The following is a 144179-nucleotide window of genomic DNA, read 5'->3' as shown; positions in this document are numbered from 1 at the left end:
GGAGTAGTTCCCAGAGTTTAAAGACTTTCTACTTGAGTCTTGCTATTTATTAGAAAGCTCTCCCTTGGTCTCTTGCCTTCTCTCCTTTTTGGCAATAGAATTTACCATTAAATTAGTCGAGTTCATTTGTCCCTCATTCAGTTCAATGAAAACGAACAAGACACTGATTTCAAGAAAAAGTAACATACTGGATCTGTGCATGTGTGCCTGTAAGAGAGAGAGAGAGGTTGCCCTCTAGTGACTTAAACACAGAAAGTATAGAAATACTAGAACATCACAAGTTTTGTAAAGTTTTGCATCCTAACAGAGTAACAAAGTTCAGACTGAAGTTCCTAATACATGGAGTAACCCTGTCCGTGGTGAGGGCACTGAGAGTGCCCTATAGCTGCAAGGAGGCTCATAACAACCACCACAAGCAATCTCAGAAAACACGTCTAGTCCCAGTTAAGGCTCCAGTACACTGCAGGATTGTGAGAATCACACCCCCACCCCCCCACCCCCCCCTCCCCCCACACCCCTGTATTGACCAGCCAGCAGCTGTGAGGGCAACTTGAAAAACACCCTCAGTGTGCATTCAGCCTGAGATCCCTAATCTTGTACAAAGGCAGTAAGGACCAAGAGCTCAGCCTGGAGCCTGCCAAATTCTCTCATGGCTGCTGTTTCACGTTGTCTGAACAGAGGATTTCTGCAAAAACTCACTGCACCCCATCTGTAGTCACAGAGATGCATTTTAATTCCTTTCTCTTTTGCATATATGAATACTGTGGAAATATCTGGTGTTCTTAGTGCTGTGTCTCAGCTACACACAAGACAGTTCCCTTTTGGCCATTGCTCGCTCCTTGTCATTGTAAAAGTGTGACAATAATTCAGTTAAGGAAAGGAAGCAAGATAAGAATTGAGAGGTAAGCAATAAGTCACAGCCAAACATAAAGAAACAACAAAAGTCAAGAATTCCCCTTCTTTCCTTGATCATGCCTTCAAGAGACTTAGCAAATACTCATAAAAGCAATTTAAAAAAGAGAGAAAAAAAAATGGTCATCACATTCCTTCCAGGTGCTCTGAACAAAGATATAGCTTTTGATTAAATTTAATATAATTTAGGAAAGGTTGTATTTGTCAAGACATACACTTTTTAAAAGAAAAACTAAAAATCTGAAAGGTAGAGCTTATTCTGTGGCCAAAACACAATATGATATCATTTTGGAGGAAAATCTTGGGGTAAGGGTATGCTTTTGTAATCAGGCTGGATGTATAACAGTAAAAATCCTATTTGTAGAAAGTTCACCATGCAAAGAAAAGCAACAGGTACATTTGGGAGGCAAAACCATTTTTCAGAGACGTCCTGCACAACTCTCCCACTACCACAAAAAAAAAACCCAAATCCAACCACACGCCCGACCCGACATGCACTAGATGATATAGGATAGTGCATAATATACTCCCCACCAAGTTCTGAGATTTCTTGTATTCAAACACCTCAACAAACAAATTAGTTCTTCCTTCAAAGCCTTTTCTCTCACTTTTATTAATGATCTGCTTGTGTTTGGAGAAAAAGCCACAGATAGTTCTGTGCCTCTGTGTTCAGTAGCAATGTAGCTACTAGGGCAGATTTTAGTTATTTACGGTCACTATGATATTTTCTGGAGCAGCATATGTTAGTTGATGCACTCGCCTGTGTGTCAAGAAGGAAAGAAATAACAAATCAGCTGACCTTGCTCAAAGCAAGGGCCCATCATTACAGGCTCACTCACTGGCCCTGCTGATTCATTCCCAGCCACTTGAGAGACTGCCACCCGGGCAGAGAGCACCATCTCCCACCTGCAGAACTGAGGACTCTGATACTTAGCTGCAGTCAAGCTGAGATACCACAGCTGAAACACTTCTGCCCCCAGCTACAGAGGGAGGTAAAACTGTCAAAAGCCACAACTAAATCCTGAATGGATCAGGCAGCAGGACTTTAAAATATCAAACTTGGGATAAAGGGTCCTGAACATTTTTTGCTGTCCTTTCAAACTGCTTTTACCCTCATCCAACTCTGGAAGCTATGCCCTACAATCCCAAGACAAAAACAAGACGAAACAGGAGACATTACTTCATAGTTGCAACAGTCTGACTCTACTTGGCAGACTGGCATCTCTTTGCTCTTTATGTGGAAGATACTGAAACAGCGGGGCCTCTGCTCACCAGAAACAGAAAAGCCATGCTTGATGTCATCAATAAATTTCCACTCATGCTCTGTTTGTAAAGCAGCCTGGAGAGTGAAGTCATAGCAAGAGAAGTTACCTTTTCAAAACAGTTCCACGCAACATGGTTGCTGATGTGGAAAAGCAATTTAGAGGGTATTCCCAGGTCCTGTGCAGAGAAAGTGCAGGTTTCATGGTGGCCAGTAGGGTCAGGTCTGCACACAGTGGGATCTGATGCAGGAGACCAGTGCAAGAAGGGCCAAGTAATTGGAATCTGCCTGATCCTTATTTCTGTCTCCTGCTAATGAATTAACCTGGGAAGAAAGCCTGCTATACCTAGGCAAAGGATGAGGAAGCAAAAAGGAAAGTCTGCTTGAGCAAAGGGTTGATTCCTGAGGAACGGGAGAACATGAAGAAGATCCAGACCATCTTCTATAAACTGTGATGCCAGCATCGGTGGAATTAATGCATGGAGATCTTCATTTTGGTACTCATTAGGGATTTATAGGTGTTGATAGCCAGGCTGAAATAAGAGAGGAAGAACTGGTGCACACGTGACTGTATTCTCCAGGTATATCTGGAAAATAACCCTTCTGCCAGGCACAGTATCAGTAGAAGTCCAACATTTGATCACCTGCAGGTTCTTTCTAAAGATATGCTTAATTAACACCAATGCACATACTTGTTCAGGAACCAAAAAATCTAGATTACATTGTCTAAGAGCTCAAGATATGGTGTATTTTTCTACTCACAAGCAGCAAATCATAGGAGACACAAAAGTAACTTGGGAAAATCAGACAAAGCTGTGAATGGCTAAGGAGAAAGATAGCAACCATCCTCCTCTTCTCCAGCAATCTGCTTTTCCTGTCTTCCAGTTCATTGTCCAAGGTGAGAGAGGTCTCAGTTTGGAGAGGTCCAGTTCCAGCTCCCTGCAGATGAGCTGTTCCAGCTCTTGTTGTGTGAAAATTGCACTGAAATTGCATAGGCATGGCCACCCTGTACAGGGATTTGCTGTCCCTTGTTATTGTCTTCCCACTTACGTGCTCACCTTGTTTTATACAGAGTTGCCACCAACCTTCTGCACTAACCTCCTGTCCTCCCAAATTTGCATTGATACAGGCTCTCCTGCTACAGTGTTGTGATCACTATAGTACATGGCATTGGGGAATCCTCTCTTCCTGGGAGTGGTGAGAAGCAAGAGGCTCACCTTAGATTATAAAGTCAACTGCTTTTTGGAGATTAAATGTGGGCAGGAATGGGAATACCACACGAGATTGTAAACCCTGCATGTTACAGCAAGGTGCAAACTCTGTTTTGAGTATGAAGTTTTGTGCCTCTTCTGTTTTTCTTCTCAGAGTCATTTTGAAGATAGCTGAGGGTGCAATTCCCAGCTTTTAAGAAACTCTCTGCATCTTTAATCTGTATGGGCTTGTCTCATAGACTCTGGAGACTTATTGTAGAAAAGATGCAGTGGCTCAACCACAGTAGTCTGGTAAGAGCTCATCAGAGGGAGTTCAGCCATATCCTCCTGCATCAGGCTAATGAGCACTACAACTAATCAGAGCAACGGAAAGTAACCCAGCAAGACCCAGCACATACCCTGCAGACCCCAGAGCCCTCTGTAGAACCCTGGACTCTGCCCTACCTGTCCTAAATTACTGTCTAGCACTGTGAGCAGTGGGGAAGGGAGAACAGACCACTGAGATTAGCTTGTACAGGACTGGAATATCTTTCTTTAACAGCAACTATTTCAGGAAAAGAGTTTGGAATCATGGCCCCAGGCCTTCTGAAGGTGTTCTCAGAGGTGGGGTGGATTAGAATCTTCTGCGCCCTTTCCTGAATCCTTCACTCTGACCTGTAACCTGCTGTGAGCCTGGGACCAACACACCCATACAATAAGGCTCCCAAATGCAAGGGGAACTGACTGGTGAGACAGACAGTCTTCAAAAGCACAGACCCCTAAGATCCAGAGTCTGGACTCAGAAACAACATGACACCTGTCACAGTGGACTGGAATATGAGACAGGGTAACTCCCACAAGTGCTACTCCCGCTTACAAAACTAAGCCAGAAAGCAAAGACTATGTTAAAGATGTGTGGTTAGAAGACAGTTTGACACAAGGGGGAGATGCTCTGCCACAGATGGTCATCTTGCAGGCCATCGACTGCAGCAGCTCCCTGGAGTACTGGCTGCAAATCCCATGTCTGCCACTTCCCTTAGCAATGAGTATTACTTTCCTGGATGGGTGTAAAAAAACCCCTCACTTTGATTTCATTTCACTGATTTAAAAACATTAAGAATAACATTCTTTATACCCGTTCTAGAAGTCTGTTCTTTTCAAACACTAAAACTTGTTTTCTTCTTAAACATAATATAAAAAGCACTGGGGGTTTTGAAACTAAGAGCCTTTGAAAAATATTCCCCTTCCATACACCACCCAAAAATACATGGGAAAGACCTGCTTTTCTCCAGCCTGCTGGACAGAGCCAGAGGTGCAAGTGAAATCTGCCCTGGCAAAGCCCCCTGCTTGTATGGCACCAACAGAATTGGCAAAGGCAAACATGAAAAAAAAAAGCTTTGAAGAAACTGGGGGAAAAAAAGGATGTGGAGGAGAGAAAAGTAAGGGGAGACAGAAAAAACACCACTCTTCTTCCCTTTGAGCTATTCAGCACTTTGTAGCATGGCTATCTTTGCACTGGGGCTGGAACCCATTCAATTGTAGATGGAAGAATCACAGATTATCTCTGAAAGAGCCTTCCAGCTTCAATGCACCTCAGAAATGTTCCTCTGCCCATCTGCAGAGCTGGCCTAATGAGGTAGGCAGGGAATTAAACTCACTGTCCTTGTGAGAGAGGAGGGAGTGGCAACAATATATGTGCTAGGTTACACAACAGCTAGGCAGCAGAGGGAGGGAGACTCTTTTACACGTCTTTCCGCTTATGAGCCACACGACTAGTGACAGAGAACAAGGCAGTTGTCTCACTGACGCAGAGAGTTGGTTTGCACTGGCTTTAGCTTCCAGGCAGGCTGTCACTGTTGAAAGCGAATTGGATCGCTGGGCATCAAGCGATTTCTCCCATCAGTTTTCACCGCCCACTGCTGCCAGCTTGACTCCTCTCTTTCATGCTGCATGTGCCAAACGTCTTATAAAGCCAGCTGCAATGTCTACTGGAAGGACACGAAGAACAACCACAGATGGGGAGAGGAGGTGGGGGATAGTCATAAGGTTGCAGTGAAGAGACCTTCCCTGCCTTAGTCCAGGCAGAGCATGGGGTTCTCTAAGAAGACTGCCAGCTTGCTGGCTACCAGGTCCAGGTCACTGGTGTTGGTGTATTTGAGCAGGTTGGTGTTCTTGACAAAGTAATGCTTGAGGAAGTGCTGGCTTACACACTTGTGCAGCTTCCGTACCAGTCTCAGAAAGGCTTCGCAAAAGCAGCGCCAATCCTTGGTGCGTGGGTATTTTTCACACGTCCAGAATAGCACTGTCTGTAAGAAGCAGATGGGAGAGAAGAGGTGTTAGAGGTTCTGTCAAAGGCTCACACAGCCTACTAAGGCAGTTCTGGTGCTGGTAGATGGCTGACAGCCTTGGAAATCAGAGACTCACAGTGCAAGCTTCCTGTGTTAACTAATGTTCCTGAGGCAGAAGGATCACAAATAGCAGCTTAAGGCGAAGCCTTCCCACCCTCTTGTGGCTGTCCTCTTGCTCCCTTTGTCTTGCAACCTTGCTAATACAGAGAGCAAGCCTCCTCCAGGGATCAAGCAGGGCAACTCTGTGACGTTCCTGCTTTCACTCCCCAGAGGACCCTATCTCCATTGAGCTCAAGGACACTGGTCTTGCTAAGCTAACCTTAGCCAATTTGCCAGTCTCTACAGGGGCCTCTGTACAAATGCCAGGTATTTTAGGCTGTAGAAAATGTCTGATTATACAGGTGTGGAAGCCAATATGTGCAAGGAGTGAAAGAAGAAGAATCAGACTAACATAATTATTTGTTAACTTCAGATGTACTTATGCTGAAGATGTGCACAGAACTGCGTCCCAAGCAGATTGGGATCTCAAGCAACTACTGCAGTTACAAGGCATGTTTTCTGGTCAAACACAGCCTGTTTTTTATACTTACAGCATATGCTATATTCTCTTCCCCCTAAGTTTATTTCACAGAATTTTATACTTGAGACAATCCATAATTACAATAATGAAATGCATATGATCATTGCTCTTATAGTATTATTTTTACACTGCCCATGTTACATTTTTACAAACATTCCTATGACTGAGAAGAATCTTCTGGAAGTACTTACACTTATTGTACCAAAACCGCCACACTAACTGTGTTGGTCAACCTGAAAATCAGTTTTAAAAGGATAAATCTTGGGTGCAAGATTCCATTAAGTTGCTTGGCTTCCTCCCAATACCAATTTTATTTTGGAAATTCAGTATCCCAAAGAGACTGGCAGACCTTGTAAGAAGTGGCCAAACTATAAACTCTTTAACCCCTCTGCTTTTTTTTTAGAACTAGAATTTCATCAAAATAACCCACACTCTTCTGGATTGCCTGTTTTTTTCCTCCAGTTGGCCTTGCAATAGTTGTGGTGCTGACGAATTTCTTCTCAGACAGCTCTTCAAATGTGAACAAGTTTTTGTTTGCAGCTGCAATAACGACAAAGACTTTTTTAATGTTGCCAGGTAACAAAAGATATAATGAGGAATTCAGGCTAAAACTCAGAGAGCCATTCCTTGGAGGTTTGCAGACCAGCTACCTTTCCTCAGCACTAAATCTATCTCAGCAAGCTGCAGGGCCAGCAGTTACAATGAAGGTTTTGGAGGTGAAGAAAATAATGCTACTTTTTCAGCCAGGTCACAAACAGATGATCTATCCCCAGCATTTACTTAACTGCCATAGTATATGAGAGACATTGATTTGGTTTTCAAAATGCATCTAGGTCTTTTGGACTTCCTGATCTTGAACTTCGTTCCTATGGAGGTAAGCACACTGAGTGTGCTTACTTTGTCCTCTGAGGCTTTCCAGCCAGCAGAGGAAGGTTTTTCTTCTGTCATAGAAGGCCTTTTTAAGATGAAGTCTTGTTTCATCATCATTGTTGGATACTTTAGACAGGGAAAACTTAATAATGTGAGGAAAACTAACACTGAGCCCCTCCTCAGCTGCTGATTTATCCACTGACTGTATCTCCTCATACTTTCTTTTATAAGCGATGTTGAAGCATTCCTTCCATCCGCTCAATCAGTTGTCTCTTGCCCTAAAAGCCTGAAGTCTAGTTGCAGGAGGAACTGAAGAGCTTTTAGATGAAGAGCTTGATGAGTAGTGCATGCAACAGGTACCCTGCACCTCTTCTGCTTGAGCCAGAGAAAGAGAACCCTACTAGTGGTTTAAAAGGTTTTCCACTTACTCCTACCTATGATAGTTTTTCATCAGCTTGTTTTCATAGGCATTGAAAAGCTTAGCATTCTGCTAATCTATAACCAGCCTAGCCCACTCTTTTTTTTTGACTGTATCTTGACTTAGATTGGTCCCAAGACTACAATAGCATTTAATGGTCTCAAGCTGTAAGTAGCTTCTTGGCATTGCATCTGGTTTTGGACACCAAAGATCAGTAACTGCTGCAGAAGCCTGGTGGCTTGAGGCTTGAAGGAAGGGGAAGAGCAGCCTCTCCCTGGCAGCTCCAGGAGGATGAAGGCCCAGAAAACAGGATAGCTCTACCGACAGATAAACGGCGCTGCTTTTGGTCCATCAGTTTTTGTAGCTGTAATATGTGAGGACACAGTCATAGCACAACCTCCTATTTGTTCTTCACGAATGTTGTTTGTAAAGTGAAGCCATCTAGAACCCTGAAGTATGTGTGAGGAGGATGCTACTATCCCGTAACCTCTTCCTTCGCTTCTCACCCCAGGTAAAACAACACCTGAAACGTCAGTTTGCAGCTCACACATGAAACCACGTTCACCTAAGAGAGTTTTGCTTGGTGCACACCCAGAAAGACAAATACACAAGTTTCCTGCAGATGGATCCATCTGTTGATGGCTATGCATGGCTGGGAGAGTCAAGAATCAGAATGGAACCATGCAGTTAAAGACTGTATTGCAACACCTATGTGAAGTTGAATCAGAGCAGGTGCCTCAATTCTGACATTACTTACATTGCTGCCACCATAATGTTCCTACAGGTTTTAGTTTCTTGTTGAAGTAAGGAACATACCTTTACTAAACTTCTTACCACTGTAAAGCAATGAAGTGGTACTGCCGTTTTAGCAGTTACCTTAGAAGTTACAGAGGAGAGGCTACAGTGTTTTATGCCATGGTATTTTGACATTGTTGGACAGAAGTCCCTGCAACAGATTCTGAGTCTCTCCCTCCCAATATTGTGGTGATGCCTACCTGAAGGTGATAGGCTGTGACAACAGGCTTATTTCCAGCACACCAGACATCCTCTTTCATCTGCCTCATGACCCGGAAGCACTTCATGCGACAACCACCATCTTCATCAAGACCTTCCATGAGCATATGCTCAGCACGGAAGAAGCACAGCTGCCAGTGGTAATTGGAGTGGGCCAAAAGGTCAAAACCAAGTGACTATGGACAAAAGGAGAAGTGTGACACTGGATGAGAGGCAAACTTCTCTGACAAATGCAAAGGGATGTTATGAAGAGACTGTGATATCTTTCAAAGTGGAGCACTGTATTCTAAACAGCTTTAGCTGAGGCAGCAAATTTGGGTGTATTCCCATCCTAATTCCTAATGAAATGAACATTCAATTTATCTTGTTTCCTCATGTTCTGACATCAGTTGCTCCCAGAAGATCCGACCCTAGAGCTGCCAGGTGCAGCACAAGCTGTGCTACTAAAGCAGAGGCACAACTCTGTGGGCACTTTGCCATGGAGCAGCAGGTCAGGCGTGAAAGGATAGTGGGACTGGAAGGCAGAAATGGACCTGCTGGGAATGTGGCAAATGGGGCTAAGATGGAGTGCCAAAATCCAGCCACAAGGTTTGTAGGGAGAGATGGGATTAGGCTGGAGGGGAAACTGCAAGATAGTGAGTGGCCCATTTGCAGAACATCTGCATAAGGCAAACCAGAACAATAAGAATGATCCAGGTCAGCACTAAGCTACATCGTGTGGAAGAAACTCATGCAATAGACAGTTTGGAAAGGTTGGAAAATTATGGGTGGCACAAAAAACTTTCCAGCCCCCTTTGGCAGCAATTCTTACATTTTCTTAACTGATATACCACTGTCCCTGCCCTGACATTTCTGAGGTATTACTATGCACTATGTGTACGTTATTACACAACTTTTCATTGAAAATACTATAAAGGCAATCTGGTTCTACTGGTCTGCTGGTGACTGCTTGCCATCACCCTGCAGTCCTGCATTTGGGAACCACTGTCAGACACCTGCAAGGTAAGTTCCTGCACAGAGATAACAGTTAACAAGTAAACAGTTTACGCTGTTTACCTTGATGCACTGTACTTTTTCCTGGGAAGGCCAACGCTTAAGGCAACGAGGCCACTGGGCTTTCTTGGGCCAGCAAGTTGGAATCTCCACGGCAGGGACCAGCTCTACCTCGACCTGGGATTCTGATGTCTCCACAGCCACCCGGACCATTGAGCTGAAGCTCTCCATCACTGTCACTTTATCTGTGAAGGAATGACAAGAGAAGACAATAAAGGGGGAGAGGTCCTTTTCCACAAGCCAAGCAAGGGGCTGTCTAGTGCCCATGTCCCAAGAGGACCTTGCAGTTTCATCAGTCTATCTAAGCACTCTCCCTTCAACAACATGAGCAGAATGGAAGAAAACAACTTATCATGTCAATCTACCCTGAGGAACGAGAACAGGAAGAAGATGAAGAACAACTAAGTTCTTAATTTTATCTTCAGTCATCAAGTTTTTGTTTTCCTCTGTGGGTCCTTGTAACTCACAGGACCAGCCTCTTAAAAAGGCAGACAGACAACTGCAGCAACCTACACAATTCTAACAGTACAGTACAGAAAGCTCTAAGGGAGATCACCTCTGATTAGAGGTGGGTTCACTTCATATCTAAAGATCCCTTATTCCTTAAGAAAATCTGTGATCAGACCAAATGACTTAACGTCACTGGTCATTCAGGATGTTTTGTGGGGTGTGTACAGGTTTGTTTCTGGAGATGCACTTGCACAGAAGCCAGTGCCAGAATTTATAGCCACACCTGTCTGACATTCTTTGTTTGCAGAGCAATCATACAAAATGTATTAACTGCTTGTCTGACTGGGACTGCTTGGTATCAAAAAAGAGTTAGTTCCACGGTGACTTGGAGAAAAGAGATTTCCTCAGTGAAAGAAGAATGGCTCAGCTCCAGGAACAACATGCTTTGAGAAGGAGAGCAGAAAGGAATGAAAGCTGTATCTAATGGATTTGACTAGATGTTTCCTGTTGGCCCAGTTTGTGTTAATGGAAGAAGTTTCTGTCCCCAGCTTTCCCTGTCACTCTGGCAGGATTACTGTCCCTTCAGCTCTGCCATCTGAGCTACTTGTGTGCTCATGCTCTAACCCACTGAAGTAAAAGATGGAGCAGATTAGCATAAACAGTTTAAATAGTAGGTGTGTGTTAACCTATGTCATTTTGATTGACATAGGCTGGGGAGAAATTCCACAAGGAGTTCACACAACAGGCTTCAAGGGACAGTGACAAACATTTGGGATGACAACCTCTTCTGTCTTCACAGAGTAAATGTCTGCCTACTCCCAATGGCAGATTTAGCATCTCCTCCAGAAAACATGACTTTGTGGGCACTGGAGTGAATTACTTTGGGAACAGTGGAGTCCACCCTCACAAGAACTTTATAATCCTCAGTAGGGATCCCTGGAAGCTAAAAAGCATTAGAACCACCGCTGTGTCAGAATGAAAATACATTTACAGCATTTCCAGAAGCATCATGATTGTGCTTCCAATTTTTCTACCAATGGTAAAGTGAGGCACTGCAAAAATTCTGGCTTTGCTGGTACTCAAAGAAGAAATCAGAGAAGCAGTGAAATCAGGAAAAACTTTATGTAGCTTCAGCTGTGCTGTTGGATAAAGGAAGTTCACTCTTCACAGAAACAAACAAAATGGTAAATACTCCTCCCGACTTCATCTCAGCTTGTCTCCTCTATGTCTATCTCCTCCTAGCTGGCCTTACAGAAGAAGCCTCAGAACCATCAGCCCAGACATCACTCCCTGGGTCCCTTGGAAGTGCCTGTTCTGGCTCAACAGCTTGATGAATTGCTGCTGGACAGAATGGCAGGTTTTCACTTCAGCATAATGACTTCCATGTAAGTAAAGCTTCAGTTGCAAGCCCATTCCATCTGATCTTTTCAGTGAATCTCAGTGGTGAAATATCATTCACATCATACTTTCCTCTCCTGTGGTAACAAATATTTCCTAAAAGAATGGAATGATCTAGCTGAGCTTGACTTTAACACATCTTTCCTCCTGTGACTAAAATTCAGGGTGTGATCAGAAAAGGAGGAATGGCTCCTATTTCTCTGGAATGTAGGAAGGCTCATATCATGCTGCTGATAGGTACAGTCATCCTGGAAACATCCCATCAGAAGAGGTACTACAGTCTCGACTTGACCATACCATAGTATCTTAATGTGAAAAGATGGGCATAGATCATCTACCATGGACCAAACCTTATTAGCTGAACTCTGTAATGTGCCTCTGGTATGCTAAGAACTAAGTATGAGGATCACTGCTCAGGCAGTATCTTGCTGCAGATGTCACAGCTATGAAGCAATGCTACCTGAACCACTAATTGCATTGTGCCAATGATCAGCACTTCCAGTATAAATAGCCACAGGAAATAAATGGACACATTGGATTTCTTGCAGAGAGATCAGCATCACTATTGAAGGTAAACTTCCATGACATTTGCCAAACAATACTATAGCAACCTGGGCAGCAGGGGGAAAAACAGTGCTTGTCCAACAGGCTTTGCTTGAAATAGAAGCCTTTTTTTCTAGTTCCTAACACCCCATGCTGGAAAGCTATGGGCAGCTCAGGCTTCTCTTATCTACCCTATATCTCCAAGCACTTTTCACTCTTCCCTCCCACTTATGCACCTTCCCTGTGTCAAAATTTCTTATAGTATCTTTCTGGCAAGTCTAGACATGTTGTGACTGCTATAGGAGAAAAAAAAGATTTTCCCAAATTCCTAGTTGTATGTTGATGGAAGTGTGAAAGTGATGTTGCTGGAGAACCTACCCAAATTCCTAAGAAATAAGCAAAGTCTTGGATATGAAAAACCCAGCCACTACTCAATTCTATCTTCAATGCAGGTCTGCATTTACATTTTGGATTTCTGATTGTGTGAACTTGCCAACCAACCACTTTGTGTGTGTGGTGGTTTCTGCTCCATCAGTTGCACAAGACAGACAGTTCCCCTTATACCTGTCCCCACTAAACTCACTGGAAAGGTTACAGGAGATTATCGACTTCTCCACCAGCTCCCGGAAGATGATAAGGACTTTGGCTGGAACCAGATCACCTTCGATGTTCATGTCCGTCTCATGCCACTGCGGAAGGCATTTAGAGAACTGCTCCACCTGTAGCCATTGGTGCAATTCCTCAGGGTCCCGCACGGAGGAGTGAAGCTTGGCTCCATGCACAGTGTAATAACGCCAGTGCCGTACCTGGCATTCTCTGTACCCAGTCAGGCCGCGCAGAGGGACTGTGATGAGGAATTGGCTGGGTGCTAAGACCTAGGAGAGTTCAGAGAGATTGAGAGAGGAGACAAGGGAAGATCCATGAGCCCAAAGCAGGGAGGGGAGGGTTAAAGAAGCAACAGGTTAACTGTGGAGGGCTTTGGAGAGAGGGAAAAGCCAAGGTATCATTGGAACAATTGAATACAGGCAGGACCTACTCCGTGCCTGTCTGAGGGTTACTTTGGAAATACACAGAATAAGAGAAAATTGTCCTAGAAGGAGTATGATGTTACAGCCATGGTGCATATGAGACAAGAGCAGACTCAGCTGATTTACCACCACAGCTGCCATGGTTTCCCCTCACTCCATGTTATTTCTAGTGTGCAATTGCATGAGATGTAATAACTAGCTGATTCCAAGAAGCAGAAGAGCATCAGAGAACGTGTTTTGAGATCCAGCAATGGGAGACAAAATAGTGCCAGTTATTACCTCAGAATTGTTACTAGAGATAAGCCTTGAGTTTATTAGTAGTAACAACTATAGAAAAAGGTGCACGTTTCTGTTCTCCCTCAAAGTCCATTAAAGACATTTGTAAAGTAACACTTTGGCCCATTAGTAAAATAAGTGTTTTACTCTGAATCACTGGAAATATTGTCCTCCCTTAAGAGACAGAGACATAAGGTAAGTGACATTCCCAAGCCTACATAAGCAGGTGGTGGCACAGTCAGATATAAACCCAGGTCTTGGCCAGTTGTACTGTATGAAACTGTTTCTTCTGTTGAGTGAAAGCCAGAAACACTGTAAGGATGGAAACAGTAACCGATGGATAACAAAACCATAAGTAGGTTTGTCTGCAAGTCAATATTGGCCTCATTTTGAGAATAACCATTCTCCAATAAAAACAGGTGAAACACAAATATCTTGAAGCATCGCATAGGTTTAGAACATCACCAGACATCTCCAAATGTATTGGAAGTATTCAGCAATCTTAGCTCCAGGTGCTCAGACAGGGTGCTTAAACTCATTCAGACTTTTACCATGTTGATTCAGAAGCTTTTCAACTTCAGTTCCTAACTTACACTGGCATTAATAAGGTGAAACTGCTACATAAACAGGATGTGAAGTGACAGCTGTTGCTGTAAGGTGGTTACCTCACGGTAAATTAAAAACTCTTGTCATTCTCCGTTAATAATCCAATACATTCTTGTAGCCTTCCTAGTAACTCTGCTGATTTAGAACATACTGTAGAGGTGTCAGGGCCCTGAGGGCACTAACAGACCTTTATGGCACAGATGAAAGTCAGTTCTTTCCCATACCAATACTTGGACTTATAGTCACTCACACAAGCTGCAATAGTCCCATTCAAAACCAGATGGGCACTAGAAGCATGGGTGCTCCACAAGCAAAGAAATGCCAGCCCAGCTGAAGGCCTAAGGAGAAAGGTCCCAGGGCATAACATGAATTTGGACACTACACAAATAAGCATAAATCCTTCTTGACCAGGCTGAAACATTGCTTTGAGAGGCTGTGTTTGTACCAAATACAGCCACATGCAGGCAAAGGCCAAACCACATCCCTATCAAGTGGCAGTGAACAACAAACTAGTACCATTGTAGAAAAATGGTAGTTAATGGCTGCATAACAGATTTTAAACGGAAGATCTGCAGCTACTATATGAGTATCTTCAAATACTGAAAAGCCTGACTCCTTGGTGAAAAATTCTTTTGCAGGCTATTTCAACACCCTGCAAACTTCACTCTTGAAAACTGTCCTACCCCAGAACACACTTTTTCTCCTCTTGACCTCTGGATAGGCCTTCTCTGTGTTGTATGATCATATCTGCAATAAAACCTAGACTTAAGACAACAGTAGAGCTTTACTGTAAGCTCTGAGCAGCTCCAGAGCGAGCTAGCTGATCCCAGGCCACTGAACAGTTCAAAAAACCATGAGGTTTAAAAATAATTAGAAAAAATTGGGGGAGCTTTGGTATTTACATCCTGATTTCCATTTAGCCAATGATATTCATTCAACCAATGATATTCATCCAGATCACTTCAAAAAACAAACAAAAACTTTTCTCCATAGCCATAATGGATAGAAAAACCTCCAAACCCACCCAATGTTATTTTTTAAAACAAAGCTGTTTTTTTCTCAGGATCACAAGGCTTTTCCACCTGATGCTTATCAGGAAACACCAGAAATCACAAGTTTAGTGATGGAGCTGTAAAGCTGGTCTGCCATGGAGCAGGTGCTCTCCTGATCTAAACAAATCCCTGTCCCACACTTGTGCTCTGTCATAGAACAGTGTTATGTACCATATATAGACCACAAGCCCCAGCAAGTCACAGGCTATTGAACAGAGCTAGCGGTAACAAACAAGAGCCTTGAATCCTGGAATATGCAACTTATGGCCAATTCTGTTGTATTAAAAATCTGCCTGCAGTAAATTGGGCAAATTAAATGCAGTATGGTTCTTGTGAGCCTGGCCAGGCTATCCCAGAGAGGTGGAAGTGTTAGGTTAGAAATAAAATGTTTATGCTTTGAACAAATAAGGAGGCCTCTTGCAGAAAGGCTGAATGGTCATGGGAGGCTTGGTTGAGTGGGTGAAGTTGTCTGGAGAAGACAGTGGGTGAGGAGGGAGCAGGCACACCGACCAGCATGAACCATGTGGCATGAAGGATTTGTACCTGGATGGATGGGTGGAATGGGCGCTTCCCCCGAAGCATAGCTGACCACTTGGCCAGTAAAGCTGGCTGATCCTGAGAGAAGCAGAAGGGAAAACGAGATACACAGAACAGAGAGAAAGCATATGCTAGGTGATTCATTCACAGAGCAAAGCTGCAAATTTCCTTTAAGCCTGCTGGTAAAAGGAAAATCCCCCCTGCAATGACTACAGATTTAAACACTTTGCAGTGCTGTGCTAGTAACTACTGTAGATGGCTAACCTGCTCATTATGCCTTACTGAAGCCTCTACAGCGTCTTCCTCAGCCCTGCATAGACCACTGCTGCAAAAATGGTGGTAGTCTGTCTGCAGCTCATTGAAGCACAGCTTCAAGGGTGATGTCATTTGGACTGGGGTTTCTAAGCCATCTCAGATTTTGGCATATTTCCACTCCCTGTTCAGTGAAGACCACGACAGGTCTCCCATGTGTGCAATCAAATACCCACAAGGTATGGGCAATGGTTCTGGTTAGTGCTGGGGGGCTGGATTGGTTTGATCTGTCAGTATTTATAAATTAAAAACAGTACTATTCTCATTTCATTTCCCCCCACACGCACCATATGGACAGAAGCTAGTTGTAGAGCCACTGTAAGAAAACATGCAAATACTAATATTTCTGAAGGTATTATAGAGACAGCACAAGTGCGAGGTTAGTTTCTTCCAGACTACACTATAGAGGTCACATTTTTTGTAGCTCTCAGGAACTACACAGCAGAAGCACAAGGCATAGAGGGCAGAAATTAGACTTCTCTAGTTCTGGAACAGGAGCACACACCATTTTCTTTGTCAGGATCCCTTAATACACTTGGATTGAATGATTTCTTACTGAAGCTGGAATAGTTTTTGCAAAATGCAAATGCAAATGCAAAAAGCAAATGCAAAAAATTGCATTTAAAAATATATACATCTATATAGACAGGAGTTGGATGAGTTTCACACTGAGAAAAGTAGTGGTGTTTGAATAAATTAATGCATAATAAATACTTTTGAAGTATTAAACACTTAAAAGTTGTAAATGTGTTTACTAAAAATTTTGACTTTTTGTCCCAGAGTTGCAGAAAAACACTGAATACTTAAAGAATTTTCTTCTAATTCTCCATCCAGCCCTGTATATTTAAAAGGAGGCTTATAGTTTTACAACAAATCTAGGCCCCCAACATGTTAAATTAAATCCTCTTAACCAAAAGCTGAAAGTTCTGAAAAGTCACTGTAAATTTAATTGTCAGGAAAAAGATGTTGAAAAATTAAACACAGAATAGTCAATATACTGGCTTTCCCTTAACACAATTCTCCTCTAGGTTGAGACACTTCAGTGACAATCTTAAAGACTCTAGTTTTTGGAAGCAGAATAGGCCAAGTCAAAACCTTTTCTTATTAACCTGTCCTTTGCTACGCTGTACCTTCTGCACCTTCAGTACAAAGTCAGCCAAGAGACACAGCCCTCCTAATGTGACTGTCACAGATTTATAGCACTGGGTTTAGTTAAGTATGGATAATGAATCTGCCACTTTTTAAGAAAATACATTTTGGGGATCTCTTTAAAGCAGAGGTTGCTCAGATCAAGCTACAGTAATGACAAATTACTGCTCAGAATAGATTGCCTTACTTTTGTTCTGTTTTGTTTTCCAGAACAGCAATCTCACACTGACCCTGGTCTTGTCTCCTAAGCCAAGCAGGATCAATCCAGTTTGAGCAGCAGATGCAGACCACGGCACTAAGAACTGTGCTTGGATCAGGATGTGGCACCATTCTGTGTCACTGTGGTCAGTCCTATTGGCAAGGCTCGTGCCATGGCGTTCACGATATTCCAGAAAAGATGTAAATCTGAATGTGTTTGTCCTCAAAGCAACAGCCACATTCCAGATTGGATGATCATATTCTGCACCCACTTCAATATCCTTTCAGCAGCTTGATACAAACAGAATTCTTTCCTTTCAATCCTAGACACCTGCAAAAGTTGCCCTATGCTTTTACATGTTTGCTGTGTTTTGCTCCCTAACTGGCTGCATTTCAGTACAAGGATTGACATAGCTAGAGTATGTAAACTACTTCAGATGAAAAATATCTTTTTCATCTGTGCTATGATTTGTTCTTATATCCTTATACTAGTTATTCTTGTCTTAAGTAGTCACAGGAAATAACCAATCTTCCCCTGTCACAACTAGGACATTATCATTTTGGCATCTGATTGTTTAAAGTGGGGAAATGCTTCACTTCTCCCACTAGCAAGCGTAATTCTTCCCAAGAAAAAAGGAAAAATTTGAATCCATGATCAAGAAAAAAATACTATTTTTTCTGAAGAAGCTTTCTAATGTTCACGGTGGTGAAGTTTTTTTTTCCTTTTTTTAGTAAGCTGACAGGTTTTCCACCTGTGGAAAATACGAGTCATAGCTCACGAAGGCATGAGAATTTTTTTCTTCTTCTGTTACTGCTGTATAATTTTTTTTTCTGTCTCCCCAAAAGCTTTGGCTTCTGCTTGCAGATTGACAGCTCTGGCAATAAAAGCTTTTCGTAAAAGAAGCAGTTGTAAAAAGATGCTCTGCCTGATTTACCCAGCCCTCTCTGATGCTCCTTGAGTTGTAAGACGTCCATGGGTAAGCCTGTATGACCCAGTCAGCTACTAGACCTTCCACAGTAAAGAGTTAATTTATTATCTGTGGTGTCTTGGATGATAGATGTACCTGTCCATTACAAACAATTACACAATGGAAAATCACTTACTCTTTGCCTGCAAGCTGAATGTACTAAAGCTCTTGTTCATACCTTAATATTCTCATTATGAATGCCAGAGTTGGAGATAGCCTGGAATTGTATGGCCTTACAGCTGATTTCTATGGTCAGTTGCTGGATGATTTTCTGTACCTCCTCCACTGCTGTGGAAACCAAATAATGCCGTGGTTCGACCTGTCAGTTCCAAGAAAGACACTTCACATTACAGATAACCGCAGTCTTTATCTCCAATTGGAAACAGTCACTCAGAGCATACTGAAACATTTGTGCCTAGACTGCACTGGGAATAAAAATGTATTGTTCCCTACGTGTCCCAACCAACTTACCATGAGACAGAGCTCTTCTTGGTGAACAGAAAGGGACCTATACTCAAAACTGCCAGGTATTAATTGATATGCCCATGTTGGTATCATTGGATGGAAGGGAAGGAGTTCATTACATGGATATATTTGGTAGCAACCAGCTATACTCTCATTCTTGAGCCATTTTGGATGGGCTGTCCTGCTATTCCCCTGCATATACTAGCCACTAGACCCAGGATATGTTACTTTCCAAGAGCTGACAGGACTTCAAGGATTACATATATTCTGTGCATTAGTCAGATCACAGGTATATGTAGCAGCATCTAGATACCTACATACTATGTCAAAAGTATCCATCCTCTCTATTCTCATATCTGAAGCACAGGTGAGAGCCCATTCCTCAATGGTGAGAAGCTGGTCCCACTGGGGACAAGGTGGTTGTGTGACTTGCTGGATACATGTTCAATTCAAGCAATAATAACATAATTATTTATTAAAAAAATATTTAAACGGAAAAATCTTAGTGAAGAATTGAGGTGAAGGATGGACAGCTCAGAACGATAAATATGAACCTGAACCTTCACATACTGCTGAAAATGAATGGAACATAAGGGAATAGTTAAAATCCAAACAAGAAGATTCAATAGAAGGAACATGGAGGAACCACGTTAGCCAAAGGATCCTTACACATTTACCAAAATGAGGACAAGATTCAGCTACTGCTAATTAAGTTCATTAATATGTTTCTCATTATTTATTCATGCAGGGTGATGTATGAAGACGGTTTGCTGTCCTTTTTTGCATCCTGGTGCTTTATCTCATTTATTTGCAATTCTTGCTTTGATTTCTGCTTGGCTTTCATTTTTCCTCATCATACCTCATTGTTTGAGGGCACAATAAGAAAAAAAAATGCAGAAGCAGATGAGAGATTTGGGAGGACTAGATCAGAGAAATGAAAACCCACCCAAACCTAGAACTAAAACCCCAAGTGGGCTATTTGCAGGTATGAAACAAGAGTGTTAGGTCATTAGCAGCTTGGTTAAAGTCAATGATCAAACCATTGCTAAACACAATTGCCACTGTCTTTTGTTATTATCAAAGAACAGAGTAAAACTCCTGTGTCTTGTTTACTTAGCCCTATCTTCAGCATCTAACAACATTCTTCTCCCTCTTAGAAATACTACACTTCACTAAAGGCCCTTTTGGACATCTATGTCAACTGGTGAACTGTCAGAAAAAACACTTAAATGTGGAGAGACTTATTCTCATGCCCTGGGAGATGACAAATAGCTGCACTTTTTTACAACAATGGACAATACTACAACCATTAAAGAGACTAGTGCTCGCATAAGATCAATTAACCAAGGAAGAGTGATTGACTGACTCTGGGCTTGAAGATGAGCAGAGTTGGAATAAGATCTTCTCCCCAGCCAATAAAGGTAACAACATTTTTAATAAGCCTGAATAGTACTTGCAAGTGGGAAATACATCAGAACAGCATCATATTCCCTTCACTGGGGTCATCTGCCCTTGACATCCTGATTTTTTGCTATGTTAACTATATATAGTTTCTTATGTTTATAGAATACTATCTAATTTCCCTATGAATTCTCTCTCCTCATTTCAGTTCAGCCTTGTTCTTTGAGACCAGTTTTAGCTAGCTTACAAGTGCTTTTTTTTTTTTTTTAAGAAAAGTTATACTGAAATTTTTTTATCTCATGTTTGTTCTCACATCTTTGTTTCAGCCTTCATTTATGGCACTTCTCCATCTCCAGCTATAGCTATTTCCTCTATGATTTTTATACTTGTCCAGAAGAACTCCTTAGTTCTTAGCACTGTCCAATAAACTGACTTGCTCAACAAGTCTGCTAATGGTTCCTCCAACAGGCAAATGATATTGTTGCCCGTAAAGAAACACATAACTACGAAAGCAGTTATATGCGGTGCTTTATTCAGGGCCCGGGGTCTCAGGGACTCATGTCCAAAGCTGAGAATCCCAAATCCCCGTTTAACTTGGTTAATATTTATAGTGTTCGGTTACGTAACATAATCAACAGAATTGCTAGGCTACATGATTGTTTCCCATTTATAGTTTCTTCAGTTACTGTTGCCAAGATTTGCTTATCATTTACCTATTTCATCAGACCGTACTGTACCTAGTTCATCAGACCGTACTGTACCTAGTTCATCAGATTGTACTGTACCTAACACCTGCAATTATACCTTCATCTAGTCTACCAAGTATAACCTATTCTAATCAATATAATGTAACAATTCCCCCCTTTGAAAATACTTCAAGTCTTCCAGACTGCAAGGATTTTCATCATCAGTTCCGCAGATTTCCATATTCTTTGGACGTCTCAAACTGGTGATTGTAGCTGCAATGAATTATTTCCAATGTCTTCATATCTCGGGGGAAGTTCATGATTCTTCCTGGTAACAGCCTTTAAAATTTTTCCCAAGTGTTGCCGTTCCTTATTAACAATATTTTGAATCAAACGCAACACTCCCATAATAGCTAACATTATAATTATAATTAATATACACCATTGAATTAAAGATGCTACCCAACCAGAGATGTTCAATCCAAATGACTTTGCTAAGGCAGCAACCCAATTATGGGTACTTTCTTCTCTTTCTTCCTCAGCTGCATGTTCAATTTGTGTTAACTGAGACAAATCACGTTCTACTGCGGCTGTAACATTCGGAATATGTACACAACAATGATCAATCTTATCTCGTAAATAACTACATACTCCATGTTCTTTTAGCAACAGCATATCTAATGCCATTCTATTTTGCAGGGTCATTTTTGTGGTTGCCTGTAATTGTAAGTTTATTTCCTTAAATCCTTCTTTAGTCACTCTTGCTAGCCTTTCCGTTTGTCCTAACAACCGGTACAACATTTCTCTATTCCGATAAGTACTAATTGGAGCAAACAATGATTCTAAAGCCCAGCCTAACTTCACACCGGATGATGGTTCTTGCCAATCATCATCATCCTTTATTTCTCTCTTCATTATCCGTAAATTTTCTAATCTACCCTTAAATGGCGCTTTCTTCCAAATTGGGCAGAGAGTTGGCAATCCTAAAGTTATTTCAGTCACCAACCCATCCAAGGGGAGGTGAGTCGTCCAGTGTCCATCACTTGTAACCCAAACTAAATTTCCTATGCTCCTGATCGCAGTTCTACAATCTATTCTTGCTCCGAATTGTATTACAGGTTCATTCATTGAGTATTTAATTCCTCTACAGGCACAACCTGTCCTTAATGCAAGGACTACAGGTGGAAAGGTAACTTCACTTTCGGGGTGTCACAAGTGTATACTTTTGTACAGTTCTAGACTGGGTGTTTTTCAGCTAACTTTCTTTTGCATTAGATTTTCTTGTGTTTCCTGTTGTGGCGCCTGGATTATTTGTATTGGTTGCATTTCATCTTTTTCCAAATCTTTTAACTCTCTCCTGGCTCTGTTTCTTTTCTGCATAGGTTCTGATTTTGCAGTAACCTCTAATGCCCTTTTTCCATAATCAAAACTCTCTTTAATCCAAACAATACAGGTGTAGTTTCCTACATCTGTCTCACTTACATTTCGCAATGATAAAATCATAGTACCCCTTCGTGTATCACTATCCCATCGGATTGTAAACCCAGTTGACAATTTGGACTCATTCTTCTGCCAATAGCAACTAATGTCTTGGATTGAACTTCCCATATCTCCAACAAAATCACAAGTCAAATTTACATCCATTCGTTCTTCTATATGTACAGTAGCATATGTATGTATTATTTGAGCGAAACCATTACTTAATCCTACCCAGCATAGTATTACCAAGATGTAAATCTCAGTTTTGTAGGAGTGATCATTTTTACCCCCCATTGTGATGGTACCTTCTTCACTCTGGTATAATGAATCCAATTATCAATTCCTGCTACTTTCACAGCGGTAAATGTTATCAATAGTACCAAATAAGGTCCATGCCACTGTTCCTTTAAAGGCTCCGTTTGCCAATTTCGAACATACACTTGGTCTCCTGGTTGAATATCATGCACCGGATTCTCCAATGGCAAAGGGCGATTCCAGATGATCGCGGCACGTAAGGCTGTGAGTAATCTGCTTAAAGAAATTATATAACTATAAACATCTTGATCTCCTTGAAGGTGTAAATCTGCGCTTCCCATTCCCTTCGTTGGTGCAGTATATGGCTTACCGTACAGAATTTCATATGGACTTACAGACAACCCTTCTCTAGGTTTTATACGAATTCTCAATAAAGCAAGGGGCAATGCCTGTGGCCATTGGATTTTAGCTTCCTGGCATATCTTTTTAATTTGTCCTTTTAATGTTTGATTCATCCTTTCTACCTTTCCACTAGATTGTGGCCTCCATGGTGTATGTAAATCCCAGCTAATTCCAAGCATTTCACTAATTTCCTGTACTATTTTAGCTATAAAGTGTGGGCCTTGATCTGAAGAAATTCCTAAAGGTACCCCAAATCTAGGTATGATCTCTTTTAACAAAGTTTTTACTACTTCTCTAGCTTGATTCGTTCTACAGGGAAATGCTTCTGGCCACCCTGAAAAGGTACCTACATATACCAATAAATACTTAAACCCTTTTGATTTAGGTAATTCTGCAAAATCCACTTGCCAATAGTCACCTGGTTCTATTCCCACTTTCAAAGTTCCCATTTGAATTTGTTTTCGTATTACCGGATTATTCTTTAAACATACTGGACACTTCGCATTCACCCCTTTTGCTATCGTTAACATTTGTGCAGATATAATGCTCCGCTTTAAAAACTGCACCAATGCTTCTGCTCCCCAATGGCATTTATTATGTTCAGTTTGTATTATTCGTTTCATAATTGTAGCAGGCACTACTACTTGTCCATTACCTGTTACATACCATCCATGTGAATTCTTCTGTGCCTTTACCAAATCGGCTAATTTTTCATCTTCTTGGGTATAAAAGGGATTTACAGAGAGATGAGCAGTAATCGGGCTTACCTTAGTAGGTATTAGAGCTAATTCAGTCCATACTTGCCGTGCAGCAATTTTGGCTGCCTGGTCTGCCTTCATGTTTCCTTGTGCCACATCGCTGTCATCCCTCTGATGTCCTCGACAATGCATTACAGCCACTTGCTGAGGTAGTAACACAGCCTCTAATAACTGTAAGATCTGGTTCGATATTTAGCCGTCAACAATCCTCTTTCCTTCCATAAAGCTCCATGTATATGTATTATTCCAAAAGCGTATTTAGAATCTGTCCAAATATTCACTCTCTTATCCGTACTCAGTATTAAAGCCCGAATTAGAGCGACCAGTTCTGCCTTTTGCGCTGACGTTCCTGGCATTAATGCCTTTGCTTCAATTACTTCAAGCTTAGTAACCACAGCATATCCAGAATATCGTGTTCCATTCTCAACAAAGCTGCTACCGTCTGTAAATAATGTCCAATCAGGATTTACAAGGGGAATATCTTTCAGATCTACCCTACTGGCGTAAGTTTGTTCGATCACCTCAATACAATCATGTTCCAGCTCGCCTTCCTCTATTTTGCTACCTAAAAATTCAGCGGGATTCACACATGTTGTTATCTTTAAAAATATATCATCCTGTTCTCTCAATATTGCTTGATATTTCAACATTCTACTGGATGACAACCAATGACCCCCCTTTTGTTCCAAAACTGCAATCACCATGTGGGGCACAAATACTTCCATTTTTGTTCCCAATGTCAATTTTCTAGCTTCTTGGACTAACATTACAGTAGCAGCCACTGCCCGGAGGCAAGAAGGCCATCCGGCACTTACCATATCCAACTGCTTGGAAAAATAGCCCACCGGTCTCTTCCATGATCCAATTCGTTGAGTTAAAACTCCACGCGCTAGTCGTTGCCGCTCATGTACAAAGAGTTGAAATGTTTTTGTCAAATCAGGCAATCCTAATGCTGGGGCTTCTTGCAGAGCCTGTTTTAAGTCTTGAAAAGCCCTTTTACACTCTAAACTCCAAACTAATTGTGGCTCTTTTAAAGCTTCATACAGTGGTTTGGCTAACAGTCCATAATTCAAAATCCAGAGTCTGCACCACCCTGTCATTCCTAGAAAAGTTCGTAACTCGTGCAAATTTCTAGGTTCAGGGATGGCACAAATCGCTTGTATTCTATTCACCCCCAACCGTCTTTGTCCTTGGGAAATTTCACATCCCAGATATATCACTTTTTCCTGGGCAATTTGGGCTTTTTCCTTAGAAACTCGATAATCGCTCTGTCCCAGTAAATTTAATAACGCAACTGTAACAGTAATGCAGTTTTCATACCTTTCTGTCGCCACAAAAATGTCATCCACATATTGCAACAATAAGTATGCTTTTGATGGTAATTGGAAATATCCTTGCTCCTTCCAATCCTCCAGTTCTCGTGCCAGTTGATTCCCAAATATTGTAGGACTATTTTTGAAGCCTTGTGGTAACCTGGTTCAGGCCAGCTGTCGTTTTCTTCCTGTATCCGGATTTTCCCATTCAAACGCAAATAATTTCCTACTTTGTAATGCCAATGGGATGCAGAAGAAAGCATCTTTTAAATCAATTACAGAAAAGTATCTAAATTGTTCTGCCACAGATGTTAACAATGTATAAGGATTTGCTACTACTGGATGTATATCTTTAACTATTTCATTTACAGCTCTTAAATCTTGAACTAACCTATAATCTCCGTTAGGTTTTCTTATAGGAAATATTGGTGTATTATATTCAGATTCACATTCTTCTAACACATTGTGCATCAAAAATTTTGCAATTAATGGTGCTACCCCTTTCCTAGCTTTTAACTGTATAGGATATTGTCTAACTCTTACCGGTTGGACACCTTCTTTCAATTCTACTATGACAGGTTTTGCTGCTTTTGCTAATCCCGGTATTTGTGTCTCCCATACCCATGGTACTACAGCGTTTTCTACCTCTATTGGTATTGTTGTATTAGCTATTTCTTTTACTATAAATATTCTAGCTATTTCTTCCTCAGGTATCTGCAACTTAGCTTTTCCATTTTCAAATATTATTTTAGCATTAAATCTTGACAATAAATCTCGTCCTAACAAAGATGTAGGACAATCCGGTACATAGAGAAATTCATGATCTAATTCTTTACCCCTAAATTTTAGATGCAATGGCCGCAGAAAGGGCCATTGCTCTGTTTTTCCTGTAGCTCCTACCACAGTTATCATCGTATCTCCTATCTTTCCTAAACAAGTATTTAAAACAGAATAAGTTGCCCCAGTGTCTACCAATAATTGTTTCTCTTCCCCATCAATTTCTATTGTCACTTTTAATCCATCACTTAGTCAGCTACTATGTTGCCCCAAATGTCCTAACATCATTGTTTCTGCCATTGGTGTTCCTCCTACTGAAGTCTGCTGGGCCAAATTCATTTTCACTGGGCACTCATTTTTCCAATGTCCCTGTTGTCTGCAAAACGCACACTGATTTATCCCTAGCTGATTTTGAGGTATTCCCCGCATGCCTCCTACCCTGTATCCTCCTCGACCTCGTCCTCTACTTCTGCCTCTTATTCCTTGATTTGCTCGTTGTAACATTGCTAATAATCCTGCCTGATTTCTCTTTGTGGTTTCTTTTTCCCTATTATTGTACACTTTCCAGCTGATTGCTTCCAAATTACTAAATCTCCTGGGGAAAAAGGAACTTTCACATATACTTTATCAGTCCCCGAAATTGCCTCTCGTAAAGGGGCTAATAATACTTTACTGTTTTGCTCTTGTTCCTTCCTCCCTTGTCTTGTTCTTTGTGCAATTGGGGTTTGTTGCACTTGTCTTGGGCATGATGAATGCCCTGGCGAACCCTTCGGTGTTAACTTAATCTGGATCGCTCCAGTATTAATTGATTCTGACGGTTTTACCGCCTTAATACTATCAGTATCACTATCGTCCCCTGCATCTATATCGGACATCACAGGGGCCGTCGGTGATACTAAAAGTGACACATCCTCTGGCTCTCTTATTGAATTTTGTATTGCCAAACAAGTCATACACTTCTTATTACTTACACATCCTTCACATTTTGTTTTACCTTTTTCAGGATGTACCAACAACATTCCACATTCTCTCTGCATATCTGGATGATTACGTAAATCATAAAATAGACCAACATATGGTGCTTCATCCCATTTTTCAAGTTCTTGACAATATCTCATTAATGGACCTATAACACCCGGATCTAAACTTCCGTGTTCAGGCCACCGGGGTCCATCATACTCATATTGTGGCCACCAATTCGTACAATAATCTATAAATCGACTTTTACTCATACTCTGAAAATATCCCGCACTTTTCCAATGCTTTAATAAACATCCTAACGGAGAATTATCCGGTATTACCATGGTTTTACACATTCACTCCACACACACACACTAAATCTACGGGGTAGAAAACGGAAAGATAGCCTCTGATGGGAAACAAAAGACCAAACCAAACTCACGAGACAGCCACGTATGTCCGTGAGTGCTGGACCTGCGGGGCTTTCGCTCCGTCTGACGGCCAGCGCCTAGACTTCCACAGACCAGACCTCGAGCTCGTTAGCCCAACCTTGCATGAATCGCCGTCACGTCTTATTAGGCAGGCACCCAACCAAATATTACAATAAAGCACCTTCGGGCTTACCACTTTGGGACGTCAGGAGCAGCGCAGAGCGGGCGCAGCCGATGGCTCCCCGAGAATTCCTCGGTGCCGGCACGGAGCAAAATCAGAAAGCGAACCGTCAACACTACTCCCGAAGTCCCATCTGGGTCGCCAGAAAACTGTTGCCCGTAAAGAAACACATAACTACGAAAGCAGTTATATGCGGTGCTTTATTCAGGGCCCGGGGTCTCAGGGACTCATGTCCAAAGCTGAGAATCCCAAATCCCCGTTTAACTTGGTTAATATTTATAGTGTTCGGTTACGTAACATAATCAACAGAATTGCTAGGCTACATGATTGTTTCCCATTTATAGTTTCTTCATTTACTGTTGCCAAGATTTGCTTATCATTTACCTATTTCATCAGACCGTACTGTACCTAGTTCATCAGACTGTACTGTACCTAGTTCATCAGACCGTACTGTACCTAGTTCATCAGATTGTACTGTACCTAACACCTGCAGTTATACCTTCATCTAGTCTACCAAGTATAACCTATTCTAATCAATATAATGTAACAATATGAGGGGCAAAGAAAGAGTTGGCCACCTCTAAGAGCTTGCAGACACAAAAAGCAGACTCTTTCTGTTGACAGTATACAATTACTATAGGTCACCTCAACCTGAGGTCCAGGAGTGCCCCTGTATTCCTTGCTCATGCCAAGTTTTCTTCCAGTGGCATCTGCCAGAAACACTTTCTGCTACCTCCGGTTCCCTAGGAGAATCCATCCAACCCAACCTGGCTTAATTTAATTTTGCCTTTATCACCTACTGGCTAGACTACAGCAGTTGTCATGAAATCTTTAGAAGAGTATGGACTCTCAAAAAACTTCTTATAGGATGTATTATAACATTCCTTCTGCACCTGCTGCATGTACTCCTCAGGACTGGGGCAGAGAAAAAAGAACAAATGACGTGACAGATGATGGTCACGCTGCCTAATCTACTATTGGAAAATATACCCTTCCTACAGAAGGGAAGACATAAAAATCTGAAGAGGATAAAACATGAGTGAGTGAATGCATCTTCTGTAGGACCAAGGCATTTATCTAAGATTTCTTTAGCATCAGCATGGAAATGTTGGGAGAAAGGATAGAATAAGCCACTTCTGCCACCTATTGGCATTCCCAGTACCAGCTCTTGACTTTGGAAGTCATGCCAAAACAAAAGCAACAACAACAGAACAACAACGTTGATTAACATTTTATTATGGAGGAAGAAAAGAGGAAGAGGATTGACTAGGAATTCTGAATAACATTTAGGTTTGTTCTTATTTACCCATTCACCTCCACTCAGTATGCACTTGAGTTTTCCACTGCTGAATGAGTGGTTTAAGGCAGAAATCTTTGGTATCAGAGAGATTTGTTGCACCTGGTGGTTGACCCAATTTTGAAAAACAGGCAAAATTTTACAGGCAGAGCTGGGCTGCCTGAAGGCTAGGCAGTCTCACTTGTATAGGATACTCAGGAGCAGGCAGAAACTAAGAATCCATCAGAGCTGGAGGGCTGCTGGAAAAGATACTCTCAGGGTGGGGTACTTTTGGTAGAACCTAAAAATATTGGCACCGATAAGCCTCATTCAACTATACTCTATCTCTGTTCCCTGTACTTATGGCAGTCATATGAGCATCTTCCTGTGCATGGCTTCTCTCCGATCTCTCCTTTGTAGCCCTGCTTTATAAATCTTCAGAGAAGTATTCATTATTGTAGCTGGCTGACCAGGTTCTGATGGCATGAAAATACTACATGGCTGAAAATGAAAGTTTTTATAGAAATATACCTACTTGTAACCAAAACATTTCCATAGACAAACCAAGCCTTTGCCCCCAGTGCCTTCATGGCACTGGAATATTTTATCCTTTTCAGAAAAGAAAGCCTTACAGTTTTTTATTCTGACATGGTTTTTCACTTCCCTGTCTTGCATTTTGTAGGAGAAAACAGACTATCAAATAGAAACTAGCTGAACACTGATGAAACATATCAGCTTTAACAAAATAAAATGTTATGACTAATTCAGAATAACTTTTATTAAAAAGTACAGTTTAATTGATGATTTTTATTGTGTTTTACTTAATTTCATAGTGGAAAAAACACTAGATTGCTGGAATACTTCATAAACTAGAACATGGAGTTCCCACTTGCCTCCACTAACTAGACTTATGCTATTTTGCTGCTGGTATGTAGAAAAGTATCCTTAGACGAGGTGACAGACTGGTGGGTGAATTCTCACTGTGTCTATCTCAGTCTAGTTTCTACGCGCATCTTTCTTAGACGCAATCCCTGTTGTTGTGGTTTTGGTCTTGTTTTTAATCAAGCCAAGACCATTGGACAGGGAAGGAAGCAAGGATCTTTCCTTAGATTAAGCGTTTTCAATTACAGCTAGTTTCACATATGGAATTCCAAGGTGGGGAATGAAAACTCAGGATGTAAAGAAAAATAGGACAACCACCTTAAGAAATTAGACTATCAGCTGAGATCCCTGACAACGTTCTGCAATGGAAAACTAGAAATCTCACTAGAAATACCATTCTCATGAAATTTCACCCAGTCTCATCTCATAAAGGAAGACAGCAGGCAAGCAACTAACTTGGCACCCTTCAGAATCAACACCTAGTGTGGGAGACAGAAAATCTGGACAGATAAAGTCTTACCTTGCTTTGGATGTAAATTTCTACATCTTCATCTGTGAATGGTTTCATGGCAAGATTGTCTTCGCTGTTCTCTAAAGCGTGAATTCACTCCTCACTCATTCACCTGGCTCTGGAAGTAGAGGGACACTCAGAGCTTGCTGCTCAGAGCCTTCTTGCTCTGTGAAGTTCAGGTCACTTAATTCCTCTGTGAATGAAGAAGAGGAGAGAAAAGCAAGGAAGCATGCCTGTTTTCTGGTTTGAGTTACAGTGGTGACTTCCAGCTGCCTAGGAAAACTAGGTCCAAATAGTATTTGTTAAGTTCAGTCATTATTATTCTTAGTATCACTACTTTTAAATGGTAGGACTTGCAGAAACTCACAAAAATATCCCAGTTACTGCTCTGTCTCTGGGCAGACCTAGAAGCTTGTTTCAGAGTCACTATGCTTGTGCACAGCATTATTATTTTGTGTGCCACAAGTACTTCCCTGCTCTCTAGCTTTTCATTAAACCATTTGTTAAACACAAAGCTATCCCTTGTTGACTTCAATCCACCCACTTTCCTTCTGAAACTGCATGGGTATTTTTATGCTCAGATCACTCATTTGGGTTGCAGTCTGCAGTCTCTGTTCCTGTCTCCTTATATCTCCTCTCTCTTTCTGGCTGTATTGACAGTAAATACCTTGCAGCCTGTCCCCTCCTGTAGTTTGCTTTGCTCCCTTTATAGTAAACAGACAGAAAACTGTCGCTAGTTAGCTGCCAGCAGCTCAGCTAACAACCCCACATGGATCATTCAGAGGGAAAAACAATTGATTAGGGCTCATTGATCCAACAAGGGTTGCTGGATTTTAGAAGAAAGGGTACATCAGCACATGGAAAGCAGTGACAGAGTATAGAGATGATATTCCATGCTGCAAATCAGCCCTTGTTAGGGAAGGCAGATGCCACTTTTTAGCAAAATCATTATTTCTCCCCGGAAATTGAACACACTGGGATCCCTTGACTGATTTATTAGCTCTACAGCAGCTGACAAAAAACAGCACTTGGGAAGACACTGGGTGCTATCTCAGAGCAGGCTCGTTGTTGCTGGTTATTCTTTATGACTGTTGTTCCTTATTAATGGTGAAATGCTAACTATGTCAACAGTGTACCAATACCTGCAGGACATCTGATCCCCCACAATCTACAAATTAAACTTTTCTCCATGTCTCCCAGGGCATATTCTACTGTCTTTTTGCTGAGAGACCTGGTGACAGGTTCACAAAGACTTGTAGGCATTTGCTTCCAACCAGCTTCCATTGGAGCTGGACACTGAAAAAGATTAGGCCCCAATTTTCAGGGCCCCCTACCCTATCCTTGCTCACTTCATGACTTACCTACCACCTTATTTTTCACCTGAGCATTTAGCAGCGTATGTGACCTTTGCTGGGGAAGCCAGGCTAGTGGAAGGATCTGAGAGAAAGTGCATGGGACAGTAGATTAGGAAGGATTTGTAAAGCCAGATTGGATGCGATTAGGCCCAAGCACAGTGTGCAAGGGAGGAGAAAGAGCCTTTTAAGTGGTCAAGCTTGGTTGAAAGTATGCTCTTATTACATTAACTCCGTTGTGCCCCCTCAGGCTGCTAGATGTACATACAGAAGACGGCTTCCTTAACGCTTCTGGTACCATATACTACTTTAAAACAGAGAACCTCAGATGTGTTAGGAAGCAGAGAGAGGTTAATATTCTCACTTTCTTGCACCTCATGGTCTCTCCTCATGACAGCTGTCCAGAGCCACAGGTGCTGGCAGATGCGTGAAGAATGCGGTTCTGGTCATTTTGCTCGTACACAATAAGACACCTTATGTTTATCATCCTTTTCCATTGGGGAACAACTCCAGGAGCATCTGGATGGCCCCAGCTCCCCCTCCCATAGTGAAGGAGGATGGCATAAGGTCTTGGACAACGATCGGGTTTTTTTCTTTTACGTCCAAGAATATTTAAGTCCAAGTCCAAATTTATGTTTAAGTACAAGGACCTGAGCCACAGTCCCTGCCTGCTCCTGCCATCTGATGAGAGTAAATAACCTTCTGTTAGGATCATTGAAAAGGGAGGGAAGGGGGAGAAGGCTGAGAAAAAAGAAACAAGAAAACCAGTATCAAAGATAGATAGTATCAATATCAGGTTCTTCTCAATTCTGAGCACTCCTTGCTCCAGCCATAAGAAACTGCTAATTCATAATTTTTTGAGGGGCAGGAGAGAAGGGAGGGCAGAACTGGCTGCAGGAGATCGCAGCAGATGACAGCTGAACAACCTGCACTGAGTCCCTGCGGATTTTCTTATGCTACTCCTAGGATCAGAAGATTACTGTTTGACAGACAGAAAATACTACATCCAGCAAAGGCCCTTACACCAACAGCGAAATACAGTACAAATTAGAATGGCAATAGTCCCTACTGCAAAGGGAAAAGCAGCATGGTGTTATGGGAGACAGCACCCCATCTTGACCTCACTGAGGAATAAACATGTCACAAGGACATTCATCTGTTACATGGGCACCACATAGCACAAAACACAGGAGAAAAGAAGAGGAAGACAGCCACATGTAGGGAGGGAATATTACAGTAGGAAAACACTGTATTAGGAGAGAGGGAAAAAGGAGAATGTAGAGAAAGAAACTTTTGCAGAGATAATGGGACATAGACTCAAAGCATGAAGAATCCAAGCTCCTTCAGTATCATTTGTAGAACCATTTCCAGGGTCACTGAAACCTTCATCTATCTTCAGTCAGCAGTCAAGGCTTTTGCAGTTCACTCCACTCAAGGCTTAGGATTTCCAGGGGCTTTTTCCATTAACCGCCAGAACTACAAAAACAAACCCATGCTCCAGGTTGGCCCTCCTCAGGGAGCTTCTCTCCTGACAGTGCTTATGTACGAAAATAGTAGGAAACTATGTAGGAAGACTAGTCAGCTATATTACATCGCCCCTTTGTTCTATTTCAGCGCTCAGCTCATAGTACCTCTAATGGAGTTTGATTTATGACTAATTTCCTTTGTACCTTGTGAAGACTGAGGATTTATTTAGTTTTCTCAGTTGCTTACTGGTATTCTTCCAAGGGGATTTAGGGATTTCCTGTCATCTCCAACTTTACTGAATCTGTGATATTTCGTCTTCATTCATGTCTTTGACGATATCCAGAACTGAATATGATTGTGGATCTGGGAAGCCCACAGAAAAATATTCTGTGAATATATACCTTGAACAGTGTTAGATTCACTCTTGTATCTTTTGAAGCTGCCAATTACTGATGTTTTTCATGCTTGTCTGATTTTCCTCTTTTCACTATTTAGTTTCATAGATATGACAAATATGCTTCAAATCTAAAATCATCTAAACTCTGAACTGCACAACAAAAAGTCACCAAAATCATGTAAATAAGAGCAGAAGTATTAGCTGTATGGGGAGGTCCAATATCGTGGCATTTTCTGTTTGACAACTATCTGGAAAAAACACTCATATGGAACAGTAAGCACATATTAAAAAGCCTCTCCTAAATCGTACAAATGAACCAGTCCAATGTACCACTTGTGACTCACAGAGGATCTGCAGGATAACAAATAAGTCCAGTTGAAGATGCTGCCTTCCAGATGAAATATAACTCTTAATTTGCAGTTGCTAATGATGACCCATCACTCTTTGCTCTAATTATCAGAAGCATTAAGTCTAAGGCTATTAAGGCACTGGCTGAAGCTGTACTTGGCTCATGAGAGACTGCCATAACAAATCATCCCAGTAGATTTAATAATCCCTGACAGTTCTCTTGCTTTCTTAAACTGTTGCCCCATTTCTCCCATTAGTGGATTAAGTGACTGTACAAAATAAGTAAGTATAGCTTGGATCCTCTATAACATTTATGCTCTAATGTTTTTTAGTAGTGATGCTTCAGTATTGTTCAGAGTCACCATTCAGAGGACACTAGCATAACATAATCAGGGCTTTTGGGGCCACAAGTTCTGTGAGTTTGTTTTTTTACTTTGTCTTTTAACAAATAGATATGGCAAAGCGGATGTTTCAATGACAAAAGCCTGGGATGGACTAGAGGGAAATGAAAGTGCTGCTAATTCACTGTGACAGATCAGAATCATGCATGGATGCTAAATTGAAATGCTCTGCTCATTCCTGAACCTCACTGATCAATACTTGGCAGGCTCAAAAACTCTCTAAATGCCTGTGCTGCTTGTTCTCACTGCCACACATTCTCACACTAGCCTTGGGCCTGCACTTCACATCAAGTAAATAAAAGGTTTATAACCTTTCCAAACTAAGCAAAGCATTTACTGCATTGGATCAGGTCCAGTGGTTTGTCAAGCCTGATATCTTTTCTCCATCCATTGGCCAGACCAGACATGTCAGAAAAAAGCAACTAGCTTTTTCTGGAAAAGGAGTTATTTCAACCTGTGAAGAGTTTTGAAATTCCCACCAAAATAATTTACAACCTGAATCTTTTCAGGCTGCAATTTGCCATTTCCAGATAAAGTATTTGCTCCAGGATCACTAGCTGAGGACATGGGAAATTCTGAAAACTAACTGAGATTATGATGCTGTTGCCCACCACTGACTAGCCTCAACTGGCAAATTCACAAGAATCCAGTCAGTTTTGCAGCTGTTGTTAAGAAATAGGCCACGGGGTAGCAAACATAAAACATATACCAGGGCTTCTAGTATTGATTGCCAAGATCTCTGGCAACTAGTGCGGTGAGCTATTCAAGAAGCCTAGAAATTTCCAAGTCCATAATGGTCACCACAGTGGATGGCGTGAGTGACAGGAACCTGGGAGTCCTGGCAGCATCAGCTCTAAGGTTCCCAGGTCAGTTGACTGACATGCTGAGCAAGAAAATTGACATTTTAAATTCTAAATCCATTTGTAGTACTCTGGAAGTTTGCTGAAACATGGCAAGTTTGGTGCATCAGCAAGATTTAAACAAAATATTTCATCAGACTGTTTCCAAGCATCTGCATATTTTTCTCCACTGCTACTTTTTTCTCTAAACTACACATTCTTCAAGGGCATATATGAGGGAGGTAGAGTCTTCACAGGGTTCTGGATCCTTGTGGCTCTGGAGTGCAATAGACCCAGAGCAGTGCCACTAAGATAAATATTAATATTACTATCAATTAAGTTATTCGGTGCTTTAAAATTTCAGTCACCTTGTACAACCCACTGATTTATTGTTCCACCATCTTGGAAAACTATCTGTGGCCAACATTCATAAACAAAGGAGCCTACCAACACTTTCATTTATATGCCTAGATAAATGGTCTGAATGCCAAAAAGGAAATAAGCAACACCAAGAAGCTCCCACTGATTTAAAGACATGCTTGAAAGTCCTGTACCTGAAGAAACTATGATATTTGGCAGAGCACAGTGCAACTGAGAAAACTGTGAAGTCATAGCAGGTGAGAAAAAAAAAGCTTTGCTGACTTTTGATCTCAGCATAAGTTTCCTCGGCTCTTGGTAAATGGATTACTTTAACTGGTAAGAAAAGCACATTAAATCTAGAGGCACAAGAACTCTGGGACAGAAAGACCACAGTCAAGATTTACAAAAGCCAGAACAAGAAGCACATTTGTAATGATGGTTTGTCTATATGAGGGCCTGAATCAGACTGGGCCACAGCATTTGCAGGAGCTGGTCTTTCTTCTGTGGCTGCCCTCCTGAGCACAGAGAATACAAACTTGTATTATTTTTACCCTTTGCTGTTGTGTCCAAATTTACCTGATTCAGAACTGACTGCTTCAGTCTATGGTAGTTGAGTAAGCTGAATAAGTTACCAATGCTAAATGAGAGTAGCAACTCCAACACATACTCACTTGGCATCCCTGTTTGTGTGTTCATCCAGTGACTGATTAATAAAAAATACACAGATGTTCACTGGAGCGAGAACTAGAAAACAGCTAACATCTCTCACATGCAAGTGACAGCTAGATGGCCATGAGATCTCTTGCTTTCTCTTGATGAAAATACCAGAACACTTCCAAAACCTGAAAAATTCCAGAACAAGACACCCCAAATAGCCTGGTCCTTGGGAGCTATTTTTGAGTGATAGGAGATGTATTTGGAGGGAGTCAGATAAACAAAACAAAGTGAGGAGGGCTGGACCACCACATTCAGCAAGAGCTTGAACCAGATTAAAGCAACTGTGGTTTTGAACAATCTTGCGTAACAGTATGGGCCAATCTACAGTAAGTTATCAGACTAAACTTCTTAGCTTGTGTCGTCTCACACACACAGCTAATAGATATCAAACATACAACTAACTGGCAATCCCAGCATATGTCAACTCAGACACTGTCTTGTGTTTTAAGGAACGTGAAATACCCTAACAAAAACATGAAGAGAGATTTTAAGTGATTGATAAGGGACATGTGAAATCTCAGCAGCGTTCAACGCCAGAGAATTACTACAGCTGATTCCCCTTTTTCCTGGCTAGCACCAAGCAAGAAGTAGAAGTAGAAGTAGAAGTAGTGAAGTAGATGCAGATCTCTAAACACTTATGTAGTAGGGCATGTTTAAAACCCCACATTTAAGCTCAAAGGGGGAAAAAAAAGAAACAACACTGCTCATGCAATTGCTTTGGGCAGTACATGGTCAGGTTTTTCTTTTTCGCGAGATGCCAAGGGATCCTGCCCCAAAGGGATAACAGCAGGAGAAGGGATGCATGGCAGATGGTAAGCAGTGCATGGTACACTAGTTAATACTCAGCAGAGCAGAGTAACTGAGCCAAGCAGGAGGGTACACGGGAAGACTCCTCTAGGTTCACATGCACCCAAAGGCACAGCTTTCTATAGCTTCTTTTTTGTTGTTATCATCTCCAGCATCATTAACAGTGAAGCCTTTTCAGAGCTTCACCTGGGTTTGTGGGTGCTTAGCCTGAAAGAGCAGGAAGCAGTGTTACTGGGGAGATGCAAGGTGTTAATTAGATGCAGGTTTAAGGTTCTGAAACTGCTAAAGAGAAGGGATGGTGGTTCTTAAGTATGGGGCAGCAGGGAGGTGCAAGAGGGCAGCTGGATGGCCATATGGCACAAAACTTGTCTGAAGGGTGGAGGGGAGTGAGCAACAACAGATGGTGGGAATTCAGAACAAATTTTCCCTGCTTAGGCTAACTGGACATTGAGGATAGGATAGACAGGAGAAGCTGAAGATTGAAATGGGTTAAAGAAAGGTTTTGTCAGCATATCATTAGCAATGGCTCCTGTAACCAGGTGCATGGCAACTGCACATTTCAGATGGGGAAAAGGGAGGGGAGGAGAGAATCATTAAGAGACTATATAGTGAAGAGCCTTGCAGGTAGGCCTGAGGGAAATAGTCGCAATGAGGTAAAAATACAATATAGACAAGAATGAAAGCATCCACAGAAGTGAGAAAAGAGAGACTCTTCATTAGAAGACAGACACACATGCAACAAAAGCAGATCAAGAGATTCAGCAGACAGAAAATGTAGTGAGTGAGAACCTGCCTTGTTTGAGAGCGAATCTCAGCAGAGGCTTCGCTTAAGTCTTTTCAAATAATATCTAGACAAATCAGATCATGACCTGCATTGCTCCTGCGCACTCCAGCTTCAGTTACTGGAAAATGAGCTAACAGCCTCCAGCCCAAGCTGTGCCTGGCAAATATATACATTATTTTTTTAGTTAAGCAACTTCTAAGAACTTATTATCGAGAGCATGCAGCAAAAGAGAGGAGGAGGAATGTAACTGCATTCTTTAAAAAACACTTCCTCCTTTACCTAAGACCATAAAACTATACAGCTTCCTGTTAATCCCTGTAATCAGCTGCCCAGCCCTTTCTTTCCACTTTATTGGCTGTTTTGTGCAGTCAAAGGCAAATTGACAAAGTGAAAGGGTCAATCATTTGCACTGCATCTGCTCCAGGCAGTGGTAGGACACAGAGTAGATATTTAGGGCTAAAACCAGCTAAGCACAGATTCAGAGCATTGAAAAGAAATAGTGGAACAGGGCAGAGAAAACAATGCTGGAGTAAAAGCACTGATGATCAAAGAGCACTGGAACTGTGCAGAAGATGACCTGTGTTACGTGGCTAGACTAGGGACAGAAGCAAGTTGTCTGTTTGCTCATTGATATTTTTGGAGAGACGGGAGGGAAGACATGGGAAAGAAGGGGAAACAAGGTGAATATACCTGACAGTCTTTTGATAACAGAGGACAGGGATGCTTCTCCCAGCTATGCTGAGTTTGGGTCAGAAGGAAAGAGGAAATGCATTTATAGGAGCACAGAATCATTCAGTCCAGTCCCAGCTATCATGGACAACAGAGATCTCATTTGAAAGGGTTCAGAGAACTTCTACTCCATTTCTCTAACAAACCTAAGGCTGGTAGGAAAAGATACCAAATGCCCACAGCTGTAATTCAAAATCTTAGGACCCTCAGTCCAGACAAACCAATATCCCTGAGAAAAGGCCACTGTGCAAGCAATGTCTTCTCCTACTCTTGTGTATATTGTTTCTGAGAAGAACGCTACACCATCCCAAAAGCTCACCCTCTCCATGTATCATACAAGGATCAAAGCATTCAGAATTAACTTTCTGGCAATTCTGAGTTTCTCTGCTTGTCCTACAAGATGCAGCATCTGGGAGCTACCCCTCAAGAACAAATGTTCCACTCCACCCTTTGGGATTTGGTCCATGGCTCAAGCCAAAACTATACCAAAATAAAGCTGAACTAGATTTTTAATGGTTCCTAGGCTTGCAAATTTCCAAGTAATCCCATCTGCATAGATCAGTCAGCTTCCCTTCAACTAGTCCTGATGACATTCCCCAAAGTATAATCCACACAGTGGCTTGGCAAAGCTACAAAGCGCAGAGGAAAGAACAAAACTGCCCATTTATAGCTGCAGAACAGATTGCAGGATTGTCAGATTGTAGCTACACCTCAGTAGCAAAAGTGTTAGAGGGGGAAAATGAGATCAAAAGGAATGCTACAATCTTTCTCATGCCTATTCCACACCCCTTCTTCCCCCAAAGATGGAGGAAAACCTAATCAGTAGCAGCTTTGTCATCTTTACTAGGAAAAGAAATCGCAAGAATAAGCCATCTGTGAACTACCTTTTTAGGCTTGATATTATATTACTTGCCGTTACCAAGTTTGGCACATGGTCAACAAGAAATTGAGGTTTCCCCCCTCCCTGCAGGGAGGATCATTCATTGAAGATGCTCTTCAATAAGTAGTAGATCAGGATTAGAGACTTTGCTTCACCAAATCAGAGACAATTTGGCCACAAGAGTTTGTCTTGTCTGTGTGTACCCCATGAGAGGTAAGATGACAATGTTGGAAAAGTCTCCTTCAAAAGTTCATTGTTCATATATCGTCTATTACTCAGAAGTAAAGTAGATTCCACTTCAGCAATTTGCACCTGGTCCAGCTTGGAAGAACAGAGTCATTTTGCCTGATGGCTGCTTGGTAGCTGATAGGCAATACTTACTGCCGCTCTCACAACTAACACTAGGACTGGCTCTCATTGCCAAGGGACAAACCTAGTTTTCAAAGTGTTCCTGCTTTGAAGGGATGGCATTTAACATTAGTTCCGTATCTCCCATTTGGTGACTTCTGGAGGTGTCTTCCTCTTGCCACTGTGAAAAACTACTGACAGGACAAGGAAGCTAATGATAGAGTTATACAGACTGAAAGAACAAAACATTGCCACATGAAATGCTGTCCTTCCCATGTAATTTGTACCTCCCTCCCCCATTCTTGGTCTTTCACCCCATTTTCCCTTATCTTGGGCCAACAAACTGTACAATACAATGGCTCAATAGTCAAACAGGCTCCAGTTAGAGCAAGACAGGGCCAGTTTCTGTACAAAGCACAGGCAAGCAAAGCTGTGTTTAATGGCAGCCCAACTTAACACAGTTTCAAGAGAAAGGTGTGTCAGTGTAAATAACAGCATGATCTGCCATATCCAAGGGCTGGTACAAATGTTAATAATCCCAATGGCTGGTCACAGATGCACTCCCTGCCCTAAAATAGGTGTCAACCGACAAACTCTTTCAGGTCAACAGTTCTCTGCAGCATGCAGTTGAAACACATTAGACAGGAGAGGAATGGGAAATTTGAATAGCTGTAGGCAGAAGTGTGCTGATCCCATAACTAGACACCTACTTCTGAAAAACAGGTCTCTCAATCACTAGCTCCGTGATGAAAACAGAAGTAAAATATTAAGTATTCCAAATCCTGGAGATAAGGATAACTCACAAAAGTTGTATATAACAAGAACAAAAGATGGTGTTTGGTGACTTTAAATCAAGGGATAGTGTTTTTGGATGCCGATGTATACTTCATGTATTGTTTCTAATCCTTCATTAGGCTGCTGATGAAAACGACCGGATTACAAAAGATTTCAAAATCCCTCATTTAAAGTTGCAGGGGCTTCTGAAATGCATATATGAGAGAAAAATCAGAAGAGATACTGCAAAGGAAAAATGCAACCATCTTAAGTAAGTGATACAAGAGCAAAGATGACTTCTGCAGTAGTCTGTGCCCAGGAAGTGAGAACAGGCTTCAGGAGTCTGGCTGGACTATTGTTCTTAGCTCCACTTTGAGCAAAAGGAAAATGCAACATAACACAAGGCCTCGTACTGATACCCATCATTTAGACTACCCATCTTTAGTGTACGCTTTAAAATACTGATCTCTGAAGTGCTCTAGCATCTGCCCAAATGACTAGATATTTAAGGAGAATCTTTCAATTACTTTTTCTTGATGAATATGCAATGGTATGAAAGCCCTGTTAGCCAGCACTTAAAATAGAGCACTGATTCCCATTTCCCACAGCCATATGTATTCAGATAGTATTTTGTCACTGGACAGGGGACAGGAAATGCAGTCAAGTTATTTATCACCCCATTTCCAGTTAATGAAAACAAATGCTCAAATTCTGCCATTTGCTGCCAATATGTTTAGACAGAACCCTTGAGGACAGGGCCTATATTTCTCTGCATTTGCATAACACCTTAGAAAAGGGGTCTTAAGTGCCAACTAGTGTTTGTGGCTATTCCTCTAATACACATTAATAGCAACAAAACAGACATTTTGCGAGGTTAACCCCCCCAAAGTGTTTCCAGTCTTTCAACGTCAATCAACACAACTGAAGCTGGTAGTAAATTGATTCTCACATTCCACTGGCTCCGTTTTTTGTTAGAAATGATTTGTGATAGATATGGTGCAATATATTGATTAGTACTGACAGTCCCAGCTTCCCAGGCACTTTGTAGTACCGCCATTCCAAAATGACCTGCTTTCCACCTTGTCAATTTTCTTCTGCAGAGCCTGTTATAAATATTTACTCTGAGTTAGCTTCACTCCCTCCAGAAAACAAAACAAAAGAAAAGGGTCAGTCAAGTAAAATCAGTACAATAGAATAGGTTTACAGTGTTCCAGAAGAGCTTGTTTTTATTGAGGGATTTTGTGTCAGGGGAAGAAAAGGCACAAAATAAGTTACAAAGACATTATATGAATGGTATGAGGCAGAGGCAGTATCAGAGCTGTTACAAATCACCTAAAAGTTGGCTTACCAACATAGGTTAGTATCTACAAAAATCTTAAAAGAAAAATATCTTTTAAATATTCAAAAATCATTCAGAAATTATGAGTGCTTCCCAAAATGTAAAGACCAAGAACATTAATTTTTGACTAAATTCACGTGGACATTCACCTGGGCTTACCACCAACACCTGAAAAATATGTAAAATAGTATTGGAATTACTTTTTTTGTAAAATCATTTCACACTTTAAATTAAGATTCTGATATTTACCTTGTATATCTCTAGTGAAGTACAGCAGCTATGGGTAAAGTAGTGTGCTTATGAAGTACATTAAAAAACAGAATAGGCAAGTAATTACTCTGAATATTTCTACATTTGTTACTATGGCCCCTCATCAATGGCAAAGAACACCTTAAAAAGTGATGGACCAAACAGCCATTCACAGAATGTATGAATACTACCACTAGAAAAGAACTACTGTGGAAAAGCTTATGCTGTCTTTAGTAGTGACTTCTCAGACTAAAATTCCAAAAACACAGACTTTTCAGCAGTACAACTGTGACCTAACAACAGCACACCAAGATGGTTAAAAAGAAGATGAAAAAAGAAAGAAGAAAGAAAAAAAAAAGACCCACTTCTGAAATTTGTCAGTCCTCGTTTTAATGTGGAAGGCTCATAACACTCAGTATTCAAGTAATCCAAATTAAATATTGAAAAACATACACCCAACACATACCCCATCTATATACAACTGGATTCACTGCTGCAAACAAAAATCAGCTCCCCCCAATTTCCTCGTTCCCATTGCTCAACAAGGACTTTTGATTGTTGGTTCAAATTAAACTCTGGCATGAGGAGACATAACTATCCAAGTCTATAAGATGTAGAGACTATACAAATATTTGCTCTCATGAGGATGAAGGGCTGAGCAGAGAGAATGAAGTCTACCACTTCGGCTGCTCCTCTGGTCAAATGGAAACCTAAATTGTCTTCTGAAATCGGTGGGGATGCAAACATGTGACCAAATGCAGAACTTGGCTATAAGTATCTGATTATATCCTTATGAGTTTCATCTACTTGTCCTGTTACAACAGAAACACAGAAAGGGAATACAGTACCAAGTTCTGTTCACAAAAATTGTCAGCCCTGTACAGTCGCTACCTCAACTGAGGTTAGTTTCTGGCCCTTCTAAAAAGCAAAAAAGGATACACACAGGAGAACTCATCTTCGTAAGCATAAGCCTTTTAACTAAATTTAAAAGGCCTCTAGAAAACCTTTAAAAGCCACAAGTCATCTTTTCATTGAAGTCATGGATTCCAAAATAAATTAAAAAAAAAAAGAATTAGGTAGTTTCTTAAAATCTATTAAATACAAAATAGACACTTAAAAAAACAACATAAAGAGGTAGGTTTAAAGGAAAAAATATCAAAGTATTATTGGATTCAGGAAAGAAAGGTAGTGCAATAAAAATGAAAAAAATGTATTTGCAATGACTACATGACTTCTACACAAATCTTAACAAGAACAGAAAGAAGAAAAATTGATTTAGACTTTGGGGAGCGAGGAGGATCAAATACTCAAAATCAATCATTTAGAGGCACACTTGAAATTGCAATGTCCGCAATAAATCGTTTTATTAAGAATCACCAACAGTTTTTTGCTCTATACTATAACACTTACTTTTAATCAGTGCTTGCAAAACTGATTTTTTTCCTACAAACTGAAGTCTGAAACATCTGTCTCCCAATCAAATTTCCAGCCCTTTAAAACATTTTATTTGAACAAAGTCTCATGGAATCAAAAGATGAGACTGATACTTTTTTCTCACTGGACAAGAAGAGCCATTTGCACCCTTTGAAGAAACCTAACAGTTTCAATATTGGAATCAAAATTTTCCATGCTGTCACACTTTTTGCCCGCCTCCTGAAAAAGTAGGTGCAGTGTGAGCAGCTCAGAGGTTTTTCTGGGAAGCAGTAACATGCATGCTAGAGACCTCTACAAACCCTTTGTAAATGAGGATGGACAACTAGTTGGTTCAAGCTGCTGCTTTCTTTAAGCTTGCCTTTATGGTTGGACTGTGACACCTCATGGTCTCACTTTGCTGCGCTACACACTTGGGAATGAAGATTATATTTTTTAAACAACTCTTCTGAGGGCAGCCAACTCCCACCACGCAACGTTTTAGACTTGGCTGTCTGCTGGCAAACAAGCAGGCATGGTAGTGCTGACTTGCTCTGAATTTTTTTTAGTAGTAATAGGATATTTCATCATTTAGCAACACTTCAAACTCACTATGCCTTTTATAAGAATCTGCTGGATTCTACCAAGTTCCATGCAATCCCTTATCAACAGTCCTTTCTTTTTAAGGCCAGTGAATGAACTAACAAATTCCAATGTGCAGCTTTATCAGCCTTCGAAAGTGAGCTTTAACATGTGCAACTCAGAAGCGAACAAGCTCTGCAGATTTCTCTACATGGCCAAACAGTGCAAAATCTGCATGTTTTGCAAATCCTATACTTTGTCTGAAATCCTTCAATTAATTTCTTTGGTTCATTACTGTGTCTTACCAAAAAATGAGAAATGAGAAATGTTTCAGAAACAAGAGCTACTGAAGTGCACAGGGCACTGAAAGACAAACAAAGAGAACACACTCTGTCCCCTAAAGCTCCACGTAGATGCTTGTAAATACCAGTTTTAGCAGGTCACATGGAAGGATTCCAAGTGAACATAGCTAGAACTAGTTTTGAACCATTGTATTTCAGCAAAAACTCTTTGGCACTTACATCATCCAGTCCTGTGATGTTACTTTATACACAGTCCCATATCAAGCTGATTGAGGACATTTAAAAGGCCTTTTATGATACAGGCACTTCAAATAAATTAGAGCAGAAAAATCTGCTTCCCATTAGGCAATATGAGAGTTTTTTCAGGATGACAAAAAAAGCCTTCAGTACCAAAAATAAGATGATATAAATTTAAATAAATTCAGTAAATTGGGACTGTTAAGATGGTATTTTTATACAGCTCTGTTAAAGTTCTTTATTACCTGGATAATTTGAAGGCTGCAATAGACTGGACAAGGCATGAAGATATTTAGTATGGAATAATCTCATACAAATTTCTTCACCCTCTGGTTTCTACAGTTAGATCTACTATAGAGATTTCCTTATGTAGGAATCTTTCCTCCACTAAATACATCCTGCACTAAGATACAATGAGACTCAAAATACAGCTATACCCCCCAGTATCCTGGTTGGAGAACAGCTGAAGATACACATTTCTGGCACAGGTGTAAGCATGCCAGGCCAGACTAACTTCCACCAAAAGACAGTGATGCTCATGCACTTTTCTGACATACTTACTGCCAGACTGGCAACTTGCATGCACAAATGCCTAGATTCAGTTGTGTCAAAGAGCATGATTAAAGAAGCTCAGACAAGGATGGGAAAAGCTACAGACAGCACACCATCCTTCAGCTGAAACAAAATTATAAAATACTGATCAAATCTACATTATGAGATTATGCAAAAAAACTCAGGAACAAAAGCTTTAGCTCAGGCCTTCTCATCAACATGCTCTAGGACAAGTAAGCATCTCTGTTCCTCACTTCCACCCTCTTCCTCCCTAGCATGCTTAAGGAAGTGATGTTCTCTTGCAAACTGCTTTAACACCCTTAGATGAAATATACTGGAAAATGCTCAACTGCATTCCCCATGGTTCTGCCAGGGATAGATGGCTAATCTCAGTACAGCCATGTGGCCTGTAACCCTGTCACAGACTGCGCACTGCAAGCAGATCAACATGTGGCTGTAATCTTTACATGGCTGTACTATAACATCAAAGGTGGCAACTAGCTACAATCTGCTCCTTGTTAACTAGGTGTTTCTGGAGAGAGGCTTATGTGTTTTTCATTCAGCACCCTGATCTAAACACCGATTCACCTGCAGCTCTGCTTTAACACAGAGCTTCTGTTTGTGGTATGCGAAGGATAACTCAGGGAATCTCTGAAGTACAGCACTTTCCCAGTCCCTAAAAGCAGATCATTATCTTTCTTTGTTTTCGAGGGAAGTAGTTTAAAAAATAAACATGCCAAATCACTTCCCTGTTCCACTCTTCAACCTACCAAAAAAATAGCCAGGTAGCAAAATCCTTTTAGAAGGCTGAAGTATCGCTTCACAAGTGTATCAAATACTTTTAATCTTCCTACCTTTTTCTGAAGTGAAGCTGGTAAATTAAGTGATGCCTAGTTATACAGCACTCTCCATCAGAGGGCTTAGAAATTTTAATGATTTTAATCACAAGCCATTTAATAAAAAAGCCGAGTCCAGAAGAGAACTGAAAGGTGCCACATCTGTTTTATCTTGATCAAAAGACAAAGTTGACAAAGTTTCATTACTAAAGCAGCAGTGCTAACAAACTTGGCATTAAAAAGGGAATGATGAAACCTGTGCCCCTAACAGGACATCCTGGAACCAATGTTAGTTCTGAAAGGAGGAGTTTCAAGACAACAAAAACAGCATGAAGGGCATTTCTCCCTATGAGCTAGTATCCTCTGTTTTCACTTACCCTTGCTCTAAAGCACTTCTTTGAATCCACTATTCTTTTCACTCCCTTTGGCTAAATCTCCTCCACGCTGTCTCACATGATTTGTCACTACCCGTCACTCCTACCTGTATTCACATACCACTTGTGGGCTCTCCTGGCAACAGAATCCCAAACATGTCTCACCAGAGACTGTGTTAAGAGCCAACTAATCAGGACTGTGCAGAAGTTTCATCTCTAGCACAATCCCACTAAGTGAGTTGGCTGAAAAGGGATGTCTGCTGCAAAAACAAAGGAATCCAGGGAAGGAGTTACCACTTTGGAGGTATCCTAGTGCCTGCACAACACTAGCACCAGCAAACAGCACAGGCTGCTTAGTATACCAAGCTACCCTAGCAACAAGCATGGGATACCGCTGTCACGCTTCACTCAACTACAGCAAGGATATTGGGTCTCTCAGAGTCTTAGTGCTATAGTATGCCATACATAGTGATATATCTAGTGCTGCACCAGCCTCAGCTCTCCAGCAGCTTCTCAGCGCAGACTTACTGTCCCAAACACTGTGAGAGTTATTAACTGGGCCTACACAGACTGCTTACGTATAACTTGAAAGTCAGGAGTTCTCCGGCCTTCTGACTCAAGCTTTCAAGTAACGTGGCTGTGAGAGCCACAATAGCAGGGCACTGTCCAAATGAAGAACTTCTGCTTAACAATAATGCTCCATCTAGATGCAGAATATGCTGACCACATGTGCTACAAACCACTTTGCAGCATATCTCCTCAGTGAGTGCTACATATGGTACAAGTACCTCATATTATAAAGCCTTACGCTCCCTGGGTAAGGAAAAAGTGATTCTATAGGTTTCTGTAACAGAAAGCCAGTTTTAACAGAAACTTCTGAAAAGAAACTAAATACAAATAAGGGATTTGGACTTCAGAGCACAAAGAAGGGGGAGGGCAAGTAACTTTAAGAATCCTAATGCTACATTGCTGAGCTCCTCCAGGAGAGATTCTCTCCTATAAAATAGCTGAATTAACTGGCCAGGAAAAGTAACAATAAAGAGTGCCTATGGTTGACACAAAAAAGCAGCAGCTGCCCTCTAAACTTCCATAGGTGAAAACATGGGACAGATATAAATAAAAGGTTAAAAAAAGTGCAGTAACTTTCATGGAAAAAAATTGTGGATGTTTTCTTCACACTTGCTTTTGCAATTTCCCATATATAATTTATAATATAAAAATGCATGAGTGGAGAGATGAGTTTCACTATAAATTGAGGACTGTCACAAAATCCAACCCAGATCCTGCAAAATGATCTGACCTCCTGATCTGTTACAACATCCTACTGTTGTAATGAAAACTACATTGAAGTATGTCTTGGCATAACCAGGGCTGCCAGTATCATGAATGACAAAAACACTGTGGAGCTAGGAAAGCTCATTATCTACTGTCCAAAGTGGGACAGAGGCAGTAATCCCCTAAGAAACTTGAGGTCGTGGCAGTATGCTAATACTTCTAGGCTTACCACTGTTTGCTTCTAAGCAAGCAGGTTTCATATATTTAGAAAACATCAACAACAAAACAAAGGAAATTAAAAGTTACTTTTCTGACTGTCCATAATTTGAAATGTGACTGCAAAACTAAAAACAAAACAAAACAACAGAAAAAGCTTTCAAATAGAATCAAACTTTCCAAGTATTTCCAGGTATCTTAGTTGTAGTAATTTTCTTACATACAAGAGGACCAAATAAGGCAGAAAGAATATCCAGCAGGGTTTAAGTGTCCTGCCACCTCCACAAGAGCTATGCAACAGCAAAAAACAAAGTGAAGACTGCAGACTGGAATTCTTCTAATGACTCCTATAATGGTAATGTAATGGAAGTCACCATCACTGAACAGATACGTTGTCCACAGGGACTGAAGTTCCCTACTTTGCTCACAACCAATGCCTGGATCAGGCTCAGTCAAGCAGGAGTACTGCCTACTAGAATCTAAAGTCTCTGGGCTGCTCTCTGCACTAACCAGGGTAGTTGCATTTTGCTCAATGTTACAGGTTCCAGGAGAACAAAGTTCAAGCGGCTTGCTGTAAACTTCAGATACTGTTTACTCTCATTTCCTTTCAGAGTAAATGAGCTTCCCTATTTAAGTGGAATAAATTCAGCAGATGTAGCTTCTGGGTTTTTTTATTTTTATTTTTTAAATTAAATCCAATTTTAGGCTAATATGCACCAAAACGGCTAACAACTCTGACAATGTACTTGCAGACACTTTGGATCACTTTACCGGAAACTCCAAGTATAAAAACTACAAGCATTTTATGGAAACCAAACTTAATAAATAGCACAGGTTAAAGGATGAAGATGACTGTAATCAAGAAAACTTAATCCTTATAAAAAAGGCCTCATCTTTGTAGTTGGCAACATTTCATATGCTTATGTTACATATTTCAAGATTCCACATCCCTCTAATGAAGCATTTATAAGAAGTTCAGTGCGAAAAGGAGAATGAAGTTCTCTTAGCAAGCTCAAGTAACTAAATAAATGCTGCCTCAAATAGTTTTCTAAGAATTCTATCTACACACAACAATTTAAAATAAATAGTAGCAGTGTCCTGGCAATAACCCCCAAAATGTAGCAGCAACCTACAGTTCTTTGTACCACTTCAAAGTCAAGTTTCTTCCAGAAATAAAGACACAGCTGGTCCACAGAAATATGAGGTATATATTCTAACACACGCCTCATTACATAGGATGTGATAAATACCTCATTTGTGTTCCACTTACGAAATTATTTCCTCTAAGAGTTTTATTACACTGCAAAGACAGGAAAGTTGCTGTTTTTCAACATTCATGGCAAAGCAAGGGCAAGGTTAAAGTAAGCAAAACTATGCAACAGCAATTCTGAGATGTGGGAACACATGACAAACCTGCACATAAGACAGCCAAAAAAGAAATGCTTAGTGGATGAAAGGAAGGAAAAAGAAATCAGCAGTGTCCAGCAGGTCTGCAGATTTTATCTGGTCTTTCCAGTAGCCCCTCCTCCCAGCATTACTAAGTTTGTGCACAGCTCATGACTAACCAGCTGCACCCTGTAACTCTAGACACTCTGTCCAAGTGCAAAAGGAGATACCGTATGTTCATGGTTTGCCCCTCCCCTACCCAACATGCTGAAACCATTTTAACATACAGTTTCAGGAATTTGTTCCGAGTAGTACACAGCACATTGTGACCAATTTCATTCTACAGGAGGGGAAAAAAAAAGTGAATGTTTTCAAGTTTATCTATTTATGCTGACTCAAAATAAACCACCTTGAAAAGAAAATGCAAGCATGTGCATTGATGACCTGTCCAAATGGTGGATAGTTTCCTAGGTTTCAGAAATATGTTATCCCTCCCTTGCCATCTCACCTGGCTTAAAACGTAGTCTGTGTATTGTCATTCTGAACCACAAGAATTTGAATGGCTGTCACACATGAATACCTTCAGTGGTGTAATAAACCTGAACAGTACTCAAAGCCCCTTCCTAGTGCAGGAAAGACACAGGCACTTGTCCAATTATGTCTCCTGACAGCTGGTCCCCAGTACTATCTTGTCTTACAGCTGGACTGACTGGACAAGTAAGAAGAGGCATAAAGTAGATCAGCACTTCTTCTTTTCATCACTTGATCATATGGGTTTCTTCATCAGCATCATAAAACTCCTCATCTTCACTTCCGCTGCCTGCGGAACTATCTTTGTCTCCAGACTAGAAAGAAAAATAAAGTCATTGGTTAACAGAGAAGCCACCAAATGAATCTCAAAATAATATGCAAGCATGAAGCATTATACCTCTGCTGGAATGCTGGAAGAAAAAAGCAAAATAAAAAAAAAGATAGGTCAAATCACTTTATTAAAGCTTTGTTTAAAAAAAAAAAAGGAGAGAGAGAGAGACTTCTATGTGAATCAAAATTTTGTGTGTCCTCGGTTCTTCAAAATCTCTTGAAAAGACATCAGCTTCTACTGGATGGACTCTCTCTGTTCCCTTCATCAGTACGCTAGGGAGAATACACGCGGGAGAGAAATTGGCTAGGATGGTTCTGAAGCGGCAGTTTACTCAGCTTTCCGACTTTTAACAATTTAAGTCTGAGGTCTCTATTCCCTGGTGATCTACTGGAAACTGATGCTCTGAACACATAGATAACTTGATTAGGTAAAAGCTTTTCCATCCTAAATTACTTCTCCATGTATAGCATTTAAAAAGATTCATTTAAAAAGATTCCCCTGCAATACTAGCTAAAGGTGTTATAGAAAGGGAAAAAAACATTACCAGCTCATATGTTCAGACAGCAAACTTCCTATTACAGGCATATTCTACCCCAGCCAGAGCTCTTTTGACAACATAATTTATACCATATACATAACCAAAAGCCAGCTCTTGCAGCTAAATGATTTCTTTTGGCCAGTGTAGTATTTTTCCATTGACTAATACTAGCTATCCAAGTTAAGATTATCTTGCTAATCTAAACTGCATCTAGTTTTAGGATTTTTTTCCAGTATGCTTGCATCTACCTTAAGACTTCTGCCTGCCTAGTTATACGTGAGAAGTGAGAGGGAAGGGAAAAAAAAATATATGGAAATCATATTCCTGACTGACAGAACTATGCAAGCAAAATCTGTAGCTTTAGATCTGTCTTCAGAGGAGTTTTGCTACAGCAATGCGTGTTAACTGCAAAGGAATTTCAAACAGTTTGAGCACTAAGAACTGTCAGAAGATATAAAGGGAATCATGTTATGCTTTTTTCTGGATTCCTAAAATTATTTGAGGAGAGTCAGGCTATCGCTGGATGCTGTCCAATTTGAACATCACATTCATGTATGTTAACAGGGACAAAACCCCCATTCTGGGCAACCAGAATGCATGTTATCCTGAAGGTGGTACAAAAGGACAATGGATTCCACAGGGGGAATTCAGAGTATGCCAAATACAACTCACTTATGGCAGCTCCACAAAACATCTCCATGGCCTTGTCAAATAGGGTTAATGTTTAACAGTTTTCCATTTTCTCAATGCTTTCTTTGTTGGTAGCTTTAAAATAAATCCCTAATGTGTCACAGACATTCCAGATGTAACTTCACTGAAGTTACAGTATTACTCTGGGCCCCAAACTGGCTCTTTTTGTTTCATTTGGATTCAATCATTTGAATCCATCTGAGGGAAAGTGTTCCTGAAGAGCATTCTCAATTTTTTGCTTCTTTTGTGGATCTTGTTGAGGCTAGGTTTTTTTAAAAAGCCCGCAGAAATTCAAGCAGGGAAGATTTGAATCCGAGAAGACTGCTTGACATAAGTGAACGAAGTTGTGTGAATACTGATAAGACTGCTTGACATAAGTGAACTGAGTTGTGTGAATACTGATAGGCAGACTGGTTACCCCAAAGGGCTGTACCGACCTTATTTGATTAGAAAGGAAAATAAAATGCAATTTTTCCCCCTCTCAGTTAAAACATTTGTGCTGTTTGCTAGAATTGTTTCTGGTTAGTAAGCCATCTGCAAGGTTAAGATGTAACAACGATGTAATCATGGAAAAAACAGCCGGTAGAAACTTGATATAAGTGTGTATGATGGATTTCTGTAGCCAGCAAGAATGTGGTGCCATAGCACATTATCCAGTATGGTTAAAAGTGTTTATAAAATGTGCATGTAAAGTAGATAAAGTACAAAATTAATGGTTACAGGGCTGCCTCTTTCAGGCTTTCTTAACAGGAGCTTTCGTCCCTAAACTGTGCTGTCCTGTCAAGAATTATTACAGCTAAATTTGGTAAACAAGGCAACATGTTGAAGCCTTTGAAAGGAAGCAACTGCTCTGATTCTAGAAATAAATTTTACTCTGCCTCTAATTTCTGTGATAATAAATCTATGACTACCTGTGAATCTCAGACTGCTTCACCAGAAACTAAAGTGAAAGGTATTACAGGGACCCTGCCTCATCTCAATCTAACAGGACAGGCAACACTTGATTTGATAAGACTCGCCTTTCAAGTGTTCTGACCACCTATTCAATCTTTATCAATCCTTTGATACTTAGAATTTAGGAACCAGGATTTAACATTAAGCCCTTACCTAAATTTAAACATCCACTTCCAACTTTATAGCTACTTTTTTCTATTTCCACTCCATTCACAAAACAACAATAATGAAAAAACTCCACAGAACTGGAAGAATGTACACAGCTCAAGGTGTCCAGGAGTTTGACAAAGTGATGTATAAAGTCATGTGAGAACCCAACGCTCAAGCAGACCTTACTGAAAAACATCCTCTTTCCATATTTCTTTATGCTTATGTCTGGGGGTTTTATAGTTCCAGCATTTTCAACTAATCTGATTTCCCAGAATCAGTAGTAGGACAGATCTCAGAGGTTAATCTAGCTCTAACCCATTTAAAGACTCTCCAGGAGAGACCTAACAACTGCTACTGCAGAACGGCCAGTGCAGATCAGAGTAGAAACACAGCATGCTGCCTTTAACAACAGTCCTTCACTAACAGGCTTCTGTCTTTTTTAACATCTAAGACTTCTCAGAAACTTCAGTGGTCAGCTTTGCATGAAGCATGCTGCAGTAATCCATCTTAGAGATGAAAGACGCACAGATATCACTGTGTCCTTTATTCCAAAGTAAAAAAGATTGTAAGCTTTTGGCCTTGAAGGGATGAATTGACCCAGCTATGTTTCAGTCTGCATTTCCAGAGAACATTTCAGATGTGATAGTAAGATTACTAAACTATCTTCTGTATCTCCTTGGGGCCTATCATCCACAGGCCAAGAATCACTGTCCTAATCTAGTCAAGTTAGTGGCATATACAAGCTGACAGCTGAAATAAACACATTGGAGAAGTACAAGGAAGAAAACGAATATACCTGTGAGCCATCCAGTGCTTGCAATGACATGGCTTCATCACCCAGTCTCCAGTACGAGCATACCTGCAGGTCTGAAATTGTTTCTAACAAAGGGCTGTTTAATGTCTCTGGCAGCAATAAACTTAAAAGCCCAGACAAAAGACCAGTCACTCCAAACACGATGTATGGCAGAGACCACTGTACAGATTTCTGGAAACAAGAGCAGAGATAGTTAAATAGAGGTTGGTTCCTCGCAGTTCCATCGCATAGTGCATATTCAAACACCTAACCTTTATAACCATTCTATCAGGCAACTGCGATGAAAAAAAAATACTTCGGAAATGTAATAAATTGTTACATTCTTGAAACCTTTGTGTTCATCTTTATAATACAACTTACTATTTATCTGTTTCTTACTAATCTTATCAATTTGATCTTATTGATACTTTCAGAGCAACATAGATTTTGAGATGGATTTTAAAAGAAATGCCTGATAAATTTATACACTCAGTTCTTGCTGACATACTTAAACAAACAAACACACACACAACATCATTTTGCCTGCAGAGAAGGAGAGAGAACACAGAATCATAGCTATGTTGGTTGGAAGGGATCTCTGGAGGTCATCTAGGCCAACCTCCTGCTCAGAGCAGGCCTACAGACAACACTAAACCAGGACAACTATAGCTTGTGTAGGCAAATACTGAAAAACTCCAAGGATGGAGATGCCTCCTCTCCAAGCAAACTGTTGCAGGGCTGCACTAAGCTTCCGGGGGGGGGGGGGGGGGGGAGAGATTTTCCAAATTTCCAGTCTGTAACCCTGAAGCCACAACCTGTGGCTATTAATCCTTGTAGAACCATTTTCTGCTGCTGAAAAGAGTTTGTCAGAGACGAAATGAGTGCAGCTTGCTCAAACTCTCCTCTTAAGTCCTGTGCTCTAGGTCCACAACCATCTTGGTTGCCCTCCCCAGTCTTTCCACATCCCAGTACAATTGGGAAGGAACTTGATCTGTGGGCCATATACCTCCTGATGTAGCTCAGTGCAAAGTTTCCCTATCTGGACATAGCTGGCTCACATTTGATTTGTCATCCATCATAGCCCCCCAGGTTCATTCCAGCAGGGCTGCTACTCAGCCAGTTGGTTCCCAGCCTGTACTGACTATGGGATTATTCCACACCAGAAGCAGAAGTTTGTACTTCTCCTTGTTCACCTTCATGGGATTTCTGTTGGCCCAGAAGGCCCCTCACTATTCAAGCTCTACTATTCAGTGTGTCAGTCACTCTTCCTTATTTTGTATCATCTGCAAATACACAGAGCAGGCATTCTGTCTCATCATCCACTTGTTAACAGCCACCAACCAAACACAAACTTTGTTACTACCCTTTTCAGTCTGGTGATGCATACAATGTTCACACTCATCTACTATTCCTTTCATCCAGCCCACACTTTATCAGCTTCCAAACAAGAATGCTGTGCGACACAGCATCTAAAGCCTTACAAAAGGCCTCCCTGCTCTCCGCTTTATCTTTATCCATGTCGCTTTCTGTGATGAAATGGCTGGCTATCCAGCTGGTTGAGCGTGAACTGTCCTTGGTAAAGCCATGTTGCCTGTTCCTAATTACCTTCTTGGCCTTCACATGCTTGGAAATGAACTCTGAGAGGTCATCTCCCATGATCTTTCCAGGGACAGAGTTTGAGCTGATCAGCATGTAACTCCCTGGATCTACATTCTGATCTTTCTTAAAGATGCCTATAGCATTAGCTTTTTTTCAGTTATCAGAGACCTTCCTCAACAGCACTGATGATGGACAGTAGCCTCACAATCACAGCCAGCTCTTTCACCACCTGTTGCGGAATCCTATCCAGTTCCATGGACTGGAATACTTTCAGCTTCTCTAAGTAGTCCTTAACCTATTGATCCTCCACTGTTGGCTGGCCCTCTCCTTCCTGAACTGTGCTGGTATGCACGGAGGTTTGTGGTCAGGCTCTGCCTCTGAAGACTGAAGCAAAAGTGTTGAGTATTTCAGCTTATGCCATCTCATCCACCAATAGGTTTTCTACCCCATTCAGCAACAGGCTCAACATTTTCTCTAGGTTTCCTTTGGCTGCTAGCATACTTGGAACCCCTATTTGTTAACATTTATGCTCCTTGCTAGTTTTAGCTTCAACTGAGCTTTGGCCTTCCTATCATCCCTGAGAGCTTTTATACTCCTCCTTTGATGCCTGTCGTTGTTTTCACACATCTTGTTACAAGCAAAACTACAACAGGGAAAAGGTGTGCGCAGAAATAGAAAACCATCTACAATATAGGTTCAGAACTTGCACGTTTACTTTCAGACAAACAGTAAAGCAGGCTCATTTCAAAAATCCAAACATGTAACTGTTTCTTTGTTCCAAAAACAAACAAAACCCCTCATTTTGTATAATAAAAAGTGATTCTGAATCAAGAAAACAATAATGGGCTGTGATCAAATGTAAAAACAACATTTCATCTCCTATACCAGCAATTAACTTTTTCCATTCCCACCCTTTCCATAAGGCCCCCAGACAAAAGTAACTGAAAATACATTAAAATAGTTGAAGAAATTCCAAACCACAGAAATATCTATTTTTTTCCTCAAATAAACATTCATTTGTTTTTTTTTAAACCAGATTTATTTCATTTTCATGGGACCCCCTTGGACATGATGCTCCAAGGTTACTGATTCAGATCTCCTGCAGTGCCAAATCCCCACTAGATAAAATGTAATGTACTCCGGACTGCTGCACAAAAGCAGCCTATTAAGTCTCCCAGAGAGATCTATACCAGCCTTTACTTTGCCTGGAGTAGCCTGGGAAGTGCTCTTACCTACCTCACCTTTCATTCTACAGACCAAAAGGCCCAATGTGCTTGCCTGCTCTCTTGCTAGACCTCTGCCTGCAGTAATAAAATGGAAGATGACACAGAAGGTTATTCCAGATAAAATCTCTGTCGCATTAAAGGAATTCTCACCTGGTTTGCGTAAGCAGTTTGAAACTGGCCCTTTATTTTACCTGCATACACACATGCCTATAAATATAGAGGGGAAATAATTTTATGGTTTTGCTTCATCCCCATATTTGGTTATTTGCCTTGAAAGGCTGCTGTGAAGTTTGCGCTCAGAAGCCTTACAGGTATCTCAGGTCTCCAAAGTAATATCTCCATTCATTCAAAGATATAATGCTTTGCTGATAATTATAATCCACAGGTAGTCAGTGAAGTGTAGTGACAGTAAAGCTAGTAGAAGCTGATCCTTTCTTCTCAGAAATATCAGTTACTGAACCTTTGTGCTTTATCATCTGATGCAGAAAGTCTTTTAACCGTTCAAGTTTTTTCTTTTGCTATTGCTCACTTAGGGTTTAAAATTGGAATCACCATCTTGGTATCTTGAAATGACAATACTGTTGAAGTACAAAGGCTAAGTGCCAAAATTCTTATAGGGCTAAAGCATCTTCCGAACTAAATGATGGGAATTTTGTCCAATTGCACAGATTACATCTCAATGTCTTTGGCCTACCATAATACTGTCAAGTCAGAGATCTTAGATTAAATACATAATTTATCCAAATATCCCCACCTCTGCAGGTCTCTGATACATGAGAGCCACAAAGCAAAAATATAAATAAAGCAGTGAGAAGTTCAGACAAACCAATGAAGGGACGAAAGGAGCAATGATTCCACCAACACGGGAAAACATGGAGCAGGCACCCATTCCAACGTTCCTAAGAAGAAAATGACAATCATTAATCAATGGCATTAGCAAAGGAGGAATTAGAACTTTTTAAAAAAAATTCTATCAACAAGAAAAATATCAGTCATGACTCTGACCAGATTAACTGGCAAAGAAAAGAAGTGAAATGCAACTGAAAGCTTCCCAAGACAGGAATAATACTTATACTCTGTGCTTAAAGAGAAGCAAAAGTCCCATGCATATTCAGAATTCTAACATATGTACACACAGAAAGAGACAAAAAACATGATTCCAATCAAAGCATCTCATCCTTTTCTGAAACCAAGGATGAATTCCCTTATCCAAATCATGTTTATCAGCAGATTTGCTCACCCATGAAAAACACTATAGTATACCTTCACTGGTGGCTGGTCATCAGTGGTCATACCTGGTAAAAATATCTAGGAAAAATTGCACCAGGAAAATAGATGCTTTTGTCTACTCTGTCACCACAAGCATGAAGCGGTTCTGCCTCTACCAAATGAATCCTTACTCCCTTGCTCACATATGCCTGTGAAGCATCAAGTTACTTTTACAAAGCTTATTGACTGATCATCTTCAGTGTTGCTGGTTAAATGAGCATGAATACTTAAAAGGGTTGTCTGGCTTATAAAGCATTTAGAAAGTTAGGGAAGTCACTCATTAAGAAGTAATAAAATGACACTATTATCCTCGGTAGTGGGGGGAAGGCTGTGAGCATACCAACCATACAAAGAAATTATTTTACTGTTTTATATAGAATATAATTATTCTGAAAAGCACAATGCAAATTTGAGGGAGGTGTAAGAAGTGAGGAGAAGATAACAGAAGAAGCTTAATATATAAGGGTCTACAGACAATCATTATATTTAAGTGAAAATCTCAAATGAAAATGTGTAGTTAATAGAAAAAAAAGTAAGACAAGTAAAAGGTAATCACATAGAGGAACCAGAAACATGAAGACCTTAACGTGCATTACCTGATCACTGTGGGATAAAGTTCCGATGTGTAGATGTAAACAATGTTAAATGCAGCACTGATTGTCAGTTTCCCCAGCAAAGACAGAGAGCGACTATTCACCACTGCGAACACTCCTATGTCTGATAGAGAAAATATGACCCTTTGTAAAGACCACACAGAAATATGTCTCAGTAATCATTTCAAACACACAACAGTATGAAGTGAAAATGAATCTACTGAAGAGCTTGCTATGACAGCCAAGCATTTTTCTATTGAAAACTGTATTTGTCAGAGATGATCTGTAACTTCAGGAGAACTCTCGGAACTCAAGAGAATCCGAAGAGGCTTCTTTTAGACAGCAATGGCAGAAGTCACCCAACAGAATTTATATTCTGCCTCTAGGGATGTATTTTCTTTATCCATGCAATCAGATTTGTACAAAGAGGAAAATTCTCTATAAAACGCACTGTGAAATGTAACTGAAAAAGTATATTTCAGACTCATGGCAGACTTGTCACTAGCCTAAAATGCTTTGCATTCCATTAAATATAATCCAACAGAAAAAGGCTGGATTAAATGATTGAACAGTCCTGAAGATTACAGTCCCGAACTAGTGCTCAAGACAGAAAAGAGAAACTGACTTTTGCTTTCTTTCTTCTCAGTGTGACAATAAGTGACATTTTATTTTTACATGTTAAAATCCTGCATTAAGACTCTATTATAACAGCAACTTTTAGAAAGGTAAGAAACAAAAAGCATTCTATAAGCTTACCAAAAGCTGAAATTAAAACCCAACATTTTGAGACTACCGCTAGAAAAATACTAAACTAGTTCTGTTGGCAAACTGAAGAAAAGACTAATGGTTATATTTTTCGAAAGCAACCAAGTTTCTTAGTGATCAAAGTCCTATTCAGTGTCACCTCCATACTATGATAATGTGCTTCCTAATATTATTACTTAGGAAGAAAAACAAAGGACAGGAAGTTGCCATACAGAATCATACCAAATATCCCATCCAGCTCAGAGTTTTGTCAGGATGGCCAATGTTCGTTAGCTTACACTAAATAAATCAGAACATAGGCTTGCTGCCTACCAAGTAGGATTACAGAATAATCTGTTACTGCTTCAAATAAATCAGGCTTCATAGACAGACAGGTGCTTGTTTCTGGCCTGCTAGCTGCTTCATTTCCTAAGGCACTTCGCTGCAGGCTGACTTTGGCAGTTCTACATACAGCTGGTTTCACAGGGTCAGGCAATTTGACCCTCTGAAGATCCCTTTCTTGTTATGTGTTGCAAGGGGAGCTTGAACTGAGACGCAAAAACTATTCAATGAGTGGCACTAGGTCTAACAGGAAAATCTCTGAGGGTCTGGGCTCTAACATCTGGAATACATTAGTAAATTTGAGTTGTACACATGTAAAAAAAGTTTTACCTATTATATTCATTACCATCTAGAGTAACTTATGCATATTCTTATTACCCACATAAATGTTCAATCTTTTTGAATCATGCTGGTTTCAAAAGATGTTTACAGCATTTTTGCTCCTTACAACAGGTGTTACACATGTACAAATATTACAAGCTGAGATTAATTTATGCGCTTTGCTTTCAAAGGAAAAAATGTTCACTGTACATAGTTGTGTTTCTATAATTTTAAACATCTAAAAACAAAAAATGAACATTAATGTGTCTTTGGAAAAAAAAAAACATTTAATTTTATATTTCTTAAAGACCCCTTGGTTCAGAAGATTTCCAAAATGCTCTCTGAACTAAATGATGTAGCCACATTACTAAAAACATAAGTACGTGCTTCTTGAACCTTACAGAGCAGTGAGAAAAACAGGGAAACCTGCCCAAAGATTCAGTTCTTAAAATCCTTTGACATTGGGCTTTCACCTACAGATATACACACAATTGCATGGGTGCTGTTGACACTGTTCATTTGGCTAAAGAGAGATATCCCAAGCAACATCATTCTTTAGAATTAAGTCAGAAACATTGGAAAGGAGTGACCGATTTGATCAAACTATAGGACAGAATCCAAAGACAAGAGCTGAAATCCAAACCTTTTCAACAGCTTTCTTTAAGGTCTTAGGAAGGCTGCTTATCCTTTCTAAGTCTTACCTTCTCTGGCTTCAAAATGGAGACACTTGTGTATCATAAGCCAACAGACTGTTAGACTGTAGGATGATATGTTTGCAACTTCTTACCAAGTACTCTAGAAACAAAAGGAAACACTTACCTTTCTTTTCAGGAAGAAACATGACAATAAGACAAGCCAGTCCTCCCAGGAACAGAAATGCACTCAAAGTTCGCTTTCGACCAAACCTGATGAGCAAGAAAGGTTAACACATACCTAAAAGTTTTATTCTACATTACATCTGCAGATTGCAGAGCAACGACTGCTCTAAATTTATGTAGTCTTGTTATTTGCAGTTGGAAGGTGCCAAATTCCATCTCCCACAAATACTTCCTTTCTCCCATAATTTTTAAACAAACTTCTATGCCTCTCTTAATAAAATCAGCACTACGAAAGCTTCATGTAGTGGCTGACAATTCCTAGAATTTTGATTTGTTTTCCACTGTGTGTGCCTGTGTGTAAAACTGGTCAGGGAACACATAAGAAGAGACTGGGAAGTGAATTGCATTAAAATGAGAGACAAGAGTTCCATGACTCAAGTAAAGGCCAAATATCTAAATCAACAGTTCTGCTGACCTACTAGAGCACACAGCAGCTATTACAGGACATCACACAGTAGTTCCAGTTGAGTTTAGTTGCGATAGCTTTGACTTAACAGTGGGTGTGTTACAAGACAGAGGTGGGAAGAACGCCATCTTGTGTTAGCATGGAGTCAGCACGACTAAGTGTGACTGATAAGGAGAATCAGCCTCATCTTTGAGCCAAACTTAGACGACTAGTGAATGACAAATGAACTATTTAGAATAAGAAAATTATTATTTGATATAAAGATCTGTAATTGGCACTTTCACATAAAAATGCATTTCCCCAGGAGGACATAATGAACTAGTTACACTAAAGCAGGAAGCCCCAAACAATGGAAATAAGCTAGGAGATGCAATATGCAGGAAACTTATCCCCAGGGGAAAATGAGAACAAAACAAAACCCACTCTGAAGGGGTTAATGAAATTACATACTTACCATTTTTGGTTAATCAAGTAAATACAGATTGGGTATGCTGGGATTTCTATCAACCCTGAAAGGGCTAAATTGGCGTAAATACTTCCACCTAAGTCACCTGCATTCAGGGTAAGACCATAGTAAACCAAGCTGCACACAAACCTGTAAAAGATAGGAAAAGAAGTAAAACCAAAGCAGCAGCTTTGCCTGCCAAATCAAGGCACTGGTCTGGCAAAATGCAGTATAAACTACATTTAGTATTTCAGAAGATAGGTCTAAAAAAGTTTCTATACAAGTGTGCAATGCTTTCCATGCAAAGAAACCATTCTTCTCAATATAGAGCCAGTTCCTGACTTCTTACTCAGTTAAACCTAAGATTACACTTAAGATGTATGTATGTAAACCAAAATGAAGTTATAATATGATCATGAGTGCATGATTTGACTTGAGAAAGTGCATCTTTGTCCTTTGTTTTATCAGGTTTCACTTTTGCCCACTCTTGTCCAGCTATTCGTAATCCCTTTTTCAAACATGTTAGATGACTTCTGCCTTTCTTTAATTTCTATACTGTAGTCCAGTTTTTATTAATTCCCCAACTCTGATTTTCATTTCTTTTGTAACTCTCGAACTGTTATTTAAGGAACAAAAAAATCATCTATTCTGTGCTAAAGATTTGGAACAACAACAGAAATGCAGCTCTATGTTGTCTGTTGACAAAATAATGCCACTTCTTTTTTCTTTATAAGACCTCTTTCCCAAATATAAGTATTATAAAAGCAACTATATGAACAGCACTGTCAGAGGACTCACAGAACATGTTATCCATTAGGCTTATTTTAAAGTGGCAGCAAAAGAGCTCAGGGTTAGCATAGCTACCCAAAACAAAAGGGACACTTTTGAAGAGTTATATTTTTGATACTCAGTTTAGGTAGCATTATGCGGTCCTCCTCCAAAATACAGCAACACTTGGTAGCACTTTCCCTTAAAAAAAATGTACACACTGATTAGATGATGTAGACCACCCACCTGCTAATGTGCTCCTTACATACATAATTGAATGAATAATCCAGGTGACTGAAAGTACTGACACATAACCTTGGGCCAAAGAGTAGGACAGCATGACTAATCTCTGACTCTCAAAGGCCGCTGAGAAGAGGTAGTTCTCAACTATTTTGAGGCTTGAAGAGCATGGCAGAAATGCAAAGATAAAGTACCTCAGGACTACATTGTAAAAATGCCTTCAGGTTAGAAATGCACTAAGGAATTATTATAAAACAAAGATTCTTTTTATGCACAGTGTCCCTAATAAAGATTGAGACTGTAAGTATGACATGCAAGATGTGCTGATTCTCAGCAACACTTTCTCAAAGACTTTAAGAAGCAAAAGTAGCACAGCTGGGCCTACAAAGTATTTCAAGTACCAGATGAACATCATGATCAAAGTCCGTCCCAAGAGAATCCTGTATCGGAACAGATCCAAGAAGCTGCCGGCCTCTCTGGAGCTTCTCTCTGCTGGAAGTTTTAATGAAAAAGTGCACTTCTGCTTGCGGTTCCTCTTTGCAATGAGGTAGAGGGCATCTTCCGCTTCACTCAGCCGACCTTGTGAATATAGCCAGCGGGGAGACTCTGGAATGAATCTGAAACACACACATGCACACACTGCAAAGAGCTTTAGGGCGCTTCTCTTCTACAAGGCTGGACTTGCCTATGGAAATAAGCCTGAAATGTGTTTCCATATAATGGTATTTTTCAAACAGCACTTCAGGTTTAGAATTCACTTATTAAAATATAGACAAAGCATGTTGTAAGGAGAGAGAGGGAACATAAGCCTTATAATTTCTTGGTATCTAAGTTTTTTATATTCATTTATTTATTTTGCTAGATATTACAATAACACAAATTACAACATTATTAGGACTCTGTCTTGGGGGAATTCAGAATTAAAGAGCCACCACATTACTAAAAGTAACCACAGGATGCTTTTGTAACACCAACTAGTTGTCTTCCTCATGTTCCAATATTGTCCTGAGCTCCCTCCCGTAGACAGCAAGGCAGCAGCTGCACAAAGTCCATGCTCTTGTTCCCATGTGCAAAGCTCACTTGATAGGTCTAAACCTCCAACACTGCCTATAAAACAAATCATCTTCTATTATTTTCAGATTCCCAGAACTAACTTAAACTACAGCCTTTTGACAGAAGTTAAGATTTTTGTCTCTGCCCAGAAATGGCATTCTTCCCTTAAATTTAAAAAGTGATTCTGTGCTTTTACCAAAAAAAAAAAAAAAAAAAGGGAGAGAGACTTTAAAAAGGAACATCTTTTCTTTGCCATGATAAAAAATATATATATATCCAGTAACATTTTCTCCACAAAGTAACTTTTAAGTAATGTTGGGAGGGAAGGCAGTGTGAAATCTGGAATCATAAATCCATACTTACAATAAGATGGGCCTCTGAGCACAGCTTTGAAGTCCCGAGCATAAAACACTTCAAAAAAATTTATATATCATATCATAATCTGAAAGTTTGGGGCCTTTTTAAAGAGTTTTTTTTCAAACACCACTGTTTTAAATTTTGAAATTTCAGATATGTCAAGCCTGGTTTCACTAAGTAAACAGGCTCTAAGATCCCTCCCTGGCAGATATGAGTTTTGATGTTTTCTTTGGAAGGGTGTATTGACTTTTTAACAAAGAGCTCTATTCAGAAAGTTAGTTACTGAAGTTAAATAGATGTGGGAAGGAAAAAAGCCTTAAGTTTAAATACTGATTAAAATTCCTTTCTTCTCTCAGTTACTGAGTTTTTGCAGTCAGCAAGTTTTATCTGGAAGCCTATGAGAAAGGAAGAACACATCACATCACATGGCTTTCAATGCTGAAGCCCACAAGCACAAAAAACCCATTCCCAAATAAAGAAACCTTCTTCCTATTCTTTCCTAAACACCAAATTCGGAAAATAAAAGAAAATAAAGGAAGCTGTCCATTTTTCCTTTTGCATGTCACCTTTAAGACTGTATGCACAACTTTGAAGGCATTCTTTCTGTGTAAGCACACAGAGAAGTTACTAGAGAAACATCATGTTATCACATAATCATAGAAATGCTTCTGTATCATTCAACATGCATCTGTAGTGTGTTGTTGCAGATGTATACCAGACAACAGTTTGCAGCATCTACACATGCCAGCTGAAGAATAGGACTATCACACTACAGATTGTTCTACAGTAATAATGCACATACAACAGAACATTTACTTACATTTTCAGATAACGCAGCACTGCTATTTAAAGAAAGCACAGAATACGCAGTGGAGGTTAAAAGAAATACTTTAGTTACACCACTTCATATCATCCTAGAAAAACTTCTTGACTTAGTTGTATTTTATCTAATTTTTGAGATCTTTCTTGAGGAAGTCCAGTTTTAAAAATAACTTACAGAGAGAGGAGGAAGACTACTGTTCCTTCCAGGTTAACCACAACAGCCAGAGTCCTCCAGGAACGAATGAAGTACCCTAACAAAGCATACTGGGCAATTCCCACAGCAAAGAACAAGCCACCAATGGATCCTAATACATGATGGAAACAAACAAACAAACAAAAAACCCCAAGAAACATTATTACTCCTTCAAGCAACATTGCTAACTCTCAATATACAGGATCAGACACAAACTAACATTTCATTAAGAAAAATCCACTCAGTAATAGAGAAAATAAATAGCTATCAGACCAAAGAATATTCTATTCTTCACTTGTATGGGCAGAAGTATTGCTTTTAATTGCAAGACAAATTGCAAGATCAAGACAAGTCCAAAAAAACAGCCTTCTACATCCTCTCATTCAACACAGACCTAGAAACAATTAGGTGTTTTATTAGGTCTTCTAATTCTAAACACAGGTATGTTTCACCTTTCTATGTAAAAATAAATACTACATACCAATGTAAAAATAAATACTACATACCAATGTAAAAATAAATACTACATACCATTGGAAAACTGGTGTTTTTAGGAACATATAGCATTTATTTGTAGCTCTCATGATTTGTAAGACAGTACTTCTTTGGCACTTGTCAAGGACTGAATATGTCAAGCCTCACAACAGCAATGGTACAACTTACATGCATCCTATCTGAAGGACAGCTTCAACACTACCAACCAGGACAGTTAAGGGTGTCTATAGCCTTTCATTCTAAGTTTGATTACCACATGAGACAATTTAGTTTTTATCTTTTGAACATATAAATAAAGTTGTCTCAATCTTTGAGGTGGCAAGAATGGGAAAAAAACACCATACTTTTACCATTATATAAAAAAAACTTTTGATTTCTTGTTGAGAACAGCCAGGAAATGAAAAATTTGATATTTCTCATTCAAACACTATCTAAGCTCTGTTTTGCAGAGTCCCAAATGCTGATGGATAGAGCTCAACTATCATGAACCATCGATGGGTATTTAGCTGTGTAACACGCACAGTGGATTTGCTTCAACTAAAGTACATTTGTCAATTTGAGTGATGCAGAAATCTGAAGGCCCCCCAGTCATTTGCTGTGCTTGTCTAAGGTTCATATTAAACAAAGCAGGGCTCAAAGACTGTGGTCACGCATATGCTCCAGGGAGCAGATTTAAATTTGCAAATGTTATGTTAGCTTTGGTGTGTCTCAAGTGGTGTGTAAAACAGAAATCTATAAATTCTGGCAATAAAAACACTGTCACTCAAACTTACCTGCTAATGCCCAGTAGGCAGTACCCACACACTCATTCAGTAGAACAAAGGCCACTAGTGACATCCCACCATTCATCACCCCTACCAAGAAGCGAGAGATGGCAAAGAATTCATATGAGGGTGAGAATCCATTTGCAATGGCAAACAGGATGTCAAGGGCAAAACCTGGAAAACAAGGCAAAAGGTTTCAGTTCAGAAGAGTATCTGAAGATAAACAGAAGCATTCATCAGTGTCTTTACTTGATGTTCAGTGACATCTGTCCTAAGTAATCACACTGAACTATAAAACACTGCTACTTACCACAGATTTGGGCAGAAATATAAGTACCGCAAGGCTATGTCATAAAAGGGGGGAACACAAAATGAGTGGTTGTTGGTACATGATTCACAGTACTAAACCCCTGCGTTCATTTCATGGCAAAAAATTCTTCACATCCTCAAAACTACTGCGTGGCTTCAGTTAAGACGGTTTGATATTCATCCCCATACAGAAGCCAAAGACTAAACATATGACTGAACACTTCCCCTCATTCTTGGAAAGCAGCCCGTACAGACTACAAAAGAGAAATGCTGTCATGGGATAGTACATAGCGCATTGGCACTACGTACAGGCCCACCTTTACTTGTTCTGAATGAATGAGGTTGCTTTTTAAAAAAAAAAGTTATTTACTTATTTTTTAATTCCACCTGCTCATCCACTGAGTAACAAGTCAGCTTTACAAACTACACAAAACATGAAGCTCCAGAAAATGTTAAGTCTGAAGACACCAATAAAGCTTATCAACTTTAAAACACATTGAGGCTCCCAACTACATAAAAATAAAATCATGTAGACAGGAGTAAAAGGTACAACAAACAACAAGTCATACATGTAAGAACATTGATAATAAATTAGTAGAAATATTAACTCTAGTCTGCAGAGATCCCATGGGCATGAAAACCATCAAATGGACTCAACTTTAAGGTGTAAGACCTTATGGTACAATTCCTAAATCCAGAACATCTCCTAGACATTCAGATGCTGATTTAAATAGACAAATACTAATTACTTGCCCTTACTTATGTTCCTCAAGTATACTGGAAGGAGAAAAAAGAAAAAAAAGAAAAAAAAGAATCACAGCAGATGATTCAGTGCTATGTAGGAAGCTCTCTGCAGAAACGGGGCTCTTGCCATTGATCTTCAGAGACAAGACACCAACACTTTATCCATTTTGTTAGGTGGCATTGGTTACCTGTGAGATAGACTTTCTTCCTTCCGAAGCGATCTGAGAGCTGGCCAAAGGAGATTACGCCAACAAACACACCACTGAAGAAGAAAGAACTGGCAGCACTGACTTTGTACGATGTGTTGCCAATTAAAAACCACTGGATGGAGAAATAAAAGGAGCATTAACTGAAGTCCTAGAGGTTCACAAACAGCTAATACTTGGAAGGGCATGACACACTTTAAAGAACATCAAACTTTGCCTAAATCCCCTAAGCATTACATTTGATCAATAAAATAACAGCCACTGAAACACTTCTGTCTTTCAGACTCACTGGGGGTATTAACCAATTGCACAGTTCCCCCAGATCATCCACAGCCTTTGATTCTGAACTCAAGAATAGAATCCTCGTGGAATGCTGTTATTTTTTAGTGACACCCAATATTTCTTCCTGTGCAGGTAAGCTGATGATTATATCATATTCCCTGCAACAACATCCTGTAATCTCCTTCTCATAACCTTCTCTTCCCCCATCAAAACCCCATTAGATATCCTTTCTAGCAAAACTCATATGATTTCAAAACTCAGTAATAAACTATCTCACCATGAGGAGCAGAGCCAAGCAATTAAAGCTGACCAAGATTAGACAGCTAACAAAACAAAATCCTTCAGAAGCACCATGAAAATAACTTGCCTAACCCCATAAATGCTTCGTTTTGAATTGTCACTTAAATGGTGAGGTGTTTACTGATACAGTGAATAATGTGGCCATAAAGCATCAAGACTCTGACAAAATTCAGCTCTAAAACTAACCACGTGACCAAAAAGATCAGTTTTTGAAGTCTCCCTAGATTTAAAAAACAACTCTCAGAAAAATATATTTCTATAACAATAGCATAGGATGAGAATAATTTTATCTTGAAACATGATCAGTTTATAATAGCTACATGAATCATGCCCTAATTTTTGGTATAAATGTTAAAGAAGGCTGCCAACACTGCAACTCAGCGATGTTAGGTATTTTCTGAACTATTCAGAGATCCAGGGATAAATTTGCTTATAGTTAAGCAAAATTCATCCTGTGAGTTTATTTCAACGGCTAGAAGCCCTTCGAAGGACTCAAGGCTTTTCTCTTGTATATAAAGCATGTTGTACAAATTCAGAAGAGCTCATAAATTGAGCATTATTACATCAGAATATTTCTCTGAATAAATTTCCAGTGGTTGCATTAGTAAGTGATGCTACAAGAGAAGCTTTAAGAATATGCTCCTCTAATGTAGAAAAAAACCCTTCCTTAAAAATCAGCCATGAAATAGGATGTTGATCAGATACTCCAAAAATAAAATCAGATTGTTTTTGAAAAAAATACACAAAATGTTTGTAATTAGCAACATAACAGCTTCCAAATATACAACACACTCAACTAGTGAATTCTGAACAAAGCATATTTTAACAGTGGGATACGGGAGAGGCAACAGGATTTCATAAACATGGGCCTTTACTGAAAAGTGTAGATTTTACTTTGAAGTTCCCAAACATACAAGATGCTCGGGATGTAAATTTTTAAAAAGACTATGTATTTTTCAATTAAATTTTGTTCTTTACCTATGTTTCACATCCATGCAACTAAAGCACACAAGAAACTTTTCAAAATTTATGTCCTAAAACAGTACTAGGCTCCACAAACATATTTGAACTTGTCAAGTTGAAGAGAATAAGATTCCTGGAAAAAACAAAGCAAAAGAAACACCCCCAAACCCAGAGAAGATTTTAAAACCTTACTGAGAATTGGCTTGAAGTTATGCTTAAAAAAACCCTGCCATCCATTAGGCTTTTAAATTCAATGGAGGCATAAATACTCATTCTCTTTCTTACCAGGAATAAGAACCAATGGCTATTGTACACAACTGTTTGGTTCTATTCCAAAACTGGCAGTTTTTCTTACTGTTCTCATCACTAATAAAGTTTGAGTACTTTACAGGGCTAGTTCAAATAGCAGTAATGCCTAGAGACAAGGCCCATGAATTTTCAAATGGTAGTACACTTTCAGTCTTATAACAGATGCATTCAGATAGGGCTCTTGCACAGGACAATTTAACATTAAAAGATTTTGAAGGCTCCAAGAAGGGCAGGTGTTGCATACATCACAGTGCAGAAGCTAGAATAATTTCTCTAGGGACTGTGGCTAGACCACAAAGAAGGACACCTACAAAACACAGAGGCCACACTTATAAAAGACAAAGTTTGCTCTGGGATAGGATGGAGGTGGTTATTTTGTCTATCCAACTCCCCACCCCCATGCTGCTCCCCATAACTGGAGCTGCAAAAAAACTGCAAAAAACACTTCCTCTCCACTTCCTCCACTGCTTGCCAACTGCATGATGGATGCACTGCATGCATCTGACCTTAAGGGAATGGCAAAAGGTGGCCAGAAAGAACTCATGCTCTGTATAGGATTTCGAATGCATTAATACAATGACACAATTCCAGCACAGTTCTGGAACGAGGCTACAGCATTCAATATGCAACTCCCACATGCAAAAGGTCGAAAGTTTCAGAGAAGAACCACATGGTCAAGATCTACATATCAAAACAGAGTTAGTTCTTTGTTGCCAGTAAGTGTTAGAATAAATTTTACCTGTTCTCTACTTGGACTATAGCACCTGTTTCATTTGCTAACCAAAACATGCATCTATATGGAAGAAAGACGCAGTGGTAGTGAAAGTCCCCCTACACCTCACCCCATGAGATATTTTACTCGCACATGATGCAGTGAAACATGTTTCATTCTTACCTCAGAGGCTATTGATGTGAAGCTGCTGCTGAAGTGTACGTGCTTATGAACCTCACTGCCATTGGCAGTCAGAAGCCATTCCCCAAAGGCTCTCTGCTCACTCACTGACTGGTTGCTATGGCTCTGATTAGCCAAAAGCTCTTCGAGATCCCAGTGGTAGGGAGGAGTTGCCCCCACCAGTGCAATGAGGATGGCTTCAGTGGCCACGTAGAGCTGGAATGAAACACGCAAACATCAAAGATACTAAACATACATCCAAACAAACAGTGTTTCCTCTACAGTCAGATCAAATCAGTATTATAACAGAATCCTACTTTATATTCTCCTTCTACTACTACAAGATGCTCTGTCTAGTCCCCATCTGTCAAATATCACATACTAAAGAATCACAACTTCAGCCCAGTGGTTATTACACTTTTTAAGGCATGGATCATTTGAGAAAGGAACTCTTCCTCCTGACACCTTTCTCTCATAATCAGAGGTCTCAGCTCCCACCCATGACCAGTGAAGTGCCTGGGTGCATGGAAAGTTGTACTAACATACCAGCACTATACCAGTACTATACTTTAATGCAAGTATATTACTCTCCAGTTATATCCTCTCCCTCCACCCCAGTTGTTCATTTCTTTAATATGATATTTGAACAGATCTTCTCCTCAGTGTTTCATATCTAATCTTTACCAGTTTCGCTAATATTAACTCTTTCCCATTTGTTATCTTCTGTGAACATGTTTCACTCTTAAAAAAAAAAAAAAAAGCATATATGAATGTGCCTATATGTGCATATATATACACAATGTATATACAATCATTAACAGCTGTTTTTGTTTAGGAGAAAACAAACAAACCTACTGGAAATCCAGGTATTTCTAACCTGGTCTAGAGCAGGGTCACTACTGCTTGCTCAGAACACTCACAGGCCACTGCTCTTTTAACAGTCTAGACTGTTACATCTCCATCTTAAACCCCAGTGTTTTAGACTTCTTTTAACAATAGAAGTCCCATGAGTTCTACAATAGAAAACCAATGATTAAAGTCTTCTGAGACAGAAAAGAAGTTGTTGGTAGCAATACAGAAACACCCATTCACCAAATAAAACTGCATCTTGTCTCAGGCCCTCACTGAGAGACAGTAACTCTGCTCGGTAGCTCCTGACAAGAAAAGGATCCTGTTGCTTCGTGGGCTACTTCCTCCATGACAAAACCTTGGCCATGTCACTTCATTCCCCAAGCCCCATTCCAGCTGCCTCCTTCTGGATATATCCCTCATTCTGCTCCCCACATCTCCTTTGTTTCTTCTTGAGAAGAGTGTGCTTCTCTGAAATGTATTCTCTCAAAAGGCTGCCACACAATAGATAATTCTCCAAACTCAGGAGAATGTAAAGAGAATCTCGGAATTCTGCTGTAAGCAAAACTAAGTACTCCTGTTCGGTTCTGTACAACAGCTGAGCAGTCAGTTACACCCCGGTCTAAAAGAGAATTATTACTAAGTTAACATACAGACTTGAGTTATTGCACAAAAGCATTTTCTGTCCATCAGCTCCTTTATGTACTGTACATGATAAGCTCCTATTGCAGTGGCAGGAGGTAAATAAGTATTTCAGAAGTTCATTTTCTTTCCAACTTTTTAATATGAAGTTATTGAAATTCAAAAGGGATTTGGAAGAAGAAACACAGATCTGTCATTTATATCATTGTTTAAGCTGAAGAACAACTTTTAAAATAGATAAAGATGAAAAGTAAAAGACTTCACCTGGGAATGAAGGCTATGACTAAGACTACATGGGGAAAGAGGAGTGCAAAGCAGAGTGGCCATGTTGCTAGGGCTGTGTGGTCACAGCAGTCTCAAGAACACAGGAGAAATGAGAATTACAGGTCATGATCTGTGGTGCATCCCTGTGCTCTCACTAGCTCAGACAATTCTGCGTCAGGACTAAGCGATAACATCCTTGTTCTATCTTGTGAAATAACAAATGTATTTTTGAAATAGTTCAGGAAATGAAATCTTCAAGACATTTGGTTTAGAGAAACAAAGCATAACACCTACTTTTCCATTTCTGCTCTAAGTGAAACCTACCTCAGCTACAGAAGACTCAATCCAAAAATAAACAATTGCAGGCACACAAAGAAACAATACAAACATTTTTTTTAATAAAAAAAAATTCAGCCTCAAGCTTCCTAGTGGCTGCAGCAAGCAAGGAGAGAACAATAATAAAAACACTTTCAACTGAGCTGTTGAATTGGAAAAAATGTATGAAGATGGAGACACTTTTTCATGTTATCAAATAGTATCCTTGTATATTCAAGCTCACTGGAGTCATTACTGTCACAAGACTGCTTTTACCTGGTAATCATCTGCCTTGGGTTCCTGGGTGTGATAAACCCTTTTCATTTCATTGAAAAACAAAAACAAAAACAAAACAAACAACCCCCCCCCCAAGCCCTGCCCACCATTCACCTAAAAAACCCACCTACGTCCACACCTATCCTTACAAATCTGAATCCTGGAATTGTGGAATTACATAAAGGCTGCAATTTTTATTTACAATTCTGAAGACCAGAAACAGTTTCTAGAAGTGTTCTTAAAAACATAAACAAGTAAACACTACACTTAAAAAAAAAAGCAGAATGTAATTTTTAACATCCAAATAAAAGGGCAGGGGGTTGTTAACAAATCTGGAGGATCCTCCCTTAAGAATTCTAAATGCTTGTGCTTAGCAATAATATAATAGTTTAGATTAGTGATCAGTATAAAATGCTATCAAATCAGAATAGAAATATTATATAACAATTTTATAAGGTATAAAATGGTGACATTATATGTACAGTGGCAAAAACAAAGCCTTTTATTTTTCATTTGTTCTATAATCCATATAGTACAAGTCCAATCAAATTTATGTCATTTAATGTATACCTTCTATTCATATAACATTTTAATTGGCTCTACATGGATGTTAATGGCTCCCCAAAGAATTCCCAGCACTGATCTATATTAATCAAGATGAATGCCAAGCAGAGGGGGAAAAGGCAGCAACTCACATCCCTTTTCTGTCACAGATGAAGCAAAGCTGAGAGTTTTATTAGTCTGGTTTAAGTTTCTCCTGCTTGTTTCTGTTCTTTGTAGGTTAAGGTTTTATGGTCTGTCTATTTTAGAAGTCTACGGTGTGCAGAGATTTATTGAAAGGCAACATCTAAATAGCTTGAAAGCTTTCACTCTCCCAGCTAAGTAGAGGGAATTTTAGTGACTCATCTCTATTTCATTAGTAGTTTTTGAAATTAACTTAAAGAATTAACATTTTAAAATGAGTATTAACAGAAATGCCTAGAATATCTTGACTGTCTTTCTTGGTGTTTGTTTTCCTAACAGACGAGTTCCAAGAAAAACTGAGACCCCCTAATAAGCAATGGAAGAAGGAAAAAAGCTTTAATAATTTCATTTATGTATAATGAAAACACATACTAAAAAAATCCTTTAAGAAACTTTTAGACTTACGTTGACCATCATGAAACACAAAAAAGAATGAAAGCAGTTCTGTTACGAAGCGCTTTCACTCTTTTTAATCAGCTCATCAGCAACTCACAACCAGCCCTGTCATTCTAGACAAATATCAGCTGAAACATGTACTGCTGAACAAAATGAGTAAGCCACTAACATCTGACCTTCCAAGCACAGAAGTATTAAAACTGCACCTTGAGGAAAGACAGAAATTTAGAAAGAGCAATGAATGGCCTTGCTATAGTAGAAGTCTATGATGAAGAGATGGCTACGTTTTAGGATAAAAGTCATTTCTTCTGAACTTGTGACAAGCAGCTGAAAAACTGAAGGCCCTCCTTATTTTTGAAAGACAGATGATCTCATCAGCACTGAGTTATTCCAGAAGGGTGATCTGCCTTTAAATCCATGTGTTTTCTTTCCCCCTGGAATAACTTTTATGCAGAAAGGCCCTGAAACATCTTCACGTTGCAAAGTTAATATCTGCTGCTGACAACATGCTCTTCCACCAAAATATCTTTCTCCTCTTGGTAGCATAATAAGAGAGAACACCACAAGATCGAAGGAAAAACTGTGTTGTCATTACAAAGTGAAGAAACACCATGAGTGGAAAACACGATGTAATCTCTTAGATGGTTTAACAACCCCCTAAATCCATTCCGATAGGAAATATTTCCATGAAGAAGGTAACCATTGTTGCTCACTACCTGTGCAATGAGAGAATAAGAACATATTGTGAATAAAACCTGGAAACCAAAGATGTATGAAAAGAAAGGTTGTGCAACTAACCTGTCTGTAACAACGTATAAGAACATTTAGTAACGTTTTAAACAGGATGTGCAAATCATGAAGATTCATGGCTGCTACAACAATTGCAACTTCTCTAACTTCTACTTCAGCTCTCACAAATTTGGTTCAACTCTTTTAAATCTATGTGAAGAGATCTAAGATTCCACACATTTTGAAAGAACTTAGGGTTTCTCTACAGAAGCTGAGAAATCCTACTCAACTTGAAGTATTTTAAACATGAAGTGTAGGACTCCAGAATCCACAAAAAAGTCAAAGGTCTGTCCAAGCTCATACATAGCTTTATTCTAGATGTTCAACATCTACATTGAAATCTTCAAATCGTACAGCAAACCACAACTCACAGAGCCTTATTTCTTACAGGTTTGTGCCTAACAACCCCTTAGTTTCCCTTGCCTAGCCTTCTTCTCTGTCCCAAACACACATACCTCAACTCTATTCTGTGCTCAGTATCAGTGTTGGTGGGCAGTAGCAGCTGTAGGGGTTTGTCACTTCTTGGGTTCAGACAGGCCAGCCAGCACACACATGCTATTTAGCCTGTGGGCTGTTGCCACCAAACAGTATGTACACAGACCAGGTCTGTTTTACTTCCCATCATCACAGGCACAAATTTGGATCTCTTTCTTAAGAGCAAACAACTCTACTGTACAAGTTTTCTGCAAAGACTGCCCAAACAGTACCCAACTCCTGTGTATATAAATCTCTGCTTTATAGGCCTATTGGAACACTACACATCTACACTACCTGTACTTCTGCATGCCTAATGATGATGAAACATGTTAACACTGGTGCTAGCATTGTAGGATGGATATCTAGGTTCTTACCTCATCAGTTCAAGTTGCTTTAAGAATTGGTTTGTAGTATATCACAAAAAAAACCCAAAAAACAAAACAACAACAAAAAAACAAAAAAACAAAACCCCAAAACCCACCACTGCTCATTTTTGTCAAAATCACAGAATAGTTGAGGTTGGAATGGACCTCTGGAAATCATCTAGTTCAACCCCCCTGCTCAAGCAGGGTCACCCAGAGCACATTACCCAGGACCCTATCCAGATGGCTTTTGAATATCTCCAAGGATGGAGACTCCACAGCCTCTCTAGGCAACCCGTTCCAGTGCTCAGTCACTCTCACAGTGAAAAAGTCTTTCCTCATGTTCAGATGGGACTTCCTGTGTTTCAGTTTGTGCCCATTGCCTCTCATCCTATCGCTGGGCACCACTGGAAAGAGTTTGGCCCCATCTTCTGTACACCCTCCCTTTGGATATTTCAGATAAGATCCACCCTCAGTCGTCTTTTCTCCAGGCTGAACAGTCCCAGCTCTCTTAGCTTTTCTTCACAGGAGAGATGCTCCAGTCCCTTAATCATCTTAGTAGCCCTTCGCTGGACTTGCTCCAGTATCTCCATATCTGTCTAGTACTAGGGAGCCCAGAACTGGATCCAGCACTCCAGACGTGGCCTCACCAGGGTTGAGTAGAGGGGAAGGATCACCTCCCTCAACCTGCTGGCAATGCTCTTCCTAATGCAGCCCAGGATACCATTGGCCTTCTTTGCCACAAGGGCACATTGCTGGCTTGTTGTCAACTTGTCCACCGGGATCCCCAGGTCCTTCTCTGCAGAGCTGCTTTATAGCAGGTCAGCCCCCAGCCTGTACTGGTGCATGGGGTTATTCCTCCCTAGGTACAGGACTCTGCACTTCCCTTATGCATACTGGGCAGAGAAGTGATCTTTACTGGCAAAATTTAGTGGAGTACTTCTAGCTCTGCACTTTTATCACTAGTGTCATCCTAGAGATCCAATATTTCGAGGTAAATTGTTGCCATTTGGGCTTCTCAATTATTGTTAATGAACACAAGACAAAAGGGTATGCCAGAGTCTGCTTATATCTGGCGAGCAAAACAAAGGCTGGAATGGACATGGTGACAAAGGGGGGAAAAAAGAAAAAAAAAGAGACAGAGTTCCACACTAGTCACAGCTGGTTCTGCTGGTACAAACCAATGTTCCTCACACACGATCAGGAGTGGATCTAACTCTGAATATGCAGACTTCATGAAACTGTTCCAATAGCATGAGCTTCTTCCCCAGCACTCTCTTCTCCCAAGCACCATAATATACAAATAAGAAAATCTACCATCAAGCAGCAGGTTGCTATTGTTACCTGGCATGCTTTAGATAAACAGCATGCTACAGATACACAGATAACCTGTTAAAAAGTCAGCTGTCACTCTTGTACTGAAGCAAAAACCTTCAAGACAATTATCAATAAAGTTGACTAAGGGATGGAAGAAACAACTTACAGGATTGAGAAGAGCTTGATAGGATTCTCACACTGTGCTATACCAGCCCGTTGAATAAATCAACACCTAGAATGCTACCTACCACAGAGCCATTAAAGGTGACCATAATGGCAGATTTCTTCAAATTAACATAGGAAGTATAGGCAACACACAATGTTAAGGAGACCTGGGATTTTCTAAGGAGATTTAAATTGGAGAAGTAGGCCTTCTGACACATTATAAAGAGAATACTTAAATCAACCTGAAAAAAAAGTCACAACCTTGCCCTACAAGACATTAAGTTCAGTGACAGAAATTAACAGAAGGTTTATTATATATTTAAACAGTTGGCACAGCAGCTGACTGCATGCTGGTAGACTGAAAGTGAGGTCAAAACTGCTTCCAGGACTGTTTAAGCTAATGCAGCCAAAAGCATTTGCATTTTCAGAGCATGCTGGATTATGTGCAACAGCACTTAAAAAAAGGCAAACATATCTGCCTAGCATGGGCTCATATACAGCAGCTGGGAGGTCTGGGACAGGCCCCTGATACTGACTCCAAGGAAGAGAAATAAACTGAATCTTGCATAACAAATTGACAGAAATTATGATATAAAGTATTATTTATTTGCCCTTTAAAAACAAAAGGCATAAAGAATACTTAAATGGTTTATTAAAATATCTGAATGCAATCCTCCAATGCTTTGCTGCCAAATGCTCACACAGTGATAAGTTAGAGAAGCAAACTGACAAACAAGAACCAAGAATCAAAATTATGGAACACTATAAACATTACAGCTGCTTGAACCTGAATACTCAAGAAAGTTAAGTTGCAGTACTGTTCAACCAAGTGCCAAGACTCTGCAGTTGAACACAGGGTATACAGCTTCATCAATACTATGTTGGAAGTGCCACTCCGCTGTTCTTAGGTAAATAAGGATTTATAGGAATGCAAAGCACAAGTGTGCCAGATATTCTTATTCCAGTTCATGATTAGACTACCAACCAACCCAGGGCTGAATTCTCAATGAAAGTATAGGATAACATGAAGAAAAATCAGCAACTGCTGGTATAGAAGCAGGAATCGCAGGCTAGTAGGTATCAGGCAGACTTAAGTCCTGTGTCCACAAGCATGATCATTCTTAAGTCTGCATTTCATCTTTGTCCCTCTTCCTCTCCGTATCTTCCAGCCTGCTTTGGCAATCAACATCTGCAAGTTGCAGTCAGTATCATAAGAGATCAAAGTTCTCGTCTTTCTCAGCATGCTGGTTTGGGACCCTGCCAAAGAATATTGAGACAGCATCTTGATCTAAAAGATAGAGTTCTACTAAAGCTATGAGAAGAGCAAGGTTTTTTTGCTTGCTAGGACCTTCTCTCTACCAAATAACTAAAGTATTTAACCTTATAAAAAGATGCAATAAAAGCAGATACTGATCACTTCAGAACTTTCTACTGTTTAAGATCCAGGCCAAAAGACATTGCTGACATTTCTATCAGCCGCTTTCTTTTACTTAAACATTTTAAGGACTTGCCCAAGGGCAGCAACTGGATCTAAATTAAAGTCTCAGATTTATTGCTATTTCAGACCAACATGATATTCCAGAACAAACAGAACAATTTTTCACATTTTTGGTGGTGTTCCCTTTCTAAACCAGTGGTTTTCAACCTGTAGTCCACAGGCCCCAGGAAGTCCCTGAAATACTTTTAAAAGTTCTGTAAAAACTAAGAAACACAACTGTTAGCAGTCTTAAATTTACTGCACAAGAATCCAACATCTTCAGTGAGAAGCCTGTAGGAGTCTGCAAATTGAAAAAGACTGAAAAGCTCCAAGCTCTATTTTTTTTAAAATCATAAGTAACTGAACAGTCCATCACAAATTGAAAGGTGTAGTAAGCTAGAAAAAGTATCTGAGTACACAAAACTTTATTTGGGTCAAAAATAAACAATCACATGCAAGTTGGAAACAATTATCTGAGTTAAACTACACATATACCAGTTAAATCATCTGAGAGAAAAGAAAATTGGCACCTCTAGGCTGGAGGGAATGTCAGCGAGGAGAGCACTGATGATGTGGCTCCCTAGTGGAAAAATACAGGTAATCTATTGCCTACAGATCACAGTAAAATTAGAAAGATTGTGCGCACACATGGGCAGGGAAGATGGAAAGGAAGATTGTGTGTCACAAAATATTTTAAATCCGTAATCTTTAATAACAAGTACAATTATGCCTGTTAATTCTCAGGCTTGTCTTCTGAAGGTGCTCAGAAAACAGACTGGCTAGACTGATTGTTTCAATAGAATTTGCCACTGAAGCTAAACTCCATCCCACCGCACAAAATTCCCTATGTAGCAATAACTTTATTGTTCATAATCTGAAAGCATCTCCCCATACGTTTTTCCCATATTTACTATAAAGATGCCAGCTACCACTGCCACAGTGGCTCCTGGGCAGTTCTTTAAAAGACATCCCAAAAGCATGGGCTTCAGCCATGGCTGCAGTAAACAGCCCCAGACTGAGTTCTTTCCATCTTCACTTTTCACAGCATGGTTACTTCTCACATCATCTCCACTCTAGAAAAATCAAATCACCCCTGTTGAGAAGCTTGTCACACAGTAGCACATCCTCTGTAGTTGGAGTGCTGGTAGAGAATGAAAGGTATAGGATGTGATGGTAGGTAGAGAGTTGTCAGACTTGCAGCTGGTGTCATTGGCTTGTAGCAGGGCAGCCTTCTTATTTTTGAGATTTTTTTTTTTTTTTTGGATAGGCACAGCAATTTGCTTGCTCCTCTCTGTTGCCGGGCCTTCAGGACGTCCACCTTTGTGTGTTTCTCTGAAAAACCTCATGCTTCTTGCTGTATTCTTGAAAGCAATCAGCAAGAATTCTAGCAAGGTCTTTGAACAGCACATTGAATAGGCATCTTCTAGGACTGAACTGCACACAAATCAATAAAGGTGTGAAAGCCAACTAGATGTCTTATATTGATACATGCATATATAGAACAAGTGGTTTCAGTAGCAAAGAGTACAAAGTAAACATTAGAAGATCAAGAAGTCTTGGGAATTGCGGGCCGACACATAGAATCACTTAAAAATATGAGTTCAATTATATGTGCTTTGTAGTTAAGATGCAGCTAAAGGAGGGAACTTCTTTAAAGATGCAGCTCATTTCTTCTATACCTCAAGCTGTGCTTTGACCATACTTTCCCCATGCTTGTAAGCACAGGTTTAAAGCCTAGCTGTGTGGATGGTGCACTGATTTGGTTTAAGACACATATACATCTTTCCTCAAGATTACTTTGTAGGCAGCTGAGAAGAAATTTAAGCCATTTTTTCCCCCACTTAAGACAGAATTATTTTAGGGAAACTGATAGCAAGTTAGCTGTTTAAAATTAATCAGTAAGGAAACAGTTATTAGAGTTTAAAACTTCTGTGTTATATCTGAGAGTTAAGAACCCCATTGCTAATGAAGCAGGTCACAACTCAGCATTATTATTTCAGATTTTCTGCAGAATATAAGACAATGTCTGCATCAGCTGCACTCAAATTTTCAAGGCTATAACTATAATGTGAGAAAAGATGAGCAATTGTTTCTTTTAAGGAACAGTTAAGGATCTTAAAGAATTACAGAAAGACAGAACACATGGGATCTTGGCTAAATTTCTGGTTCCTCTGGCAAATATGTTTTATTTACCTAAGGTCAATCCCTAAACATTTCTGTCTTCTTTTCATTCCCATTTTATATGGGACACAATCAGTTTTACACCAGGGAGTCTTGACTAGCATCTAATTCATTACACATGAAATGAAAGGTAACATATGACCAAAGAACTATGAGCTTTTTCCACAGAAGATTTTTTCCACACTTAAGCATACAGTAGGACTGCTCTTCACTTAGAAGTTCTCCCAGCTTTCAGATAGGAGCATCAAGTAAATGAATAACTGCATACCCTAATTATTTTAGGTACGTATAATGGCCTAGTTTATTTTTCTTCCCAAACAAGAATAAGCTATACCAGAACAAAGAATTATATTCAAACACAGTTGCAATCGCTCTAAAGCAACATGATTCTTGAGTATAAACATACTTTGAATAAGATACAGTTCATGAGAAGACATGGAAATAAGAAGCTTATCTCAAGAAATAAAAATTGGGACTCCATAGTATATCTGTTTGTATTCATGCCACATATGAAACCATCTCTGTATAAGTGGCTGCAGATGTCTGAAGCACATACTGTGCAACTGTTTTTGAGAAGCAGTCACAAGGGGACTTAAAACTTTTACTTCATCACAAAATATGAAGAAAAATGAGAGCCAAACACTGAGGTAATCAGAAAGGGAAAGAAGGTTACACAGCAATTCTGTGAAGCCATTTTTGTATTTGCCATTTTGATTACATACCACGCAGATTCCTGTAGTTGAATTATGTCTAAGTTATAGTGCAAGTAACTTGGATTAGGTAAATAGTGTATCCTGATGAAGCACCCCAGCACCCTGGGCTAGTAGTTGTAATGCAAATCATATAATACCAATCTCTTTCCTTCGTTTTAAACTGTTCATCACAATTCCGATTTGTTGTTTTGTACTTTCTATTCAGGCACAAACATAATTATTATACCCCATCAAAGACTGACAGTAAGCTGTACTAATTTATGATGAATTCTAACTAGTTCAAAGAACAGCATAACAGACTCAAGCAAATATAATCATTAAAAGAAGACTCACTGTCAAAATATTTTGTTGCTGTCATTACAACTACAGAGTAGTGTCTTGTGCCATTTAAGATGTAGAATTTGGGGGGGGGGGGGATAAGAAGTATTACATCAAGGAAAAGAATTTAAAAGCCTGTGTATGGGATTACACCTGCATGCTATCTGAAGACAGGCAGACACTATTCCTTTTGCATTACTTCTAAAGATTCAGGAAGAACCTACTTTACTGTGGCCACATGTCCTAGTATCTGCTTTCCTCAAAAAAGCTGTGCAGATGAGCTGAATAAAGAGTAGCTTCCTCCACTTGGATATTTTAATGACAGAAATCATACAAGATCTTACTGCCAATAGAAAAGGGATGGTAGCAGCATCTCTTATTAGGCTGTACTGCATCAAGAATGCCTTCGCCTTTAGTCAAAATGAACTATTCTTCTTCAAGGAACTTGATTTATTATCTTAACTATTTTTCCAACTTCCTGCCAGGTAGTGATAATTCCCCATGCTGGGGAGAAACAACACCCTAGGTAATCATCCATAGCACTGTACAATGCACATGCTACCTAACTTTAGGCAAAGGCTTTTTCAGTTTGTAGACAAGACCCCCCTCTTAAACTCTAGAAGGTTTTAAGAAGCCTTTTAACAAAGGCATAGTAGCAACATTTCCGTTCTCAGATTTCTGTGAGAGGTTCAGTTTGGACTCCAGCACTCCTGTAAGTCAGGTTCACAAGCCAGTGAAAATCACCTTCAGCTATATATGTTGAGTCACAAGAGACCAAGAAACATTCTTTAATATGCCTGTGCACTCAAGCATCTGATCAAGATGAGAGACTTCACTTAATGTTGCTTCGTATGTGTTAAACATGAACATCAAATGACACACCGTTCTGGGAAGGAAAACTCAGTGTTTTTAATACTGTTTCTTCAAAGGGTATTGAGTAACCTCTAGTAATCAATAAGTGTCAAGCAACTATTAGCAGCTCAGTCAAAGTAAAGTAGATGCTATTTTAAAAATTATCAGCTCCCTTTATTTCTCCCTCACCTTTAAAAAAAAAGATACACTGGAAATAATGGACTAATAGAGCCTCAAATTCATATCATTAGCCTGGCCCCACATTCCCAAAATAAGGTAAGTTTGGTCTTTGAGTAGTTCCATAGATTTTAGAACATTCATTGGTATCTTTTCAGGAAACTGTTTCTCTGCATTAGCTATCATCACTCCATTAAAAAGTTAGCAACCACTGCTACACAACATTCCCCCAAATCCTCCAAAGTCACATTATGGTGGTACTGACTAAACCAGAGATAGCCTAATGCAGTAGCCATTTCAACAAGTTAATGAATAACAGCAGCAGGTAATGCAGAAACAATACAATAGTGAAGAAGTGAAAATACCTTGCAAAGGTGAAATACAGCAGACTGCAAGACTTGTACTTAAGCTAATTTTACATTGACTACATGCAAAAACATTTTTCCATTTGTTCTAATGCAGATGCATCCAAGCTCTTTAACTCCCCTGTAGACAAGACTGCAGGCAACCTTGAGTTTTTTCTGCCAGAGTGTCACTAAGCTTGACCCATAGGTCTAGCAGCAGTTCACTCAAGCCCACATGAAAGCTGTCATTTGCTAAGTTTCACCCATACAGACATGAATGTTTGGTACAATTTGTCTCAAAGAAGTTCTGTGAGCTACACTAGGTTCACAGTTGAAATTCAGAGATCAAATATGAAGACTTTATTCTGGCATATCAATCAAGTAAGGCCACATAGTAGTAGTAGTAGTATACTGTAGAAACTTAAATGGAAGAGTAGAAAGACACTGGAAGATAAGGAAAAATAACTATAAAAGGAGTCTGGAAGTCAATAGATCAGAAGTATCCAGAGATGAGAAAAGCACAAAAGCCTACAAGAAAAGCAGAAAAGTTGTAGCAAATCTTAGGAGGAAGCATAGAATCTAAACTCAGTATATTCACATTAGAGCCAAAGGGATTTGTAAGGGTGAAGACAAAAATAGTTTAATCCCCATGGTACTCTTATCTTTAAAAGATAGAAATGTTTTGATGTAAATATGCCAATGCAAATGCACAAGGAAGCTGAGGGAGCATGTGGGAAGAGGAGACAGAGAAACAAGCAGTAAATTGGACTAGTAGGTAAGTGGCAGAGCCAGCAACAGAGATCAACAGGAGTTTTCATTCACCAGCCAGATGCTACATTTAATCCAGTAAAGGGATAGGAGACCATGATTACCTAATTCCACGTCACACACACCAAACAGATTACTTCACTTTGGGTTCATCCTTCAAAGACTGATGATAAAGCAGACCGAAGGCTAACACCAGTCATGGCACCTGCCTTCAGTCTTGCTCTAGCACATCCTGGTGACACATTATGTAACTTGGCACCATTAAAGGAATGCAGAAAGCAATCAACCACCCAAGCAGAAACCAGTTGTATAAGTCAAAATCTATTCACTGACTGAAAGACAACAAGCTTCGTATCTAAAACTCTTACAAACTCCAGTGCCTAAATGGATTTGAAGCATACAAAACACATCAGTCAAGGGATGATAATCATCAGTAAAGTTCAAGTATTAAAGATAGCACAAAAAGAAGAACAGACCTGCACCTGTTCCCCTTGTTTCTTCACAGTTAATTGGAATTATAAATGTATTTATAAAGATATTTCTACTTAATTCTCCCATCAAAAATGCAAGTTAATCCACTAAAAAAAAAAAAGTATTACAAAATAATTCAGTCATACTATTGAAAACTCCAGGAATACAGAGCACTTGTCCTGGTTGCAGTTTGTTTCAGAACATGACCAGCACTTAAAGAAAAAGACCTGAAGACTTGAGGTTAGGGAGTCAATAGATATCATACAAGCTGTATAGCCAGTTTTCCAGCAGAACCAGCTCTAAACAATGCCTAATGTTAAAGCCTAAATCAGTTAAAGAAAAAAAACAAAGTGAGAGAGAAACAGTACAAAGTCTTTGCTGGTTGCAAAACTATGATGACAAACAACTACAGGATTCCACAACTGACACAACTGGAGATCTGAACTTTTGGGGCACCTTATCAAGTTTCTTACCACCTAGTTTCTGATAAATTGTCAGTCCCCAAGCTGCCAGGAGAAAACATTTTCAGTCTCTCACAGCTTATGGCTGTAAGTTCTTCATTACATATAAAATATTGGTCAGAGGGAAAGACACTTAAGTCCTCTTTTTTCTGCAGCTGTTTAGTTTTCTCTGTCCCAGCTGGTACATTTCCATAGCAATAGTAATTCAGTATTAGTCAGCCTAGTTGCATTCACTACAATTAAGTTTTTGAAGAGTTAAAATGGAGTAAAACCAGACTTCTGTCAAATTCAAACTATACCTTACACCTAGACCAGACTAGGAAGATACACATATTCTTCTCAACTTCTTTTTCCTCTCTTATGGGAATGTGCACAAAGATGAAGCAAAGCAGGAAATAAAGAATGACCTAGTGGCAGAGCACATGACTTGGTCATGCAGTCTCTGAATATTAAAGCACTCCACTGTTACCTAGAGCTCCATTTTTATCACCGAACTACAAATATTCCAGTTTTGAATCTCACAGCAACATAAAAATACATACCTGACTGCCCAAGAAAAGCAAAGCCTCACCCAAATGCCTGGTGTAGAGGCCCACTGAAAACTCTCCTAAGAGCTAAGTCAAAGCAAATCAGAGTACCAGTGCAGTCACTGCTTATCAGCAGATTAGATGACAGTTTCTGCACACAGAGCTGCCAGTTACCACCTCAAGCTTTTTGAACATTTCCACAATCCATGGACATCCTAGAAAACACTGGACTAGGCTCCTAAGTCTAGGTTGTGTAGGATCCACATCAGAATCTCTGACAGAAGCCCCTATCTTTCAGCCTACCTCATGGAAATCTCAATTTACTTCCACTCCAACCAGCCCATCATCCGACAAGTGGCCGGCTCTCCCCACTCCTCAGACAAGGGGACACAGAGAGCACCAGTCTTTTGCCCAAACTGTACCCTGCATAAGCTCACTCTGCCTCTGGAAAGGGGGTCACCTTCACCCCAGGAGCAGAACAAACCGCTGCAGGACAAATCCAGAGCAGGGGATCACCACCACCCCTAGCTGCCCTCGGCAGCGAGCTCCAGCACCACCCTTCACACCAGGCAGCACTCACCACAGGCACACACACCCGCTCCTCGAGGCGGCAACCGCCAACGGCACACCCATGCTGTGAGGGTGGGGACCGCCCCCCTCCTGTCTCCCCACGGGCGCCCACGCATAAGCCAGGGCACTGCCCCCCACTCCTGGCAAAAAGGTGAGAGGCGGCGTCTCACCTGGAGGAGCACGGCCAACAGGACGCACAGGTACACTTGGTAGGGCCCCATCTGCCCCACCAGCGGAAACGCCTCCTCCACCTCCATCCCGCTCCCCGCCCGCCGCGCAGCTCCTGCGGGCGGCCGCCGCGCAGCGCATCCCCGGCCCGGCCCGGGGCGGGGCGCAGAGAAACGGCCGGGCCCTCGCGGAGGAGGAGGAAAGGGCGGGAGGCGCGAGGCGGAGCTGGCGCGCACGCGCCGGAAAGCGCGGCTGGGCGACAGTCCGGCCAGGGGCGCACGCGCAGCCACCCCGCACCCCCCACGGCGGCCGGCGAGTGAAGCGGAAACGTAACGGCCGCGGTGTGCCGTTGCGAGCATTGGCGCAAGCGCAGGCGCAGGCGCAGGCGCAGGCGCACGGGGGGGGGGGGGGAGGGAGAGTCCCCGGGCAGCTGGTTGCAGCGAGTGGGCCCAGCGTAGGGAAGAGGGGTGCTAGGTGAGGGGGGGCTTCCCGTGAGCTGAGGCAGCTCCAGTGCCCTTTTTTGGGGAAGGGGAGAGGGAAAGGGGCATAATCCCCGAATCACAGTTCTAAAGGTGCGCCCTGCACACCTTTGCAAGAGGGCTGCTTTGAGCTCACGCTGAGGAGGTTGCTCCAGGCTTTGTAGCGTTCTCCTGCACCAGATTATCCAGTTTCTTCATGAGAGCACGGTCGGAGTCTGGAGTTTCAGCAGATTTACACCTTCATAGACCAATGTTAGCCCTGTGCTCACAGCTGAGGAGCTGTGAGCATAGTACCTGCTTGCTTAAGTTCTGTAAATTCATACAAGGCCCTTAAATGCTGAGGTACATCAAAGGTGGGATTTTCTGTTAGCATACTTCATAGCATGCCTGCTGTTTAATGGAAAGAAAACATATTGGAATGAGATTGCTGTATAGGTGCCACTACAGTTAACTTCTGGTCCTACCGGAATCATGTTGTTCTTGATCTAGTTCCCGTTGAGGACAGACTTCTGTCTGTTATGACTGTCTTCATAAAACTGTAATAGTTGTTATTATGTGTTTTATGAAAAGAATTTGCCATTGCTTTAGAGAGCCTGCATTGTGAACATGTGATGGAAGTTCTCATTTAGAAGTAATGGGGGTGGGTTGAAAGACCAAGGTATGTGAAATCTACTTAGTGGGAAGGGAGGTAGACACATCCGTGGCAGGCTGTGCAGTGCTCAAAGAAAAGAATAGTGTTCATGCAAAGTAGCCATGAACTTTTCACAGTCCACTTTCATTCCATCTTTACAATAAAACTCCCAACAATGTGAAACAACTTAGATTGTTGACACTTTTTTCCTGGTGGTACTAAGAAGTAGCAGCAACATCTTTATGCTTGTTGGGTTTTTTTGTTTGTTTGTTTTTTGTTTTTAATGAACAACAGCTGGGGGAAAATGAAGAGAGCTGTGTTGTGAGACATGACCTTTAGGACCATGCCAGGAACCTGGGAAATAATATCATTTCCTTGCTATAAAAATCTCAACAAATTGACAAGCATCAAAGCAATTTACTCTTAATGTGAAATTCACCTTTGCCCTAAGTACTTCTTTTCATATTTGAGGCTTAGTACAGATTGATTAAAGGCAAAACAGCAAAGGATTTCTGAAATGTCAGGACCTTTCAGGTGTTCATCCAGCCCCACTTGTCTCATTTTATTACTTGGCTAAGATGCAGAGGGAGCTGTTCCGGTGCTCAGGACACTCATTGCCTCTCCCCTTGCACCTTTTCCACCCTCCCAGTCAATTCAGCTGCACTATATGGCAATTGCAGCTTTAATTCAGCACCAAGGAAAGTTGTTGCCATGTACTCTTAATCCCACCTCAGCTCAGAAGTAAATTTGAGCAGAGTTAGGGGAAGGAATATATAGATTTTGCTTACCCCAAGTCAGGAAGCAGAAGGATGCTGGGCAGGCACACAGGTATTGCCTCCCAAATCTCTGTGCTCCTTTCAGCCTCCAGGTACTTCTCCTCTCCTCTCGTTTAGGACCTCAAGTATTCCTACATGGGAGGTTTTCTTCCTATGTTATCTGCTTCCTTACAGCCAGCCAAGCTATAGGCTCTGCCTACCACCTGGGCAGCAATTAGAACTGGCAGTTTTCTGATGTATTTGTCTCCATGTGATGCTCCCTTCCAAATGATGCTCTTTTTCTGCTCCTGCCATGGCTCTGCTGAGATACCTCTAACTCCTGCAGCCTCCAATCCTGACTGCAACAAGGGTACTGGGTAGTCTTTAGGCAGCCCATACCATGCAGCAAAAAGCAATGCCTCACACCCAGACAGGGGAGACACAGAGAACAGTTACTGGGGAGCTGTCTCCTCTTGTCTGGGTGATTCTTGCTGTCCCTTCCTCTCCTGCAGCTACTGTGGCCATGCTTCTAAGTCTTGGTATTACTTTAGCATTCAGCTGGAGATAGGTGTTACACACCTGGACGAGGGGCCAAGAACCATATAGCCAATAGGAAGCTAAATAAATTCAGTCCTGAGAGTGACTATACTGTACAAACTCATGCACGGCACCACAATGTCTCAGTTTTGGCTGTCAAAGGTTGTGTGGTTTGTTCACTTCTTCAGGAGTCTCTACATTGCTTTTCTGTTACTCTGGGGCAGATTATATGGTATCACATGCTTCATCACTTATACAGGCTGACATCTCTGGTGGTTTCCATGTCCCAGCTGTGACTGAACCCCTCATATCCCCACTCTGCTCTAAACTTTACTGATTTTGGTTACACCACCAAAAATGCCTGATTTTAACAGGGATTTGGCTTTTCGGGTTTTGCACTAAACCCAGCAGATTTCTGACCTGAGTGATGGCAGAAAAGGGTCAGCCTAAAGGATGGGACTTGGCAGGAGTGGGTGCACAAGGTTTACCTGTGTGACACTGACCAGAGGTATAAAGCAAGGAACCCAGCTGGAATGTAGTAGGGAAGAGGAAGAACTGTCTGGGATGCAGTAAAATACCCACTGACCATCACCCTAAACCCCAAGCACTCAGGTCACTTCACATCACATTCTGCAATGACCATGTGGTGAATTTAGACAAAAACAGGCTTTTTCATCTTCCTGATTTTCACCAACACTGAAAGATCTCTGCACTGTTGTTTTGGAATGGTTTGGATGCAATGTTCAGAAGTTTCAGCGTTTCATTGACATAATGATAGGGCTACACTCAGCTTGGCCAATGATCTCTCCTCACTGGAGTCCTCAGATCTTCCCAGAGTGTTATTGTCTGTGATGTTCATTAACGCGCAGTTTGGTCCCTCCTCCTCCGCATTAATAACCATGTCAAATAAGAATGGTCTTAATCCTGTCTGTGGGGAATTTTTCTTTTAATGAGTGAGTCAGGCTTCTTACTCAGACATAAATATGTTATCTCCTAGGTCTTCCCACATCTCTCCCAAACCCTCTCTGTTACTACTGCTTTGTGTTTTTGTTGCACTTTAGATGTTTACATGTCAAATCCATGTAAGCACCACAAATCAGAGCACCATATGGCTTCTTTTCAGCCTTTTCTGAAATAATCATTTCTGTATGTTCAGCCCCTTTCTCTCTGTATATGTTGACTGTCCAGAGTATTCAGAACAATAGAGCTATGTAAATGCAAAGGAATTATCCAAGCTAAGTTTTTCTCCCCCCCTCCCCCCCAAAAGCCATCTTAGAGCTAGAAACCCATTCCAGTCCATTGCAATTGTTTCCCACTTTGTTGTATTCATTCACAGTAGTTCCTGACATGGCTGATAATTTTGCCTTGGAAACACAACCAGTAATAGTTTGAAAAGAGACCTTAAAAGAACTATTGATGTTCTCATCTTCTAGCTGGGGATTTCTGACCCAAAGAGTGGCCACACAGATCATTGATTCAGCACTTGGCACAGCTGAGGAGATCTAACACAGATCTGCTGCTGATAGAGGAAGTTTCAGCTTGGTTACCCAGGTACAAGCAAGCTGTGACACTGCTTAGCCCAGGCTGTTGTGGATGCTAGAAGAACAAGTGGCTTCAAGTAGAGACTGGAGAAGTAAACAGAAGGGAACTTCACTGAGGTTTATCAAATGCAAAGAGAACCACCTCTGGCTCCAGAAAGTCCCTGAGACACAATCACTGGAAGCTGATATTTGGAGGAAGTACTTAGTATATTTTTATACTCTTGCCTAGGCATCAGTTTTTGGCTAACTGCAGGAGATGAGATATTGGGCAAGAAGGACCTTTGCTCCTATCCTGCACAGCCACTTTTATGTTCTTGTGCTTCTTCAGGTTCCCATCCCCTCAACACACAAGAAGTTTCCACTGCATCAGATGAGCTGAATGCTGAATTGAATGACTAAGCTCTGACTGAGGCAATGAGAAGTTCTTGCAATAGTCCTTGTCAAGGGCTTTTTGCATCATTTCCCTCCAGGTGCAGAGAAAGGTGGAGGAAACCTCTTCCATGAGAATATAAAAGAATTACAATTCAAAGAAACAGTTACTATTAAACAAGCCTAGGGTTAAAGAAGGGTTCCTCCTTTAGGATGAAAATAAAGCAGGGGTTCTCTTGCTCTCCTGGCTTGGCCTGTTCTACACCAGCATGACAGGAACAGTCAGAGAGGTTTTTTGGTACCTGCCAGAGTGGTTGCCTTTGCTGGCTTCCTACTATGGAAAAAGAAGATTTTTTCCAACCAGACTAATCAGCTGCATGTTGCAGCTGGCTTACCCCATAATACTATGCAAAGCTAGCATATGGCTCATTACAATACACCCTGACTAAGTGTTCAGCCAAACAATCCACCAAGGCATTTTTGCTTCTCTGATGTGCTGTTTTTGCACACTTTTTGCAAACAAAGCAACAAACAATTCCTTTGGAGGCACTTTTCAATTTTAGATGAGGTTTGAGGATGCTGAATTTCTGGCTGAACTGTGAATGATGTTACAAGCTGATTCCCTGTCCCGCACTAGATGGACAGTTGTCAGTTGCAAACCAACTCCAGTTCACATTCCAAGGGAATCCAAGCTTTCCCACAAATTGTGCATCTCTGACAGTGGCCAGTCATCCTCATGATGGCTCACCTGGCCATGTCCCAGAGTGCAGATCTGTGTCCAACACCTGCCTTGGCCAACAGAGTCTGTAACTAGTGTCCTGTTCCTACTCAGTTTGCCTTCACTTAGACGCTACCTGTAGTGTCCACCCTATGCTGGGAGTTCTGGTTTCACCACTAACCCCTTCATGAAGTTCAGGCTGAGCAAAGGATTTTATAAACCACACTTTTTTGCTTAAAGCATAGTTTAAAGTTAGAGATTTAAAAAAGAAAAACAAAAAAGCCCTTGACAAGGACTGTCACAAGGATTTCAACAGCTATTTGCACTCCAGGAGTGCCACATAGTGCAATTCTGCTCAGTATATCTGGACCCCATGAAGATTTCCTAACCACTGCTGCTTGCAAATTATCACAGGAGTAACCTGTCCTTCAAAGACAACTCTAAACTGCAAAATAAGGCTTTTGGTGCCTTCCAGCTTCCCAAAAGAAGTGAGAAAAATCAGGAAAACCCCTCAGGAATGAAGGTGTAAAGACAGCCAGGCATCAAGACAGGCACCCTGGGCATCAGGTAGAAGCTCACAGTCAAAATTGGCAGAAGTTTGGAGACACATGATAGCACTGTGGCAGCAGCATAGAAAGTCTCATGAGGCCCTGCTTCTCTGACCTGCTGGGTTTGCACAGACTGTCCTGTGTTAGATGAACTAGCTCTGGCCTGTCCAAAGTATGATCCAATGAACCGTGTAGACATACCTTAACCTTAGGCTTCTGCACAAAAAGAGAAAGCATCTATGTGTGAGGGGATTCTGCATTTCAGCTCTAGATTTGGGAGATAGGGGTGCTTATTATGTTAATAATCAGGGTGCTTAATCTCATTTCAGCAATTCAGTATTTCACCATGAATGCCAGAGAGAGTTTTTCTGTAGATAGTAGTAGTAGGGTGTTTCTCCAGACAACAGGTATGCACCCTGAGGGAGTCCCCAAAACACAGGTCTCGGGGACATCCTCTCTCCAAAGAGCTATGGTTCTCAAGAGCTCTTGGAATGATGTAGAAGCATCTACAAAAAAAAATCTTCAAAGGGAAGACCTTGCCCAACAGCACCAGGAAGAGGCAGTGCACAAAATCAGAGTTTTGCAGCAAAGAATGCTTTTGAATTTGTACAGCTAGGCAACTGAAAAGGAGAATTTCAGGTTCTTCCCAATACCCAAGGAAACAGCAAGTTTCAAGTCATTCTCTTGTTCAGACATTCCAGTTCATATCTGGGGAAAAGAAAGACACCAAGCCCCTTACCTAGAAGGGCATCCCAGAGAAACAGCTGGCTTTGCTCTGGTGCTCCTAGACAACTGCAGTCAGAAGGGATCTCTTAGCCATCCATAGTACTAGCTTGTATTTTCCCACAAGACTCATATGAGTCAACCTTTGCCCCCAAAATTTGCAATCTGATGGAAGACATGGATCAATAAGAGGAACAAGTGACAGTGAAACACAAAGGCGGTAATATGAATCCAAATGAATACACAAGTTAGCTGGATGAAGAAAGCATGGAGACAATAGGTTTTACCACTAAGGTAAATGGTAAAACACAAATAAGAAAACTATGCTGGCATTGAACTACCCATTACAGCTAATAAGTACTAGCAGATTTCCCTGGGCACTCAGGCAGAGAGAGGTCCTGAGGAAGGCTTTCAAATGGAGTGGATTTGAACTATATGGGATTTCTCCAGCAGAGGCAATGACACGAGCTGTTTCATATGCTCAATATGAAAGTGAAGGGAGTGTGATAGCTGTTATTACAATGCCCTGGCAATGGGAAAGGTCCTCAGCTGGTGATATCCCAAGGACCTCAGTGGCTGTTCCCTTCCCATGAGGGCCAAGGGACAAAAGTGGCATTAGGATGTACTCAAGGAGAACACAGAGAAGCCACAGAATGAAGGAAGATGGGGATTATCAGAAAAGTGAGTAAACACCTGTTGTAAGGAGAAGGAACAATGCAAAAGGTAGTGATGGGCTTTTAAATGTCCCTGACGTGGTGAAAAAGCAGCAGCTCACTGCAACACTCAGACTATGGGTGGGTAAGGATATGGTCACACCACCAGGCCAGTCTCAGAGGATTTCAGATGATGGCCACAACACACTACTGACAAGTCTTCCTGCTCACCTTCTAAAGGCAACCTCAGGCAGCCTGGAGGTCTCATCCGGGATTTTCTTGTATGTTCAGGACAACCTGCAAACCACTGCAACAGGATGGCAGTCCAGATGGGGCCAAAATGTTCAGCTGACTCTACAGAGAGTTACTTCTACATAACTACTTCTGAATTTTGGCAAAGTTCAGATCTGCACCAAGGCCAGCTGTCCTGCTGCTCATGGTCTGAACACTACCAGCTGTTCAGAAAGTCAGGGAAGGAACTTCTGAATTCAAAACACTTCAGGCTCACCTATTTTTCATTACACAGTCACAATCAGCTTTAATCACCTAGATGCCATTGTCAAGAATAACAATTAAAATAAGATAGCTGTGAGGTAGCCCAAGAACAGGTCTTCGCTAAAGGAACAGGGCAAGATTAGCATCCTTTTTTGTACAGGACACTTTCTGGTGTTCCTGCTCAGCAACCCTGGCAATTTGCACTCATGGAAAAAGAACTAGATGGGAGGAAAAAATGTACCTGTCTGAGGTGGGTTTAAGATGAAGGCTCTTTCTGAGCCTGAACATTTGTCCGAGGCGTGTATCCTCTGAACGAAAAAATTTCGGGAGAGTGGATTCCTCTCACCAGCAAAAAGGACTGCACCGGTGAACCGATTAAGATCCCTACATTGCCTTTCAGGAAGGGAGGGAGAACAACAACAACAACAAAAAAGTCAGCCGTATTTTGTCTCCTCTGCTTGAGTGGCCATTTGGAACAAAGGGCGGCTGCGGCGCCGCCCGCCGCCAGCAGGGGGGGCGCGAGCGCTGCGGCCCCGCGCCGCTGGGCGCGCTGCGGGGCGGCCCCAGCGCCCCGGGTGCGGGGCTGCATGTCTGCGCTGAAACCATCATTCCGGGGATGATTATCCCCAAAACGCTGGGGCTCCTTTTCTCCCTCACCTGCTCCTGCTTGGCACATCCTCTGCAGGGGGTCGAGTTCAGCCCTGAACTTAGAAAAACGAAGCAGAGGATCAGGAAGAACTCTAATTTGTCCTACGCTTAATGGCTGCAGATTAGTTCTGTGGCCACACGAGTGTCGGAGCATCCGTTGCAAACTACTCTGCTGCACAGAGTGGAATCTTTCGTCAAAATAGGAAGGCAGTCTCTTGTCTGATGCTTCAGGCAAAGGATGCACAAACCTATCATTCAGACTTGTAAAGATCTAGTTCTGTATTGTTATTACTATAAATCACTGTGCCATCATCATTATACCACACTATGCCACAACAGGCATGGAGCTATAATATAAAGCGAAGGCCAAAGAACATTTTTGCTACCAGAGGTGAGAGAAGCAGCTGTTTTATAGAGGAGTGACTTACTTGATGTGGCAATGCTAACTAGCAAGTTTGCTAGCATAATGTTCACTTGCCCATGATGGCCACATACTCCAGACTGCTAGGGAGCATTAGATGCCAGTAATTCAGAACAGCTACACAGAATAACTGTAAAATTTGTTTATGATGGCAAAACATAGGAAAGGGACAGAAAAAGCTTGTGGACATTCCAAGTCTAAATCACATAATTGGGTTCCTGGGGACACTGCATGCAGTGCTTTTTACCTATGTGAATCTCTGGATTATAGCAGAGAAGCAAATTTGTCTTCTTTGAGTTAGCTCAAGCTGAATGGGAGAAATGTTTCCAAAAAACCTGAAATGGTGGAATCTGAATCTCATGCACCAAATTCAAAGGCTTTTAAAAAAGTGTGAATGGATGATGCTGAAATCTGATAGTCACCCTTACCTTCCAATAGGAGAAGGATGTCTCCAGGTTAAAAATGCATACCTTCCTGGTACAATGCGTTCTAGAGGAACTTCAAATATATTCAGCAACAGGCAACCGAATTTCTGGTCTTTCTGGACTTGTACGGTAAGGGAAATTTTAATTCTGCTAATACTTTCAGCCTGAAGAATTATGAGGCATTCCCTACATAAATAGGGAGACTCCCTCTGATCTCTGCTGCACTTGTTCTGGGCTAGATTCTGATCTCTGTTGCTCTATTGAGAATGTGGATGGTCTCTCCAAAACCCAGTGTTGCTGTCCTGGGTGGATTTCTATAAAAGATCTTACACAGTTTCACGGGCGCAAGTTTGGACCTCCCCCTCAATCCAGCAGGAAAGGCCATGCATGCCTGCACTACTGCTCCTATGGATGCCTTTGGCTACAGGAAAATGCATGCTCTGCCCGTGTTAATTGCCGTGTGCTATCTGGCTTTGAACTGGGCTCTGTCTAGTCCCATTCACCCTTTCAGTATCATTAGTACTTATTTCATATAAGAATAGCTGTATTGGGTCCGATGAAAGATCAGTACCCCATCTCCAACACTGACCGGTTGCAGATATCAAGGGAAGAATATAAGAACAAGGAAAGCATACACCAAGAGTTCCCCAGCCCTCTTTCACAATCTTCTTACAACATATGGCTCAGGGACTGATGTCTTTACACTTAGTAGCTCTGGAAAGTTTTTTTTCCATTGTGCAATCCCTTTGGAAGAGGACAGGTTGTTGCCAAGACATGGAAATGGAAGAGGACCTCCTTCTGGTAGCTTGGGACCCACCACCTACCTATTTCATAGGATGTCCCCTATTCTTCATTTGGGGAAACGGAGAACAGTTCACATCGTCCATGCCACTTGTGGTTTTATAGACTTTAATGGGCACTGGCAGGTCTCTCACTAGTCTTCTAGGACAATGCACAAAGGAAGGATTTCCTGAGGAAACCTCCTTAGCTGGAAATGCAAGGTGTTTCAGGGAAGGGTTTCTGCCCTGCCAGGGGTCATAGGGAGAAAGTGGGTGAAAGATTCCCAGATGTGTAATTTACTATGACCATCTCCCAGACTACTTTGCCCCAAGTGGCAAGCTCTGGAGAGAGCAAACTGATTTAGGGCTATTGCTATAAATGAAATGAGAACTGGAGAACATTTTTGCTGCCAGAGGCATTAGGGGTGCTGAATTCAAGCTATACATAGCCCTGAAAGCTACAGATTCCTTAGTGAAGGTCACAAGCAGTTCTCCCACTCCATTTCCTTCTTCTGGGTTGTGAGGCACTGGATTGTGAGAACAGCCCATCCAACCAAGTTTGGCTTCAGAGTTTAAGTTCTGCCTGGTAATAGCAGGCATGCAGAGCAGATAAGATACACATTCCTCCCTAGAAAAATCTGAATATCTCAAACTGTACTTGCCAGTTGACCCCAGACCTTGCAGTTCTTCCTGGAGTTGCTGTACCCATCCATCCCCCTAACCTGTCTCCAGGAGACCTGTGCAGGGCCAATAGAAGAAGTTTCCTGAATAAGAGAAAGAGCTCATGCTGGTAGCTCTATCAGATTCTGGTGCCAAGCAATGTTAGTAAGAGCAGACATCAACTTCAAGCCCCAGTGGGCAGCAGCAATAGAAAACTTTCCTTCTGCTGTTTCCACAACTGCCACTCAGGGTCTGAGGCCTCCTCTTGGGAACTGGGTTCGTTCTTCATCATTTAGCTCCTCATTGATTCAAACTGCCAAAGAGGATATCTGGGAGCAGAAGGAGCTGGTGCTTTTTCTGAGGCAGAAAGATAGTATCTTTATTAGCAAATGCATTTGAGCTTCTAACTAATTTCATGTAGGCCACTGAACAGTTGGAGGATGACAGCAACTCCATTGAGTTTTGAGGGTACAAATGCACCTGTGGGCTTCAGCCATATTAACGTGTTTGGCAACTATCTGCCATCAGGCATGAATTCAAGGATGACATTCTAAGAGGAGCTGTCATTTTTGATCGGTTCATTGGTCATGACACCTGAGGCAGGAGTTTGCATAAGTCTCAGATCCTATTTTGACACCTTTAATGACTGCAGTCATTGAAGTGACTTGTGTTGAGGGGACAGAGGCTCCATTAGAAGGAGTAAGGGAAGCACAAGTGTGAGCAGCTGCATTACTGTTCACTGAGGCTGGGATATTCGTCCTAACCTCAGGGTGGCTCCAAACTTCTTGGCAGAGATTAACTCATTCACTCTCATTGCTTCACAGTCTATTTTTATGATCCAGACTTGCAGGCATTGGAAGCCAAGTCCCATCCTAGCTTACCTGATCTCCCATGGGGTAGAATGGAGCAAGAATTCAGAAACAGGGATAGGAGACTTAGGGAAATGGAGGCCATAAGCTAAACTGATTTCATCAGCTTCATAAGATAGCATAGGGAGCCAGCAACAGCCCAGGAAGGAGCTGTTAAAAGGTCTTTTTCCATGTGCATCTATGAAGTGAAATACCACTGTACCTGGTTGTGTTGCAAAGTGAGAAGGTGTAGCAAGAGCAGCATGATCATTTGATCAGGAAAGAGCAGAGTACAGCATGCTTTGGGGCTTCCTACAGAAGAGGATCCAACAGTAGAAACTGACAGTAAGAGCAACCATAGTAGGACAACAGATCCAGGAGTATAAAATAAAGTCCCTAGAGGAATTTGGATTTTAAACAAACAGTTTGTGGGATGCCCAGGAAGCTGAAAGAGTTCCAACAGGGACTTCAGGAACAGATTCACTGCCCAAGCAAGGAGAAGCCTGGTGCATTTGATCAGATGCATCTCATGTTTCCTATACTGAGTGGAAACAGGGACCCAACTGCTTGGAGTTGATTTGTTTTGCTTCCCCATGTTTTGTGTTTCCAAGAATCAGTTTGTGGAGCTGAAAGACACGCAGAACATGTCTACCCACAGTGAATGGAGGATGGTACCGTAATGCTAACACACTGTGCCACATCCAGTACCCTGGATCAAGCATCTCTGTATGGCACAGTGTGGACCTATCAGCTCATTCAGAGCTAACTCATACCTTTAACCTTGGCATCTGCTTGTGCAACAGACACACCCATGCTGGGCTTTTTTCCTGGGACAAACTTAATGTCATTTCAGCCTTATTCAGTCCAGGCTACAGTGCTGGGAGAGGGAAAGCTTCCATTGTTTGCTTTCTGTATCAAGAACAATAATATTGGGAGCACTACTGAAAAGTAGGAAGGGTGTTTTTTGTAGAGAACATGTTGCCTACATTCACTCTGAGAAAGCTGAAAAACTCTTGGCAGCAGCCTGTCAAGTTTAGGTCTGGCAACCAAACAGAAACACTGCCAATAAAAGCAGTAAGATTTGCTGAGAATAGAGGCAGAGCATTGCCCTTACTCCTTGCAAGTGGAAGATGGTTGGGAAGTGATTAGTCAAAACTACAGAGCCACTTAGAGCAACTTTGTCTTGCACAGTATGTGCCATATGGACTGCAACCTAAACTCTCCTTTAGTTTAATATTATTAATAATAACATGAAGAGAAGTGAAAAAACTGCATACATGTCTATGCAGCCTGAAAGAGAAAAACAGTCAAAATAGAAATGGAGAGTCTTTTGTTGCCACAAATGGGCTGCTAGACTTAAAGTACTCAAGAGGTGGGATCTCCAGCCTAGGGCTTGGGGCTAAAGGGACACCCCCTAGCCCACAAGATTTCTGCATGGGGAGGAGAAAAGAACTGGTCATCAGGCCAAATACGGCTAATACAGCTCCTGGGAAAGGCAGTGCAACAGTGGAGCAAGCATTACCAGAGGCAGAACTGATCAGCAACTTCTTCCAAACCTGCTGTGATTTTAATAGTCTGAGCACAATCCTGTGTTTCCCTCTGGCATGCTCTGGCCTATTTTGATCCCTGGATAAGTTATTTTCCTATTGTACAGGGAGGAACCACACTCCATAATTCAGATGAGGAGCTAGATTTTCAGTCATTTGAGAGTCAGTGTTGAGAGCTGTGATTAGAGCCGGATCAGTCCTATGCAGAATCAAGAGCAGCTGAGGAAGTCAATTCTAGGTTTTGGGTTGAGAGATCAAGCTTCTCCAAGAGCCATGAGAAGCTGGGGCCAGTATTTGGTTAGAGTCTAAGGCTTCTTTATCCCATCCTCCAGAACATACCTGCTGCCACCCCATCCATCCATCATTATTGCCTCTGAGCAAGACGGCTATAAGTAAACACTCATTAATTGCTGATTTCTTTGGAGTTCCAGTTGGGCTCATTGAATGAGTTTATATTCTGTTTCCAATTATCTGTAAATAAAACATAACAGATACACAGACACCAAAGGAGGAGGAAGGCAGAAAGAGAGAATAGTCAAGGGAGCTTTTTGGATTTGATTAAAAGAAGTTGGTCCTTAATTCATGCTATACCGAATCCATGTGACGCTTTGGGATTTTTTTAAATTGAAAAGTTTCTTGAAGTGGCTTGAATTTGCACTTTAAAGTTTAGCCCATTTCACATCAACTTCGTGTCATCACCCCATAGCCAGTACTTTCTACAAATGTATGTATTTACCTAGTGTCAAATTCAGATTGTACAAGCAGCACCAAACAAGCTGTTTCACCTCTGTGCCTCCATTTCCCCCCGCTTCACAAAAGGGGATTATTATTCCCACCTATATGCCAGGATTTTCAAGAACCTGTATGCCTCCTTATTTTTGGCACAGATCCAAAAGCTACTTGTGGTCAAGGCAAAGATTTCAGCTGATTTCCTTGGGCTTTGCCTTAGGTTAATAAATGTACTCTGAAGACTTTGGACAAATAGCACTGTAGAAATGAACTGTATTAATGCAAGTACTTCTTATGCAGTCTTCAGTCAATTCTTTGGCTGGCAATATTCCAACAGAAGAGAGACTGAGCAAAAGCCAAGTGAAGAGCTCCAGATTTCCTCCATTGTCTTCTAAAACAATGGACTTGTAATACAAATTGTTCTGCTTTGTTAAGAATGAAGTGTATCAACTCACCAAAAGTGAGTACTGCCAGAGAAAATTCTTGATAGGCAAGACACACTGTACCCAGATGGTGGGGCTAATGCCCCAGGAAATTTAACAGACACGGGAGATCTGACTCTTTGTTACATCCTAGGCACTAAAAGCCTGAAGAGAGCTACCCTGGCAAGCAGAACTATCTTTATTTCACAAGTAGGGAAGAGGAGGCAAGGAGAATTTCAAACTAGGCTCCAGGAAGACAACAAGAAAACTCCTGCTGGCTTCAGAAGTGCAGTCAGGCCCAGATATAAATGAATCAGTGGCATAGGCAGGAAATGGACCCAAACCTCACATGAAAGATAGTAATTCTACACATTGACCCCATGACCCTGCTCCTCTTTTAGCTTTGTCTAAATTCCTCTCATTCATTTAGTCCTGTTGATGAATGGTCATCAGCTTTGACCATTCAGCAGTGGTAATGTGGGAAACAGCACAGAGATGCTTCTGGCCTTTTAGGTGCCATTTGGTTTAACACTGCTCTGCTGAGGTCTCAAAGATTAGTGTTTAAGACCCTGACAGGAGTCTCTCTGTAGAGAAGATCCAGCACTGGTTTTAATACTAGAAAAAAATCCTGCCAGACTGAGAAATCCTGCAATATTTCCTCAGTATCTCCCAGGCTACAAGAGTTTACCTCTTAATAAGATCGCTGTGATGAACAGATGTGACCTGACCTGAAAATTCTCAGCATTTTGATCAGTGTATTAACGCACAACACTTAAATTGTCAAAATTATTTACACCACCAAACATATTTCTCTTGCCAGGCAGCCCGAAGAAGCATGCTGAATAGCTAAACAAAGGCATTGACCTATATACAAGACTCAGTTACCTCTTTGGAACATGCATCCCGTGATGGTACTTGTCAAAGCAGGACAGAGGTAATAGTTCCCGAGTCTGAATTGCCACCCTGGAGTCACACCAGGCACAATGAGCATTTTTCTCTTTCTGGCCTAGAAGGAAGGAGCCACATGCAGAGGTTTCCCTGTTAGCTTATGGAGGTGCTACTCATGCAAGTGCACCATGTGAGAAGGGCAGGCCAGGCAAGCTAAGTGCTCAGCTTCTCACAAGGTGCTAGGGCTGGGAAATAGGTGTGGCATTTATGGCCAAAGTACAGTTCAGGAATTGCTAGGTTTCAGGGCACATTGATTTGTTAATCAGCAAGTTCATCTTCAGATTCTGTCGCAGAAGTGTGCAACAACATTCATCCTCAGGAGCTGTCTTTGGGGGCCAGAGGTTGAAGATTTCAGTTTCTGTAGCCCAGAAGTTCTTAGAGAAGCTGCCAACATCTTGTTTCTGTCTGTTAAGATGTACACCAAAGCCATCAATTCATCTCAGAGCGGGCCCAGGGAGCAAGGAAACAACGGGTAACAATAATTTGTTATTAGACCTGGGCTGTGACTGAGCCACAGTTCAGCTGACACCTTCCAGAGATGGATTGTTTAGACATCAGGGATCAAAGACACTGCCACCAACAGAAAGGATTTTGCACCACCAAGGTAACTACTAATCAAAGTGAAGACTCAGGCCTTTTCAACCTATCCGTCTATGGTTTGGGCTCAGGGCTCCCTTAGGACTCTATTTTGAAGACCCATAATTTTGAAGATCTAACAGAAGGCCTCTTTTCCGATACAGCCTTGAGGCAACCCACGTAGCAGCCTAGGTGAAGCTGGGAGGAAAGAATCTGGGGAACTGTTAAGTCGGTCTGCATGCAAGTAATTTAATGCTGGTTGCAGTATCAATTGCAAGTAACAATCTTCACCCCTACAGAGATTACTTCTGTTTTATAAACAGAGTCCTTTCTGGTTCTTACCCAGTGTGGATGTGGCAATATGGAAAAGGATGACAGCCTGCAGCTTTGCAAGATCCACAGCAAGGAAGAGAGGAAGACTACTTGGATAGCACGTAGCTTGCAGAAACAGCACAGAAATAGTGTTCCCAATCTCAAAACCATGCCCAAGACTATAAGGCAGTTTTCTTGCATTGGTGCCAACAGAATAGGTCAAGGGGCACAACTAACTTTTATGTCTGTCCCTTTCTCATATCACTGGAGGAAAAGGTTAAGTAGCAAGTGAGATACACTTGCCATGAGTAACACCCATCCCCAGCCTCCAACTATAGGGAAGCTTGCAATGTATTTGGCAAGTACAGTGACCATTAGGGAAAATGAGAGTCTGGAGAGGTGCTTTTGGGGAAATAGGGATGTTCTTGGGCTTATACAAGCATATAATACAGAAAAAGAAACAGATGTTTAAAGCAACAAAACAAAAATTCTGTCATTGAGACGCATTAAAGATCCCTGCAAATGATCCCACCTTTGAATTGGGAAAGCCCCAATTTATTCAGAGACACAAATCTAGGCCTAGGGAAAGAATAGCAAGGGCTGCTGAACTGAGCCAAAGACGGAATCAAAACAAAGGCTGCTAGTGACTACTGAAATATAAAGTTCTGCTGGCCCTGACTGTCAAGCTAGTCAATGGCAAAGAATGGATCACCAAGCTAGCAGTCTATAAACTTTTATGGCAATTTGAAGAATAAAAGCCAGCAGCAATATAAGCGTTAGTCATACAGAGAAAATGGAGTATGCAGTCTCCCACAGGCATGCGCAGATTTCATGTTCATACAAGATGTTAAAATGATAGTTTCCACAAATGACTAGGCCCTTAGAAACTGAGATACTTTAAGGATATGAAGGGAATTCAGGAGCTTATAAAAAGAGACCAATTTAATTTGCCTACACCACTGAGACGTCTAGGAGCCCTTGAATCAGGTCACAAACAATGGGTACATCTACTGTTATTTCAAGTGCAAAACTGGACATACACTTAAAATCCCTCATGTCATCAGCAGACATGTAAAATTGCACTTGCCTTCAACGTGGGCAATGGGAGGCATGCTGTTTACAGCCTGAGACTGCCACCATTGTTCATATGTGCCCTCACAGTGACATCACATGAACAGATTTGTAGAGATAAGTCTTCTTTTGGGTCCTTCTGGTGCCACGCAACACAAGGGCCACTGGGATTTGTAGGTGACCCAAGACTGGACCATTCTTATAGCATTGTGATCAGAGGAGTCAGAGGCTGATGATGTATATGCATGGAGCATGGTGAGGGAAATGCACCACAGATTTGCTCACTTCCTGAAAGTACATAGACATAACCAGTAGGGCAACATGAGAATTGTCAGGGACTTGTGAAAAGGCTTTTGAGAGGAAATCATGTGGAAGGCATCAGATCTGAAATGCTGGGAAAGATCCCTCCCTTTTTATCTTGTTTTTACATTCTTCCCTAGCCAGCTGCTGCTGGCCCCTGCCGGAGGCAGGACGCTGGGCTGAAAGTACATTACATCTGATCCGGGATGGCCATGCTTGTAAAATGTGTGAGGTGAGTGAAGAGTGTAGCAGTCAGCAAGAGAAGGAAGCTCTACAGACTTACAAAATCCTTACCCCTCTCTAGAAAGGGCCAGAAGGGCTGTTCACTTTTCAGTGACAGGATCATGTAAAGTCACGCAAGCAAGGAAGCTGACAGTGGGTTTTGCAAGGCCTGGCGTACCAGAGCCACCTTACTCAAACCATGGATCTGAGGGCATTGCAAAACATGACTAATTCAGTACAAATAGGGAAACTCTGCTCAAGATACTGTCCTTTGTGAACCCAGCGGTCTTTGGAACAGTGGAGTCAGTAGTAAAGGCAGCTAAGCTGCAGATGAGGAAGGCAAAGGAAAAAGGAAAGGGAAGCCTGCCTGACAGTGCTGGAGCATCGCAGTACCCATCTGAGCAATAATGAAATAGACTCAATGTAAAGTTACAGTGGCAAAAAGAGCAACACTTCTTCACATGTAGTCTCCTGCAGCCCATGGCAGGAATGATGGATGGGGTGCAGAACTGGTAAAAGGGCTATCAAGATGGGCAGGCCACCATTACAGCAAAAGAGCCAAGAGTCTGAAACTATGTTCAGGAATAGGTCTGCTTCAGCCATCTAGCAGTCACACACAGGATGTGCAGCAGGCAACAATTTGAGCTACAGTGAGACATAAGTGCTATGGGGTAGCTACAGACTCAGGACAGAGCGGAAGGTGACACCAAAGGCAATGGAAGAGAAGCAGCAGACAGTCAGCACACCCAAAGCAACAAGAGTTATGTTCAGAAATGGGAGAGCTTAGAAGTAGCCTCTACCATCAGCTTGCCTGATATAAGAGAGTTAGGAAGAAAAAGCTGTGGAAGCAGCAAGAAGGATCAGCAAAATGAAGGCAGTAAGAGGAAGAAAACTGTCCCCCTGAAAACAGCAACAGTGCAAACAGTGGGTAAGAGATGGATTCGAAGCCTGGCAAACTTGAAAGGCAGTAAAAAATGCTCTTTCTAGGCTGGTTTGTGCACTGGTGATCACAGGGTATGACAAGTCAGAAAACATATAAACAAAACAGAGCAAAAAAGCAGCTGAAAGTAAGGCTACAGCAAGCTGCATGGGCTGTGGAGAGGAAAGCACATGTTTGGAGGAGCCTACAGTCTGGAGGATACCCTAGGAAGTCTGTCCAGACACACACACAACGCCCACTGTAACTGGGATGCCCCTAAAATAGCTGTTGCAATGAAGCAGAGGTTTAGCCTTAGAAACACTGCATTGCTCCTTGCTGAATGCCCTGCTAAGCAGTGCATGAAATCATCTCAAAAGCTACTCCAGATTGAATTCACTGCCAGCGGCCCCAAAGAGATCTGAAGCTCTCCTCCTGTCTCCAACAGCATCAGCTCCAGGACAGGGCAGGTTTCTAGAAGAACCTCAGGTCCCTACCAGGACCCCTGATTTTCCATTTCAATTGGCTTTTGGGCTGCTGGGGGTGAGCAGAGTTGTGCGATGACCCAAAGCCCCCATCTCCAATTCTTTCAAAGCAAACAGCATGCAAAGAGGAGCAGGTTTTACTCAGCTTTGGTTTGCAGCCAATGCAGGCACATGGTTCGCTTTAGCAGGACCGGACAGCATATGGCACAGCGACCTGGCTTGTTGTGAATAATGGAGTATAATAAAACCTGTCAAACTGCTATTGGCAGTTAGTGTGAGGAAAGACTCTGTGTGCACAGATAGTTTGAGAAAACCTACTTGTCACTGCCATGCAAAGTATTTTACAGAAGTAAAGGTACATTCATAAAGTGCTTCTGAGCCCTGAGTGTTTTACCCTCGGTTCCTGAATTTCTACAGGAATCCTGTACTACAGCAAAGATAACAAAGGGGGGGAATGCTCACAGCTGGGAGGAGGAAAAAAGAGGTGCCTGGGGAGGGAAAGAGGAAGGAAAAGAGAGCTAAGAAGCAAGCTGAGAAGCAAGAACAGCAGGAGGAGCTAGAAAGGGAGGCAGGAGGACAGAGAAGTCACTGCCACCAGCAGCTGTGCTGGCTGAGAAGCATCTGAGGGTCTGCCTGGTAGCCAGGGTGGGAAGTGAAGGAGAAGGTATGTCCTCGGCCAGGGAAAGGGAGGAAGAGGCAGGATCCTGTCAGAGAGGGCAAGACTGGCTGGATGGCTCTGTGATAGAGAAGGTCTTTGTGGCTGATGGGAGGGCTGCATTTCCAGTGCTAAAGTGGCACATCTGAAGACAAGAAATAAACAGAGGAGGGACTTTGTGTATCATCTATCCACCTAGCCAGTACCAGCAGGGAAATTTGGGCTGGGGGAAGTACAGCTCTTTGCCTATAAAAGCTCAGCTAGCGCCTGGCCTCCTTGACATCTCTGTGGAGCAAGCAGGGCTGTGAGGCATGCTTGGAAGACCAACACCTGCTGACTTGCAGGGGACCCCAAGGCCCAGGTCTCCTCCCAGCCTGGGAAGGCTGAACAGAGCTCTGCCAGAGCAAAAGAGATCAGAAATAACTTTGAATCATGACTTGAGTTATCAAGCTGAGCTTTGATTTGAGGTTGCATTTCTGGACAAAGTACCACAGGCTTAAGGGCAGCTCAGCCTGGTCTTGTTCGTGCCCCGCAATGTTCATCTTCTCCATCTGGCCCTGGATTTGGCCAACTTCTGCAGTTGTCCTGCTCCCCGAGAGCATCACTGGGGACACAGAAGTGCTGCTTAGTCATTATATCCTGACATTTCAAGCATCAGTCTTGTTTTTTCAAACAAAATGCTGAAAGGACACCCCTTATAGCCCCAAATACTTCAAAATTTTGCTACTGCTGCTTAGGGTGGCAGGTTCATAATATCAATGGCCTGCTTTAGCTGTGCTAAATGCACTTAGACGGGAGCAATAGCAACAATCTGGAATCCAGAAAGTCTACAAACAGGCAGCTCCATTTTAATTAGTTGAGTACAGAGACTAATTAATATGCAAATGAGGAGCTTGCCAATATTAATCATCTGTTTTACTAGGCTGCTTTACTAAAGAGTTTCTAACGAATTTGCAAATGAAGTTTCCATGACATTAAAAATCAGCTAAACACCTATCTGAGAATACTCTCCACTTAATATAAGGGAAGATACAAAGGGAGTGGGGACTTTGTTTTTTTGGAAGGAAAACAGCAGTGACTGAAGCTCATTTTGTCTTTGGCAAGTGTCACTTAGGCTGACTGAGTCAACCTTTTCCAAACCCTAACTGAAAGCATTTCAGCAAGCTAGACACCAGAAAGCACTTGGAACAGTAGCCGTGTGTGTGCATGTGTGTGCATGCATGTGCATATGTGCTTGCAAAGCATGACAATTAAAACAAACCTCATGAGACTGAAAAAAATGCTGTCTATCTTTAACATCTATCAGTAGCTGTCAACATTGTGGAACATAAGCCCTAAGCAAAGTCACACTAGTGTATATCTTCTATAATTTTCCTAGCTATGTTCCTGTAACTAATGCCTTAAAATATGGCAACTGAAATCATGCCCCTGAGCTATACCACTCTTTGCTCTGCTAGGTTTACATTTTGCGCTTTGCTGAGCTTCCAGGTGAGTTTGGTGGAGCTTTTTCTCAAATTTGCTCTCTGATTTTCATGTTACTTCAATGCAATTGTGTGCAGCTTCCCTTCAATACCAGGAGGAATATAGAAATCAAGTAAAGAACATTTTAATTTCTAATAAATCCACCATAGCATTTCGGTACCTCTTGGTTTTCTTTTCATATCCCTTTACCCCAAAGTTCCCTCTATGAAAACTGGACCCTAAATTCTTGGCATGATGTGTCCCTTTAAATGGCTGAAAAAGTGAGAATGAGATTTGCAAATTTCTTCTTAAATCATAGGTGGGACCAAAAATCTGCCAGGAAGATACTTCAAAAAATTAAAAACAGCCTTAAAAAATTATTCCAAAAACACTGACTGATTTTCAGTGCCAGTGAATGGAGCTTGGCGGGTGGTTTGGATTAAAGAGGTTCCTGAGGTTGCAGAGCTGGAAAATGGAAATAGCTCAGCAGCACCTGCCATCACTCCTGAGATAGGCTTCTCCCTCCCAGCTGACCATGCGGAAGATACAGATTTCATTTATTTAGAAACAAGGCCTGGGCTGAGGCTGCCCTTGCTCCTCATTCAGCTGCTCTTAAGTGACAGCCAGGGCTTCTTTCCTTCTGAGCAGGGGATAGAGAAATGAGGAGGATAACTGTGTCTCGTGCTCATTCCTAACACCCCCTCAAAAAAACCTGCTGCAGTTGACTGATAACCAATTTTCCTACAGCTGTCTGTAAAATGGAGAATTTGTTTAATTTTTATTTTTAAATTTAATGCAGGAGTGTTGCTGACTCTCTCCCAGCATTGTCCCTTTTCATCACTCTTTCCATGATGTTTTTAGCTCCCAGGCTCTTAGGAGCTCTGCAGTGGTGCAGCCAGGCCAGGGTGAGCACCAGGGATGGGATCACACTGAAGTGGTTGTTGGACGTTGCCGGGGACAGGGCAGGGGCAAGGGAGAAGGGACAGGCTGTGGGTGCATGTCTGGAAGAACTTGGTGTGTCTAAGGGTAAAGAAGGGAAACGGGTGGGGGAAGTGAGGACTGGGAGATGGCACATTAGTAGCAGAACCTACAGGCTTTGACTCTGTAATCTATTTACTTTTACTGCTTTTTTCCTCCTAAAACAACCAATTGTAATTAAAACTCAAACTAACAACCCCTGCTGAAGTCAGCAGGTGAGAGACGGAAGACAGGAGAAAAGGCGAGACCTTTGCCTTGCCTTGGATAGATGTTGCAGGCCCTTGCCCACTTGGACCACACTAGTGAACCCCTGCAGTCAGTCTGCCACACCCCTACTGTGGGGAGATGGATGCACTAGGTGAGGGCAGGACCCCAGTGCACCCTGCCTTGTGGATGACACTGCCCCGCAGGATGCAGAGGCACAGGATGAGTGCAGCAGGGCTTTTTCACGTGGACACCGTGGTAGTGGGTGCACCACATACAGACAGAACTTTTCAGCAAGCAGCTGGGGAGAAAGGTTTAATGTTCACTGCCCTGCTGGTAGGACCCTGTGAACTCTGATACTCTTCATCGTCCTAGCTCACCCAAACCCAGTTTTTACTGGAATAGCTGAGCAGCGCTCGTGAACCAAGGAAAATTCCCTGGGCATTTCAGTTCTTTCAGAAGGGCTGTTAGATGCATGCAGAGTCACTCCCTCTCAGCTCCATGCAATACAAAGGGGTTTGATCTCCTCTTCCTTCTTTCTAAAAGTTTTCAAGTGAGGCTTCCCTTGTTTGCTCCAGTCCCAGCATCACTTGGAGCAGGCACTCTTCCTGACAGCAGGAAAGGCAGCAGCCTCCACTTTTGTAGAGGGCTAGGAGTGTGCAAGAGGAGCCATGCTGCTCTCCCCACTCACCCTACCCTATGCTGCCTTACACAACCTTTCCCCTTCAGTCCCAGGCCTGCTCCTGCCTCTTATCACAACCCCTGCACTGGGATCCCATCCCCATGCTCCCACTCATGTCCCACCTGCATGAGGATCTCCGCCTCACACCTCCAAGCGCTTGTGGCTCATCCCATCTCCCCGGTTTGTGCTCCCTAGCCCTCCTGCCTGGGCCTTCGCTCTGGCCTCTGGAGCTGGAAACACAGACCTGGCACCCACTAGAGTCCGGAGCCACAGCCTGGGGACAGAACAAGCTGGGGAACAGGAGGTTTGCAACCATCTACCTGAGGGATACCTCCCTATCAAACTTCAAACTCTTCCCCGTAGTCCCTGCAGTTCTAGACAGACCTTTTAGGGAACCTACGTCTGCTGGGATTTCTTATTATCTGGAAATTCTTTTGAACAGTGGGAAAGTGTGTATTTTTCAGTCTCCTTGTTCTACAAAACTGCTGAATGGCTTGGGCTCATATTTTCCAGATAAATTAACCTTTGAGCAGTGAGGAAGACTGGCAGGTTGCAGTCCCCAGAATGAACATTTTAGGATGTTATGAGTGACTGAAAAAATGGCAAACGGAACAAAAATGTTTAGCTGGCTTTAGCTGTAGCTGTTGCTAGCACAACACCCACATCAGTAGACAGAAAGAAGGCGAGCACAAGAGATAAGGAACTATGATAGATACAGCCAAGTATCCTTAAAAGCAAAGGGGTACCATTTTAATGATATTAGCAAGTTAAATTAGCCTCAGAATTTAGGGTCTGTAAAACAAGCTCTTGCTGAGCTTAAGACTAATAGCAATATTCCCATGGGGAAAAGAAATCCATTGATTGGAGAGATTTTTTTACAGGTAAATGTTTTCTCTCAGTACTAGCAATGCAAATAACAGCACTGTGCTAGAGTCCAATAGTGGACAGACGAAACTGTGTAGCAACTGACTAAGGAAAATCAGAAAGGATGTCTTTTTTCCTTTTTCCATGGAAAGGTAAAAAGAAGTGAATGAGATGAAAAAATCAGGCAGGATGTTTCAAGTTATTTTGAACAGGAAATTTCCATTGTGACACTAGCCAAACTTCTGGGATCATTTTGTTTTTCAGAAAATACACAATTTTTAATTTGACTTCATTATTTTTAGCACATGTGAAAACTTTCATGGGAAAATGAGGACTAATCTTCCTGTTCTTTGAGGAAATGGAAGGACAGGGGAAAAGACAGATATAAAAGAGCAAGTTTGGATAAATAAAAGCAGTTAAGCATCTCATCACTGATACAGAATCAAAGAAAAGGACTACTGAAAAGGTCTTTCCAAGTCCTGATGTCATAGTATTCTGTATATTCCCCTCAAAATAGTTTAATCCTCCATGATTATTAATGTATTTTTGGATGTTTATATGAATCTTGAGTGGGAAAGGAAGCTTCTGCCATTTTAATTCCTTTGTTAATGTCTTTATGAATGCAATTAGCACTTCATTCACGCTTCTTTGTCTCTGGATCCCATTATGATATGGCTTATGCCAACTTCTCTCTCCCAGGAGAGGTGAGGCATCACACAGCACTCTACTCAGCTGTGTGGCTGAGCACTGACAAACTCAATTTATCAGAGAAGAGCGTGAGATGACACCGCACAGTTGCAGTTGCTGTGATGTGGACAAATGGCCTCTTTCTTTAATTCCAAACAAGACATCACCTATCCTGGGGAAACATGTCTGTACATAGGTAAATGAAAGAAAAACAAGGTTGATTTACCTGACAAGAAAGTAACCTACCACAGCTGGTCTTAAAACTGAAACACCTAACTGTTCATTCCTGTTGCTGTTGTTGTACCCTGCCTGCTTACAAGATGCCCATTCAGTTGCTTTTCATTTCCAAACATGAAGCTAAAGTCATCCCTTTTGTAAACCCATCCGTACCTATAGTCCTAAACCAGAGATGGGTTTGACCCCTCAGTGTGTTTCCTCTCTGCTCCAGATCACTCTGACACGAGCTGAACTCCACAAGCTCCAGCTCCTGAGGCCACATGACTGAAAACCAGACTTCTACATTACCAGGGTCTGATCCTGAATTCATGTCCATCAGTGTAAGTTAGGAATAAGCCCTGTTAGATGAGTGGGCTTGCAGTGGTGTAAAACTAGTGTGAGAAGGAACTCAAGTCCTTTGGACTGTTAGGGGCAGCTTTTCAAAGCTATCTGGACATCAACAAATGTAGATGCTGTAAGTGTCTAGAGTGATTTTTTTCAGCAGCATCAGGTGCTTAAGTATTGTAGCATCCACAGGGAGTGAGGAGCCTAGATGTTCCTGAATATCCCACCAGGTACCAGTCCACACCTAAATACTTTTGGAAATCTGGTTCTGAACCCCTGCAAGGCCAAGAGCCAAGTAGCAGCCCTTATTCAGTAGTGTCCTACCTCTGTGCACATCCAGGCAAAATCTAGAGAGATTTGAGCCTGTTGGAGCACAGTATTGCTCTCAACTACAAAATTACAGCTTTTTTGCCACCTTTGTCAGGGCAGAGGATGGAGGTGGTTGCATTTTACCTGCAGGGTCAATTCCTTCAAATCACTGCAAATACTCCATGAGGGCTAAAGACTTCTCTCCTCAGAGACCAGGATGAAGGCAGTGAGGCCATAATCTGTGTCTCCCTCTCTAACATAAGGCCAAAAACTTCTGGAGAGAGGGATGGGGTGGGGAGCTGGTTTACTCTGTTGTGTGACAGTAGCTCTTTCCTCCCAGCCTCCTCTTTTTGTGCTGGTCGAGCTCACGCTTTGCCTTCCCCAGCGTATCATGACACACAAAGCATGGCAGACATGAAATCCAGACACTCCCTGTGGGATTCCTGATCCCTTCTTGCGGTTTCCCCATCCCCAAGGAGCCCACTCCCAGGTAAAGGACACCATCCTCTCCATCAAAAAACAGAAGGAAGGGAAAACAAAGTGAATTTTTAGGCCCAAGGAAAAGGGATGGGAATTCTTTATCGCTTATTAAATGTGCAATTCAAAACCTGGTGAATAGGGAGATGAAAAGCTCCTGCTGAGAAATGGAGAGAGAAATTGCATTTTTGGCCTCAGGGAAACCTGTGCCTACAATATTAAAGATGTGCAAATAAATGAATAAAGGCAATGGCTAGATTTACATGTCTAATATCCTCTCATGCCATGATCAATGTTGATATTTTACTTTTTTTATGAGGTTCTCCAAAAATCTATGGCCCCTTCTTTTATTAATTGCAGATCCTCATTGCAAAGGTCTTTTGCATCTCTCCAGCAACTAGGTCTTAGCTGTCAGCTCCATTAAATTCTATTATAATATGGCATGATTGAATGCTCCAGTGGGATTGGCCAGCCAGTGTGTATTAATATATTATGGAGCACGCAGAACCAGGCACCAGCACCTTGCTTCATTCACAAAGATGCTGTTGTGTTTACATTTTTTTTTTTCCCCATGCACACGTCTGCTGTTTCGGTGGAAATCGGCTTTACCATAAATAATCCCTTGCAAAAAGAACAATGCAAACTGCTAGGGAGCTTTCCCCAGTACGTGGAAGCCAGCAGTCTTCCCTCAGTGAACAGCTTCTCATTCTCTTCCTGAGATGTATTTGTACAACTTTAATTAGTTTGTGTTTGTACGGTATGAAAATCTAGGAGGCCTGTGGTATTTAGCACTGGGGAATACTGAAGAGTAGAGGATTTCCTACCCTGTGGGTTAGAAACAGAGATGTTATGCTGAGGGGAGGGAGCAGAATCAGATTTTAAATAGACAAGATCACAGTGTGTGTGTGTGGGGGGGGGGGTTTGAGTAGGAAACACTGAAGCATCACCACTGGCAGCCTAGAAATGAAGAAATATTTCTAATCATGACACCTTTCTTAGGGCGGGGAGGACACATTTTTCCAAGAATGGGTAGAGAACTTCTGTGGCACAAATGCCACATCCTTACAGACCAACAGCTCTGTTTGCTGCTCCCATGGGAGAAGGAAGTACCTGACATGGCTACAAAGCCCACCTTCACCATCCCTCCTTTCCCATCCATCTCACAGGGCCTATACAGCCAGCTAGTGCCAAGCTCTGAGCTGGCACAAGCCCAAACAGCTTGCTGCAAGCTCTTCCCCCGCCAAAGGTGAGAGAGCTCCTGCAGTGCCACCTTGCCACCTCCAGCCCCATCCCACTGGCCACATCCACTCTCACATCCATCCAGCCTCACACCTCTTTGCAGAGATGCTGCACATCCTGGCCCAAGTCTCACACCTCCAGGACATTTGTGTCAGCTCAGGTTGAGGCTTTGCTCCAGGAGACAGGTTGGAGTTTGGCTGCAAAAAACGTCTAGTGCTCTGGTAGCCCCCCCAAGCATACAACGGGGCCTGGCACATAAGGCATAGACCTAATGGAAGAGCTGTGCCCTTTGGGGACAGCATGCAGAAGTTGGATAGGATGATACCTGCAATGGCACTGTTTGCAAAACTGACTCTCATTGTCAGTGCCTGTGTGCATTTTTAGCCTGAACTGAGGACGCCTTCTCTTCCTACTAGGAAAGCATCTTGGAGCAGAGCAAGACTGCAGACTCAGAGTGGAAATCCATTTAATTCAGAACTGGGGAAGAGAAAAGATGTTTAAAGTCCTGTACAGCTCAGAGGGCATGTATAGCTCCATGAGATCTCTATTTGGCCAGGGATGCATCTGTTTGGTACATTTTATAGTCAGCAGCAGTAAGTCAGCACTTCTGGGTCTCTGGAGAGCTCTGCTGGGTTACCAGCCTCTGAGCCTATCATAGCCATGTGCTTTGGTGCTTTCAGCTCCCTTTGGCTGTGTTTACACTTGCCATTGTCGAAGCCCTGTGTGCTACCACAAGCAGGAATGCAGCAAGGGTAGTACCAGCCAGAGCACGAGCACGGACTAACTCTGATGAGGATTAACGCTGTGACCCTAACGAAAAGACAGTTTCAGCTCAATCACATTTTGGGGGCCACGCTGAGGTCAGTCGAAAGACCAAACTCCTGTTTGCTCAGACAAGGAACCCCAGGCAGGAACCATCTGGACCAGGCAGGGCTCTCCATGTCTGAGTGGCACACAGTAGGCAAACCTTGTGAGATATCCCAATTATTGTTTTTCCAGGGCTGTGAGTGACTGCCACAACAATATCATCTGAAATGCAGCCTCCTCCTCCTCCTCCTCCTCCTCCCTCCAGTTCATGCAGGATCATATTCTGCACTGAACGGTTTCAGTTCCTGTGCTCCTGACACACTAATTGCCTTGCTCAGAGATGTTGCCTTGCCCAACTCAATCTGCTTTTAAAGGTGAAGAAATCACCTATTTCCATAATTCATCCTTAGCACCACACTCCACTCACTATCCAACTGGAATCATAGACGGATTGATCTGTCACAATGAGGGCTAAAGACTGTCTAGTATTAGGAGCTGAGGCCAGAGAGAAAAAGATGTTGCTAATACTAACAGATTGCAATTCTTTTCCCAGAGGATATCATTGCCTTTAGCCAATTCGAGAGACTAACCACCCAGTTTAGAAGAATAAAAATAATCATTATGGTTACAACAGTGACTGGCAAAAAAAAATAAAAATAAAAATAAAAATAAATCTTTCTGAGAAGCAGAAAGGAAAAGGGGAGATCATTCTCCTTTCCTGAAGATACACCTCACCTTTGTGCCTATGTAGCTCAGAGAGGAAAACCAGCCTGCTTTGTCCCTTCTGGAGCCAAGTCAGTGGGTAACAGTGTAAAACATAAGCATGGGCTATGTTTTTGTGGATCCAAGGAAGATGTAAATGTGTAAAATGTGATGGAAGAGGTTTGATTTTTTTTTTATTATTATTTCTCTCAGGAATGGTCTGACAGCCCCAGGCTGGAGTATGTGTCTCTCCCAACTACTCTGTCACCCTGGTAACCATGGAGACCATGACGATCGATTAGATGCCATCTGATCTCAACCTCATAAAAAAAACCCACATACACACACACATGCATACATGCACACACTCACAAAAACAGGCAGCAGATGGCAACCAGGCCACTAGACCTGTCTCCAGAGAGAGAGTGAGTGGGGGAGAGGGACTGAGAGACACAGACAAGAGAGAGAGGAAAGGGAAGGGAAAAAAAGACAAAGAAAGAAAGGAGGGGGAGACAAAGAAGCAAAGAGATCAGGAGAGAAAGAGAAGAGGGAGAGATTGGAACAGTCTCTCAGCTGATGTAACTTTGTAGGGGCCTATGTGTTTTGGTGGAGCAATGATCATTTACACTGCCTGCAAGCCTGTCTTTCTTTGAGGGTGGAAAGTGAGACCGAGAAAGATCAGGAATGATGAGAAAAGACAAATACAAAAATACCAAGTCAAATCCCAGGGAAAGCCTGTAGAAGTGCCCTAAATGCCCTAATTTGCACACCTCTGCACCTACAACAGCTAATTGACTCTACAGCTGATCAGGCCAAACAAGGTCTCTCTCTAAAGTTGTAAAAAGGAGCCAAAGTGGAGAGTTCCCTACTCTGCCAAACCCAGAACAGATACAATCTGAGAGGTCCTACACTAGCTCCATACCACCGAGGACTGCTGTTACTCTCCAGTGATCCTACTTAGGCTGCATATTGTGAGGGATGGAGTTGGACCAGCCACCTCTCATGCACCGCACCTCGGGGTTATCTGAGCAGGGACACTCTCATGAGGCTGGAGGTGACAGGCAGGAGTAAAACTGCCTGAAATCCTTCACAGCAGGGACTCCTCTGTCTGCGCAACACCTAAAGCAATTAGGTCCTCCACTTGCCTGAGGCTTCTATGGAGATGCCAACTAACCAAACAAATCATAAAGAGATCCGAGAAGGAACTGTAGAGCAAGCGATTGGACTGAGATCCCAGCAGGCTCTGGGAAAAAGATGGGGCTGGGACCATCACTATGGAGGGACATACCAAAATTAAACAAGTTACAATCTCTCTAAAGTCTCATAGCAAGGGTCCTGGAGTCTACTTTGCTGCTGCTGTCTGCCTTGAGCAGAGATAGAGCAAGAGGGCTTATAGAAAAAGAAGTGGCAATGCTTATTTAATATGAACCAATCTGAAAATGAGCAGGCCCGAAGTGGAGAAATGAGGGTGCAAGGAGCAGAAGGTTTGCTGAGGGGAAGGCCAGACCTAAATATGTAACTGTACAGCCATCTGGAAGCCAAGACTAGGCTTTATTTGACCAATGGTGAATGCCTCCTTCTGTGGTAGTTGGTCTGGGCTCCCTTTAATGGGGAGAAACAGGTCCTTCTAGTGGGTATTTCACCTCACCCTACCACACATGTCTAAAATGGGCCAGATGAACTGCACCTTCAGTGTCTCCTTTTCTCCACTGAGTATAAAGAGAGCCCAGAGGGACTCTCTGAGATGAAGTGTGGACATGAGAATTTAGCTAAGATAAATCCCACTCCAGATGTCTCAGTGGCACTAAGACTGCTGCTAAATAACTCTTCACCTTTCTTCTTACAGTCCTCCTTTTACAGGCAAATATAACTTTCAGATTCAGCAGACATTTAACTTCTCTCCTACCCATGGGGAAATTGCTGTTATATTGCAATCACATCTCAGCAGACAGGAGATGATCCCTAGGGGATCCTTCCCAGGTTGGTGTCAAAAACGGTGGGGACCATGTGGATGATACCTTCACTCTGAGGGCACTGCCAGGTGAGGAAAATGAGTCATGTTTAAATTCACTGATTCAGGTGCGTTTGCAAAAGGCTCTCAGGAACAGTGGACACCTTGAAAATTCAGTAATTGTCAGCACCTATTCATTAACCTTCACCATACCTGTGTAAATGTGGAAATGATGATCCTCCTTTCTTTTGTCATTTACACCCTGAAGATGCTTCCTGTCTGTTCCTAGAGGGGTTCTGACAACTGTCTGAGGTGGGCCTTCTCTCTGGGGACCAGCTTGCAAGACAATGCTAACTCATCTCCAGTTTAGGGAGTGGCTGAAGAGGACCAGTTCTGCATTTGTGGCACATAGATATTTGGTATTATATGTGTGCTCTTCCTTTCCTGGGGTTTTCTGAAAGATTTAAAACAGGGTATTACCTACACTGATATCTAAGGTTTCTTCTTAGAGTGACTCTTACCCTAACTGAGAGAGCAATCCAAACTTGAGTGAATGGCACTAACCATGAGCATCAGTCACAAAAGTGAATTCAAAGAAAAGCTCTGCAGTTCCCCAGGATGGCCTAAAGCCCAACTCCTTATTTTCAGAATTCGCAACTTTCCTATTTTCTACTTTGAATTGTTGCTGTTGAAAGAAGGTTTCATTTACCTATTGCCAAGTAAGTACAGAAGGAAAAAAAATCAGAAAGCCCAAAAGAGGTTGCTGTTGGTGAACTGCACCCACTTTTCCATAAATACCTTCAAGGAAGATAAAAGCACAAGGTGATACTCTGTTCTCAGCCAACCATCTGAAAAATCACATGGAATTCTTTTGCAGCCAAAAAATTACTCTTAATCTACAATGATGAAACTGAAAAGGTAGTGTGACAAGCCATCTCACAGCAGTCTGATCCAGTCTAATGTAATCCACCTCACCAGACTGGTTTTTCAGCTCAGCCTTAGCCTGTTACCAGAAAAATGTCCTATACTTGAGTGTGGCCTTATAATGGGCCAAATTTAACCCCAGTGTCACTAACCTAAAGATGAAATTGGTCTAAGAAGGCTGAGGGTCTAGCTATCTAATATGTGGGATTCCTGAAATGAATGGGAAATGGATCAGGCATCCAAAAAGACCCAAGTTCCAGAACCTTTGAAGCAGTGCCATTTCTAAAGACCAATACCATTTAAACAAAATAAAAAACAACTAAGATTTGTTTTATTAAGTAGAGTACTAGAAGAAGCAGGAAGAACCAAGGATTTTATTAACAGATGGATAATGGGGAAAGAAGGAATGTGGCCTGTGTTATCCAGAAATATACGATGCTAACCCAGCCTGCCTTGAGACACTTGGTCTTCCTGTCTTCTTGTGGGGGAAAGAAGTTGATTAGCGTTCGGTAGCTTAAGCAACTCAAATACAGCCAGCTCTTACAAGGTTTTCTCTGGAACAACAGGCCCAAAGCCCTGTTACTAAATTCTGGCTTCACAGAGAGACCAGAGTTGATAGCTGTGGTTCTAGTAAGAGTCTACCGGGGCTCATACTGACCTTCCCAAATCACCATTGTCTTTTCCGGGTTGTACCAACTGATAGGACCTAAAGAGGGACTATGACTTTACCAACATTTTTCATATGGTAAGAGATGCAGCAGGGCACTTCATCATCAGCAGGGATAGACCTATGCCTTAGTGAGAGGGAGAACAAAGAGCTTTTTAAGTTAGCATCAAGCTGGGTGTAGGCTGGCAGGGTAGAAGCATGTTCAAACATTTGCTGATTACTAATGCATCTATCTCCTAGCAGAACTGAACATTCACTATCCTCAGGGCTAGAGAGCAACATTATTGCTATAATATTTTGTCATCAGGCTACCACACCGGGAGGTGGCAGCATGATATTTTTTAGCAAAACTGTCTACATCCCACCTGCTTGCTAAACAAACACAAATACAGGTTCAATTCCACCTCAGATATTGCAAGAGGAACTGTATGTGACAAAGGACGGAATTTGGACTATTGGGTTGATAGGATTTTGCTTTACAAACAAGCCACATGCCTTTCTCCTGTCTACTAAAAGTGGATTGGAATGCCCAGCTTGGAGCAAATCACCCATGCATTACCCGGGAAACTTTCTGAAACACACAGTAATGGAAATCAATATCCCATAACAAAGTAACACAGGAGTACAAGAAAACTGTCATGTTTGGTGCATGTGAGAAATTCTGAGTAGTTGATTTCTCTGTTTTGGTTGGTAAAGGAAAGTTTGGCTTAAATATTCCTCTTAAAGATCAGATCACCCAGTTCTATGTGATCATGACACAGCACTTGAATAAATTACTTAGAAGCTCGGCAAGGCTGTGCAACCAGAGCAGGCAGTGAGAACACAGTCAGCCAACGGGCAAAGGCTTACAAGTGATCATGGCTTAATTGTTGTGGTTTATGTGACCATATCCTTAGGAATACAGTGCAAAACATTAATTTGAGTGACCACAGTTAAGTTCCCAAATCAAAAGGCATTGAAACAAATATGGCTTCATCTTCAGAGCTATTGGACATCAATAAACTCTCTAACTACAGGTGATGTGGAAGATAAGTAACATTTTTATTTATGTGGTAGGATCTGAGAGATTAATTTTATGCACTCAGATATAAAAATAAGCCACTGAATGTGGATGGGTAATTAACAGTGCTTGTGGGGTCGCTCTTAAAATGACACCCATGATGAACCATCATTAAACAGGGCTCACTGTTCTTTCTGTTTAAATCATGGTTCTTTTCTCACTGATTCAACTGGGAGAGGAGGTAGATTTCTACCACAAGGAAGTACTTCCTTACAGCCTGCTATCACTTGGCATTAAGACTCTTGGAAATGAGGAAATTTTCTTACCAGTCTCTGAGCTATAGGGCTTCAGCAACAATATGGAATGCATCTTTCCTCCTTACACACTTCTGTTTTCATCCAAGCTCAGTGTTTTCCCGCAACTCTACCTCCTCATCCTACCTCTCACTTTCCATCTGCACATGTAGCCCAGCTATCCCAAAGGACTGTGACCATTCCAGCCTCCTCTATGCCAAGAGCCACTCCTCCATCAAATCACTTCTCAGAGCTTTTCCAAGCCTCATTTAACCAACAAGACAAGAAAAATGCTTCTTTACTTCAGCACCAGGCTCTCAAACTCCAAGACATCAGCTGACAAAGAAGGACAAGGACATACCCTATTTAAAGATCTCCAGAATAGCCATTTTAATAAGTGAACTCATTGCAGAGCACCTGATTTCCACAAAGACAAGAACAAAATATAAGGGAACAACAAAGAAACAATAAAAATAATCCCAGACTGGGGTTTATTTTGAGGAAAGTGTACCTAACTTGGCTAGGCAGTGACCAACAGAGAAGACAGTACACAATTAATTGCAAGTACAAAAAAAAAAAAAATGTTGTGGTGATGCAGTTAGGAACAAATCGAGAAAACGTACATGGCACAGCAGTAAAAAAATGAACTGGGCTCTTAAAGATACAGGTAGGCAAAGAGAGGGTGACTAGGCACCCAGCCCTGACTCATCATGCACAAAGCAGTGGTGGGCACAGTCTGATGTAAATGGAGGACCCTGATGGCCCACATCTTGTGGCAGCATAGGGTTGCTAATGAGAGAGGTAAGACTCCATTAGCTTCTTGGGAAAAGCACTCCTGCTAACATTCCCAGAAATAAAGTCATCAGTTGAAAACAAATGGAAAGATACTAAAATGTTTCTGAGCACCTGAGTGAGGCCATGTCCTTTTACTGGGCTGATACAGCTCAAGTAGTAACAGAACACACAACCTTTTGGGAATGCATGCTCTCTTCAGGTCTGAAACAGGGTAGGGTGCCAGAGAAAAGTCTCATGAGGCATCTGTCTGCATTTCTAGGCATCCCAATATCTTCCAGGATGTGAATGTCATTGTTTGATGGAAAAGCCTCCCACAGGACATGGAATCCCTGCTGACTAGAATATTTAAAACTAGGCAAAACACTAGTAATGGTATTTTAGTTTGTAGGCATGTGCCAGGAGAAAAAGGGAACAGATGGGACCTCATAAATCTTTTCCACCTCTAGCTCTCATGAGTCTGTTTTCTGTTTAGTATTGCCCCGTGTCTGCATGCTTGATAGATATGGAACTCTGCTGAAGAATGGCCCTGCCAATATTTGCAAAACATCACTTATACCTATGTCCAGTTAGAGAAATAAATACACTACTACTAATAATAGTGTGAACTGAGAGCTCTAAGAAGACTCAAAAGCAGGGAAAGAAGAAACAGACCTTAGGAAACCAGTTCTGAGTGAGAATCTTCAACCTGGGTTGTCCTGGAAGGGGGAGTGCAACAAACACCTAAGCCCAAGTTTTGCTTGTGGGTGTGGCTGTTTTCATCTCTGTTATGTAACTGTTTATAGTCTGACCATATCTCTGCACTTGTTCAACCTACCTGTCTTTATGACACAGGGCCTTAGGCTAAAGAGCAAGAAGGCTGCTTACACACATCTTCCCAGGATGGGCCAATTTCACTCATTTCAAGCAATTCTGGGCTTGTTTGTTTATTGGCTGGCCACAGTGATTGAAACCAGCAAGGAAACTCATCTTCAGATCCTTGCTTTCCAATACCACAAGTCCCAAATCTTGGTTGCATCTCAAATGAAAAATCATGCAGAATTCTTAAATGTGAATAATTTACATTAGGGGATGGCATGACAGCTGCAGTCATGTTAACACACTCTGATAAGTTCTCCCCTTAAGGATGTCTGAAGCACAGCAGGACCTGATCTTACTGCTAGAAACTTTCCTCTTTTCTTTCTTTCTTTTCTTTTTTTTCTTTCTTTCCCTAAAGGACTGAACAGTGCCCCCTTGCCTGGTCTTTTTTGTTCCAGAGCTTTGGTCTCCTCCCTCCAATAAGATGTTACAAAGTTCTCCTTGTAAGATGGTTCACCTGTGCAATTGTGTGGCCTCTCATACCTCTCCTATCCCCACAACATGCTTTGTGATCCAGCAGCCAGTCCAGAAAATGAGGCACCCAGCAGGAGTTCCTCATTCTGCTCTTCACTCTAGCATTTACTTGTGGTGTGGCCAGCTATCCATTCATCTATCCAGGCTATGACCATCATGTGAAAGCAATAATACACCCACACCACCCATCATGCACTCCTTTGCAGTAGACTGGCACCTCTCATTGCCCTTAGAAGTACAAATCTCTGTTTTATCCCAACACAGCAGGATTCAGACTAGATGAGCTAGAGAGGGTGCTCACAGCTTCCAAGCCTCTTTCAGACAGCACTTAACCCAGCAACCCTCTTCATTATATGGCTTTTACTCAAGGCTTGCTCCGGTATGATTCCTCCTAATCTTCGTGATTGCATTCCGCCATTGAGGAATCAAAGCAACGTACAGGAGTGAGAGCAGAAATGAATATAGCTGGGAACAACTATCCTGATTGCATATACCATGGTGCCTGATCCTGTCTCCCATCCCATATTGCAAATCATGAGGAAATTAATTGAAGTCCACAGAGTAGTATGACCATAAAGCATTGGGTAAATGAGTGGAGAATCAGGCCCAAAAAAGTATGCTGAAACTCACAATGATCAAAACAACCTTCACTAGCCCATTTCTTTCCTCCCTTATTTTTTGCCTTTTCCTTTTCATGCTTAACTTCACTTCTCAGGCTTCCTAGCTCTATGATTATTATTATTGCTATTATTATTATTATTATTGTTGTTGCTTTGTGGGCTGAGAGTTGCAGATCTCAAGAATAAAGCAGATGTCAGCAGCTCCAGAAGATCCTATTCTATTACACAGCAGAACAATGAGTATGTCAAGGAAGGGCTCTCCAATCTAACAAGGAAACAGCATAAACAGACACAAAATAAATAAATAAAGAAACCCTGCGGGGACAGGCAGGCTAGTTCTGATTAGATATTATGCTAACATGATGCCTACTTTCTACACTAACAGTGTTTTAATACATTTAAATGATACTGGGGAAATAAGTCATGAAACAGGAGAAGAAGCCTTCATGTCAGAAACGATTAAAATAATCCAAGGGGGCCAGACTGCAGCTTTCATGAAAACAAGGCTCATGATGTGGGATTATGAATGTAGCCCAAACAGTATTTACATAGTTCACCCAATGCTATCTCATCACATTTGCCAACAATTGCTTTTCTCGGCTGCCTGAAGAGAGGCCCAGTTGGCCGGGTGGATGCAAATGCCAACCTCTGCATCATGGTGAAGCGCCAGCCACTCCAGTGGCTCCAGAACACCCTGTGTAAGCCACGGAGGAGGCTGGGGAAACATTTGAGCTATGGTAAGAGGGGACCCTGTGTCCAGGCTGCCATACTCATGCCCACACTTGATGCTTGCAGAGCTGTCTTGTCTCACTCAAGGAGATTCCCACCTTCTGCTTTCCTGCGGAGGGGCCAGTATCCCATGCTTCCTGTGGTTCTGCACCACAGAGCAGCCAAGCAGCCTGACCTGGGACCTTCTGATGCTTGCTTTTGGTGAGAGAGGCCACAGGTCTGGCTGTGCTCAAGGCCCAGGGCTTTGAAGAGCCACACCATCTTCAGATGGCAGTCCAGCTCCACCATGCTCCCTTCTCCCACCCAGGCCCACCTCCTTCCCTATCACACAGCACATGGCCTCCAAGGAAAGAAAAAAACCCCAGCTCTTTAAGCAGGATTTTCAAAAGCAGCATAATGTCTTTGGACAAGCTTCCAGGTTTCAAGGAGACCTGCGTTCTCCAGTTGCTGCTGGAAATCCCACCCTTCCTCTCGAAAAACATTTCATAGTGGCTTCTGGCTGAAACTCTGGCTCTTAACACTTGTGATCACCAACTCTCCCCTGGCACTGTCCTGTTAACAGCTTTGCTAACATCGTTGTCCTGACTAGGCTTCATCTTACCGTTTTGCTGCTTTAAGTATCCCTTGTACTTTCAGCTCCATCTCATATTTCTCTTCATTTCCTCTCCCTCTGTGCAATGCAGCTGTGTGCTGTTGAATGTCAGCAGCGTTCAGCCCCTAAGCTGCTGCTTTCCAATCACAGACAACCTATTTTTTAGGCTGAGGCTCAACAAATCCATCAGCAAATCTGAGGTCTTCTGCAATACACATTTCCAGAGCAAGGCTGGTACTCACAGTCCTAGAGTATTCTCCCTCCAAACTTATGAAGAAAAGAGAAAAACAAATCTTGCCTGCCTCAACCTGCGGCCATGGTAAAACATATCCTTCTTGTTTCATCCTCCTCTGCTTCCCAGCTGCCTCCTCATACTCCCCCATCCCACAGACAGGAGGATCTCTTATCTCAAAGGACTTGCATAAAAAGCCTGAATACATTTGTCAAGCTTCATGCAGTGATGTTAATTCTGCTTGTGAAATTATGGCCTTGGGAGACCCTCCATCCCCTGAGTCTTCGCAGTCCCTGTAAATGGCCATTTATTAGCTGCAGCCCGTAATTTCCTTACTCCTGTGACCCATCCTGTAATTTTCCTTGAGATGACAAGCTACAAATGAAAAGTGTACTCATTTTTCAGCAATAGTGTATAAAATATGGATATGGGCATGAAATTCTGAATCCATCAAGAGAGCAAAGACTTTTCCTGTTCAAATCTAAGGCTCTAAGGACCTGGGGCTGGGCTGAGGCCTCCATACTCTGCAAGCTACAGTGTGCTTAGGCACACAGCAATGACACTGATCCCAATTACTAGTAACTTGATTTACCCAGGTGCAAGGGCTCTGACAGATGAGCTTTGATGAACCTTGCAGCAGTAGTTTAAGAACTTCCTGGTGACCCTCCTCTCATTACTCCCTTTGCAGATTCAGCAGATGGAAACATGTGTCCTCCCATGGCTGTTCCATAGCAAGCTGGTGCATTAGCTTAAAAGCACTGAGACACCAGATGATGAACTGGAGCTGCTGAGACTTTCTGTCACAGGGGCAATAACTTGTGGCTGATAGACGAGGCAGACAGCTGGATATGAAAGTAGCCTAAACTGCCACAAAAAGACTTGCCAGCTCATCTGTCAACCCTAACTGAGCGGTAAATCAAACTGCATTAGCCTCTGCTCAATGCTGCAGAGCTGCAGTTGTCAAGAAGATAATACCCAGTACACACAGGGGGGCAACTCACAACTCAGAGTCCACATTTTAAGAGACTATGGAGGAAGTGAACAGTGAGGAGAGACTATTTATGAAAAAACAAGAAGAGAACTTCAAGATGGCCTGTCATACAACTTTTTTTCTTTGAACCTATACTCTGTATACAAACTAACTGTGGTTGGTAGCAGACTAGAGTCATTGCAGTCTAAAACCAGCTCAGAGGTTTGATTCTGTCGAGCTGAGGACTTGGGGGCCTAGTGCTACTTAAATGCCCCTACAGAGACTTTGGCTACCATGAGTCTGTGTGTGAAATCCCTCGGAATATTCCATAAGCCCTAGGTCCAGTGAACGATAGTGTCAAGAGGCCCGGAGGTATGATCTCATTGCATTTAGTACAGTACCAACAGTTATTGCTCTATCTGAAGCCATCCCATGGAGGTAGACAGGAGCCTATCCCCTACCAGATACAAACAACTCCTGACATCTGAGTCTTAGGGGAGGGAGGATTGGACCATGTTCCCATCCATCCGCTACCGGATTTGTTCTGTGCCTATTAGCCACCCCTACCCCATTTTCCCTTACCTGTAAAGCAAGACCAGTGAAGCTATACATCTTTTTAAAATGCTTTGAAATCAATGGTTAGAAAGCTCTTCTGTAAATAGATATTATTATATTAACATCACAAAACGAGCGTTTCTTTGAGTGATGAGCACAGCCTCACCAGAGATAAGAAAGGCAGTTGAGGCAGAGCAATAGGGAGTGGAACATTTGACTATAATCTACAGCAAGGGAAACATCCTTCTGCCCCACAGCCTTCAACATCAGACATTCTTCACCACCTGGAAATGCATACATATGCTAAGTCATATGGGCTTTTCAGTGCTTTAAAGGCTCCTTTAGTCTTTAGTCTTATTAAAAATCTTGTGATCAACTGGGCACAATGAAAACTGACCCCATCAAAATGCTGCAAGATAGTTCCTATCTCAGAGAGTTTTAATCCCAGGGCACTGCACACACCTTCAGACTCCTCTGCATCTAATACCCTCCAGTCATATTTTCAAATTCATCTGAAAGCCAGGAGAACTAGAAACATTTTTTTTAAGGGAAGGCTGTAATTCTACATAATCATGACTCCAGAAGAAAAACCCCTAACCAGAAGTAATTCTTATCCCAGCCCTGCAGGGAGAGACACAGAGGCAACAGAAGAAAGAGTAAATGAGAATGTGAATTATAACATGTATGTAATTTTATAGACATGCAATTTTTCTGCTTGATTTTTTCTGTCTTTAAATGTAGCCCTAATTCGGACTTTTCTTGAGAAGACAATCAGAGAAAGTGGAGCCTGAGAGGGATCTAAAGAATAAGACATAGTGGCCTTACAAATATATATATACTTATATAAATATAAATACATACACACATATAAAGAGTTATTGCTCTAAGGAGAGTTTGGTAGAGTTCCTGTAAACATCAAACATTGTCCTGGATACAAATAGGAATTGTCTGAGTTCATGAGGAAATCCTGAAAAGATAATAGAGGTTCTTTAATCCTTCAGGGAAGCTCTGTTGTCAGTTTGGACTGAGCCCTGACCAGCAAGTCTCCTCGGTAAGTCTTCTTCTCTTCAAACAAGGGACCACCCACCTGAAGTGCTGAGAATCACTTATGGTCAATGGTAATGTGTAACAGTATGGGGAAATGAAGGAGAAAATAGGGGATATAAGCAAGAAAGATAACAGCTATTTGCAGTTGACAGATTTCATGTTGAGGAGAAAGATATGAGGAAACAAGTTCAAGAAGAGGATTCAAAAACAACTCTAGAGCCTACAGCAGGGAGAGAGTGGTAAAAATTACAGGACTAAAAGGAAAGGAAAGGCCAACAGTTTGTGAAGCCAGATGGATTAAATCCAAGGAGGGTTTCAAAAACCAGGAGGGCATTCCTACCTAGTCTCCATCAGATGGGGGAGGGTGGCCAATGGTGACAGCCGAGAATGCAGAAGACCCAGCACCATCTTCCATACACCGAAGGCTGGAGAGAGCCAGAGCTCTGGGGGTTGTGGGAGAAGCAGCTGTCAGAGCATAGAGAAGGATAAGGCCTGTGCAAAGATGGAGCCAGAGTGATGGTGTGAACCTCTGAGAAACAGCAGCTTTTTATTTAGCATATTCCCTGGATATAGTTTGTCAGGAAAAGCAAATAATTTGTTAGGCTAGCTTCTTCAGCCCAGCAGCAGCCTAAGGCACCAGATGATAGGAATGCTCCACATTGCTGGACAAAGGGCTGGGCCTGGCTCTCCTTCACACTCCTGTCACACATTTCAGGGCAAGGAAGAGACCTGTAGGTGCCCACTATGGTTATGGGACAGCTGCCCTGATGGTAATGGACCATCTTGGGGAAGGGCACAGGATGTGAATCAATCTGTCTCCTATGCCAGGTATAACCATATCACTCACTGGAGTCAGTGTAAAGCCAATTACAGCTCATCCAAAATACACAAGTGGAAAGAAACTGGTCAGTCTGCACCCCTGAATGCTCTGCATGCTAGCAATATACTTGCTGCTCATTCCAGGCATTAAAGTTGTCTGAATTTTCAGTGTGCTATTTCACTATTGATCAGTAAGTTTTAGTTTTCTGTTTACAGGGGTAGCACAGGGAGTGAGAATGGAGCATGCAACAAGCCAGGGAAGGAGGCAAGGGAGGAACTTAGACCTTCCTTTGCACAATGCAGCTCGGGCTGGCCCTCATTAACACCAGCCTGCTCTTCCCTGGCAGCATTCAGCCACGGGTCTCAAGGATACCCAGCTCACTTCACCTCACCCTCTTCTGCAGTAGCCTGGGACTCTCACTTTCCTGGGGACAAAGCTGAGGCATAGAGAGGTGAAACTGAGACCACTTTCTGACTCTGTAGCAGGCCCAGGTTTATAGCTGAGAAGTCCTGGTTTCCTGTTCACCCAGTATCACCACCAGCCATCTCCAGACCTTACATCTGGGCATAAAACTACTGGGAAGGAAGACTGAACATGTAGCCAATTTGGGAACTGACTGTGGCAAGCATGGAAAGAGAGGAATCCGTGGCATAACGGAAAGCACCATCATGTCACTGTATGAATCTGTGATGCGTCCACATCTTGAACGTGCATTCTGGTCCCTCCCCACTCCAAATGATATGGCAGAACTTGCTACAGTAGAAGAAAGATGAACACAGGTATGGAGATGCTCCCATACAGGTCTAAATAACTGAAGTAACTACATAGATTTGGGATTCTGGGGCCTGGAAAAGAGACCGCTGGGGAGAGGGATATGATAGCGGCCTATAAAAGCAGGACAAATGGAAAAGCTAAAGCATGGAGGAGGAGAGCAGGCAATGACTGTTCACTATTCCTCAAAATCAAGAAGCAGAAGGCAAATGAAATAACAGCATGTTTAAAACAAGCAAAAGGAAGGAGGGGGGTGTTTATAAGTTCAAAAAAAGATTAAACAAATTCATGGAAGACAAATCCCTCAGGGACTGTTAAACCTCCCCAAATACCGCTTCTGGCCCAGGAAATAATCAAGTCACTCTTTGCTAGAGGACAAGATACCATACCTGCTACTATCACTCACCTTGTTCTCATCCTTCTCCTGTAAGCCTCTGCTACCAACCAGTGTCAGTATGGGGGCAAGACAGACCTCTGACCTGGCACACAACCACTCAGATGGCTTCAGGTTACCCAGTAGCTGCTCTTCTATCTATCTGTCTAATTAAACTACTCCCAAGCAGCTTTTACCTGGTTATATAGGTCACTTGCATTGTGAGGTAACCCTTAAAATGCCATTTATGACCGCTTTGTTGCTAGGTGCCCGTTGTCTCATGTCTGCAGACATGCTCTTAACCCTTGAACTCTGTTGGGTACATCCTATTTTCAGGTTGAAAAACTAGACATTTCCATCAGCACCTTCCACAGGGATGAGTGCATCCACCTGTGAAGTATCTGGTGATGGCCATGGCTGGGGAAATAACACTGACCAGAACAGGACACCTGGGGGACCCAGTGGGGCAGTCCTTATGTTGCATGTATTGCGTGACAGATTTTTTCTTCTCTGATCAACTGGCTTAAGCTAAATACAATCACTGTTTTTTTTTGATACAAGTTCTACTTCTTCAAAGTGAAGATGAAGGAAGGAGACCTGGGGGAGGGGGGGACCGGGGGGAGCAGGCATGCAGCATCAGTGGAGGGAAAGATAGCTGCTTACAGAATACAGGAAGCTTCAAAACCTTCTTCTTCATCTTTTTTTTTTTTTTTTCCACAAGAAAGAGCATTCCCCGTGGCTACACACACAGACATCAGATTTAAAAATAGCCAAGTTCCACCTTGACTGTGGAGGAGTGTAAGACATAAGACAGATGCGGTGGCTGCCTGCTAGACTTGACATCCACTTTTTCTTTCCTCACCTTGGCAGTCAGCAGTTGCACACATGTGCACAGGTGAGGTCATAGGTGGTCAGGCAGATTGTGTCTGCCTCCCCTCCCCAATACCCTAATTGCTCCACCCTAGCCATGCATGATTAGGAGCCCCCTATACCCATACACCTTATTTAATACACCAGGCTTGTATCAAAATTACGAGGTTCCCCCTATTTGTCCTGTTTAATTCACAAACAACTTACTAGTCATTTGTGTATGTTTGTCACCTTACCATTCACATCTCTTTTTCTAGCTTATTTTGTTAGCTGTTTCAGGGCCTGCTCCACACAGCCATTTCCCATGACTCCGAACTTATTTAACAAATGTGAGTGCATGAGCACATCTAGTTGTATTTGCAGATCTGGGCCAAGTTCAGTCTAAGCTGATTGGCTGCTTTGAAGGAGCCGGACCTTGGTCTTGCTACCTTACCATTGCTCAAGCAGTAAGAGATTCCTGCTCTTTTTTCCTAACTAGCTATATTCTATCCATTATTTATGCTTTCAGTCAAGTGTATTCATTGAAAACACATGGCACTACTGCCCACATATTCAACATTACTCTTCATGTACTCAGAAGCAATAGAAGCCACAGTAGCACAGTGATCTTGACTAATTTATTAGCAAACGTTTACAAACATGTCTGTATGCGTTTGCCTAAATTGCATGGGTCTCAGTAATAAGCTGCAGAACGCCTTGCCACAGGAAATTATGGATGCTAAAAACTTACGTGGATTCAAAAAGCAACTTGACAAATTAATAGAAGAAAAGTCCATCCAGTGCTATGAACTGCAGTTAACTGGATCACTGTAGGTTTGTGCTGTTCTCACAGGTTTCCCAGGCATCTGTCTTTGGTCACTGCTGAAACAGGATACCTTTGGTCTAACCCACTGTGGCCATTATTGTGTGTTTATGTATGTTTTCTGTGATTTTAGTGTGATATGATTTCTAATATGCCTGTCCCAAGGGCATCCAGGCTGCATTAGGATCTTATAGATACTCTGAAAAGCATGATATGTACTTTTTGCTCTACATACTGACCTTGGCATGCTAATCATCTCATTACTGAGCTAGGATTGCGGACAGAAAGACTGGGAAATATCCCAGACCAGAACCACCTTAAAATTAAAGCTGGCTTAATCTCTTTTGCATGATAACAAGGTATTCAAACCTTTTCAGCTTAGCAAAAAGAAGGCTACAGAATTGACATGGACACTACTAAAGAATAGTGACCTAGGGAGGACTGGCAGATGTCTAGGTTTCCTCAGACATGTCTTCTTTCTACTGGAAATGTTTGCCCAGGTGGAATTTTCCCGTTTGTCCAAATTTTCCAGACATCTGATTAGAGCAGCCACAATAGCTGTAGCTAGGCTCTGCATATCCAGAAAGTCCAAGATAATAATTGGTGCACACAGGGAAGTCATCTGTACAGCACACATGCATACATCTGTTTACAAAATCCCTTCCTAAACCTGATAATATGGTAATGGAGAACTCTTAATCCAACAGACCAAGGTATAACAAAATACTGTGGTTGGATGCTGCAGGCACGCGTACTCATCTTCTGCAGAAGTGTTTTCAACACTGGGAAAAACTGGCTGGTGGAGTTACTTGCCAAGGATCACAGTGGATCCTCAGCCACCACCAACATTTAGACTGAGAGAGGATATTGTTTCCAAAAGACATGCACACATTCATACGGGAACCAAACAGGGAAGTCCTGTGGCCTTTGACTGGCAGAGAGATGCTCACAGTGGTCCCTTCTCTCTGTAAAACCTCTTCATCATCCTCCATCTCCTGACACACCCTGCTCTCAAGAAAGCTGTGAATATTAACTAATATTGCAAGGATGATCTTTGGCTATGTGAAAACAATATGGCAGTGAAGGGTCATCAACACCCTGATGATAGCACTTGGCTCTTCAGAGTAGCAGCTGGAGGCTGGTCTTAATGTCACAGCTGGTCTAGTCCAACAGGTAAAGGGAAGGCCTGGAACCAAAGTAGATACCAAGGCACATGAGCCAAAGGCTGGAATTAGGTGAAAAGAAAAGGATTTTGTCCAAAAGCCACAAATTTCTACCATTAACTAGCCTGGAGACAACCAGTTTAAACAGAGCAGCCAGTCCCAGAGACAGTCACACTCTCACATGCAATGGTACAGCTGGGAAAGCCTGCCTGTTCAGCACTTGCTGGCAGATCCCAGCCAGGGAGGCCTCGCATCCAAATTTGGTAGCCCTGATACCTCTGTTTGTGGCCCAGAAGGGAAGCTATATTCTTTTTTCCCATTCCACAGTTCCAGGCTGTTCCTGCCAGCAGCCTCAAAGCTCCCAACCAATTATTAAAACAGCCTCAATCCCACTGCCTAGATAAAGCCAAACATGACTGGTAGAAGACAAAAAATACCACCGAAATGTCCAAGGAAGCCACAAGCAGAGCCACTGAACTATATCCAGTGCAGATTTTTCAAAAGGACAAGGCTTTCCGTGGCTCAGCGTTCTAATTTGTTTGACCATTTATTTTCAAGGAACACATCCAAGAGTGACAAGCTCCATTTATTTCAATGGGCAGCATATGCCAGCAACTTGAATGGTGTATGCTATAAAAGAGAGTGAATATTCTCAAGCATTCTAGAAAGCTGTCCTTTCAGCAGACAGAGGACGTATCGGTAATGGAAGTATAGCTCTGCTCTGACAAGCAACTCCATAAAAGTAGTATCGTGGGTTCCCATGTTTGATGTTGCTCCATGATGACCCTATGAGATTTGCTCAGATTGCAAATGAAAAATGGTTATCCTGAAACATTACCCAGTGTTGGAGAGCCCGGCTGGGTTCTTTCATTCTTCTGCTTTGCTAAGCCAGAATGACATTTCCATGGGACAGATGTCTACTCTAAGTTGTTATGGCTGCACCCTTGTAAACTTCTACTGGTTACAGGCTAACTCAGGACAATTCTCATAGATTACATTACCTTCAAATGGTGACATGAAATGAGCCTGAGATGTTCACAGAAGTGACTATCCCCTTTCCATAAAACACCATCACATGGCAGCAATGTTTTCAGTCTTGCCTCTTCTGATTACGTCCTGAAGAAGATCCTGTTCTGAGTCTCGCCTTTCCAAAGCCCAATCCCACTGGTGTGCTGGAAAACCCTGGGTTATGAATCTCTTGCAGACTCACCACCATCTATCACTTGAGATTTTTGGTGACCTGTGACACCTTACTGATGGCCTGTAAGTGCCATAGCAGTGGGCAGCTTTTATTCACTATGATTAATGAATTAACTAATATTTGTTCCATGCTAAGTCTTATCTAGTGAGCAGTCTGGGTCGCAAGGTTTTGCTAGCATGCCAAAGAGCCCTGGAAGTAAAACAGAGTGATTTTCTTCTTGCTTTTCAGTGAGATGGTCCCACAAAGGTGCGGTATATTTCTGCTGATGCTGAATCTCTCTTTGGCCACCTTTAATTCTCATTACACTTACGAGGTCATGGTCACCAGGAGGTGGATGGGTGTTGTGTGAGCTGCAATGCCATCTACAGGAATTCAGGTCCACTTCTCCTGTGCCCCCAGCCCTCCGGGCTATGTCTAAAGACAGGTTAGGTAGAAGAGATGCTGATGGCTCACTTATAGCCCTCCAGTGTAAAATGTGATTACAGAAATTGTATTTCTGAATTGTATTATGGAAATTACATATTGTAATCCCCAAATGTAATCCCACATTCTCCTCCAGGATATGTCTGCCTGCTTGTGCTTCAAAGTTCACTATAATGGATCTAGTCTCCATTATGACTGCAGCCACAGAGTTCCCCTTGCCATCCATGGTACAAACTGGAGACCCTTGTTATGCCTCTGTGGTTGCTGTTCACACTTTCCCTCCATCAGGGGCAGCTCAGAAGTTGTGGCTTTACCTTTTATGGGGTAGCCTAACCAAATCTATTCCTGCCACTGAGGTCACCTTTGATACCCTTTTCAGAATTTCAGCTAGTCCTTATGTCAGTGAGGTGCTTGCTTAATGAAGAGAACAACTGTAGGCTTGCAATGGCTGTGAATTTATTTGGGGATACAAGTCATAAAGTGCACCTATGCAGCTTCTTTTGGGACCTTACTGATTCCCGAAGAGCAGGTCTCTGCTTGTGCCAGGCTATATTCTAATCAAAAAGATACAGGCAGCATGAGGAAGAGCTTTTTTCCCTCTCCGTTGCCAAAATGGAACTGTTTTAGCTTTGATCAAATACGTTTGCCCTAGAATTTTTGATCATTTCTGGTGACCTCCACTCCTGGGTCTGTAGGTCCTGGGAATGTTGAATTCCAGAAATCAGCCCCTTCTTCTAGGTGAGAGCGGAGTGACGCAGGAGAGCTCTCTGTTGGGAGAGAGAGAGAGATCTAGAGATAGAGGAGACCTGGCGCCGGTGTAACTCCCCTTTCCATGGAGAACAGATACCTCACAGCAATGCCTGCCTCCTCCCCCCAAGCTTGGCAGGAGGCTTTCTGCAAATTAGGAACCCACCTGTTGGGACTGGCTGAGCAGGTGGATTCAGGGGAGATGTGTTTCAGGCTCTCCAAGACAGAGGCTGTGCTGGATTTCTACTCTCTGCCTTCTAAAGTGAGTCTTGAAAAGCAGGTCCCAAGGCACTCAGAGATCACCTAGCCAAGCATCTTCAGAAGCCCCTCTGGGGCCAGTAACCATGTTAGATATCCATAGATCCAGTGCTGGTGTATGGAGTCAGAGCCCCTAAACAGATGACGGGCTCCTGCTGCCTTGGAGACCTGTTGTAGGTGGGGGAAGGGAGAAAAATTCCCAAATTTCCCTGGAAGAAATGTCCATGAAAATACTCTTGAAGAGGTTTCCTCTGCTGATGGAATGACCCTGGGCCAGGTGCCATGCATGGACACTGTATTCTTTGCCTGGGTATCCATCGCTTTTTAAAAAATCCACAAATACCAAAACTATTGAAGCATGTTGCTCATTATTATTAATGTCTTGCTAATACTATCAAGAGCAGAACTTCTCCCTATTCAGAGATCTCCCAGCCCATTGCACATGTTATCGGATGAACAGCAAGCATCCCTGCAAGTGTTCTCCTACTACCTCTCCCCCACCCCATCCTACTGCTAGGACCCAGGGAGAAGAACAGCTCCAGGGAGACCAGGCACCCAGTGAGCAGCTCGGTGAGCTTGACTCTGGGCAGGAGAGTGCGCCTCACCCTACTTGGGGGGTCCAGAGGGATCCCTTCAGGATAGGCTCCTGGCACAGAAAATTTCCCAGGGAGGAAGACTGTATTATGCTGAGAAAAGTGGCTACAGCCCCCATTTGATGGGATCATCTGTGAGGGAGACAGGGAAAAGGGGGTCAAACCTGGGAAGGGCCTGTCAGGTAGGAGGGGACTGGGTCAAGGTGGCTGCAAGTGTCACCTTGGTCACAGGCACCTCCAGGCTCCAGCGCAAAGGGACCTGACTCCATCCAGCCTCTTGTGAGCGGAAGAGCCACAGACCCATGGCCAGCTTCCTTGCTGCATTGTCTGTGTGCTGGGGTGAGGGGGAGAAGGGGCGCACAGAGGGTCTCGGGGGCCTCTCTGCCCCCTCTGCTCTGTCTCCGGGAGGGCTGTGCCTGCCATGCACTGTGGGGGGACGTGGGGACTGCAAAAATAAATGCACTAGAAAAACAGTCCAGTGATTCTCCACATGCTCAGTGTACATGATGCAAATGGATGTTTAAAGCTTATTTATTAGCTTGCATGTGAAATGCCAGCGGTGTTTTTCTAGATCAGTGGGTATCCAATCTTTTTTTTTTTTTTTTTTTGGGGGGGGGGGGGGCGGGGAGGCGAGCATGGCTAGAGACTGTATGTCCAGAGGCTAGGGTTTATATCATGGGCTGCTCTCGACTGTTATAATTTGTGGCACAGATTCAGCGAGAATCTGATCTGCTGAAAATATCTGGGCTGTGAAAACTCCCACACTGTGACAGATGTCAAGTCCAATTAAGTGACTTGTGTCCAGGTTTCTGTCCAATAGGATTTCCCATTAAATATCAGTTTAAGAGGGAAAAAATACCATCCCCTTTTCTCTGAGCCTTCATCTCTTCCAACCATCTCTTTGATACCCTTTGATAGCAGGAGGGGATCCGCACGCATCTCCTGATCTCTGTCCGTCTGTCTGTCTCTCCTGTGCCACCTTCCACACCCCTCCTTTGCTTCATTGCCACTCCGGGAGGGGTGGGGGGGAGGAACTACACTTTCTTTCTGTACCTTTTTCTGCACCGACGTTATCTCTCGCAGCCTTTCCAAACCCGTGACAAGATTTTTGTTTGTTTGGTTTGTTTTTTTAACCTTCTCATTGCTTTCTTTATTCTCACCCGAGAGATGCAGGAGGAGCTGGGAAGCTCAGGGACAGAGGGGGTTTGCGCTTATCCTTTTTCCCCCTCTCACCAGCTCTTGAAGGATCAGAAGAGAAACTAAGTCAAACATTTATTTCCTGACAGCGTCTCCCCCCTCCTGCCCCTCTCCGCCGGACCAGTGAATTAAAAAAACCACACGTTATACCAAGAAGAGAAGGAGGAGGCAGAGGAGGCAGCGACACATTGTCACCGCCACTCGCGGGGTGCCTGCGCGCCGTGCACCGCCGCAATCAAGCCGGCCGCGCCGCCCCGCGCCGTCCCCGCGCACCGTCCCCGCGCACCGGCCGCGCCGTGCTCCGCGCCGGTCGGCGGCACCGGAGCGCGCCGGCTGCGCCCGGCTCCTCGGGCCGCCGAGCGGAGGGAGAGGCCGAGGGGGCGGGGGAGAGGGAATAATCCCGGCTGGTGCTATCTTCGCATCCCTTTTGTTATTTATCGCGAAGAGGAGGAAGAAGAGAAGGGGAGACGGCACTTTCCAGCACGTTCTTTTTTTTTCCTAATTCCGACTCGTAACAGCTGCCGGCATATTCTGGATCCCTGTCCCGAATTAGCGGGCGGAGACAGACTTTGATGGGGGAAACGCTTTTTCTCCCCTGATGCATCGTAAGTAACTTAAGTTGTTATTTATACTCCGCAAACAAACACTGCGATAACATCTCCCATCTCCGGAGCGCTGGAGGCCGCTGCGAGGGATGAAACCTGCCTCCCCCCATCTGAGCAGGACACTTTTCCGCTTCTAATTCATTTGATTTTTTTAATTTTTCCATGCTCCGCTCCCGGAGCTGCATTTGAACTCTAAAGGAATTGCCGAGGGGGCGAGGGGACCTGGAAAGAGAGGCTGTCCAAACGACTCTATCGAGGTAAGCAGCCTTAACGCTATATCCTTTTCCAGGTGGCACGGGCATGGTTATACTTAAAAAAAAAAAAGAAAAAAAAAAGAAAAAAGGAAAAAAAAGCCTCTTTCCAGTTCGGATCGCTAAAAACAAACGTATGGATAAAACCAAATCGAACGAGAAAATTCAGCACACACAGCTGAGAAACCTTTAAGCAACTTTCTCCGGGAACCACCTCTATAATTGCCCGTTTTCATATAACCGCCCTGCAAAGGCTCCCTTCTATTAGCGTGCTTTCGAATAAACCCGCTCACTTGGATCTCGATTGAAAGGTGATTTTAATCCTTTCCTTTCTTTCCAAGAGATCGCTGATACTTGACCTGCGCGCTGGCTAATTTTATTTCCTACTCTTGCCTTGTGGGCCTTATGAGCGTAACGCTCCTTATTAAAAATAGAAAAGCGAGCATGTCCCTGGCAAGCGGCTGCCCTTTCCGCAGGGAAGCAGGGCTGCCGCTCGTCTCTTCCCCTCCCCGGGCCTTCTCCCTCCGCGCAGCGCGCAAGGCGGCGGCGGCGGCCCCGCCGGGCGCGGTGCTCCGCGGAGCGGGCCGGGGCCGGGGCCGGGGCCGGGGCCGGGGCCGCCGCCAGCCCCGGCCCCCTGGGAAAGTCCCGGCCCCCCGGCACTCGCACCTCCTTTCTTGCTCCATGTGTGATGGTTTCGCTCGAGGTGTGATGATGAATCCAGCCCCTGCCTGGGAAGTATTCCTCCTGCCCACTCTTCATTTAATGTCTTTTTTTTTTGCTTTTGCTTTTTTAATTTCTTTCATTTTGCCAACTGGGTCTGTGAACCGAGAGGGGCTTTGCATGGAAACTTTACATGGAAATACTTGGCAATCTGCATTTTGGGCACGGGAGGACGTGATCTCCCCTCCCTCAGGCTCTCTCTCCACCTCGTTCGACACCCCAGCCGTACACACACACACATTTGCGTCCAAGGTTATTCACTAGTTGCCTGATGTATTGTTTTATTACATGCCGGCATGTCCACGTATGCTCTTGGATTTGTATTGCTGTCTACATGACAGATGGTGCTCTGTGAGGCCGCAAGAAGATACGATTCAATTTTCCTTTGAAAGGCACGTCCGCATTTATTTATTTATTTAACCCCCACCCCCCTTTCGTGCAGGAAGGGGAGAGGAGGGAAAATTTAAAGAAATGGGAAAGTTCGGGTGCTGCTTTGGGTTTCTGTTTCTTTTTTTAATCCCGCGCTTAAAAGCCTCAGTACCTCCAAACATCCCCATCTGATCGCTAGCAAATCGCTATCCGAAAAAAATTATCAGGAGAAAAGAAGAAGGAGCACAGAGACAAGATCAGAAGGAGGATTCAGCAAATACATCCGATCCCGTAGTTTTGATTGGGGAAATTAATTTCCCCACTGGCCTTGTTATGTTTGGGGAGCCCTGAGCTGTATTTCTCTCTGTTTGAAAGCATCATATCTGTAGCCCAGATCCCATAGAGTGTTACTGAAAGAGAAATGGTTAAGCAGAGATTGGCAGGGGGGGTGGGGGGTGGAGGCGGGGAAGGGAACACGATATTAAAATTAAAAAAAAATCCACGTAATATTAAGCCACTGAATATTAGCTTGTTTAAAAAAAATATTTTCTTTTATTGCTCTCCGGGCCTGTTTCTACAAATGGACAAGCACGGGAAATAATGGGAGGGTGTATATTCCGTTGAAGCTGCCGACGAGCGCTAGAAATGGGATGGTAAATTATGGGGCATAATTTATTCTCGCTGCTGCTCTCATTAGTAACCGCTGCCTCTGAAGACACAGCGGTCTGCCTTGCTGCTGCCGTAGCCCGGGCCGGGCCGCCGAGGCTGCCTCCCACCGGGGCAGCGGGGCAGCAGGGCTGCGGCGGCGGGGAGGGCCGGGACAGGACTCACACCGACACCCACGCACACGCACACGCACACGGGTGGCCGCCCGGCGCTGACCCGCTGTCTGTGCTTCTGTCCCGAGAAGGCTCCTCCGCCCCCTCCAAGATGATGCTTAGCCCGGATCAAGCTGCCGACTCCGACCACCCCTCCTCGGCGCCCTCGGACCCGGAGTCCCTGGGCGGCGCGGACGCCCAGGCGCTGAGCTGCTGCGTCTCCGATCCGGAGCCCGCCGGGGGCGGCGGCGGCGGCGGCGGCGGCGGCGAGGGCCGGGGCGGGGGCCGGCCCGGGCTGCACCCACCGCCGCTGAGCCGCGAGGAGAAGCGGCGGCGGCGGCGCGCCACGGCCAAGTACCGCTCGGCGCACGCCACGCGCGAGCGGATCCGCGTGGAGGCCTTCAACCTGGCCTTCGCCGAGCTGCGCAAGCTGCTGCCCACGCTGCCGCCCGACAAGAAGCTCTCCAAGATCGAAATCCTGCGCCTCGCCATCTGCTACATCTCCTATCTCAACCACGTGCTGGACGTCTAGCGCCGCGCACCGCCCCGGGGCCTCCCTCCCGCCCGGCCCGGCCCGGCCCGGCCCGGCTCCCCGGCGCGGCCCGGGCACGGCGGAGCGCGCCGCGGCGGCGGCGGCGGCGGCGGCGGCGGCGGCGGCGGCGGCGGCGGCGGCGGCGGCGGCGGCGGCGGCGGCGGCGGGCGATGTCCCGGGAGCGCGGCGGCGGAGCGCGGCGGCAGGGCTCGCCGCGGCCGCGGAGCCCGGCGGAAGGCCGCGCTGTTTGGCGGTGTTGTGTCTTTCACAAGTCATTTTCTGACGCGATTGCATTGTGGCCGCACAAGCGTAGAGAGCCCATTTTTTTTAGCGGAGAAATGTAAAATCGGATTGTTTCTTCAGGCTGTCAAGTGCTCCTTTATATATATCCAAAAACATCTACTTGTGACCTTAAACGTGTGACCCATGGGTGCAGTTACAAATAACTATTTTTTATTTATGGTAGAAGGAGTAGACGATTTATTTTTTTCAAAACTTATTTATTTTTCAGAGTGGTGCCAATTTTACTTTGGATACTTTGTGCCAATTGGTTTCTGTAGTCGGGTGTTTACACTTTTTCCTGCGGATTTTTATGTTTAACTTTATAAGTGTTTGTCGGGATCAATACGGTGTTTCTTTTTCTTTTCTTTTCTTTTCTTTTCTTTTCTTTTCTTTTCTTTTCCTTTCCTTTCCTTTCCTTTCCTTTCCTTTCCTTTCCTTTTTTTTTTTTTTGCTCCGATTATATTGCACTTGTGTATGACAAACCTTCCCTTCCTTCCTGTTTATGAGAATATTTTATATATATCAAGGCATTTGTTCTTGAACTTTTTCCTTTTTGTGTGTGTGTGTGTGGGGGGGATCGACAACCACTAGCACTTAACTAGGAGAGGTTTTTTAAAACTTGTTGTTATTCTGATCTATAGTTATGTCTGAAAAGTACTTTGCAAGCCGTTTATAAGGGAAGTACTTTCTTTGTGGGTGTATATGTGTGTGTGTGTATATATGTATGTGTGTGGGGGTGAGCGTGGGTGTGTATGTGTGTGGTATATTTTTAGGAAATCACATTTTTCCTAAAAAAGAAAAAAGAAAAAGAAGTAAATCCAGGACTGCTTTCCTTTGTGACAACCAAAAAATTCTATAACCTGAAAATGTTTCATGTTCTTGCTGTGAATCTCTTAAAACAAGAAGCGCATTTTAGGGATGAAAGAGAAAAAGAAAAAAACCCACATCTGCTATCCAAAGATTTTAGTCTTTTTCAGGGTTTTTTTGTGTGTCTCTGTTGCTTTATATAATGCAATATTTTGTAGTGAAAATAGATAAATCTGGTTTCTATCTGATGCGTTTTTCATATCTCTCATGAATGGTGAGCTGTTTTGCATATAAATAAAAGTATCAAATAAAAGTTGTTTTTCCTAATTATTTTTCCCTGTTGGTCTTTCTATAAGATGGAGATTAGGCAGAATGCATAGTCTGGATTATGAATAAGAATTCTAAAGCCTTCTGAAGTCATGTGTAGAAAAGCTTCAACAGGTTACATGTTTCTTCCTAGAGCAAGACTGCAGTCCCTCCAGTACAGCTCCACTACTCCAGCTGGTCTCAGCTACATGTGCTGCCCAAATGCATGAGAGACCCAGGACCACTGCTTTCACTTTCTCCCTGCTACAACTGGCATTCAGTTGCACATTTCAAAGTTCAGGCTGTAAAATCACATCTGATGCTCAGAAGCACCTGTTTTGACAAATTGCTCTCTGATAAATCCAACTTTACAATGAAAATATGCACATTTCATCCTGCCTGAATACATTGCATTTCCTTTCTTTTGTTTAAGTTTAGTTCTGATCTCTCTCAGGTCAGGTCCAATTCTGGTGAAACCAAGTAAAAATCTTGCACCCTTTTCCTATGTATGAAAATCTCAAACATACTCCTTTATATCAGGCTTCACTGCCAAAGCCTGTCATTTGAAACGTGGCATAGATACAAACTCAATAACAAAAAGGTTGTTACCTGAGCAAAACAAGATCCTTGTGCCATCTCATTTATCAAATCCTTTTCTTATTTACTGTAAGAAGTTAATTTTACCCATAACTTGAATATCGCCATTGACTTGGGCAGGCTATATTCAGCAGAAAGCACATCCATTGTTACTTGCTTTAGAGACAAAACCCTCCCACCCCACCTCCCGTTTTTATGGCTGACACTGCACAGTGGTTTAATTAACTGTGGTCTTGACCAGCTGAAAAGCTCCACGCAGAAAATCTGTCAGAGAGGCTGTTAATTCTACTTTCTACCAATGCACACTTTCTGTGCCCCAAGGGAGTACATGCAGATTTGGTACTTCGATGCACAGTTTTCAAATCTTGCAACTTTCAGTGCTGAGGTAACACCACAAAATTTGGAGCTCGTTTTCTTCAGAACTGGTTTGATTCTTAGGTTTTGTCAAAATTTAGACACTCAGTCAGATTCGATGCTAATTGAGCAATATTATAAATCCTAGCATCCAACAAGCCTTTGTGTTACCAGCACTGGGGAGGACTTAGTTTATGAAAAAATTAACCTACATTTCCTTCTCAAATGTGGGAATACATACTTCAGGGAAGATCCTACTCTGCATTGCTCTACTGTAAAGTAGGGTGACTGCAGTCACTGGGACTTCATCCAAGCAAACTGGCTGTGGGGCGAGGAGACACTATCCCAATGTCCCTCCAGTCCACACTCCCCTCTCTGGGGCTGCTGCGAATATGGCAGGCCACAGTTTGAGAGATGCTGAAGCTAGTCCCAAGCAGGGAAGGTTGCTGTGGATCTGGCAGTGGGTATTAGTCCAGAGGTGCCTTGGGTCTCGAGGCACGGCAACCCCATGCCCAGGACCCTGCGCCCAACTGATGAGTCTCTCCTAGCTCAGAGCTGTCTCCACACCAACACACTTGCCTGCAAATGTCTACACTGGGTGTCCAGTGCCCTCTGTGTGGTAAGGGCCTGTGAGCTCGAGCACAGAGCTCCAGCAATGGGCTCCTGGGCCCAAGGGATTTGTGCAGAGCCGTGGCAGAGCTAGTGAGCCCTCATGTTTTGTGAGCATGGGAAAGCATAGAGCTGAGATGTCTGGGAACAGCTCAGATTTGGAGGTAAACATATTCTTGGGGTCATCCCATTCCTGCCATCCCCTGGGATAAGAGAGCCTGCTTGCACTTAGAGGGAAGTTGGGAAGGGTTTTGCTTCTGATGGTAGTGACAGGATCAAGTCTCAAGTTTAACCTGCAAAAGGTCAGTGCACTTGCCCTGAAGATGTGTCCTTTTCTTCTGAATGTAACCGTTTGTCTAATAAAAGAAATTGCTTCTCCCCACAAACCCATTCTCACTTACATCCTATCATCACCTTGTGTATATCCTTTCACCACCATGACTTTAGCTCAGCCACTTCTTTTTTTGGTGCTGGCATCAAGTAGGAAACTCATTCTCATCTAGCGGTTGATGACTGCTGAAAACAAAATGTAGGTTTTGCTCCCCCATCCCACTCCCCCCCCTTTTTTTTTCCTAGAGAAAGATCTAAGTAGTATGTACAAGCTACAAGGCTAATGCAATATAAAGGCTGCATGGCTAAGCACTCAGAAGTCTGGATTTACGAAGAATGAGTAAACAACTTTAACTCCATCTCCTTGTGAGTCTGCATTAGATAGCGATAAAGTCTAATTATCCAATCAAAGTTACTTTGCTTATGTCTACATGCCCTCCTCAATACAAGAATGAATGATCTTGCACAGCATTATAGGGGGAATAAGGTGGAATTGCTCAGTGAAGATTCTCATCATCAATCATTCTTGGCCAACCCAACAATTGACAGGGAGGAAACATAGCATTAATATTTCCTGCTTTTTTAGTGTTTAAACCTAACATTCAGATTCTATTCTTTTGTATTTAAAGAGGACCTCGCCCTACAAACCATAAAAGAAAGCAAACTTGAAGACAGAGAAGGCAGAGCACTACCTCCAGACCTTCTTCTGAGGCAGAAGGAGGTGATTTAAGCCTGTCTCAATCCAGGATATAAAAGGTGGCATGGATATGTCTACCATTCACAAAAAGGATGTACTTCCAATGTATAGATCTATCATATCGCAGTACTACAGATATCTAGCACACCTTTAACATAAACTGATAAGACGTATCAAGACACAGTTATAGACATATACAGACACATACTGACATGGGGCACAATACCCATTCACACCAATAACATTAGGAAGCAGGGCATCTAATGCTTCAGCTGAACCCTAGAAACAGGTCCCGACCCTGACACAGTGTCTGAGGACAAACAGCAAGCTAAAAATAACTTCTACAAATAAATGTACTGATTTCTATGGGACTGTATGGCCAAGAAGGGACTGTTTCTTTCTTAAAAGATTAAAGGATCTAGAGCACAAAATATTCCAAAACATATAGGCTTGCATCTCTGTTGCTATTAGATATCTGTATACAAAAGGAAGCTTTTCTAGGCACAGACCATGATTCTAACTTACCAGCAAGGCACATGGTAAGTGTATTCAGGAACACACTACTCACTGACCACAAAGCATTGCCTTATTGCGTGTGTTAAAAAGTGTGTAAGCAATTCAAAAGGATATTGCAACTGATACTTAGAGCAGAAGAATTCTGAGCATCTTGGATGTGATTTGATATCTTTGCTATATTTCTTGCAAAGAGAGAGTATGTGTGTGTGTGTGAGAGAGAGAGAGAGAGAGCGGGGAGGTGGGGAGGTGAAGAGGATGTTGTATACCAAATTCAACAAAGAAATGGATATTTTCCACTATATAACCATGAAGAAATACCAGAGACATTCTATCTATCTATCTATTCATGTATCTATATGTCTAGCCATCCTGTAACCCAATTAACCTAGTCCTTTTAGAGGGAATAAATGCGTTCTAATATCAGTCATTATTTTTCAGTACTCTCAGTTGATTCTCCAGGGTGGGACAAGTCGATAACCACAATAGCAACCAACCCAAAAGGAAAAGGCAATCTCCTGGGTCTTCTTATTTATTACTTCAGAGGCGATTTTTGTTTTTCCTGCATCTTCCCCTGGCGATGGATTTTGCCTTCCCTGCCCAGAATGGCTGTGTTGTTTTATTTGGGGCTCTATTTGCATGTGGGCTTCAGATTTGTCTTTGGCTCCTTGCATGATTTGGGATGAGACCCTCCTGTCCCCAGAGAGGGGGGCAGGTGTTGCTCCAGTCGAGCGAATGGAACCAAATTACAGGACCGTCTGTCGCCTCCTCTGGGAGACGGTGGAGGGAGGGGAAGAAGGGGAGGGAATCAGGATGCCATATGACAGAAAAGAAAAGCAGAACATCATACTGATGCTGATAAGAGCTTGAAAACATGAGTCACCCCAGCCCACAGCCCCACCCAAAACCAGGCAGCAGCCACCTGAAAGAAATGTCAGGAGCAGAAACAGAAATAAATTGAGTCACTGGGCTGGAATAACTCGGGCTGAAAATGAAACAGAGCTCCGACCCACTCCACTTTGCAACACACAGATGCAGACGCAAAGTTGGGCCAGCTAGCATGGCTTTTTACTCAGTTCCCTGCCCTGCACTTTCAAGCTTACCCCCGTCCCCGCAGTGCAGGCTCTCCTGCCCACCACTGCTCTCCATGAGCTCCTCTCAGCCCAGCTCCGCAGGCATCTCCTCACTTTTCCGCTTCTCCCATCCCTTCCTGCATGCTCTCCCTCACCAGACTGCCTGCTATGGCTGCTCCTTGTAGTCTCCCCTCGGCCATGCTACGCTTTGGGGTCTGTGAGAGCAACACAACTGAAAAGAGGCTCTGCTCTTCCACTGCTCCCTGTTTGCACCCTTCGATGCAGCGGGATCCTACTCCTGCTGGGACAGCTCATGGACTGCTCCCTGCTTCAGCTCAGGAGGAGGGTGACAGAGCTCACCTCTCACTTTCTCTCTCATCTGTGAAGACTTTTACCTGTTCCATCTGAAAGACCAGGTCATGTTAAAGAAATTACATTCTTCTTACACCCAGCCTGCTGCTTCAGGAGTTCTAAACAATTTAATGCAAAAAAAAAAAAAAAAAAAAAGTTTTCAGTGCTTCTTCCTCCCAGTCACTGTTCCTCTTCCTTTTCACTGTAATGTGGTCTCAAGCTCTCTTTCACTCGCATGCACACACACACTCATTGGTGTGTGCAGTAATAGCTCTCAGTGTGGCAGGACACAGGATCACTCCAAAAGCAACAGGTGACAGTTGTCCTGGAGTTCCTTGCTGAAACATAGAAGATACCAAAGAAGAGAATGCAACTTTGGGGAGAATTCAGAGGAGGCCAGGAAGAAGGGATGAAAGAATGTGACATTAGAAGCCAGGGAATTAAAAGAAAAAAGAAACATCAGAAACCAGATTGGACATGCTTAAATCATGGGACATAGGCAGATGGATCAATGAGAAAAAAGTACATGAAAAGGCAGGCAGCAAAACTGAGAAAGAACTGAAGCAGAAATTAGGAGGAAAGGAGAGGACTGGAGTGGCTGAGTAGAGTTGCTAGTACAGGAGAAAGG

The 144179-nt window shown here is 42.3% G+C and overlaps 3 protein-coding genes across 3 annotated transcripts; 1 reads left to right on the top strand and 2 right to left on the bottom strand.

Moving 5' to 3' along the window:
• Positions 1-5435: 5435 nt before the first annotated feature.
• Positions 5436-18967, bottom strand: MAB21L3 (mab-21 like 3). Its single transcript, XM_067291640.1, has 7 exons — positions 18950-18967; positions 18342-18482; positions 15543-15614; positions 12621-12912; positions 9650-9831; positions 8575-8769; positions 5436-5669 (listed from the first exon to the last, which is right to left on the bottom strand). Exons 1-7 carry the CDS (start codon positions 18965-18967, stop codon positions 5436-5438), a joined length of 1134 nt encoding a protein of 377 aa, XP_067147741.1.
• A 22375-nt stretch (positions 18968-41342) lies between these two features.
• Positions 41343-85120, bottom strand: SLC22A15 (solute carrier family 22 member 15). Its single transcript, XM_013950239.2, has 13 exons — positions 85034-85120; positions 69412-69624; positions 66645-66777; positions 65413-65577; positions 64127-64256; positions 62121-62336; positions 60721-60861; positions 59802-59887; positions 57579-57699; positions 56540-56612; positions 52892-53080; positions 49410-49746; positions 41343-41650 (listed from the first exon to the last, which is right to left on the bottom strand). Exons 1-12 carry the CDS (start codon positions 85118-85120, stop codon positions 49660-49662), a joined length of 1641 nt encoding a protein of 546 aa, XP_013805693.1. The 3' UTR covers positions 41343-41650; positions 49410-49659.
• A 52092-nt stretch (positions 85121-137212) lies between these two features.
• NHLH2 (nescient helix-loop-helix 2) lies at positions 137213-137632 on the top strand. The gene has a single exon (XM_067289816.1). The coding sequence runs from the start codon at positions 137213-137215 to the stop codon at positions 137630-137632; it is 420 nt and encodes a 139-aa protein (XP_067145917.1).
• Positions 137633-144179: the final 6547 nt, after the last annotated feature.

The sequence above is a fragment of the Apteryx mantelli genome, chromosome 1, assembly GCF_036417845.1.
Source record: "Apteryx mantelli isolate bAptMan1 chromosome 1, bAptMan1.hap1, whole genome shotgun sequence".
NCBI lineage: Eukaryota > Metazoa > Chordata > Aves > Apterygiformes > Apterygidae > Apteryx > Apteryx mantelli.
Note: the sequence above shows the minus strand (reverse complement) of the source record. Positions and strands in the feature narration are given on the sequence as shown.

Excerpts from the sequence above, each read along its gene's own strand:
- MAB21L3 (XM_067291640.1), bottom strand. Across the intron at positions 12,913-15,542 it reads CATTCCACCCATCCATCCAG|GTCTTAGCACCCAGCCAATT; the intron begins GTACAAATCCTT and ends GAACTCTCCTAG. Across the intron at positions 5,670-8,574 it reads TCACAGCCTATCACCTTCAG|ACAGTGCTATTCTGGACGTG; the intron begins GTAGGCATCACC and ends TGCTTCTTACAG.
- SLC22A15 (XM_013950239.2), bottom strand. The coding sequence starts at position 85,120 with ATGGAGGTGGAGGAGGCGTTTCCGCTGGTGGGGCAGATGGGGCCCTAC. Across the intron at positions 65,578-66,644 it reads GAAGAAAGTCTATCTCACAG|GTTTTGCCCTTGACATCCTG; the intron begins GTAACCAATGCC and ends CTTGTTTTCCAG. Across the intron at positions 59,888-60,720 it reads TACTTGATTAACCAAAAATG|GTTTGGTCGAAAGCGAACTT; the intron begins GTAAGTATGTAA and ends CTTGCTCATCAG.
- NHLH2 (XM_067289816.1), top strand. The coding sequence starts at position 137,213 with ATGATGCTTAGCCCGGATCAAGCTGCCGACTCCGACCACCCCTCCTCG.